Here is a 144,179-nt window from a genome sequence, read left to right on the forward strand (position 1 = left end):
AGAGCCATTTGAACCATTTTTTTTTCTCTAAAGGATCTATCAGTACTTTCGAGTACAATATTCCAAAGAAAGGGAAGGCTGCCAATCCCCTACAATTATCTGGGTCACTACGTGACCCTTTCTTACGCACCGGTATATTGTAACATGTTTGCCGGCTTAACTTCTGAGGTCATCAGTCCCCTAGAACGTAGAACTACTTAAACGTAACTAACCTAAGGACATCACGCACATCCATGCCCGAAGCAGGATTCGAACCTGCGACCGTAGCAGTTGCGCGGTTCCAGACTGAAGCGCCTAGAACCGCGAGACCACCGCGGACGGCGGAGAGAGAAGAGGGAGGAGATGTACTGAGAGAGGGGCACGGTGAAATGGACGGAAAGGGAAGAGGAGGAGATGATCAGAGATAGGGGAGAGGAGAAGATGGGCAGAGAAAGAAAGAAGAGGAGATGGACAGAGAAATGGGGTAGGAAGAGATAGACAGAGAGATGGGAGTAGGAGGATATGGACAGAGAGAGAGGAGAGGAGGAAATCTTCAGAAGAAAGATAAGATGAGGAGATGGACAGAGAGAGAGAGGAGAGGGGCAAAGAAAAGAAAGAGGAGTTGATAGTCGGTGTATGAAAAAGAAAATAGTTATTCGAACTTCTGTATGTGTGCTTCAGCTATTGTAAAGTTACTATTAAGTTGGGCGATAAAAATGATTTAAAAATTTATTATTATTGTAACTTTCCCGGTTCATCCTCTCTCTGCGCATCAATGTTTTTCTACAATCCTCCTCGATCAGCTAGTTTCAGCTTGCTGACCACACCACTCCTCAACCGACCGGTTCAAATAAGCTCCCCTGCTTGTGGAGATAAGGGTTTTTCTTTAAATAGGAACGAGGATATATGGTGACAAATTGTTTTGGTTTGTGTATTATGTACACATTTTTTTAAAAAAATATTTTTTCGTGGAATTTCATCCATAAACAACGTCTTTTACATTAATGTAGCACATACGACAGCATTTAGAAACGTCTTTGATTCATCAATCGAACAGTCTATGACCACACGTGTCCTGCTCCCATGGACCAATACATGCTGCATGGTAGGCGATATCCCAGGTAGTTATTTTGCGAGCTGAGCCAAATTTTTTCTCTGCAAACTTCACTTTTTCAGCAACATGAGTAGTAATGTCGAGCACTTCCTGTAGTCCTCAGGTACACCCTACGCATATCAGCCTTCTGGTGTATTCCTCCTTTTATACTGACTGGATTCAACTTGTAGCATGTTCATCTTCGTGACTGGACTTGGGATTCAAGATATACGTCGATGTGACTGGACTCGGGATCCAAGATATGGTCTTTTTATAAATGAGAACAATAATATATGGTAACAATTTATTTTGCTTATTAAATTTACGTACTATTTCGTCTAAACTAACTTACGCTAAGGACAACACACACACCCATGCCCGAGAGAGGACTGAAACCTCCGACGGAGGGAGCCTTACGGACCGTGACAAGGCGCTTTGGACCGCGCGACTACCCCGCTCGGCTTTTGCTTATTCAACAACATGTTTCCCATGAGAGTCTTAAATAACTACAATCTTTCAAACAAACAATACACCTGTTGCAGTTTTAGACTTTGCAGTTGTCATTTCTTTCTCTGATGGAGCTGTTGCAATAGAAGCTTAAGAGAATATGTGATGCTAAAAAATAATAATATGGCTTGGATGGTTGGCAGCAGGGAAAAATAAAAACTAGCGAATTGTAATGAATTGCAATAACTGCTCCTAATTCTCTAATAACGTTTCTAAATCCTGAAATGGTACCAAGCACGATATGAGTTAATTTCATCCAATACTTGGAAACCAAATTTGGTGAATACATCTAAACAAAAATGTTTACAGCCGACGGCGAACTTACGACCGACAAGGTGCTTTGCCTTGCCACGTTATTGTTTTTTGTCCATACAGTAACTTTCTCTCTCGAAGGTAATATAAACGAAATAACCTGCCACTGGTGCAGCTACAGACAGGGGAAGCCCAAATGCTATAGGTTTCCTGTTTAATCAACGAAATTACTGCCTCCATGCTAATCTGAAATTGAGTCATAATACTGTTGATATTCAAAGCAAGCTAATCTGGAATTGAGTCATAATACTGTTGATATTCAACGCAATTAGGATTTTATTGGATACTTGAATGGATCCTACCAACACTGAAGTTAAAGCAACACCCACGCTTGGTCAGGTATTGCCACCTGTAGCGCATTGGTGGATACCGGCACATCAGAATACCGTGTTGCTTTTCTGCACTAGCACACTACTCATAAGCGCCATGATTGAGAAGTGCGTGGCATCTATCAAAAAAGTGGACAGTTTGAGACTCGTGGGGCTTCCAACCGTCAATAGGGGCGAAAACAACTCTGAAATGGGGTGGTCTCTGTGATCTGCTGCAGATAGAGGAAGGGAATACGTCCATCTTTATGCCTCCTCCCAGGAAAAATGTGCAATGCATTGGGAGAACTTTTATTACTGTCTAAGGAATTTACGCTGTGGTATCCTGCCCACTCGTGTAGAAATAGGGTGCCGAGAATGCAGCTTTCTCGGATAGCTAAACAACAGTTCAAGCAAATCACATTATGGTTTTTATTACAATAAAGTAGATTGATAATACTTAACTTTGGGTCGCAAGCAATTGGCGACATGCAAGTAATCAATGCCTTTTGATATATACAATTTCCATGCAAGCTAATCATTCGTGTTCATCGGCCACTTGCTATCATTAATATCACTGCGGCTCTTCTAGTGCCGGTCTACTAGTCCGGTCGCGGCTAGGCGCCATGTCACTTTTATTCTCTTCGTGTAGATGCCGCTCCCGTCGTGGTGACGTCCTAGTCAGCGCGCTATTGGCTGGCGTCGTCTCACAGCCCTCTCTGCCGTATCTCTCTTGATCTTCGTGCCGGGGGTTGTCGTTACGCTGGAACAGTCATCCCCTCCCCCGCCTCCCAAAGCGACGGACCGTCGTCGTGTAGGCAGTGCGACAACGGCGGGGAAGGCAGGAGTCTGGGCGCAGTGCTGGACCGGAAGCTGTGGCTGGGGACGTCGTACCCCGCCATCCGGCCTTCACTCTGGTCTAAACGTCCCCCGGAAAAACGACCAGAAATGTACGCGACCACCTTCTGATGCCATGGGGGCGGCTCTAGCTCCATCGGTAGGACGAGAGGAGGCGGAGGCGGCGAAGGCTCCGTCTCCATGAGTCGTCCCGCGGTGTCGTGATGACACGCTCTGGCGGCTGCTCTGACCACACTGTCCTCGGGATCCCGGAATCTGTGGGAAGAGATACTGAAACATCATCGTGCCCATGACAGAGACGAAGTTGATTTTGATGTCGGCGCTGCAGGCCATCTGGACCTGAAATAAGATACATGCAAACGCAAGTCGGCGGACGATCTCGCCTCGCGTCCACCGTCTCCTGCAGCTAAAAACCCTATAAAATACAATATCGTGCGGCGCAAAGCGATACTTGCGGCCTTCCTTCGGAAGGAGGGTGGAGCAGGCGGAGCAGTGTCTGATGGCGGCGGCCGTGAAGCAATTCCGCAAGCGATGGTCCATCTCGTGGGTGCGAACGATAGGAGGCGAGAAACAGTTGCAGTGCTTGACCCCCAGCGTGTGCGGAGCGAAATTTGGCTATCTGCTGTTTGAAGGTTCTGACAAAACGTTCCACTTCGCCGTTTGACTGTGGATGGAACGGTACCCTAGTGAGATGCTGTATGCCATTGCGTTCACAAAATGTTTCAAATTCATTTGACGTGAACTGAGGGCCATTGTCTGACACTATGACTTCAGGTAAACCTTCGAGGCAAAAAATAGAGGACAACACCTGAATTATGCTACTTGACGTTGTCGAGCTCATTGGTACAGCAAAAGGAATCTTGCTGTATGACTCAACCACAATCAACGAGCGAGAGTTCCGAAAAGGTCCCGCAAAGTCTGTGTGCACACGTTGCCATGGCGACTGTGACTTAGGCCAAGCGGGGAATTTTTGTGGCGGAGCGGACTGATTTTATGCATATGCGTGATACTGTGACGTCATCTGTTCAATTTGTGTATCCATACCCTGCTAAGTAGAGAGTCGACGCGCTATCTGTTTCCTACGAAAAATCCCCAGTGTCCTTGGTGAAGTAACTGTAACACTTCTTTTTGCAAAGCATTAGGGATTAACATACGTGACTGTCCACTGTCATTTTGAAAAAGAAACACACCTTTTTGTACAGCGAAGCAATGCCGACGGACAAAGTATCGGCGCACTACAGAGTTTTTTATGCAGTTCAATGAGTGAGGCCAAGATGTGCAATGTATGTTACAAAATGTTCAAATTTGAATCAGCTCCCGTGGATGGTGCAATTCAGAATCCTGAGCGTCGATGTGACAACAAGTTCGAGCAGAAGCGACGAAGTCTGTGTCAGGGCCACTTAGAAGACGTGAAAGTGGGTCCGTATCACCATGTTGAGCCGTCGGACGATACACAATCCCGTACTGGTATTGAGACAACAACAAAGCCCATCTTCGCAATTTCTGGGCAGTTCGTACAGGAACCGGTTTCGTCGGATGAGACAAGAACTGCAAAGGCTTGCGATCCGTTACTAAAAAGAATTTTCTGCCATACAAATAATTTGGTGACACCATACACAATAGCCAAAGCCGCTTTCCCAATTTGTGAATAGTTACACTGAGCTTTGGACAACACTTTTGATGCGTAAGCAATAGGTCTGTCGTTATCACCAATTCTGTGCGAAAGCACTGCACTGATTCCGTAAGAGGAAGTGCCAACTTGCAATACGATTGGTTTGTCAGGATCAAAGTGAACTAAGCATCAGTCATTCAGCAATGCATCTTTAAGTTTTTAAAAAGCTACTTGGCACTCATCTGTCCCTAAAACTGACTGCAATTCTGTGACATTACGAGAAACTGGCAAATCGTGTATGGGTAACAAATGCGACTGAAGAGGATGTACATCTTGACTGTTTATGACATGACCAAGATACTGCAACTCAGATTTAAAACATCACACTTGCCCAGTCTACACTTTAGTCCTGCATTAGATAACACACGAAACAAAGCACGCAAATTTGCAAAATGATCTTCAGGTGTACGACCTGCTACGACAATATCATCCAAATAGTTTAAACAGTTTGGTACTTGAGCAGTCAACTGCTCCAAATATCGATCGAAAATGGCCGGTGCGGAAGCACTGTCAAAAGGCAAACGCAAACATTTAAACAAGCCAAAACGAGTATTCACTACACACACTTTTTGAGGTTCTTCATCGAGCGGTATTTGGAGATACGCGTCGCGCTAATCAATTTTTTAAAAGTAGCGTCCAGCGCCTAATTTGTCCATGCGATCCCCTGGACATGGCAATGGATAAATATCAATCACAGTTGGTGGGTTGACTGTGGACTTAAAATAACCAAAAGGCGAACGCGACCTGGATGTTTGGGGTGCGAACCAGTGGACTTGCCCGTTGACTAGCTGATGTGGGCACAATAATTCCGCTATCTTGCAATTCTTCAAGTTCGGCAGCGACTTTGATCCATAATGCAATGGGTACAGTTCTGGCCCAGCAAAATTTCGGCTGAGCACTTTTACAGTAATATGTGCAACAAAATTGTTATCCTTGCCTAAACCTTCAGAAAAGAGTTCCAGGAATTCTTTCTTACCACAATCTTAACTCTGAGCTTGTCGGGAGGGGCTATCTTGGCGTTTGTGTGGCGAATAACACCGAGGGCAAGACTTAATTCTGTTTACCTGTGTAGCCGCCTTTTTAGCGAACTGCTTACGTGGCGTGGAGCATAGTTTACTCGGCGTGAGAAGCGCAAACTGCCGCTGAATAGACCGATCGGAAACAAGGGACTCAACCAGACAAACAGTTGGCTGCTCAAATGTATGAGCAGACAAGTCACTGGAATCGTAAAAAAAAATGGTTCAAATGGCTCTGAGCACTACGGGACTTAACATCTGAGGTCATCAGTCCCCTAGAACTTAGAACTACTTAAACATAACTAACCTAAGGACATCACACACATCCATGCCCGAGGCAGGATTCGAACCTGCGACCGTAGCGGTCGCTCGGTTCCAGACTGTAGCGCCTAGAACCGCACGGCCACTCCGGCCGGCACTGGAATCGTACTGATCTAGTATTTGCACTACCTGCTGAAATGATCTATCGGACCGTTGCAAAACCTGTTCCCTGAGTTTGCCATCAGGTACACTGTTCACGATTGCATCACGCAACATAACATCCGAATATAAAGCACCACGAGCACACTTAAGCCGGCCAGTGTGGCCGAGCGGTTCTAGGCGCTACAGTCTGGAAACGTGCGACCGCTACGGTCGCAGGTTCGAATCCTGCCTTGGGCATGGATGTGTGTGACGTCCTTAGGTTAGTTAGGTTTAAGTAGTTCTAAGTTCTAGGGGACTGATAAGCTCAGAAGTTAAGTCCCACAGTGCTCAGAGCCATTTGAACCATTTTTGAGCACACTTGAATTTGCATTTCCTTGTCATACCCTGAAAATCCGTTACCCACTCGCGATAAGTTTTTTCCGACTGTTTTTTGCAGTTAAAGAATTGATACCTAGCTGCTACCACATTCATTTGTTGGTCGTAAAAGTTCGTTAGTAACTACCACCTGTTCATAAGCAAGTTCACTCGTTGTGGCGTTACGAAACAACTTCAGAGCTAATCAGAACCCTGCACATCTTACCGTGGATAACAGATACGGAAGTGTCACAGTACCTGGTACGTTGTGAGCAAGTGTGTGTGCTTCGAATTGTAGCAACCAATCGAGCCATTCCTCTTCTTGTTCGTGGAACTGTCTAAAAGGCGGTAAAGCAGCAAGTGTTGCTGTAAGTGGTGCTTGTTCCATCGGGCATGCAGCGCTGGCCAGTAGCTGCTGCACCGTCTTGAGCAACGTAGATATTTGCTGCGTCTGGAACTGAAACCTCTACATTAGCTGTGTTGTAACTAACGCTTGCGGCTGTGGCGCCTGAGCAGGGGGCGTGATGGGCGGTGTGGGCATGTTGGAAGAGACAAATGAGAGAAACAGACAAGGCAAGCAAGAAAAAGAAGTACAAAAGCAAAGAAAATTTCTGCAGTGCCCACCTAAAAACAGTGATTCGCAAAAGAGGCTGTTAGAGCAAGTACATGCCTCTCCAAAGAAAAGACGAGAGAGAATTAAGGTGCCAACAAAAAAGAAAAGTCCCGTAGCCGCCAGGCATTGGGTTCCACTGATAACTCGTCGCCATTTTGTTACTTTTTTGCTTTTCGAAGTAATGTTCGTGTAAGTAATGTTTGTGTAAATAATGTTTGTGTGTGAGATTCTGTCACATTCAAATTAATCATGCAATATTTTTTTTCACATTGCAGATTTGAAACGTTCTAAAAAGTTAATTAATTTTATACAGTTAGTTTTTGTAACTCTGAATTGTTGTAATGAGCATACAAATATTTTAAATCTCAATCAGCTATGTAAGGGTCCCCACGTCGAAGCACTCAGTTTGCGTCTGTAATTTTCTGTCTCTGTTTTTATTATTCCATCCTTCACAAGCGCGCACGTATTTTTACAACAGTCTATTTATTTTAAATTTTGCGTTTACATCTGATGTAAATTTGTTGGACGAGGAGTTATGGCTGGAAGAAATGTACTATATAAGTTAAAATTAATGTAGTGTTTCATGAGAAATTAAAATGTTGGATTCGTTCGTTTATTTCTTAAAATATCGAACCAATGAAAAGTATATGTAAGTCTCCACTGAACCCGAGAAAACTTGAGGAATCGGTTTCATAATAAGCTGCAATGAATCAACGTTTACTTCAAAACTGGCCACGTAAGTACAAAATTTATTTTCACTGCTTGTTCTCTGTATTTTTATGTGTAAAATATCCGTTATTGTGGGATATAATGGACTCAGCTGTTAGTTTTTCATAGTGAAGGAAGAACGCATATATTACAAGGCGCATGAGGTTTAAATTAAATAGCTCAGAAAGTGCGAACTGATATTTCTCCCGTACTCTAAGTCAGACAGTCGCCCCGCATATTTCCTTTTTCAAGCGAAAGTAGGTATGGACGTTTCATTGTGTCCGCAGAGTTATCACGATTATTATTGTGGAAAGAGACGCTACTTAATGTCACGTCCTTTGTAACCTCAGATCTACAGACGCGCCGTAATAGAATCACAGCGGAAAAGGGAATCCAGAAAAAATGGGAGGCGGCGGATATTGTGCAGAAACGAGCCACGAGCACAGATATGCGCGATATCGGGTAACGTGCAAAACCGCATCGTACCGTTTCAGCTGCAACACGACGCAAACAAATGTAAAATACTCCACGACAGCCGTAAAAGCTTTATCTGAAAATGGCACCACCCTGCGGCTATAAAAAAAGGCGGCAGCTAACGTTCCTAGGGAGTTCGTGGTAAACGTGCAACGTTTATAGAGTTTACGCGTTACTTTGAAAAGTGACAGTGTAAATGTTAGCTGTTTCGTTCACCTTTTCTTAAAATTGCTACAAAAATTTGGTCAGTTCTTAGTCATTAATTGGAAGACGTTCATAAAACAGGCGAAACGAATTACACAAATTTTAAATGGTTCTCGGGAAATCAATCAACATCTCGGCAGCTCCTGTCAGTAAACGTAAATTACATTTGGAAAGACAGTACAATGAAAAACAAAAAAACACACAAGAAACAGTAGATCTTTCCTTCATTGCAGACCTGTTTCTTATGCTTTAGCTGCATCAGTGCTAAAAATAGTCGACGATGCTAATAGGGCAAATAACATTATCTTATTTGTAACTATACGTTGTTATACGACAATGTTCTGTTTCATATGATTATTCGATTTCTATTATTAATTATTATAAATTAAGACGTACTAGTTCATTTCCTGCTCAGCGCTGCGTCTTCGTTTAACTCCTAACAATATGTATCAAATAACATGACCACATGCCCTCCTCTCTGTGTTACAACTAAAATAAGCACACCGTTATACACAAAATATTATTTCAATTAAATACAGCTAAATTAAGAAATAATAATCATAGAACATCTAAACATATGATGTGAGGTACTGGGATAATGTAAATAGTGAGAACAATTATCTTTGCCCAATAAATGTGTCACGAATATCTCGTTTCATTTACAGAGTTTGGCAACACTGTGAGAAATGCAGTTGCTGGCCAGCCTGCAAATTGCACTGTTGTATTTGGCCGCAAACGGCACCTGTGAAATGCCCTCAATACGTCACAAGTGTCAGCTGGGTCAGAACAGTGTTCTGTCTAGTTGCGAGTGCATTATGTGGGAGCTAATTGACTGCGAACTTGGGCAAATTGATGGCGCTCGTGTGGCGGGTACACTATGAGATCAAAAGTATCCGGAGACCTAGCTGAAAACGACTTGCAAGTTCGTGACGCCCTCCATCGATAATGCTGAAATTCAATAAGGTGTTAGCCCACCCTTAGCCTTGATGACAGCTTCCACTCTCGCAGGCATACGTTCAACTAGGTGCTGAAAAATTTCTTGTGGAATGACAGCCCATTCTTCACCGAGTGCTGCACCGAGAAGAGATATCGATGTCGGTCGGTGAAGCCCGGCACGAAGTCGGCGTTCCAAAACATGCCAAAGGTGTTCTATGGGATTCAGGTCAGGACTCTGTGCAGGACATTCCATTAAAAGTACGTTATTGTCGTGCAACCACTCCGCCACAGGCCGTGCATTATGAACAGGTGCTCGATCGTGTTGAAAGATGCAATCGTCATCTCTGCATTGCTCTTCAACAGTGGGAAGCAAGAAGGTGCTTAAAACATCAATGCAGGCCTGTGCTGTGATAGTGCCAAGCTAAACAACAAGGGGTGCAAGATCCCTCCATGTAAAACACGACCACACAATAACACCACTGCCTCCGAATTTTACTGTTGGCACTACACACGCTGGTAGATGACGTTCACCCAACGTTCACCATACCCACACCCGGCCGTCGTATCGCCACATTGTGTACCGTGATTCGTCACTCCACACAACGTTTTTCCGCAGTTCAATTGTCCAATGTTTACGCTCCTTGGACTAAGCGAGGCGTCGTTTTGCATTTACCGGCGTAACGTGCGGCTTATGAGCAGCCGCTCGACCATGAAATCCAAGTTTTCTTATCTCCTGCCTGTCATAGTACTTGCAGTGGATCCTGATGCAGTTTGGAATTCCTGTGCGATGGTCTAGATATAGTGCCTGCCTATCACACACTACGACGCTCTTCGACTGTCTTCTCTGTCAGTCAGCGGACGAGGCCGGCCTGTAGGCTTTTGTGCTGTACGTGACCCTTCAAGTTCCACTTCACTAACACATCGAAAAAAGTGGAAATCTCGCGTATGACACAAGTGACACCCAATCACCTGACCACGTTCGAAGTTCGTGCGTGCCGCACTCATGTCCGAAAGAAAAGAAACCATCTTCATATAGGTAAGGCTTACAAGCCAATGATCTTCAGCGCGGATGCACTCACATTGCCCGAAGTCTTAGGGGAATCGGTAGATTGACTGCCGCGAGTAATGAGTATAGTGGGTAGGGGCGCTACAAATGTGGTGTGTGGACAGCAAGTTGGAAATGTGGGTCTCACGGGGAGCGCGCCAGAGACAAGTCCCTGCAGTCGCAATATCCTCTGTGTCCTCGGTGGCTCAGTCGGATAGAGCGCCTGCCATGTAAGCAGGAGATGCCGGGTTCGAAATCCGGTAGGGGCACACATTTTCAACTGTCCCCGTAGATATTTATCAACGCCTGTATGCAGCTAAAGGTTTGGATTTCATCGTAATTTCATATGATTCAAGGTGGAGAGAACTTGGAAATTAGTTACATGAAAGAAGACAATCCTCCGAAGCACAAACAGTGTTGTCGCTGTTCTCTCGACAAGAAATTCTGGTGTAACATAAAAAACTGTAGACCAGGCAGCAGTACATGTCTTCAGTGCGTTGGTGTGACTACAGTATGCAGAGTGACACCACTCGAAAAGTTGGAATCCAGCTATAACTCGTAGAAGAAGTTAAACGGATGATGTACGAAGGATTTCATGTTATTTGACGCCACAATTTTGATAGTACCATGCAAGATTTACAATTGACTTCAGAATACCTGAAGATGAACTGAAGCTGGAAACCAACTGTCGATAAATAATTATTTAGCAGCGGCTCTTGGCTGTTAACATATGACTTTCTCAAATACTTACAAGCTGAGGCCCACCGATTCCATAAAATACACTCCTGGAAATTGAAATAAGAACACCGTGAATTCATTGTCCCAGGAAGGGGAAACTTTATTGACACATTCCTGGGGTCAGATACATCACATGATCACACTGACAGAACCACAGGCACATAGACACAGGCAACAGAGCATGCACAATGTCGGCACTAGTACAGTGTATATCCACCTTTCGCAGCAATGCAGGCCGCTATTCTCCCATGGAGACGATCGTAGAGATGCTGGATGTAGTCCTGTGGAACGGCTTGCCATGCCATTTCCACCTGGCGCCTCAGTTGGACCAGCGTTCGTGCTGGACGTGCAGACCGCGTGAGACGACGCTTCATCCAGTCCCAAACATGCTCAATGGGGGACAGATCCGGAGATCTTGCTGGCCAGGGTAATTGACTTACACCTTCTAGAGCACGTTGGGTGGCACGGGATACATGCGGACGTCCATTGTCCTGTTGGAACAGCAAGTTCCCTTGCCGGTCTAGGAATGGTAGAACGATGGGTTCGATGACGGTTTGGATGTACCGTGCACTATTCAGTGTCCCCTCGACGATCACCAGAGGTGTACGGCCAGTGTAGGAGATCGCTCCCCACACCATGATGCCGGGTGTTGGCCCTGTGTGCCTCGGTCGTATGCAGTCCTGATTGTGGCGCTCACCTGCACGGCGCCAAACACGCACACGACCATCATTGGCACCAAGGCAGAAGCGACTCTCATCGCTGAAGACGACACGTCTCCATTCGTCCCTCCATTCACGCCTGTGGCGACACCACTGGAGGCGGGCTGCACGATGTTGGGGCGTGAGCGGAAGACGGCCTAACGGTGTGCGGGACCGTAGCCCAGCTTCATGGAGACGGTTGCGAATGGTCCTCGCCGATACCCCAGGAGCAACAGTGTCCCTAATTTGCTGGGAAGTGGCGGTGCGGTCCCCTACGGCACTGCGTAGGATCCTACGGTCTTGGCGTGCATCCGTGCGTCGCTACGGTCCGGTCCCAGGTCGACGGGCACGTGCACCTTCCGCCGACCACTGGCGACAACATCGATGTACTGTGGAGACCTCACGCCCCACGTGTTGAGAAATTCTGCGGTACGTCCACCCGGCCTCCCGCATGCCCAATATACGCACTCGCTCAAAGTCCGTCAACTGTACATACAGTTCACGTCCACGCTGTCGCGGCATGCTACCAGTGTTAAAGACTGCGATGGAGCTCCGTATGCCACGGCAAACTGGCTGACACTCACGGCGGCGGTGCACAAATGCTGCGCAGCTAGCGCCATTCGACGGCCAACACCGCGGTTTCTGGTGTGTCCGCTGTGCCGTGCGTGTGATCATTGCTTGTACAGCCCTCTCGCAGTGTCCGGAGCAAGTATGGTGGGTCTGACACACCGGTGTCAATGTGTTCTTTTTTCCATTTCCAGGAGTGTATATTGAAGGTAAGAAGTGCGAAAAAGGTGGCCTTGTCCAGATAGTATGTTGTAATGGAGTACGTGAGATTGATACAAAGTCCACTACAGCTAGCGCTGTGACTTGGTAGATAAAAGCCTAAGACGGTACATATATCTGCGAGTGTACTTTCCGATATTCGCATTAATAGGCCAGTAAAATTAGATCCAAAGACGGGGTTACCTTCCAGAGATTAGTAGAATCCTGGAAACTGTTTCAAGCACTCAACTAAGCCTCAGACATGAATAACATGAGTTTGCTCCAATTTCAGAGTGGAGCATCAGCCGTGATCAAAAGAAAACCACCAAAATTTCGGACTTTCTCTTTTTTTTATCCTCCGAAATTAAGTGTCATACTATTTAATCTCACTTAAACTAACTTACGCTAAGGACGACGCGCACACCCATGTCCGCCCGCATCTCGTGGTCTTGCTGTAGCGTTCTCGCTTCCCGCGCCCAGGTTCCCGGATTCGATTCCCGGCGGGGTCAGAGATTTTCTCTGTCTCGTGATGGTTGGGTGTTGTGTGTTGTCCTTAGGTTAGTTAGGTTTAAGTAGTTCTAAGTTCTAGGGGACTGATGACCATAGATGTTAAGTCCCATAGTGCTCAGAGCCATTTGAACCATTTTTGAACACCCATGTCCGAGGGAGGACTCGAACCTCCTACGGGAGGAGCCGCGCGGACCGAGACAAGACTCTTTTCATCCTTAAAGCATGTACAGAAGTAACACCATAAAATTAAGAATAACAGTTTATAGAAAGCTAGACATTCACTCAGTACAAAAGTAGTACTATAAAAAAAGCACTTTATACAAAGTGCTTTTATTTACATTTATACATTTATACATTCACTCAGTACCCAGAAACAAAATTACAGCAAATGGGATGCTGCAACTGTTTTTCTGCTCTGCTTATTATTATTCCGATTTCTGCTTCCATGGATGTGTCACGAACACTTTTTTTACTTCTGATTTGCACAAAACAGCCCAGTATCCGCCATATTGATGAGATGCGAGAAGCCGACAAGCGACTGATTAATGGTGAGCCTCTAGGTGTTCAGCCGATTTCTTTCCATTTAGGTACAGTATGTCGGGCGTCGAAGTGTGGGACTACTTAAGCAGCAACTTTGTTGACAGTATGCCAACAATGATTCAAACATATTACATTGCACGGTTTGGATCAAACACCACGTTTTGATTTCACACTTCTGCATTTTCAAACAGACTACTTTTACTTTTGGTTATGGTTTCATTTTCACTTGACAGTCAAGTAATTTCTGCTACTAAATTCGTAAGGCTTACTGTTTTATTCCCTACTCCCCTTGCAAGGGGAAGTCCACTCATGTTCGCAGATACGCAGGTGACCAAAATTGTTTTGGGCATTTTAATAAAAAGATAAAAATAAGCGTGCAAATGGTTACGTAAGAGCGAGAACATTCTACACATATAACATGCCTTGATACAATACATCAGTAAGTCAGTAGGCCTACGTCTCTGTAAATAGCGTATTTTAAGTCTATCGATACAAGTGAATTGGAAGTATATGATTAAATACATGATTCGTAATTTATGCAACATTTTCTAGTGCACAAAAGTCTGACCATCGACATAAAAATTACGCTTTTAGATTGTGCACAATTCTGGCTCTAAATCCCCTTATTCAGGAACAATTTACAAACTACACTGCGTAAACTTATATTTATCAGTAGCTAAAAATAAATCTTAAGTATAGAAAAAAATCTAGCTATGAGCAAAATGCTTTCCTTGCCTGGATATTAGTAACTGAAGACAGCAGTAGCAGAACGTTGTAAATTCGGTCTGTCGCACACCTTTGGTCCCTGAAGCTTTCTTGGTGACAGTATCTACCGCGTACCTGTTGCGGCGGCATTCACTTGCCTCATTAATACAGATAAATAAGCGATATCGCCCAATAACGTGTGATTGCAGCTTTTATGACGCAGCATCAGTCAAATCGATGGAATTGAAAACGAAATGAAGTGGAATAACCGCATAAATCTATCCGCAAGAATGGCGCAGAACAGACTGAGACGTACAGGAGGGGTTTGCTGGAAAAATACAACTTGCTTGCAAAATCAACATTCAGCGCAGTAATTGCACAGGCTGTTCTTTAATCCGGTTAGGATACCCGTCATTTTAAATTCATTTAAAACGTCTTTATGGTATTAAGATTTTTTCTTGTCTATTGCTGCAAAGCAAATGCATCTGAAATCTGGCTGAGGTAATTACTTACCCGCCTGGGTATCCGAGCACGGTAACGCAACGCTTCCGGAATACAGGGTGGCGTGCCCTCCTCGTGTCGAATCCGCCTCGCGAATTATTAACGACGGAGTTGTTTCAATAAACTCTTCTCGGTTTACAAGGCGCGTCATTTCACACTCGAGCTTTCGACAGCTGCCTCCACCGTCGTCATCATGAGTTGAAAACACTGACTGCCGGGGCTAGCACAGTTATCTACTTATATAAGCTGCATGCCACAGCGAAAGCCTCCGAGGATACAACGACGGGGGCTGTTAGCCGGCCAGCCTGGATGCGGTTGTTTTATTGGTTTCCCAAATCCAACTAGGTAAATATTGGGCTGATACACGCGTCCCGCTTCAGTTAGGCGCTATGCAAACATTTCGATCACTCTTCACACTTGAACATGAGATTTGCTCCAGGTGAAAGCAGACCGGGGACACAGATTCCGTCCTGGGGGAAGTTGGAGACGTCAGGAAGAGCTTACAGCCAACAACGGTCACTAACGTCGCCAGGAGGAAGAGAAAGAAAGAAACTCACGTAACCGTTTGCCGATGAAATCCTCCACTGCAAGACTCTTTTAAAATTTTAATATCTTCGTGTCGAAATAATGTTTCCCAATCTTCACAAAGTAATTCCGAAAGTGGCCAGAAGCCTCTGTACGCAAACTGTCCAGAACGGCCCGTAATTTTACTTCGGCATCTGACGTGCTACTTCATCCCAAATATCTTTGAACCTCCCCTACGGCAATGTCAACATTTAATGAAAAATGCTTTCTTCATTCCTTTACTAGTGCTGGGAAGCGTCTAAAATACGAAATTTTCTCTGCGTGAAAACGTCGCTTTCTCTTGCCTGATGAACTTACAATGCTATTAGCAGTGCTGTTTTTCTGGGGGAACGCTGGGGGATGCGTACCCCTAAACGTTTTCATCGACAAAGTAATTTTTTTACGATGTTGAGAACTTGAAAGAGGGCCAAAGATTTATTTCACGGACGTAAATTTTTATTTCTTTTTTCGTGTTGGTAATTGCAATACGAACGATGTCAGTGCAGTTTTTGGTGGGAAAATCGATGTCATTTACTGCTTCAAGCAATTCGAAGTTACGTCAACCGTTCTCGACAACTGAATCGCTGGCAGCCAGTTCGACAAGCATGTAGTGCCTTCGCCCGCTAATAGTGGGCGATGACAGTGCTAAACGGATATGCGTACTCTCAAATCGTATGCTTCATTTGAGGTGATGTAAACTGAAGTGTTCGATACCACTTTCTCTTGTATGTTTGTGTTTCTCGGTATCAGCAGCTTCATTTGAGCTGTAAAGTCAACTGAAAAGTCCGATACCTTTTTTGTAGGTCGATGTGTTGATGACGTCATGGCTAAAAGCAGACGGGTGGTATCCTATGCTTCAGTTATAACTAATTTTCGCTGCATTATATCCCATGTCGGAGAACCCTGAAACTTTTTTTTAGAAAAAAAAGCACTTACTGTTACAAATACACATCACTTCAAACTGTTGACGAGAAGCTGTTTGAAACTATACTCACTTGAAAGTACTAGGTAAACTATCTACGTTTGCAATAGAACCACCGCGAATGATAATGTAGAACTGCTGGTTTAAGACACTGCGTGTCTCGTGAGACATGTTAAAATGGGTTCTCGCGGAACACCGATGTTCACAAAAACGAATGTCAGATTACAAGCCCAGTCATTAAGTTTCTTTGCATCGTATACTCACTTGCGGAGTGAATATTTCTACCAACAGTGCGGAATACTGTTCCTCAGATTGCATTATGTTTTCATAGTCATTAACGGCCAACATTTTGTGTTTTATGTACCATTGTTTTCAATATACGTCATTGTGTGAAGCAATAAAGGTTTTAGGCTTTGCGACACTATGATACACATTAAACTTGTGAAACTTACATCAACCTGTTTTTGTAATAAAGGGTACTTCCGCATTTATTGAGAACTCATGTTTCTTAAGCTGCAGCACTTTAGTACTTACTGCTGGATATTAAAATAGTTAAAACAATTTGTCAAACTGTCTCTTGGAACCGGCAGCAATGCTATCCCCGTCCTTGTCTCACCTACGCGAACCGCCATCATTCGTGGATCAGACTAAATCGGACTGCATATTAATAACAAATGTGTCCTCCTTTTACTTTAATGAGCTTCTGAACACGTTGTGGCATAGATTCGACCAGATTGCATATAATGTTTCGTGGTTCGTCGTCATGAAACCACACTTTTACCACATTTACCAACATGCATTCTTATGTTGAACAGTCAATTTTACCAAGACGTCTTTGCGCAATACCCCACAAAATCTCGATGGAATTTAAGTCAGGTGAATTACCAGCCCACTGAGAAACATTAATGTAATTTTCTCCATGAACGTCTTGACTTCTCTAGAAGTGTGGTAATGGGACAGATCATGCTGAAACGCTCCTCTACCATCTGCAAAGGACTGTAGGAATGGGACAATCCTGTGCCTAAGGATTTCCATGTATCTGGTTGAATTCATCATTCCATCAACTGGAAGTAAGGCCCCATAGCCAGTTATAGTGAAGAAACCGCAAAACAATTCATCAGCTTCAGGACTGTAGCCTACTGAAACCCAAGTTTATCGTTCAGCTATAAAGCTGCTCGAGTTGACTGAGATTCCACTAATGTCATGTGAATACGGAAACTCGACGTCATGCAGAACGTCAGCGGTCCCACGCTACTGTAAAGGATAGACACATTGTTCGCTCAATCGTGCAGGACCAGATAGCCCTGTCACGTACATAGTCCGTCCAATGAATTACGAGATTGATTTTACTTCTGGCCTACAACGACGTCAGTGCAGTTAACTCTGCTGGCAATTTGAATTAACATCTGTAAACAAGAGACGTGCATTCGACCAGTCAGTTATGCGCAAGCAGTGTTAAGTAGTGGACGTGCGACGGCAGTGTGTCAACGTTGTTGCGTCACAAATCGAAATGCAGCAACTTCTCTAAATCAAGTATTCAAGACACTCTCCAGAATTTTTTGAAGAAGAAAAAAGTGTGTGCGAAGTTTGACCCACACATCTTCACTATTGAACAAAAATGACCGTGCGTCAACGCCGGCAGTGACTTGGTTGAAATGCAACACGCGGACAGTTCTTTTCTGGGAAAAGATCATAACGCTTGACAAGCTTAGTGTGGTCAACATGAAACTAGCGCAAGAGGACACAGCGCATAAATTCACGTGAAGGATCAGTTCTTTGATGACGTAACCGACATTCAAGCCAATATGATGCACGTGTTGCACAACATTCCAAAAGAATTACGTTCCGACAGCTTCGCGTGGTTGTATGAACGTTCCGCGCGTTGTATTCAAGTGGGTGAGGGGGCGACTGTTTAAAAAGCCACCGCCTTAACTTTTCTCTCTTTTACGATCCCGTCTCGAGAGTTAGGGTAACCGCGTAATTTGTGTTAAGAAATAGGTTTGTTTGCTGCAAGACAAAACAATCAATTTTCCACGAGGACAGGGTGACGACGGGTGGAACACCTAGGGCCGGTTCGAGAATATTTTACCTCACAGGCTTCTTATCAGTTGGCGCCTTCGTATACTTTCAAGTGGTTCAAATGGCTCTGAGCACTATAGGACTCAACATCTGAGGTCATCAGTCCCCTAGAACTTAGAACTACTTAAACCTAACTAACCTAAGGACATCACACACATCCATGCCCGAGGCAGGATTCGAACCTGCGACCGTAGCGGTCGCGCGGTTCCAGACTGAAGAGCCTAGAACCGCTCGGCCACCACGGCAGGCTCGTACACTTTCACCCATGCCAATTTTCGCTACTAATTGTGATGCGCACTGCGTATATATCTTTGACTTGGGAGCTCCTAGCACCTCTCCCAACGGCGGCTTGTGTCGTTTGGCCTCAAACTGGCCCTGGCAAAACCGAGGACCGTCGCCACGGTCACAACTGCAGCTTCTATTGACGTCGTCGTAAAACAATGGTGCGCCCAACTGTAACAGTGGATACAGGAGCATCCACCGGTCTTTCCAGACGAGTCCAGGTTCTGCTTCCTGCAGTGGCAGTCAACCTGGTCCCTACCGCCCACCAATGGTGAGATGGGCAAAACAAAGAACTTTGAAGAATCAAGAGCTCTGTTCTCTAGCTAACCAAATCGAATCGAATACAAATCCGAGAAGCTAGAACTCCAACAAAACAAACAGCAACACACCTGCTTCCTTTCCCTTTTTTAAGATAAGTATTAGATGTTTAATCAATCGGCAAAACGGTGTTAAAACCATTGTTTATTTGTCACACATGGCGATTGTTTCCGATCAATGTAACCCTCATCCTACTCCCACCCTCATCAATAAGTGTGTATCTTTAAACTCATAATAATTTTCTCCACATAGTACGTATCGGTAATATGCGTAACAAATCAGGCGAAATTACAGCAGGGCTTCAAGAGAAACTCCGAAATAAACGCACATGCATTCGTTTAATCTTCTAGTAATTGCAATTCTCCGTACGAGTTATGCATTATTTCCGCCTCTGAACAACATACTTAATTGATATCTGACGTTGTCTGACACAATCATTCTGAACCAGACCGAGGTTGCACTTGGCAACAGCACATATTAAATCCACTTCCCGTAGACTTCGAACTGCAACCTCCGCTGTATGAGTAGCTGATGTTCCCAACACCTTTTACCCATATTTGCGGGGCACCCGTAGAGATTGTTGCCACTTCCCGTATCATTTAGTCTCTAATTAAGTTCATTATTTTCATCACAAGTTGTTTGCAAAATATTTTATCCATCTGCATTTTCACAATCATTTTTGAAAGTTAAAGGAACATTTTGTTCCGTAATTCTTTGTACGTTTTGTGGTAAATATATTGTATGTTTTAATACGTATTTCATTTCAGTGTTCTAATTCATTTAATAAACGAAGGAGTCAGTGATGTTGCCTTAATTCCTGTGATAAAAGGCGACAGCCACTAAATAGAAACAAATATAAATCTGAGGACCGAAAACTTTCGTCTCATTTCGGTCAACAGAAAAGAATAAATAATCGAGAACTGCGAAGTGAGAACGTAGAAACAAGAACGATGAAGTGAGAACTTGCAAACGAGAACTGAGAAGCGAGACCCGAATACCCAGAACTTAGAAGCCAGAACTGATAAGCGAGAACTACGAAATGAGAACGGAAAGCTGACAAATTGTAAGGTAATTGTCATACGAATATTTAAATATAAATTCTTGTCGCATTCGGGACAAAATAAGGCAAGTGAAGATTTAAACGAGGGAAAGAGTTGTGATCAGAAATTAAAAAGGTACATTTAAATCAATCAACTGAATAAAAATAACAATAAAAGCCATTTCGATAACTACTAAAAAATAAAAATTTTAATGCACTCAGTGCAATTCAAACCCATGACTGTCAACACGACATGAGTTCAATCTAATCCCCTACACTACGCTACAGTCTTTGGTTACTATATTAAATTTAGACTATAAACACAATGCATAGCTAAATGTCGCATTACCTGTGATTGCACCAGTGGTAGGAGTATAAACATTTGGGACAGCAATTTTCTGAGACTACACAGCGAGAACTGAAAACTGAAGTCAGATCTTTAGAACAATAAGAACTCTCTGAAATCGAGAACTTTGCTGTTCTCAGTTACCGCTTCACCACTCTTTACATTGGTGGGCGTTCCAACTTTCACGGTGGGCGGTAGGGATTTTGAAAACATTTTCATTGGATTTTCGTACCCACTGGTTGTGGACTGCCAACAGACTGACAAGCCAGCACCCGCCAACTACTGCCAGTGATAGGCATACTGTGGCACAGAGCTGAAGCGGTATGGTACGGCACACCTGTATGTGTCAACCACGATGACTGTGAGTCGATTCCCAGCTGACTCTTTAGGTCAGAGTCATTGGCACTGCCAGAGGTGGCAGCTCAAGGCAGTAAATTTCGTACCCCTTATATCAGCAAATCATTAAAATTAAATTACGTATTGTTCCTCTTATACTATATGAGCAAAACAAGTTAAATTTTGCTACTTGCCTCCTTCGTGGTTTACAATTTTAAATGCTAGCAGTATACTTGTGCTAAGCTCTACAATTTTCAGAACCCTTGCAGGATCACTTTGTTGTCCATCTCTCCGACTGTTAAAAGCGGTTTACCGGAGGAATGCATACACATATTAAATTGAAATTTAAGTCACGTACTCAGGTCTACAGTCCTTTGGCGGTGTACAAAGTTGAATCATCAAAGTCATTGCATTCAAATAATACGGTCATTTATGTCACATATTTTGATACCCGAAAACTTACTCATCAAAACCTATAGGATACTTACCCTTGATCTAGAATCGTCAAATTTGGCAGGAAGGAAGGTTTCACAGTACAACCAAAGAAAAACAAGTGAGAATTTTTTAAATTTATAATTGCAAATTTTTTTGTCATTTGTTATTTGACTGTCTGTCTGCCCGTCCGTCTGTTAAGCCCCCTTTTTCTTAGGAACGGGTAGATATATCGGATTGAAATTCATGTCACTTACCGAGGTCTATGGTCCTTTGGTTGTGTAAAAAAGTTAATCTTCTAAGTCAAGGCAATCGAAAGATACGGACATTGATATCGAAAAACTCAGTCATTAAGACCTCTAGGGTACTTCCCGTTGACGTAGAATGATGAAATTTGGGAAGAAGCAAGGTTTAAAAGCACAAGTAAAGGAAAAAAGTCAGAAAATTGTTAATTTAGAATTATATCACTCGACAAAAATATTTTTTGTCATTTGTTACACGTTGTCAAACTTGAAATCAAAACGCTCTCGAAAGTCTTGGAATCCCTGAGCCCGTATTTTGCCAGTACCAATGTCGATAACACGCAAAAATAGTCGAGTTTCTCGATTTCTGGAATGAATGAACTGTCTATATACACGATTAAATTTATACGGAAGCCTCAGTGCACCAGCGCCACTCGCATCTGGCCAATTTACTTGCTGTCGTCTCATCTTTGGTAGAAACACACTTTATATTGTGGACAACTACAGCTGAAAGAATGCATTTTTGTTAAACAAAACCACAACAGCTATTTAATAATCCTTTATTCTTGCGAAAACATCATGAAGATAAAATTACAGGGAATCGAGCCCACAACATGTACTTACCAGAAATCGTTCTTCCCACGAACCATACGCGACTGGAACAGGAAAAAGGGGAAGTGAAACTGGTACACAAAGTACCCTCCGCCACACACCATAAGATGGTTTGCGGAGTGTAGATGTAGTTGTAGACGTAGATTAGTACAACCAACTTCGCAAACCTAAATTTTCATCATCAGACACACCTAAACAAAAAAATGCAGAGCTGGAGGAAAAATTAAAATTTTTGACAAGAGGTCCATGACAATAATGTGTAACTTCAACGATGGTTAGATACTAAATATACGAAATAAATAATAACCCTCGAGAGAATCGGCTACGCAATAAACAGTATACTCCTATTCAAATTATTTACAGCGAAACGTAGAGATTATTGGACGCCGCCATCAAAAGCAGCCAGTTTGTATTTTAACGTTCTTAAAAGGAACGGAAGACAAAATGAAATGTGCAATGAAGGAGACGGACATCGTAATTGCCTCAACTTATAAAAAGAAACATGAAGGATAATAAATTAAAAGTATATCGAAAGGAGCAAGAAATGAATTAAACCCGCAAAAGCTTGTTTTGTATCATGCTCATCGAGGTAAAATAACCATATTATCATGTAGGGCTTGATTCCGCTGGGTGACCATGATACCTGTAGCCTATCAGTTTTATCCACCCTTGCTTCATTCGATATATATATATATATATATATATATATATATATATATATATATATATATATATATATATATATTCCTGGAAATGGTAAAAAGAACACATTGACACCGGTGTGTCAGACCCACCATACTTGCTCCGGACACTGCGAGGAGGCTGCACAAGCAATGATCACACACACGGCACAGCGGAGAGAGAGGTGGTCTGATGGGTATTTAACCCCTGTGCTCGAAGGACCGGATCTGTCTTGATCCCTGCCTTCTGTCTGATTATGTTGGCGGACACACCAGGAACCGCAGTGTTAGCCGTCGAATGGCGCTAGCTGCATTTGTGCACCGCCGCCGTCAGTGTCAGCCAGTTTGCCGTGGCATACGGAGCTCCATCGCAGTCTTTAACACTGGTAGCATGCCGCGACAGCGTGGACGTGAACCGTATGTGCAGTTGACGGACTTTGAGCGAGGGCGTATAGTGGGCATGCGGGAGGCCGGGTGGACGTACCGCAGAATTGCTCAACACGTGGGGCGTGAGGTCTCCACAGTACATCGATGTTGTCGCCAGTGGTCGGCGGAAGGTGCACGTGCCCCTCGACCTGGGACCGAACCGCAGCGATGCACGGATGCACGCCAAGACCGTAGGATCCTACACAGTGCCGTAGGGGACCGCACCGCCACTTCCCAGCAAATTAGGGACACTGTTGCTCCTGGGGTATCGGCGAGGACCATTCGCAACCGTCTCCATGAAGCTGGGCTACGGTCCCGCACACCGTTAGGCCGTCTTCCGCTCACGCCCCAACATCGTGCAGCCCGCCTCCAGTGATGTCGCGACAGGCGTGAATGGAGAGATGAATGGAGACGTGTCGTCTTCAGCGATGAGAGTCGCTTCTGCCTTGGTGCCAATGATGGTCGTATGCGTGTTTGGCGCCGTGCAGGTGAGCGCCACAATCAGGACTGCATACGACCGAGGCACACAGGGCCAACACCAGGCATCATGGTGTGGAGAGCGATCTCCTACACTGTTCGTACACCTCTGGTGATCGTCGAGGGGACACTGAATAGTGCACGGTACATCCAAACCGTCATCGAACCCATCGTTCTACCATTCCTAGACCGGCAAGGGAACTTGCTGTTCCAACAGGACAATGCACGTCCGTATGTATCCCATGCCACCCAACGTGCTCTAGAAGGTGTAAGTCAACTACCCTGGTCAGCAAGATCTCCGGATCTGTCCCCCATTGAGCATGTTTGGGACTGGATGAAGCGTCGCCTCACGCGGTCTGCACGTCCAGCACGAACGCTGGTCCAACTGAGGCGCCAGGTGGAAATGGCATCGCAAGCCGTTCCACAGGACTACATCCAGCATCTCTACGATCGTCTCCATGGGGGAATAGCAGCCTGCATTGCTGCGAAAGGTGGATATACACTGTACTAGTGCCGACATTGTGCATGCTCTGTTGCCTGTGTCTATGTGCCTGTGGTTCTGTCAGTGTGATCATGTGATGTATCTGACCCCAGGAATGTGTCAATAAAGTTTCCCCTTCCTGGGACAATGAATTCACGGTGTTCTTATTTCAATTTCCAGGAGTGTATATATATGCGAGGTTTCTACGGCTGCCGCCGCCTCTCGCATCCAAACCTCCATCGTTCACGGTCATTCCAGTCTCCTTCATTAAGACCTCTCGTCGCCGTTGCTTCGTTGATGTCGTCTTTTCAGCATCTCGCAGGTCTACCGCGCAATCTTCTTTGATGTGGAGTCCATTGCTAAACAGGCCTTGGCCATCTTGTGTCTGACATACGCTGTAAGTGACCATACCAGATTAGGCGCTTCCTTTCTATGCAGTCTAGGATTGTGCTTTCGACGTTCATAACCTCTCTGAACCTATCATATGATCAGTCCTGGAATATCCACAACTCTGTCTCTAGAAATCCATCTCGACAGCCAGCGTCTGAGTTATTTCCCACAATTCTGCACCATATGTTGTGATACTTTCAATAATTGTGTGGTAGATGGTATGTTTTGTTCTGCGCGTTATGTTTATATTCCAGAGAATACCATTTAGTAGTTTTATGGCTCGCTTGCCCTGGCCAATTTTATTGTTTATACCATCCGTACTGCTACCATTGGACGACAGTGTCACTCCCAGGTACCTAAGTATCAGCACTGAGTTGTTAAGTCTTAACAGTATTTTCTCCCACTTTCAGATATTCTGTTTTAGATACGTTTATGACAAGACCCAATTTTTCATATTTTTTTTAATTTGCGGAACATGTGATTTGCATCTTTCTCATGTCCAGCTACTAACACTTGGTCGTCAGTAAAAAATGAAGTGAAAAAGATCTCATCGTCTATGTGGATATCCATCCCTCCGCAGTTCCTTTACCAGGACTTTAGTGCCTCCTCTGGGTAGATCTTAAAGATTGTCGGGGCGAGTGTGCATCCCCGGCGTAGTCCCTTTGTCACCTCAAACTCTTGAGATAGTTGATTTCTCACTTTTACCATTGCTGTGCAACCTTGGCAGAGGAGTCTGACAGCTTTCACATAGCTCGGTGACACGCCCTTGTCAATTAGACTTGTCCATAGCTTGTTCTGTGGAACTGTGCCATAAGCTTTCTGGAGGTCTACAAGGACAAGGTGGGTCGTAAGGCCTCTTGCTGTCCTTTTCCCCACTAAGTTTTCGAGAGAAAATACTCCATCAGTACAGGAGCGACCAGAACTGATGAATCCATTTTGTTCTTCAGATTCAGTTATTTCTTCTTCTAACCTCTTTTTTAGGATACGGCTATAGACTCTCGCCATGGATGGCATCACGATAGTTTGCACGCTTTCTCCTGTTACCCTTCTTAAATATTGATGTAATTGTTGCCTTTTTCCGCTCCTTGGGGACTTCCTCACCTCTAAGGCATTTGTCAAAAATCACTGTCAATACCTCAAAGAGTTTTGACGGTGCTGCTTCAACCAGTTATATATAAATTAATCCTGGACCTGGCGACTTTCTCTTTTCATGACATTAATTGCATTTTGGACTTCCTTCGGAGTTGTCGGTGGTACATTATGATTCTGACTTCAATGTCTGGTGAGTTCTCAGTGAATGCCGCTCTGTTCTCAGTTAGTAGTCCTTGGTACTGTTGTACCCATTCGTGCATGTGAATGAGGTTTATATCTACTTTATCTTTATTCTACGTTCTCATTGTTTTTGATACCTTCCAGGCTTTATTTGCTCGTGTATTCCCCATGCTTTTTTTCTATCTCTTCACAGGTTTTCTGCCATGCTTGGTTTTTGCCTTAATGATTGTTTCCTGTGCATTTTTTTCCGCTCTCTATATTCCCGCCAATCATTGTCTGATCTTGAGTTCAACCATTTATTACAAGCTTTCTTCTTACTTTCTACCTTCTCTTGTACCGAGTGGTTCCACCACACATCACATATTCTATTGCTCCTTTGGTTTTTTTTTCAGTGCTTCATAAGCTGTGTTATGGATGACTTCTTTAACCATCTCATACATGTTATCTGCAGAGGTTCCTTTATTCTGATCTTCAAGAAATTTTGTATACTTTACCTTCAAAACAAGATTCAAGATAAGATTTTCTAATCTGACTTAAAGCATATACTGTATGTATGTATCTTATAAAGGGAGAAGGTTGTTAACAAATATCTCCAAAAGCACTTGGCCGATTTAATTCAGATTTCTACGCGATCGCCAAATGAGCGTTTGGACCGACATAGGTTACGTGTTTTGTTAATAGACACAATAAATAAATATATACATAAAATGTATGATGCAGAAACGTTGTTACCAAACTTTTCGAAAAATACTTGACCGTTTTATTTCAAAGTTCTTGGTCGATTCACTTCAAACTTCTACATTCGAATGAAACACTGATGGAAATTAATGAAAAATTAAATAACTAACAAATGAAGTATATCGTGGTAAACTGACTGTAATTCCTATCGCGGGAAATTACAACAGCAATACCCATCTTGGAGATAGTGCCATCAGATCTCACTAGATAGCGTGTCGAGCGAAAGCTCGAGAATCGACAGAAATATGATAGTAAATTCTTATTTATTGATTCTTTGCCATTGTTACATATGACATATCTCATAGATAATATTTTAATCTCTGTTTTATAGTTAACTTAATTATTAAAATCCACAGGGTCAATCACGTTATGTGGCAGATATTAAACATCCCAGGCAACGCCAGACACTGCAGCTTGCTTATCATGTTTTCCTCCGTGTTCCTTTCTAGAATTTGAGGCATGTAACATGTCCGTCTCCTTCATTCTGCATTTCGTATTTTTGCTACTGTACGTTTTAAGAACGTTTTAACAAGATGATTGAGAGTGATGGCGGTGTCCAACAATCTGTAAGTTCCTCTGTACAATGATTTGAATGTGGGTTAACTTTGTATTGTGTACCCGAGTTTCTTTAGTGTTATTGTTCATTTCGTATGTTCAGTATCTAAACGTCGATGAATTTGATATCACTGAACCTTTAGTCCAAATTTTTGATTTTTCCTCCAATCTCTGTTTCTTCTCCTCAGATGTTCCTAATTATGCAACTTTAGTTCGTGAACCCTGTTGTTCTAATAAAGAATTATTCAAGAGCTACTGCGGTTTTGCTTAACAAGAATTTTTTCTTTTGTCTGATGCTTTCTTACCTTCACCCCTTTTGGAATATTTGTACGAGTTTTCTTGTTTTTCACGACAACCAGTGTACTTTCCATATTACCGTCATGCGGGCACTGAAGTTTGACGGCACTGCTTGGTAATATGTGAATTCTGTCTGTGCATCTGTCAGGTCCTGACACGGTCGCCAAGCCGTAAAAGTGTGGAGGCGGTTTTTGTTTTCCAAGCGCACTCGTTCGATGAAGCCGGAGATCGGGACGTCGACGGGTCATGGGCCGGCGCCACAGAAGAGAGAAAAACAACTGTGGGGAAACGGACGCTGGCGGGTCGTGTGGAGGAGCTTTCAGGAATTTTAATTGAATTCCGCGTGTGGGCCAGCGAGGCACGAATACTCGGCACTCGCCACCCAGCAACCAGTGACAAGCGGTGGCACCACCTGTGGCTGACTCCACTCCTATCGGCCGAAACAATGGCTCTCCTACTTTGCTCGATGAATGTCTCTCGTTTTTCTCCTGTCAGTCTGTTCAGAAAGAAAGAGAACTGAGAGATAATAAATTTCACTGGCGGCTAAAGTGAAAAGTGAGTCCTTGTAATGAGTGCCGGTACGGGAATTCTGATCTGCAAAATAGTGTTTTATGAAACGAAAATTCTTGGCAAATTAAAATCTTTCTTTGCCAATAGCAACACCAAAGCAATGGCAAACTCGTGGTTTGCCGTAACCGGTATTTTAGTAGTGGGTCCCTGGCAAAGTACCCAGAACGCTGTGTTGGGAAAAGCAGGGGACTCCGTGAGACTTTTCCGACACAGCTGTAGTATTTCCGAATTTCTTTCCATGAATTTTTCATTTATAATATGAAGATTATACTTTGCCACTGAGTGACTGTCATTAGGATGAGTCATTTCATTTGTACCGTGGTAGTTAACAGTCTCGGCACCGCAGCCTGCCTTCAAACGACCATTCACAGCTCCTACATTAAACCAGTGGATGGGAGTTGGGCACCTTATAGGAGACATCTTATACGGTAGCATAAGCTAAGGGATGGGACGAAGATTTTTTTCTTTATAATACTTTAAGGTGTAGTCTACATACTAGGATAAATGGTTATCATAGATGTATATATAATGAAAAATGACGGTTTGTTTGGTACATTTGACAGTTTATTTAGAATGTTTACCACTATGAGCATCTTTGCATGTCTGAGCACTTAAGTGATACGTATTCTCTAGCTGCAAAAGATTGAAGCACAATTGAGTAGAGCTCGGGCGAGCGAGGGAAGCTGTTGTCGGCCAAAGAGAGAGACAATGTGTTGTGTCATAGCAGAGTAAGGACGTCTCGCACAGAGAATGGGATTTTATTGGAGATGCTCTATGATGTGTAATAGGGGATTAAGGGTATAGAATCGTTTTAAATGATTTTACTGCACTTTTGAAAAAAAGGTAGTTCACATTGAGTATATTTCGATGCAAGCTCTAGCTGAGTAATTACTACACTCTGCAAACAACCATGAAGTGCATGGCAGAGGGTACGTCCCATTGTACCAGTTAGTAGGGTTCCTTCCCGTTCCCTTCACGTGTGCAGTGAAGGAAGAATGTTTGAATGTCTCTATGCAGCTTCTTGAAACTTCCTTATAGATGTTCTCGGGATAACTTACGTCTATCTTCCAGATTCTGCCAGGTTAGTTCCTTCAGAATCTCTGGGACACTTCCCCCACGGATCAAACAACCTGCGACCATTCGCGCTGCCCCTCTCTGTATACGTTCCATACACCCTATTAGTTCTAATTGGCACTGATCCCATACACTTGAGCAATATTCTAGAACCGATCGCACGAGTGACTTATAAGCAATCTCCTCTGTAGGTTGACTGCACTTCCCCAGTATTCTACCAATAAACCGAAGTCTACCACCTGCTTTACCCACGACTGAGCCTATCTGCTCATTCAATATCATATCCCTACAAAATATTACTCCCGCGTATTTGTATGACTTAGCCAACTGTGCTTTATTGATATTATAGTCATAGGATAACACATTTTTTTCGTTTTGTGAAGCGCACAGTTTTACACTCCTGAACATTTAAAGCAAGTTGCCAATCTTTGCACCACTTTGAAATCTTATCCAGGTCTGACTGATTACTTATGCAACTTCTTTCAGACGGTACTTCATTACAGATAACAGCATGATCTGGAAAAAAGTATGAGGTTACTATTAATAGTGTCTGAAAGATCATTAACATACAATATGAGCAGCAATGACCCGAATACACTTCCCTGGGGCACTCCTGAAGCTACTTCTACATTTGACGATGACTCTCCATCCAAGATAACACGCTGCGTCCTCATTTCCAAAAAGTCCTTAATTTCACTGGACATCCCATATGATCGTACTTTAAACAATAAACGTAGATGTGGAATTGAGTCAAATGCCATTCGGAAATAAAGAAATACTGCATCCACCTGGCTGGATTGATCCGGAGCTTTCATTATGTCATGTGAGAAAACTGCGAGTTGGGTTTCATATATTCACATGACAGATGTTCTCGGAGTCCATGCTGCTGGCAGCATTCTATTCAAGACACCTATTATGTTTGAGCTCAGAATATGTTCTAAGATTCTACAACTTATCAATGTCAAGGATATTGGTCGGTAGTTTTGTGGATCACTTCTATTATCCTTCTTGCAGGCAGGTGTGATCCGTGCGTTTCCCCAAGAACTGGGCACGGTTTTGTGTTCGAGGGATCTCCGACAGACTATAGTTAGAGAAGGGGCTAACTCAGCCGCAAATTCAGTGTAGAATCTGAAGGGATTCCACCGGGACCTGGAGCTTTGTTCAGTTTTAACATTTCAGCTGTATCTCGACACCATTAAAACTAATACTTATGTTATTCATCTTTACTGTGGTACGAGGATTAAATTGGGGTGATTCTCCTGGGTTTTCCTTTGTAGTGGAACATTTGAAAATGGAGTTCAGCATTTCAGCTTTTGCTTTGCTATCCTGAACTTCAGATCCTGTCTCACTTGCTAGGGACTGGAGACTAACTTTGGTAGTATTAACAGCCTTTACATACGACCAGAATTTCTTTGGGTCTTGTGAAATATCGTTTGACAATATTCTGCTGTGGTAGTCATTGAAGGCATCACACATTGCTCTCCTATCAACCAAACGCGTTTCATTCAGCATCTCTCCATCTGCAGCCCTATGCTTTGTTTTAATCCTATTGTGCTGTAATCTCTGTTTCTTTAGAAGTATTTTTTACAGTGACTGGATACCACGAAGGTTTCCTCCCATTACTAAATGTTCTACTAGGTACATATCTATCCAGTGCATGGCCAACTATTCTCTAGAACATGAGCCACAGTACCTCTACATGCTCCTGCCCTGTGCTGAAAGTTTCAATTTCCTCGTTGAGATATGATACTACTGATTTCTTATCTAGTTTGCTGAACATGTATATCTTTCTCCTTGTTGTAGTTGCCTTCGTACTTTGGTAATTATTGCTGCAACAATCGCTTCATGGCCACTGATACGAGTTTCGACGTGAACGTCATCAAAGCGGACAAATCTATTTGTAGCCATCAGATCTATTACATTACCATCACGAATGGGGTCCCAGCTATATGTCCTAGGTGGTTTTGAGAGACGGCATTCAGTAAAGTTTCTCAGCATGTCTTACCACACCCACCACTAACAAAACTGGAAGTTTCCCAATTAATTGTAGGCTATTGAAAGTCTCCGTCGATGATTACAGTATGACTGGGGAACTTATACACAAGTGAACAGAGTTTTTCTCTAAGGTTTTCGGGTAAATCAGGAGATCAGTCTGGTGGGCAACAGAAGGATCCATTTAGCATTTCATGCCCACCCCTGATACTGAGTCTTGCCCAAACAGTTTCACATGCCGCTTCAACTTCTGTCTCGGTGGATTAAAGTTTCTTGTCTGTTGCGACAAATACACCACCTAAATTTTCTGTTTGCCTATCCTTTCGGTATACACAAAAATCTCGCTACTATCAATTTCAGGTTTCAATCAGTTTTCTGGACCTAGTATTATATGTACTTCACTGCTTTTCAGGAGCACTTCCAACTCTGACACTTTGTTGCGAATGCTTCAGAGTTTACCATTAGGATTTTAATACTCAAACCTGTGGGAGTCATTTCTTTCGATCTTACACCGAGGAAAGTCGCCTAATCTATATAAAAAAAAAACCTTGTGTGAACTCCATACACAGTAACCTTTCTGAGTAGCAGCCTCTGACGTGTAGTTCATACCTGACCCATTTAGGGGGATCCTACGGTTCTCAACCCTATGGCGCAAGTCCAGAAAGTCACAGCCTAGCTTGTCACAGAACCTTTGAAGTCTCAGGCTCTGTCATTCCACACGATCAACGCTTTTCAGAACCAAGGGACCACGATCAGTTCTTGGGCCACTGCTGCAAACTGTCAGCTTCGTTGAAACACCATGCACAAGGCTAGTTTTATCAACCTACTGTGCCAGTCGCTGGAATGACCCAAGTATGACGTTAGAGCATCATTTGTTCCAACGTGCACCACAATCTGCAGTTGGTTCCCTAAATGGCTGCTGGAATAGCCTCTTCAGCATGTTGAATGAGAACCACAGGCATACACACTGAGTGCACCTGGTGTTCTTTCCTGTTCCTTGCCGTCATTTCCCTAATGGGAACCACTATTTGTCAAATATTTGAACTGCGCCGGCCGGAGTGGCCGTGCGGTTCTAAGCGCTTCAGTTTGAAACCGCGTGACCGCTAAGGTCGCAGGTTCGAAACCTGGCTCGGGCATGGATGTGTGTGATGTCCTTAGGTTAGTTACATTTAAGTAGTTCTAAGTTCTAGGGAATACAAGTCGCTGAGGAATGAAATAAATAGGAAGTGAAGGGAAGCTAAGACGAAATGGCTGCAGGAAAAATGTGAAGACATCGCAAAAGATATGATTGTCGGAAGGACAGACTCAGCATACAGGAAAGTCAAAACAACCTTTGGTGACATTAAAAGCAACGGTGGTAACATTAAGAGTGCAACGGGAATTCCACTGTTAAATGCAGAGGAGAGAGCAGATAGGTGGAAAGAATACATTGAAAGCCTCTATGAGGGTGAAGATTTGTGATAGAAGAAGAAACAGGAGTCGATTTAGAGGAGATTGGGGATCCAGTATTAGAATCGGAATTTAAAAGAGCTTTGGAGGACTTACGGTCAAATAAGGCAGAAGGGATAGATAACATTCCATCAGAATTTCTAAAATCATTAGGGGAAGTGGCAACAAAACGACTATTCACGTTGGCGTGTAGAATATATGAGTCTGGCGACATACCATCTGGCTTTCGGAAAAGCATCATCCACACAATTCCGAAGACGGCAAGAGCTGACAACTGCGAGAATTATCGCACTATCAGCTTAACAGCTCATGCATCGAAGCTGCTTACAAGAATAATATGCAGAAGAATGGAAAAGAAAATTGATAATGCGCTAGGTTACGATCAGTTTGGCTTTAGGAAAAGTAAAGGCACGAGAGAGGCAATTCTGACGTTACGGCTAATAGTGGAAACAAGTCTAAAGAAAAATCAAGACACGTTCATAGGATTTGTCGACCTGGAAAAAGCGTTCGACAATGTAAAATGGTGCAAGCTGTTCGAGATTCTGAAAAAAGTAGAGGTAAGCTATAGGGAGAGACGGGTCATACACAATATGTACAACAACCAAGAGGGAATAATAAGAGTGGACGATCAAGAAGGAAGTGCTCGTATTAAGAAGGGTGTAAGACAAGGCTGTAGCCTTTCGCACCTACTCTTCAATCTGTAGATCGAGGAAGCAATGATGGAAATAAAAGAAAGGTTCAGGAGTGGAATTAACATACAAGGTGAAAGGATATCAATAATACGATTCACTGATGACATTGCTATCCTGAGTGAAAGTGAAGAAGAATTAAATGATCTGCTGAACGGAATGAACAGTCTAATGAATACACAGTATGGTTTGAGAGTAAATCGGAGAAAGACGAAGGTAATGAGAAGTAGTAGAAATGAGAACAGCGAGAAACTTAACATCAGGATTGATTATCACGAAGTCAATGAAGTTAAGGAATTCTGCTACCTAGGCAGTAAAATAACCAATGACGGACGGAGCAAGGAGGACATCATAAGCAGACTCGCTATGGCAAAAAAGGCATTTCTGGCCAAGAGAAGTCTACTAATATCAAATACCGCCCTTAATTTGAGGAAGAAATTTCTGAGGATGTACGTCTGGAGTATAGCATTGTATGGTAGTGAAACATGGACTGTGGGAAAACCGGAACAGAAGAGAATCGAAGCATTTGAGATGTGGTGCTATAGACGAATGTTGAAAATTAGGTGGACTGATAAGGTAAGGAATGAGGAGGTTCTACGCAGAATCGGAGAGGAAAGGAATATGTGGAAAACACTGATAAGGAGAAGGGACAGGATGATAGGACATCTGCTAAGACATGAGGGAATGACTTCCATGGTGCTAGAGGGAGCTGTAGAGGGCAAAAACTGTAGAGGAAGACAGAGATTGGAATACGTCAAGCAAATAATTGAGGACGTAGGTTGCAAGTGCTACTCTGAAATGAAGAGGTTAGCACAGGAAAGGAATTTGTGGCGGGCCGCATCAAACCAGTCATTAGACTGATGACCATAAAAAAAAGGGAACTGATGACCTCAGATGTTAAGTCCCATAGTGCTCAGAACCATTTGAACTGCTGATGATTAATTGAGCCCTACTCTTTTCTGTTTACCTTCTCTTGACACTAGACAGAACAGATTTCTCCAGAACAGGAGAAGTGCGTCTCACTGGCTCAATTTCAGTTTCAGTGAAAGAGAGCACTCTTAAAACTGGATAGTTAGAGGGATCGATACAACACCCAGAGACCTCCCTGTAGAGGCCTCCAGACATACCGCTGAGGCCCCGCTCACAGTCAAGTGGGCGAATAATGACAGGTCCTGTACTTTCTGTAGAGGAGACCATAGGGGAGCTTAGTACTTGACGTACCCCTGGTACCGGTATAACAGGTACACGACTTTCGGAACTACTCCATCACACCGATTTGCAGCAGCTACCAATCGTTTGACAGTAGACAGGGCACATTTACAACTGCTTACAAACGTCAACCAATTCATGCCGTATTTGAGAACAGCATCCATAGTGGAGCTACATTTTGGCTGGGTGCAATGTCCTACAGAGCAGTGAACAAATAACTTTAAATTAAACCCGCTTTTAATCTGTTGAACTAAAAACTTTTTAATTCCCAATAATTGAAGCGAATACACAAAACGAGATTTCTATTAAGACAACACAAAAACCTGTGGTAAAAATTTCTAATCTGCTAAAACGTTTTCAAGTTAATTATAGTTATCAGCAAACTAGAAACAAGAAAACACAGTCAATTTACGATAAATGTAGATAATGTATAGGGCTACTCCTCTTTAAGGGAAACCTAAATGTAACAAAATATGTTAGTTAGAATACCTGCCACAGCAACTAAATCACAAACGCCGATTTACTACAGTTTACTCGAATAGATTATGCAAAGGACAACGATAGCTTCTGAAAATTCTCAAAACGCAAGAACATTTGCGTTGATATACAATGACATTCAGGTGTGATGTGTTCTTTGGCAGTAACGAAAAACCACAAACGCTAAACTGCTACGAAATAAGTCACGTAGCTATCCAAAACACTCGTACCGGTCATCCACTTCAGGAGTTCTGGGAACCGGGGTGATGCAAAACTTTTTATGATGTGTGTGTATACTGAACACATGACTGATAATTCATCCTGGATTCTAACACGTCCTTCCACCATTGTTAATTACAAGTAATTGATTTAAAAAAGGTGAAGATAAATTTTACTTAATTTAAATATTCTGTGTAAAAGCAATTTTTATGATATATGACAATGCTGAGATAAAGTTATTATTCATGCTAGACTGAGTTTCTGTGTGTCTCATTAAAAGGTTTCAATATAATTGCAGAATACTTTCCTTGCCATTTATGAATATTTCGTGAAGGTTATCGTCACATATTAAGTGAAAGATAGAGTTTGCTTGGACAGTGAACCACGTTTTCGGAAAGAGCACAAAAGTTTAATTTGCTAATGCAGTCTGTCTTGGTGCGCTAATGTGACACTGTTCTAAGTACATACGTATTACAAAGGATAATACGTTTTACATAGGATGTTTTCCTTCATATGTATTACATAGGGACCGGCCCTGGTGGCCGAGCGGTTCTAGGCGCTACAGTCTGGAACCGCGCGACTGCTACGGTCGCAGGTTCGAATCCTGCCTCGGGCATGGATGTGTGTGATGTCCTTAGGTTAGTTAGGTTTAAGTAGTTCTAAGATCTAGGGGACTGATGACCTCAGACGTTAAGTCCCGTAGTGCTCAGAGCCATCTGAACCATATTCCATAGGATCTTTTCCTTCTTATGTAGTCTACCTGAAGAAGCTGTTTTAATGCAACAAAACTGGTTCTGACATTAAAAAAATCACCAGTTACAGCTGTCTTGGGGTTCATTGTACTTCCATTCATTACTAAATAAATTCGATAATGCAGTTTGCAGCGCAGTGACTTATTTCAGGTACTTGTAGTTCGGAATTTCACATTCTTGGTGTGTGCAGACAGAGTATAGCCGTGCCATCCGTTACAATGGTAAGAATCAGTTATAGGGCCTAAACGAATCTTTTCAGATGAAATTAGGAACTGTATTCATTAGGAAAATATCAAATAGCCTAATTTGAGAAGATGCGTTTTCCCAACAGGACATATTTTTAATATGTAATAGCCACTGTGTGCGATTGTTTGATGAGGAAGCCACTCTGCGTATTATTGGTAATTATTCTTGATATTTTACTCATTTACAGAGTTACATGCAGCTTTTTTTTATTAGTATCACCCACATCAAAAATAATTTGCACAAATACACCGACCGAAAAGAAATCGCAACACCAAGAACCAGTTGTGCAACATAAACTAAAGTAGACAGGCGTGATTCTAAAAAAAAAAAAAAAAAAAAAAAAAAAAGGTTCAAATGGCTCTGAGCACTATGGGATTTAACTTCTGAGGTCATCAGTCCCCTAGAACTTAGAACTACTTAAACCTAACTAACCTAAGGACATCACACACATCCATGCCCGAGGCAGGATTCGAACCTGCGACCGTAGCGGTCGCGCGGTTCCAGACTGTAGCGCCTAGAACCGCTCGGCCACGCCAGCCGGCGGCGTGATTCTACATCTGAAAGATTATGTCTGTTCAAATTTTTCGCCAGTGGCATAAGAGTGACGCTAGCAGCTCCATTACGAGGGTGCAAATCAGGTTTGCTTCAAATACACGTTGCAGTGTTCGTGAGCGTTAGCTACTTTCGAGATTGGACGTGGTGGGTTGATGTTAGTCAAGAATGCCCTGAAAGCGACATTATCAGCACCTCACTGAGTTTGAACGAAGTCGTGTAATACGACTACGAGAAGCTGGATATCCCTTGTGCGATATTGCAGGAAGGCTTGGCAGGAATGTAGCCACTGCAAATGATGGCTGGCAGCGGGGATCGGGAGAATGTACGGTCGCATGAAGACTGGGCTCCGGAGGGCCCCGTGCCACTACCAAGAGGGAAGACCGTCGTGTCCGGCATATGCCTCTGGCGCATCGTACGCATCTACAGCAGAAAGGTGTGCAGCAGTTAGCACTACAATGACCCAATGAACTGTTACAAGTCGGTTACTTTAATAGGAGCTCACAGCCACACGCTCTGTGGCGTGCATTCCACTGACGCCAAACCACGGCCATTTGCGACTTCACGACTTCAATGGTGTCAAGTGAGAGCTCACTCGAGGGAGAAGTGAAGGTCTGTTGTGTTTTGTGAGAAAGTCTGGTTCTATCTCGGTGCCAGTGATGGCCACATATCGTTTAGCAGGAAGCCAGTTGAGGGCCATCAAAGAATGTGTCTGAGTGCCAGACACACTGGATCTACACCTGAAGTTATGGTCTGGGATGCCATTTCATATGACCGCAGGAGCACTTTTGTGATTACCCCACGCACCCTGGCTGCAAAATTGTGTCAGTCTGGTGATTCGACCTGTTGTGCGTTGTTTCTACAATGATATTCTGACTTTTTTTATGTAACATGGGGCATCAGCTCCGTCTTTTGTTAATTTATTTGGTACAAATCTCTCAGCCTGTGGCGATAATATTTCTCTGGGTTCAAGCCACATCCAGTCTACACATACATTGTTAATATGGAAGGAGTGGAGATTGTCTCCCAGGAAGGCGTCAAGCGAATTTTTATCTGCTTTTTTAAATACATGTATTTTTCGTTTATTTTCTTCATCAAACCCCGAAGATCTTCCTGAACGCGGAGAGTCAGTAACGTGAAAACATCTTCTTAAACTGAGAAACCCAGTTTCTTGCCGTACTCTGCCCAATGGCATTATCCCCATACATAGCGCAAACGAGCTGTCACCGCTCCACTCAACTCAACAAGAACAATTTGTCGGGAATGTTCCGATTTATCCACTTGGTACTCCACATTCTAGTACCTGCAGCTCCACTCAATATCTCTAGACGACAAAATGACAATAAGTAAACTCAGGTATAAATCGTGATTCACAAATAAGAAGGACAATCTGTGAATAAACCCATAGGAACCTGAATACCAACATTCCAAGCAAAAACGCTACGATCTTATGTACCAACCTAATACAAATCGTATGATGTAACCTGTGATGTAATGAAACAGAAAGGGCTTTGCTTTCACGGTAAATATTGTTTTCTCTGTACTCTTGAGATGAGTGTTGGTATCGCTGAGGAGGTAGGAGGAGCTGTAAGAAGGGTGGTGATAAATTTTTAACTGCCACCTTGAAGAAATATAGTTCGGCAAATAATTCTTCCATTCGAAACTTCCTGGCACATTAAAACTGTGTGCCGGACCGACACTCGAACTCGCCACCTTTGCCTTTCACGGGCAAGTGCTCTACCACCTGAGCTACCCAAGCACGTCTCACGCCCCGTCCTCACAGCTTTACTTCTACCAGTACATCGTCTCCTACCTTCCAAACTTTACATAATCTCTCCTGCAAACCCTGCAGAACTAGCACTCCCGAAAGAAAGTATATTGCGGAGACATGGCTTAGCCACAGCCTGGGAGGTGTTTCCAGAATGATATTTTCACTCTGCAGCGGAGTGTGCGCTGATATGAAACTTCCTGGCAGATTAAAACTGTGTGCCGGACGGAGACTCGAACTCGGGACCTTCGCCTTTTGAGGGCAAGTGCTCTACCAACTGAGGTACTGGCAGAAGTAAAGCTGTGAGGACGGGTCGTGAGTCGTGCTTGGGTAGCTCAGTTGGTAGAGCACTTGCCCGCAAAAGGCAAAGGTCCGGAGTTCGAATCTCGGTGTGGCACAGAGTTTTAATCTGCCAGGAAGTTTCATATCAGCGCACACTCCGCTGCAGAGTGAAAATCTCATTCTGTAATTCTTCCATTCGCTTGCAGATTCTTGTCTCCAGTCCTCAGACACACTGAAATTGTCGTGCCACAGTACCACGGCAAACCTCTAGAACCAAACAAAATCTCGTAGCACACTGATAATGTGGAGTCTCGTACCTAATTAGTCTTCTGGATCTAAGTGGAGACAAAGCTGCAACGACCTATGCTAAGTTGGTGGAAGTGTACAGCAATAATAAACTATCATATGATCAATCGTTAAGTGGTGCAGACGCTTCTGGTGTGGCCAAACAAGTCTGAATGATGAAGAACGAAGTGGCAGACTACCTCTCTGTGAATAATCAGGAACCACAAGTAAATTGGAGGCCCCGCTGCTTGAAGACTGCACATTCAAGGCGACAGTGCAAACTGTGAAAACAAGCTGTGGATCACTTTTCAACATCTTGCACATTATGGACATGGCAAAGATCGCCGCCTGCAGAATGCTGCGACTGCTCACAATCCATTTTAAAAGCCCACTGAATTACAGCAGCACCGTAAATGTTACAGCTCTATCACGCCAGTGCAGATGACTTCTTTAGCTGACTTATCACCATGGACCAGTGTTGGCTGTGTCACTATGACTCCGAGATAAAGGAGTAAACCAAGCTGTAAGAAACATGTGACTCACCACCACTGAACTATATGGATATCCAACCATCACTGAGCAAAGTGAGTTCTAAGTGTTTTTGGAGCCTCCATAGTGTGATTTTAACAGATTGTGCAAGTAAGGGGCAAATTTTCACAGAAATATCTTACCAAACTGTTCTGACGAGGTGCTGATCAAGCTCTGAACATGGAGAGCAGTGGTCGCAAACTGCAGCCCACGGGCCGCTTGCGTCCTGAATCAAGTATTCGAACAGCCCGCAGTTCTCAGCCGTGTTTTATAATAGTAGGCATCTACCAACTATAAGTCGAGTCCAAAAGTCAACTAATGTTAAGAGGTTCACAAAAGAGTAGTTTGCCTGCTCAGTAAGAAACAAAAATACGTATAGATACAGTAATGTTTTAGGATGTGCTTAATTTTAATTGATACTGGTAAATTCGGCCATGAGCTAAGTAAAGCTGGCTGCTTCCCACAGGGATACAGGGGCAAGTAGTGTGACCATTGTGGGGATAGGGAACGTGACAGGAGGAATATGTTATTGTTTTGACTTGCACTGCTGACAGTTTATGGGCGTGTATGACTTGTGCTGATCACCTGTGACTCTAGTGGCTAGCATTGCTACCTCTGGATCGCAGGATCCCAGGTTCGATTCCTGGGCAGGTTGGGGATTTTCTCCGGCCAGGGAGGGGGTGTTGTTCTCATCATTTCATCTTCATCATCATCAAACGTGAAAGTGAGTAGACTGGACTGTGTAAAGATTGGGACTTTGTATGGACACTGATGACCACGCAGTTGAGTGCCCCACCAACCGAACATCATTATCAACATCATCATCACCACAACCTGTGACGGTATAAATTTAGACAAGGGATTTATGAATGCACATTAAGAGTCCTTCATCTTCAGATACAGTACTTATTTGTAGCAAGGAACATCTAATTACCTAGGGCTTTTGCAATATAATGCACTGAGTAGAATAAAACTGGCATTTAACAAATGCATTCCCACATTTATTGCATGAAGTCTATTAAACAAGAAATGGAACAGGTAAACTATGTGTTCACACATGATACTTCTAGCTTGAAGTCAATTGACCCAAGTGTTAGTTAATATGGCAATGTACGCAATATTGTGATATGCTGGCATCCCATCACCTTTTCCATTATTTATTAATTAAATATGCCCCATTACAGTGTAACATGTCATCTGGCTACCTTGGTTATGGGACAAGTTGTCTGCAGAATTCCTCTTGCATGAGGATAAAACACAATGACCCTTTGTTGCACCTGGGTTGAATAGTGAGCTTATGGTAGATTTGCTGACTGCACCTCTTGCTCACAGGGATACAATAACCATCATCTGGTGACTTAGACATTTATCTTTGTGGTGGCCTACGACCATCTGAAACTGAAGGTTAGCAGGTGCAGCTGTTCGGTGACTGCAGAATTAGTAGCTGATTTGCAAGACATCAGACTTCTGACATCTAATTTTCAGCACACACAAGCAGACAAACCAGACTGAAGGATATATCAGCTAAGACTTCATTCAGGCATCTGTAACATAAGTCCATCATCAACACATCATTTTTTTAAACCTTACATTCTGCATTGCCAAGGATTATTCTAAAATTATTGGGCCAATTTTGCTGGATTAATTGACCTATTGTATCTTTTATTCTGATACCTTCTTGTCTATTTCATGTTTCTTATATTCATCTTTCATTTATTGTTCTGCTGCCAACCTTTTCTGATACTAATTGTCTTAATTAATTAATTGTTCATTGGTCGCAGAGAGTGAACAGCAGTAGCTATTCTATTTAACTCTACTTAGAGGAAAGCTTCTCTTAATGTGTGCATGCCTCACAGAAGAACTCAGAGCTAAAGATATTCCACCAATGACATTCTATGTTTGCCTTGCAGAAGTGAACCATTCCCTTGTGAAATTCCCATTTGTTTCTGATAGCAGCGATTGTTGCTCAGTTTGAGTCACTTAACTCCTCTCTTTATTTCGATTTTAATGTAAGATGACACTGTCTATAGACCGAACAAAGTAGGTGGTGATGCTCACATGTTGAAGATGGCAGCGAATACATTAATTACAGTCTGTCTATGATCACTTCAAACCGAAACCAATCCATAAGACATAGAAAATGCATTAGACTATTTCATTGGCAAAATGCATTGTCCAATAATGTCTTAAACTCCTTATTATCATGGGTCCATGTTGTAATATACCATGGTCCTTTCTCTGCTTGCTCACTGGATTCTCCAGTTTCCCATCACCATTGTAGTCTCCATCACAGTGAGCACTCAGGGAAGCCATAGAATTATCTGGCCACGACACTCACAAATTCACATCCTGCACAAGAGCAGAGACAGTCATAAATATCCTGGCCCATACATACAGTGACTGCACTTAGCTCAGAGTGAGGTGTTCAGCTGTCTGACCTTGGTTCTTGTGCTGCCATTTGCTATCAGGCAACAAATTATACACTCAGAGACCTAATGTGCAGTATATCTCACCACACTAGTCTCTCAGAATACTGTCCATCATGTGGGGTGGATTCTAATCTGCTATGCTGATCTTCTAGAAAACAACTTTAGAATGGGATTCCAGTTTGGGCTATGTAACCCTATAATGAAGTTAAGCACTTTCGTTTGTAAGTATAACCCTCTTTTTGCAAGAACCAATATTCTGAAGGTAGTACACTGATATCTCTCTACAGTGAGGGAGTTTTGCTGCTGAGCACAGTAGGTGATATTACAAACCCTGAAAAAAAAGTGAAGCAACCAAGAGACATTGTCAGATGTCAATATAACTTTGTACGTGTACACATCATTGGTAGGTATGTATATTATTGGAACTGCAATTCTCTGTCACAGATAAATGGCCACCAGAGTGCATTAGTGTTCTTCATGCTGCTTGGGTATCTATGATAAACAAAAAGGAGGAAAGCCATCTGTGCACCTAGCATACCATAAGCCGGCTTCAAATCTGCACATGCCGCCTGAAAACAAATAGTGGGCTCCTTGTAACGTTCTGTGTCATCCCACACCACGGGACAATACAACAGCTTTATGACATCCTTCCCAACCAAATCAATGCATTCATACAGGCCAGATGGGGTCCAGCTTCATAGTAATAGGTGGGCTCATACTGCCAACTTCTTTGTAAATTTGACTCGAGTTTGTAATCACTGAAATAATGAAGCTTCATTTCTTTTCCACCTCCACTTCAGGGTGCTTCACTGTTTTTGTCAGAGTGTGTATTAACAAAACCAAACTCTTCAGTTGAAGATCTTTGTAATACTTAATTTACATTCCATTATGAAGGTATTTTTCACAGTTTTCTGAATAATTAGTCATGGTGTGTTACTTGAAACCAATTTTACTGTCACTGATTGCAATATAACATTCTGTTGTGATCTGAGAGTAGTATTAAAATAGTTCTTAAATTATGGTCATCACCCAGACACTTCTGCTTTCTCTGAATAAATGTACAATGTATTGTTCCACTAACTGGACAACAGCTTTGTTGAGTGTGCCAGTGGTCTTGTAATGCAGTGTATGTCATTTGAGGCAACTCAGTTTAATGTAGATTTTTTTTCTATTTGCAGCCATGATTTATTTCACTTTCTAATATGACTGCGATAACAGTTCCATGAAAAGCTATGTATTTTGGCAGCACAGTTGCTGACCTCAGTACAACGGTTCTTCCAGTGCTCTCTGAAAGCTGTGTTAACATATGCGTTGTCTAGGCCCCTGCGCATCTCTGTAAGTGTCGTTGATTCCCAAGGTCTTCCTCTGTCCATCACTTTGGTGATTATGTAGAGATTTATTGTGAGTTTTTCGACAATAAACATATACTATAAACAGAGTAAGTTCTGTGCAGGGAATGTTCTACAGAAACGTAGAGACATCATTCATTTATGAAGTACATGAATGCATTACTGAAGAACTTATTAGTTAACCAAAAGTGATGCAATACTTTGTAGCAGTTCAAAAGAACTGGAGGAATATTGAAAAATGATGGTACGATATGTATAATGAAACCTTGCTGACAAATTTTTCAACATGACACAGTAATCATTCATATTAGATACTTACACAAAAAATAAATAAGTAAAAGCTGAAAATTATGTTGACTGATGTGGAAACAAAATTCAGAAATAAGCAAGTTGTATTTCTGCATTTTCATGCCTGTTTTAACACCAGACGCACCACAGAGAAATGATATTGTTTGGTTTCCTCACAGCTTCCCTAATTTTCCCCCCGTCATTAGGCTCCTGAAGTTTTGAACAAAACACACATCTATCCTGTCGATGAACCAAATACTTTTAGAGACATTTCTTTCAATGAAATGGCTTAGTATTCCCAAAACTGACAGGGACCCCAACTCTGAGATTTTAATGTCAATTTGTGAAAGTAACCAAAAGAGAGGAAAAAAGCTCTGAATTTTACCCTGTGCGTAACTTGTTAGAAAGGCATCAGAACTCCAGTACAATCATTATGGTCTTTCATTTTCAGTTAACACACTAAAGCAAGAAAAGTCAAGGAACAGTGATGGTAGTATTGTGTACATGATGTATAAAAGGGCAATGCATTAGCAGAGCTGTCATTTGTTCTCAGGTGATTCATGTGAAAAGGTTTCCGATGTGATTATAGTTGCATGACAGGAATAAACAGATTGTGAATGCAGAATTGTAGCTGGAACTAGAGCTCTGGACATTCAGTTTCAGAAATCATTATGGAATTACATATTCTGAGATCCACAGTGTCAATTGTGTGCTGAGAATACCAGATTTCAGCCATTACCTCTCACAATGGACAACGCAGTGGCCGATGACATTCATTTAACGATGGAGAGCATCGGCATTTGCATATGTTGTCATTGCTAACAGACAAGCAATACTGCATGAAATAACCGAAGAAATGAATGAGGGATTTATGCTGAACATATCCATTAGAACAGTGCGGCAAAATTGGACTATGGCAACAGATGACATCACTTGCAGCACCTCTCCTGGGCTCCTTGGTTGGACCCTAGATGACTGAAAACACTGCCTGGTCAGATGCGTCCCGTTCGCAGTTGGTAAGAACTGATAGTAAGGTTCACATGTGTTGCAGACCCCCTGAGGCCGTGGAACTGAGTAGTCAACAAGGCACTGTGCTAGCTGGTGGTGGCCTCATAATGGTTTAGGCTGTGTTTACATAGAATGGGCTGGGTATTATGGTCCATCTGAACTTATTATTGACTGGAAAAGATTATGTTCGGATACTTGGAGACCATTTGCAGTCATTCATGGACTCCATGTTCCCCAACAATGATGGGATTTTTATAGATGGCAGTGTGCTATGTCAGTGAGCCACAACTGTTTGCAAATAGTTTGTTCAATATTCTGGACAATTCAGACGAATGATTTGGCCACCCAGATCGCCCAACATGAATCCCCTTGAACATTTATAGGACACTGTCGAGAGATCAGTTCATGACAAAATCCTGCACCGGCAGCACTTTCGCAATTATGGAAAGCTATAGAGGTGACATTGCTCTGTATTTATGCAGTGGACTTCGAGCAACATGCTGAGTTCATGCCACTTAGATATGTTACACTATGCCATGGAAAAAGAGGTCCAACACGATATTAGAAGGTATCTCATGACTTTTGTCATCTTTGTTTATGTTAGAGCCAAAAACTCAGCGAGCAGTAAATTATTTTAGGCTAGTCAAAAGCTCAAATTTATAAATAGCTGGAAGCAGTGATGTAGGACATACAACACATTTGCAAGTTATAAATATGGAATAATAACAGAAGCTGAAGGACATCATCAATTAGCACTAATGATGGTTCTGGAAGGGGAGCTAAGGCTATTGATCAGTGATCATCAAACGTTTTTGCTTAGGTCCTGATACTAACATTATGGGATGGCACATAGGTCTGCATATGTACTGATATTATTAATTGAATACCGGTACCTACATATACTGGTACGTTAAAAATCTCCAATAGGCTAGCTATAATAAGGGCGCAAGAAGTTCATCACCAGTCCAAGTACTGATCATTGAAATCACCACCATGCAGAACACCTCGTGTTGACTGCAGTCTGTTTCATATTGCTGCCAACCTCAGTGATCTAACAGTTACAACAGTATAACTGTGTGGTGTAGTGCTGTTGGTTTTACTGTGTGTGTGAACAACTTTGAGTAATAATAGAATTGTTACTTACACTTCAGTGCACAACAGAATAAGATACATCACCACAGAAGTTTCAGCTCTCTGACACTGCAGATGTGTGTGTAATTTGCACTTGCATCAGTGTGTGTGTGTGTGTGTGTGTGTGTGTGTGTGTGTGTGTGTGTGTGTGTGTGTACTGCTGACAAAGGCCTTACTGGCCTAAAGCTATGATTGTGTGAATCTTTTTATTGTGCCTATCACAGCTCAGCATATGGCGAGTAGTACTTTTCTTCTCTCATACTGTTACATTCCATCCTGGACTTTCCATTGTTTGATATTACACATTACAATCCTCTTCAACTGTCGGCGGTCAGCCTGTATGCTTTTGTGCTGTACATGACCCATCATGTTTCCACCTCACTATCACATCATAAACAGTGGATCTAGGTATGTTTAGGAGTGTGGAAATCTTGCATACAGACGTATGACACAAGTGACATCCAATCACCTGGCCACGTTCAAAGTCCGTGAGTTCCACAGAGCCCCCCTTTCTGCTCTCTCAAAATGTCTAGTGATTACTGAGGTCACTGATATACATTACCTAGCAGTAGGTGGGAGCACAATGCACCTAATATGAAAAGCATATGTTTTTGGGGGTGTCCGGATACTTTTGATCACATAGTGTACCTCAGTTATCTGACAGGGGAAAGGAGGCCTACAGTTTAACATGGAATCCAAACCACATGTCACTCCTGGTGACACTTCATGTCAGGCTGTGATTCAGTCCTGTGACCTCTCAGTTTCCAGCCTGTGCTTTACCATTAGATGACCAGGCCTATCACACTGGCTCTCTCTGTTCATCAGTACTGATTTTGAGCTGACATTACTTGCAGTCATAATATTCACTCTTTACCATATTTTTGGCAATTGAATAGGCACATTGTTCTTGGTATCCATGTGCTACATGGTTCATGGCAGATAGATGCCTTGTCTGTGTCAGGCAACGACATGAAAGTGGCGTCAAACAACTCAAACCCTTGCATATAATTAGTTTATTTATTTATTAGTGCATTGCAGATGCAAAGTTTATTGAAGTGTTGCAGCAACAGCAACAACAACAAATCCACATACAGTTCAAGATATTGCAGAAAAAGCAAGGTGACGTGTTGAATTGCAAAGAAGAGCAAGACATTGTTCGTTTAACAGCAGCAGCACCTCTGTTATCAGGGTTTGAGTATTTGATAGAAGTGCTATGTTTTACTAGGAATACTTTAATAACAACATTTATAATGTCCATGTGCAAATTTGAATGATTAGACAAACAAAAACTAGAACATCAAAGCCAATGAATAAAAATGAAATCACAAAATAGACATGAGTTAGCGATTACATTACAATGTGTTATGACATCGCATTTAGTGCTAATGGTACTTTCTACTGGGATGGACTAATGTTGTGCTGTGTATATGCTGTACAATATTATGAAAATTCCTATATAATGTAAGTGATGTAAAGTATGATAAACTAAACACTCTGCTATTCCTCATGTAGACTGATTAACCTCCTTCCACTGTCATTTACTATGCTTCCTCCAGAAATACAGTTCCTTCTTCAGGTGTTCCCACCCAGCTGTTTATGCTGTCGAAAACTGTCATTCTGTCTTACTCATTTAGTGCTTCTATCACATCCCCCATATTATTAAAAAAGGATTCCTTCACTTCATTAAGTGCATTTACATTTATTGCATAGTCTCCAATGATAGTCATCTTCTGATTATGTAAATTTAATTCCAGTTTCATTATCCTCTCACTTATTTGTCCTGTATTGATTATTCACCTCATCCATTTATTGTGTATTAGTATCAACACTTCTCTAGCACAGTGGGATTTTGTTACCTCATTCCACATATGATAACTCTCCAGAATCTCTTCTCCAGAGCCCTCTTCTTAGTTTTGGTTAGAATTATTACATCCAGCTCTAACTTACTTATTTCACGTAAGACTTCCATCTGCTTTTATCTCAAACTTTGAGTATTCCAAGTACCAATAAAAATTATCCTTCTGCAGAGCTGAAGTCATTGTCTTTTAATCCTACGTTTGGGAGTGAATACAAGCATGTGCCCCCCCCCCTCCTCCCTGCCCCCCCCCCCTCCACCAGAGAATGTGTGCATGTCAGTTGCTCCATCCCCCTTCCAGGAGGACCAGGTACTTTTTTCCAAGAGTATCTTCCCTTACGTTGACTGTCTTTCTAGACTTTTGAGTTCTACCTACCCCTATATTGCTAGTTTTGGACCACTCTGAGTATTTAACTTCCTTGCTAATACCCATATCCCAATACCCATATCCCAATACCCATATCCCAATACCCATATCCCAATATCCATGGGGCATTGCCCTACCTGCCACCTAAGGAGGTGTCTGAAGGAGGCAGCAACTCCACAATGGCCTTTTTCTTAACCTTTGTTGTAGAATGTGCCAAAACCACAAACTATGGAAAAATAATGCTCTATACAGTCATGTTTCACTCTAGTAATCAATAAGTACAATACTCCCAACATTTCTTACATCACTGAAGATCACTAATGATAGCTCACAGGTGTTGAAAATATTTTCGATAATTGTAGGAGACATGCTGTTCTTCTTAAATTCATAGGTGACCAATCTTCCTAAAATCTTATTAAAACATTCTCTTTGCTTTTAAGATTTAATCTCATGTCCTTCTTAGGGAAGCCGTATCATCTATGGAGTGTCTTCAGTTAAATATATGCAGTCCACCAATTCAATAAAATTACTTTCACCATTTTTTTCAGCTTCTGCAGTGAAAGTAACTGTGCAATCGTTCTCACACTTTGGCTCACATGGCCAGTAATAGTCTAGTGCACCTCTAGGAAAAGATACATAATTGAAAGATCAACATTCTGATTATATAGCAAATCATGTATTAACTTGTTTATTATGGTTGTACCATCTGGGAAAAATGAATCATTCATCTAGTGATTTATCAGCAATTCCTACAAATGGGACACATCTAAGAATACCCACAGTAAACTATCACACACTGTACAATTTAAGGTTTTTCTCGTTTTTCCGAATATTTGGCTCTCATGTTGTGAGAAGCACCTTAAATGAACAGCCAAGTGCCTTCTGGTTCTTTTTATTATTCTTTCTAAGAACTTGCTTGTCAATGTCGTATCAGAGTTGTAATATACTGGCTGTTTCAACGTCATGAATACGCTGTAGACCATCACCTGGAGTAACACAACAGCATATGATTCCTAACTTATTCAACTATCAATGTTCATTTTACAAAGGTAAGAGCAAAGGTTTCAACATCATGAATAAGCTGTAGACCATCACCTGTAGTAACACAACAGCATATGATTCATAACTTATTCAACTATAAATGTTCATTTTACAAAGGTAAGAGCAAATACCTCCTTGAACGTTTTAAAAAATTGTGCCCCAACTCTCATCGTAATCTGGTGTGGGTTGCAACACACTTTCTTAGAAGCTTACACTCAGATCAGAGGTGACGCTGTATTTGAGGCTGTCTGCTTCTATTAATAGAAAGAGGTTCGTGGTGGCAAAGATAGATAATAACAATATAGTTCATAATACTTGTACTCACAGAGAACGTATTACATGATTTGCACACAAAATAGGAAGTAGTAGTCGAAAATAGTCCACACCTCATAGACAGTGAGGACAAAGATGAAACAAGGAGCCAAATAATCAACATGACAACACTACCACTTAACCTGGTGACAATTTCAACTTATGGACAAGACACATGTGTTGCTCTCTAGTGAGTGGTTTAGTTAACACGTCAACAGGCATTTTCTTAACAACAATCTCACTTCTTTTTGCACATTGGCTAATAACATGTCCTTTAGCACAAACAAGGTTCTATCTAGACTGCAACATAGTATTTTGTGACAGTCTATCAGAACTCTGCTTATCATGGAAAATGATTACAGAGTTTTTATATTCATAATTTCATAATTCTCCTCTCATCCATATCAAATACATTGCCTCTTTGGCTGCAGAACTGAAGCTGCATGTTTAGCTTCAGTAGTTGAGATTGCAAGATACTTCAGTTTCTTGCTCTCCCAAGAAATTGTATTTGTCCTCAACAGGAAAGAACTTCCATATCATGACAACCCTGTAGCTAAATCATCTGCAAAATTTGAGTCATCAAAACCAATTACATGCAGATCTTTGAAATCTCATCTATGGAACATAATGCCAAAATTCATAGTATCCTTAAGATAATGAAGAACTCATTTTGCTGATTTCCAATGTACATTAGTAACTGTAAAATTATATTGGCTTAAAGGACTAGCTGCATAAGATATGTCAGGTCTCATATTAGTACTGATATACAGCAAACTTCCCACAAGTTTTTGATACGGCACTTGAACTTTATCACCCTGCACATTCCATAATTTTAATCCAGTTTCCACTGGTGATCCCACAGGAGTGCATCAAACATATCAAAGTGTTTTAGCGCATCTGCAACATAACTCTTCTGGTCAAGTTTTAAACTACCTTCCTCCCAGTTCCTAGTTGTACACGTGCCTAGACAGGACTTTGCTTCTCTTAGATCTTTAACTTCAAAACACTCAGATAATCCCCAACACAATTTGTCATTCATCATTGTCATAACAAGAGACATAAAAATCACCCACACTCACAGCAACAGTTTTGCGAGATTTTTACCTGACCTTTTAATGACACACAGTCTTCATCAGTATTTGCAACATAACATAGATCTAAGAGCACACCTTCTGCTTTTTCATTCCACTATCTAGTTGACTGATTTAAACCATAAATGACCCTACATAGTTTCACACTTTACCTTCAATCCCTTTTGGTACAAAATCATCTGGTTGTTTCATGAGAATACTTTTCTCCAAGTCCCCATACAGGAAAGCAGGCTTAGTATCAAAATGATAAATTTGATCTTAAGATTTACAGCTAAACTAATGAGAACTCTTAAGAGTACAATGTCTCACAATAGGTGAAACGGTTTCACAATAATCTATACCAAACTTTTGCGTATATCCCTTAGCAACATGTCTAGCACAGTAGAGTGCTGTGCCATCTGCATTCCTTTTCAGCTTAAATACTCACTTGTTATCTACAATTGTTTTACTCTTTGGTAAGTCCACAAGTTCCCAAACACTATTGTTTGGAAACCCTTTACTTCCTCTTTCATGACCTTTAACCAGTTTTCTCTGTCAATCCTCGACACAGCATCCTCCAAGCTTACATTGTCTTCTTCCAAACTGGAAAAATCACTTACCAAATAGGTGACATATTCTGTGTACTCCTTGGGCTTAGCTACACTGTCTGACCTTCTGCCTGTGTTGGTCCTTTTCTGTAGCATCAGTGTCTGTTGGCTGCATCTCAGTCCCTTTTATGTCTGCCACTGACTGAGCATCCAGGATGTAGTGTGGGTCTTGATTGGTGTCAGTTCTGTCACATCCAGCACCGTTTACTTGCACCAGTTCTTCTGGCCCTCCCTGTGCAGCATACTGGTTATTTGGCCAGAACATAAAGAAATCATAATTTACAGCTGGTGCATCGGTGTGTCAGTTGTGCACTCACTCTCCAGAAAAATAACACTCCTGTCTTTCAAAAACTTTCTTGAGGTTCTGTGGCTCAAGTAGTCTGCAACCTTTGGTCATTTCATTGTAACCAACAAAAACAAGTTCTTTAGCTTTGGCATCCCACTTTCTTCTATTTTGATCTGATATGTGGAGATGGGCTCAACAACCAAACACCTTTAAATGGTTCAAACAAGATACTTCTCTGTTCTGAAATCCTGTGGAATCTTCACCATTAAGTAGTCTGCGAGGAACATGGTTCTTTATGCAAACAGCTGTATTGCATGCATCTTCCCACTATTGCTTGGGGGAACCAGATTCAAATAACATGCACCATGCCATCTTACCTCACAAATTGATTTGTTCATCCTCTCCACTGCACCATTCTGTTCTGGACTATAGGGCACACTAAGCTCATGCTCTATTCCATTCCCTTTGAGAAATGAATTAAACTGAAGAGTTCACAAATTCACTACCATTGTCTGATCTAACTGCTTTGATCTTTGCACCAACTCTACTTTCTGCCCAAGTGTTAAACATATAAAAAAATTTAAATGTTTGATCTTTACTCTTGAGAAACTAACAGAATAGTCTTCTGGAACAATCATCCACAAGTATGTACAGAACATAGCCATAACATGTGACATTTGCTCCATGGGGCCACATAAATCTGTATACACAAGGTCAAGTAACTCAGTTGCACGTTGTCCAGCAGTCTTAGGAAATGGGAATTTTGACATCTTACCAAGTACAGCAGATTCACAACACTTCAACTTTATGCAACCACACTGTAAACATAACTTAATTCCAGTGTAAACTCTAATATGACCAAGTCTACAATACCATAAATCTTCCATATTACTAAATCTTTTAACAACAAGAGCATACTTATCTGACAACACAGGTTCAGCATTTTTTTAGTTTATATCTGACTGTAACCCAGAGCAATGTAGCTCATCACTTTTGAGTATTTTACATCCATATTTGTCAGAAACAAAATTTGTACCTTACTTAACCAAAGAACAGACTGACAACAAATTTGTGGCTAAGCCAGGGACAAGAACAAGATTCCTGATTGAACAAACATCTGGTGAACTGACATCATTTCCTTTCCCTTCACTTACTAATTCAACGTTATCAGTACACATCACAGTTTTTTGTTTGCAGTTTTGTGTACAAAATCCTGAAGCCGTTCCTTTCCTGAAGTCGCGTCCGATGATGCTCCTGAATAAATGATTCACTCATTCTGGTTTAAATCCGACATACCAAGTGCACAAAACGATGATTTGTCTGCCCCCTTAGAATTCTTGTTTGACAATTCTTGTTTCTGGGAACAGTTGGATTTTAAATTACCATATTTCCAACAATAGAAACACATTATTTTCTTCTTTTTGTGCTTGCCTTTGGAGGAAGCCTGTTGTGATTTCTTACATTGCTTTGTGACTAAGGCACTATCACTCCCATCTTTGTCCAGCTTGAGATAGTCTTACACAGTTCCATGAAGCAGCTTTGCTTTGATGTTTTTTGACTTGAAATTTTTGTCCATTGCACTGGACTCTATACCCATCCGGTAACGCAGACAAACTTTTGGTAAATTTCTAAGCATAATGAGTGCAATTAGCTCCTCATTAGCTGGTTTGTCCACACTCAGCAGTTTTTTGGCTACATCTGGAATAACTCTGAACATTTCTTTCAAATCTGGATAATGCAGCATCCAATAGGACATTACAGAGCTTCAACTACCTAGTTTTATTCTCACTGGCATGCAAGTTTTCCAGGGTATCCAAGCTTTCTTTGCCTTTGCTGTGTTCTCCACATGCACAGATTTATCCATGTGCAAAAGAATAAGGATCCAAGCATCTACATCTTTCTCTGCATTTGTAGCAGTATTTGCACCTACAGCACAATACCATAATTTTTTATGCATTAAATAAGTTTCATTCCAAACTTCCACATCTTGTAATCATCCTTGTTTCTCAGTTTGTCATAACTGGAGTAGTGGTTTTGCTCAAACTTACATTTGAAACTATTTTTGAAAACCTGAATTCACAGACGCTAAACCATGTAACTGATTTCTTTCAAAAACGAAGAGTTCAAATGCCGAAGACTTTGACGCAACACAAATTGAAACAAGTATCATTCACAAAGTGGTAACATAAGCTAAAATGTTTGTTCAGTTATTTATCTTCCTACATGCACAACATTCATAGTTCACCGCACAGATTTGCTGTTAGAGACCCAGATTCTGTTAGCAGAGTGAGGTTTGTGGTAGTTAAGATAAATAATGATTCCATTGTTCATAAAACTTGTATTGACAGAGCATGTACACTGAGGTGACAAATGGCAGTAGTATTGCGTACACAAGGTATAAAAGGACAGTGCATTGATGCAGCTGTCATTTGTACTCAGGAGAGCCATGCGAAAAGGTTTCCGATGCCATAATGACCACATGATGAGAATTAACAGACTCTGAATGCAGAATGGTAGTTGGACTAGATGCATGGAATATTCTATTTCGAAAATCGCAAGGGAATTCAATATCCCGAGATCCATAGTGTCTAAAGTGTGCTGTGAATACCAAATTTCTGGTGTTACCTCTCAATGTGGGCAAGGCAATGGCCGACAGCCTTCATTTAACGACCGAGAGCAGCAGCGTTTGTGGAGAGTTATCAGAGATAATATACAAGCAACATTGTGTGAAATATCCACAAAAATCAATGTGGGACATATGGTGAAATTTGTGTACAGTTGTCACAGATAATATACAAGCAACATTGTGTGAAATATCTGCCAAAATCAATGTGGGACATACGGCGAAATTTGGTATTAATCGGCTATGGCAGCAGATGATCTACACAAGCACTTTTGCTAACAGCACATCGCTTGTAGTGCCTCTCCTAAGCTCATGACCACATCATATGGATCCTAAATTACTGGAAAACCATGGCCAGGTTAGATGAATCCAAATTTCAGTTGGTAGGAGCTGATTGTAGAGTTTGAGTGTGGTGCAGACCCAACAAAGCGATGAACCTAGGTTATCAACAGTGCTCTGTGCAAGCTGGTGGTGACTCCATAATGGTGTGGGCTGCATATACATGGAATGGACTAGGCCTTCTAGTTCAACTGAATCAATCTGTTACTGGAAATGGTTGTGTTTGGCTAACTGGAGACCATTTTCAGTCATTCATGGACTCCAATTATGGATGACAATTCGCCATGTCGCAGGGTCACAATTGTTCGCAACTGGTTTGAAGAACTATTCTGGACAATATGAACGAATGGTCTGGTCGTCCAGATCACCCAATATTAATCACTGGCAGAGGTCAGTTCGTGTACAAAATATGACACCAGCAACAGTATCGAAATTATGGACAGCTAAGGAGCATGGCTTAACAATTCTGCGGGAGACTTCCAACAACTTGTTGAGTACACGCCACGTCAAGTTGCTGCACAATGCTTGGCAAAAGGGGATCCGACATGATAATAGCACACAAAACAGGACCTACTAGTCAAAGGTAGTCTACACCTCACAGACAGCGAGGACAAGAAGAGGAGCCAGACTACCAGTGTAACAGTTTATTGGTCCACGATACCTGCATACAGCAGTGAAAGGGCAATAAGCTCAAGCTGAGATGGTTCCAGTCTCTATGGCTCATATGTTAAGCTAAGGAGGCAACTAATGTGGTAATAGGAAAATGAGGCACTGGATGACTTACTGGTTTGATTTTTATTGTTTCTTTGTGTGTTAGCAATGAGCATGCAGACACTAGTTTATAACTTCAGTAAGTGTAAAACATAGAAGAGGCTCACTAGATTCTCCAATTAGTTACCTGAACAAATGAGCAATTGTTAAGATTCAGGTGTACACAGTTATGTATGGGTCTACAGACCATGAACCATGGAAGTGCCAGGTTCTATTGCTCTAATTGAATCCTTAAATTCAAGTGCTCATCACAATGAAAGTGACATACAGACATGTGCACATGTAGACAAATGGTAACCACTAACTCTAGTCCAGAGGTAAATATAATCAACCTTTCCAAGTCTTTCTTAGTGCACAACTTAATTGAATATATTGCTCACTCGCATAATATCTGCTCCGGGCTTGTTTACCCGAGGCTGGTGGGAATTCTGCTCACTGGAACTCTTATGCTCACTGGAACTCTGCCTTAATTGACACCTGAGGGCCTCTGTGTACAGCATTTGGGGCCGTTTGCTACAGATGGTACCTGACTCTGATGCTTTTCATCTCCAATTCATGGTCAATGAGCATAAAATCAATGGTTTCCCAACATGCATGACCTCTTGATGGACTGATGAAAGCAGCTTGCACTGTACGTCTCTACCTAAGTTACAAGACTCACTGCTAATTTTCATACTTAGATGATTTTTCTTTTTTTCTCGCAAACCTTCATGGTTTGGTCATTACACTCCACCCATGTTTGTTACCTCTTTTAAGAAACCCAGAGTACACTCAAGTTGTTTCAATCTCATTTGGGGCATTGAATGGCAGGACAAAGAATACTTCCATCTCATCAGACAATTATATTTTTTGTTAAAGAGCTCTTAATGTGAGTATCTTTGCAGAAAAGATCGAAACTGTGAACCAAAATACTCTTTCCTGTCAGTTATGCATGAAACGAGAAGCAAATTTAATTACTAAATCATGTTTTAACAATGTCAAAGACAGAAGTAAAGAGAGCTCGCTTCTAAATGTTGACTTTAACAGTTCAACAACTCCTATTGAAGATGTGGTGCACAGGACTTTGACTTACCATCAGGTGTGAGAGCACTGACAATTCACTGAGAGGTCAAAGAGGTCAAACAGAAAATTGTTAGCCTACTACAAATGAAACTGTGCAGCATGGCTGGATTGCAGTGATTTCTAAAGGAGGTCTTGTATCTCCATCACCTGAATGGCTGTCTAAATTTGAGGTGTCCAAGCATATTTTTACAACTTTCCACAGAGAAAGGATTTTAAAGTTCAATAAGGTGATGGAAATAGATACATCCATGATATATCCTACATGCAGCAAGTAAAGACCAGCTCTCTACTGAATCTTTTTTAGGGTCTGCAAGTTAAACATCCAGCATTAATATCATTTAAGACAATGCAAACATTACTTATTAAGCTTATGCAATAAACCTGATGGGAAACTTTTCTGTGCTGAAGTTTGTACTCACCTCAATTTGATAATTATTTTAAGAAGTAAACATATGCAACTGCAAGGGACTTGAATCTGTTTGCACAATGTTTTACTAACTTGAGCAGCCTCATTCTATTTTTCTCCCTGTAACTATATACTTCAGCTTGACTGATTAGAATAGCAGTTGTTTCAAAATGTACCAGATTTAAAAAGTGTAACTGTTTATTATCAGTATGAGGAATATACCTTGTAACAACATACAGGTCACTGATTACCATAACAGAAAATTTAAGTTCGCAGCCCTGCTGTCTCTGTCCCACAATGCTGACCAACCACGGTGTATAAGCTGTTTAACTGGCACTCGTCAACTATTAAATTTCTAACTATTTTGGTCTGAACCACTGTCATTGTTTCCTGAAGGAAATTATGAGATAAAATCCAGGGTGGTGGGAGGGACATTGAGACTTCCAGTTATTTTCAGGAAAGTATTACAATATCCATGTGAAAAAATTCATCTCTTTCTCATATATCGTGACCGAAGAAATTAATAAGTAATGGTCCTCACCTATAAGCGGATAGAATTTTATAGCATAAAAAAAGTTTAAAATGTTGTGTGTAGCTACAGTTTAGCATAAAACAGACTACTAGAGGATGTTTATAATAAAATGGTTAAAAATAGCTGATAAGAGGCAATTTAAAATGAAAATTATTAAATTGACAGAAGTTCTGCTGTCATTACATCAACTTTTAACACAACTTCTTCAAGTCTCCATGGACGAATTGCTGTTGAAGGTAATAAAGGTACTTTCAATTCTGTAAAAGATAATAATGAAGTGTGTGGCTAAGAAGTAATAGGTGACAGGGTAGCAGATGGCTTTTACGGCTGAAAAAACACATGAAGTTACAATGATGATCTCTCACTTAAAGCACATTATGTATGCTTTTATCCCTTCATATGGCCAGAAAGTACATGATGTCCTACATTACTTAATGATATTTGGCTACAGCAGTCACTGCAATAAGCTAAAGTACAAACACTAGACACAGGCTCAATCCAGTCCTTTCATTTGGGTGACTCTTTCTAAATATCTTGATAAAAGACTCAAAATTAGACATTGTAGTGCTACTATTCTGTAAATGAAGAACAAAATACTTACACTACTTTGACACACACACACACACACACACACACACACACACACACACACACACACACACACACACACAGGAAACATTTTTACAATGGAAACACGTTTCCTGTGGTATTTGTAACATGTTTCCAACTTTTTTTCTGTTCTCTGTTTCTGTCTATCTAAACCTCCACCCACAAATGCCATAAAGCCCCAATGGTACCGACCAACTGCCATATCATCCTCAGCACACAGGTGTCACTGAATGTGGATGTGGATGGGCATTTGGTCAGCACACCATTCTACTGGCCATATGTCAGTTTACGAGGCCGGAGCCGCTACTTTCCAATCAAGTAGCTCCTCAGTTTGCCTCACAAGTGTTGAGTGTACCCCACTTGCCAACAGCTCTCAGCAGACCTAATGGTCACGCATCCAAGTACTAGCCCAGCCCGACAGCACTTAACTTTGGTGATCTGATGGGAACTGGTGTTATCATGGCAGCAAAGCCATTGGACTCTGTCTCTGTCCATACTGGTGACAAGCATTTCTTTCAGTGTATTCGGATCATCTGTAACACTATTTGCCATATAGTTTTCATATCGTCTGCTATGTCATGTCTAGTGACATGGAAACTGTAATGATATGACATGATGCATTATTAATACTTGAAGGAAGTTCACACAACAAAATGGAAGGCCTCATTTGTGTCTGTGGATGAAAACATGCTACAGAAGCATTGGCAGTAAAAATTTACTATAGGTGCTGAATATGGAAGATGGCTCTGGTTTTGCTAACTTCACTCACATGTCATCCACTGATTTTTAATTTCTAGCAAATGTGGTAGTACTATTTGTTAAAAATAAAAACCAAAAACTCAAATTTCAAGAAAGCAATTGTGGTCAACCAAAGACCTGCTGTTACTCTTTGGGAGATTTATTTCAGAACCATGCATACTTATTTCACATTTTGAAGCAAGTTATATCTCAAATAGTACCTGAAGTTTGTAGGGCACTTGTGGAAGTCCTGAAGGTAATTGCATGAAAAACATTGTTAAATATGCATATGATCAAGTTTTTATTCAGTTGGTATGATCCCACATAAATCATCAAAAATTACTTCCTTAAGAGGGACAACAGTTTTCGGGTTGCCTATGAATGTGACAGCAGAACAAACACTACTTCTTGTACTTCTTTGTCCACAGGATCTAGTTTCCTTTGGCTTGCAAACATCATCACAAAATTGTGGAAGCAGATAGTTGAACCATGTTAGGCTGTACAACAGGATCCACATCACTGTCCAATGTTTTGCTGTTTACCACCTTCCTCTTTTCCCATTGATACTGAATGACATGCAACCTTTCTTTTCAACAGAGTCATTGCTAGTATCAAATGTAGCAGCAGTTCTCTGCACAGCATCATTTTTTTCTTTTCTTTTTTTTTGTACTATTTTTGTACTGCTTGCTTCACAAATTCCACAAGCAGTCCTCAGCCTGATTCAGGGATAAAACTCAGCAGCCTGCTGCCTTGTCTCCTACATTTTTTTCAGAAAAACTCAATACAAGAAGCAAAAATACAACACAAAACAACTCTGTAGTACACCAGATACTATGTGGCACAAAAACATGCACTAATGCCATGCAGTGGTGCAATACAATAGCTGATGTGAAACATTGTTTCCTTTGATCTGTACCAAAATTGCTAGGGATAGTTGTTTCCATGTTTCAAAACATGTGTCCAAACAGTGTCCACAAGTACCAAACAGAAACATGTATTGAAACCACGTTTGAAGCTCAGTTTGTATGCAGTTTTACGACCATCACGACCTAGAGCTCTATTTACATTGTTGGTGCTAACATGTGCATCTGGCCTTACATCTCAATAATTTATTTGGAATAATATTCATGTAAGTAGCACACTATGATACATTAAGTATTTTGTAACTTGGGATTTATAAAGCTCAATAAAATTAAATTACAATGCTACGTTAAAAACACAGAATTCCATGAGTTTTATGAAATTCACTCCATTACGTTGCTCAACCTGCCAGTTTACCATTTGTTTCATGGTGGTTTAACAGCACTAAACAGTACAAATCTCAATGAATATGCACGAGAAATTTAATGTTAGGTCTATTGCTAGGATATTAAAACTTTCTGAAAAACATTAATGACTATTCTTGAACTGAAATATTTCAAACTCTAATCTACTTTTTTAAAATTGTGTTGAAAAAAGTAAAAAAGAGTATTTTTCAATTTACTTTTTCTAATTTTTATTTAATCATATGGCTAGGGCACCCCCGTCGGGCAGACCATTCGCCGGGTGCCAGTCTTTCAATGTGACACCACTTCGGCGATCTGCAGCTGATGAGGATGATAGGATAATGATGATGACAGCACAACACAAGTCCCTGGGCAGAGAAAATTCACCGACCCAGCTGGGAATCGAACCCGGGCCCAGAGGATTGACAATGTCACATTTACCATTCAGCTACTGGGGGCAGACACTTTTTCTAATTATCTATAATATATTGAGAACATACTGAACTAGGCCTCTCAATAATATTCAGGAGTGGATTAGAAAACTCTGTTAATATCTGCTTCATTAAAACATAATACTCTTCCACACTCATGAGAATATTTGCTAATTAAGCTGTATTCTGACATATTTGCTTTCTAAGTTCAGGTTTGTCACAGCAGTCATGAAACATATAATTTATGGTTCCTGATTCAGCCGCTGTTTGTAAATCTTGTTTCTTCCCCATTATGCCTTATACTGAAAATCTCTCAAGGGCTTCTGTTTGAAATAATGTCTGTTATCTTTGCAAGTTGTGATTAACTTTTGTCATTTGGCTTCATTTGAAGAAACTTATTTAAATTGAACCACAAAAAGATAAGAACAGAAATCAAATGTACCTTTTAATCAAATTGACAAAAAATTGAAATCAAAACATATCTCTTGAATTACTGCTCCTTCTTTAGTGCAACATGGGACACTTGTGGAAGATAATGATAGAACATATGTAATATGCTGTAGCTTATGCAATACTATAAACAAATACAACTGTGAATGTTAATCTTCATTACACAGTACAAGTCCCAGTTGTCTATGTATCTTAAATATACTCAAGGAGAGAGGCAGGTCTTGGTAATTGGTATCAGTTACTTAATGACATAAACAAGGCTGTTGTCTTTTTTGTATTGATGGCAATATTTACAACATTCTCTGAAAACATCATAATTCATTTCCTTCATCATGCAATATTATCATATATCCTAACAACATCTGGATGCTGTTCTAGCTTCAGATAAACAGAAGACAGTTCATCCAAAATATCATCACTCAGTGTCACTTGGCTCTTTGGAATGTATTCTTGTTCTGCATATCTAATATCATACAGTCTTGTCTGCAGACCCTTTTTGACAGAATAGAACTGTTCAGCTGCACATATAAACTGAAACAAAAGAAGAGAATAGATAGGATTTCAGTCTTTGAGACAAAGTCACAAAACAAATACACAAGCAGACTTAGGGTAAATAAAAATTACAAATAAAATTTACGGAGCCAAGTTCATTATAGAATAAAATTTAGCTGTGCAAAATCTGAGCCCAAGACACAAAAAAATTCAAAGTTTTAGGAGCACTTCAGTGGATAACTGCAAAATATCGAACAAGTTCGAAGACAATTTTAGCCAAATTTAAGATTACTTAAAATTGAAGCTGGTAGTAATCCAAAGGAACTATTTGGATCATGTGAACAACATTTTGTGTTCTACACATTACAAAAATTTCAAGGCTGTGCTATTTTCACGATACAGGATGTCAAAATTACCTGCTTCTACGATGAAATCATGCTTCTCACTCAGTTTGAGTTCCCTAAAAAGCACTGCTGCAATCCTTTGCAAAAACATATCATGTCATTAAAAGAGCTAAAGTGGTCTATATAAAACAAGAGCAGGTGCATTAAATATCTTCAACAATGTGAATGTTTATCGGGTGGCCAAGAAACTTTCTGCTCTTCCATTCTCCTCAACGGCTTCACATGCTGATGGTGATAAGGAATGGGAACTGCAGAAAGAGTCAACTGAAGTTTACCAAATCTTGGATACACCCGCCTCAAATATCAAAGTCTAGAAATTAGGTTCACAGCACTACATAAAGCTCAGAACTGCCATGCACAAAGTGAAATTTTGTATGCAAAGCACAATTTCTGATGAGTGTAAGCCACCACATATATTTGTACAGCAAAATTCTAGTGATCAGCATATACTGCGTCAATTATGATTGATGACCTACCAAATGCTATGAAGCAAAAAATGCAAGTTTCTGCAAATCTTTAAACCTGCAAATTTTTTACTATAGGTTGGATAAGGAGTGCACATGCTGTAGATGGATGCTCACTGCAGTTCATGAAACACTAAAGACGCTGTTAGCCATAGTCAGCTGTCTGCTGTCTCAAGGTGTGGTGCTGGTAGAGAAACAGGTACGTCGTATGATATGCCTCAGGGTCACTTGTTTTCCCCTCATGGACTGCTGTGAAGCACCTTCCAGTGTACCCAATGCAGGACAATTATGCTCACCAGAAGAGTGACTGGCAGTTTGTAACACATTCATGTCGCTCGACGTGGAGGGTCAATGTAAGGGCTGGCCGCCTGGTCTCACCCATTCGCCCTGTATGTGGACAAGTGGCTGCTCCTTCAGCAGGGGCTGAGCAGGAGTGAAGTGGAGGGGGGGAGGGGAGGAGGAGATTTGGCAGGTTTGCTAGTTATCAAGAGCTCCAATGAGATGTGCTAGGGAGCCTCTTAGGCAAATAGTGTCCAAGGCTGGAAAGAAGATGTCTGCCAAGACACCTCATCCAAGTTGTGGAGGAGATCCAAGCCTGCAGCCATTAAAGACGCAAAATGTGGTAATCTGTAAGTTGTGGCTCATTTCGGCATCAGTAACATCCGTTGCTTGACTTCTGAGGCCATCACCAGTTCAAAAGGTAGCTGATGGAAGTGATGAAGACTACTAGCCTTGCTCAAGGAGTGCAAACAGAGTTAACAATTTGTAGTATGGTATCCAGAACTCACTGGGATCCTTCGGTTTGGACACAAGTAGCAACCCTCAACCAGAGGCTCCATTGATTCTATGACAGTCTTGGCTACAGATTGCTAGTCCTGCAATGTAGAACTTCCCTTGATAGGTAGGGGTGCACTACACAGAAGAAGCTGTTATTCAGGTAACAAAGTAATTGTGAAGTGTGTATGACCATTTTTTCAGCTAGATAATAACTTCAGGTCCTCTGATAAATGCACCCAGTTGAATGCAGAGTGTGATTCAGACTCCCTTCAAAGTAAAGACACTGTGAATGCAAAATTTTAGCACTAACTGCCAAACCATTTGTGATAAAAAGTTCCTGAATTTACTGCCCCTGAGGAAAGCTGCCGCACTCAAATTATACTTGGAACCAAAAGCTGGATGAAACCTGAAGTAGATGATCCAAAATATTTCACCAAAGTATGTAACATACACCAAAAAGACAATTTAAATGCTATAGAGAGGCAGTGTTCATTGCAATCAACAAAAATATTATATCTATTGAGACTTAACCTGAATCTGACAGAGATGTTATCTGAACATGAGTAACCAGCCTAAGTGAACTCAAGCTAATCATTGGACATTTACACCGGCCACCTGATTCCACCATAACAGTTGCAAAATCATTCAAAGAAAGTCTATACTCAGTGGCATGGACATACCCTGTTCAAGCAATAGTAGTTTAAGGTGATTTTAATCTGGTGAGTAGTCTGGGACATCTAAAGATTCATTGCAGTTGGTATGGACAGGCAGTCTTGTCAAGTACTTTTGAACAGGTTTTCCAGAAACTGTCTTGAGCAACTATTTCAACAACCAATGGGCAATGGAAACATTTTAGACCTTGTAGCTAGCTACAAACAGGCTTGGCCTTATCGACAACAGAGCTAGCACAGAGACAGGGTTAGTGATCATGATGTCACCATAATGATGATTAATAAAGCCATCAAGTGAGCTAAGAGAGTTTTTATTCTGGAAAGAGCAGATAAGCAATTGGTAGCATCTCACTTGGAAAATGAACAAACATCAATTACACTCAGGAGACGAAAGTTGTAGGATACCTCCTAATATTTTGTCAGGCCTCCTTTTGCCCAGTGTAGTGTAGCAGCTCAATGTGGCATAGACTCAACAAGTTGTTGGAAGTCCACTGCAGAAATATTGGGCCTTGATGCCTCTACAGCTGTCCATAATTGCGAAAGTGTGCTGGTGGAGAATTTTGTGCACAAACTGACATCTCGATGGTCCCATAAATTTTCAATGGGATTCTTGTCAGATGATCCGGGTGGCAAAATCAATTAAATTGTCCAGAATGTTCTTCAAACAAATTGCAAACAATTGTGGTCCAGAGACACGGCACATACAAATTCTATTGTTTGTGAACACCATGTCCAGGAATGGCTGCAAATGGTTTTGAAGTAGCTGAACATAACCACTTCCAGTTAATAACATGTTCAGTTAGACCAGAGGACTCAGTCCAGGCCATTCCCACACCATTATGGAGTCGCCACAACTTGGCACAGTGCATTGTTGACAACTTGTGTCCATGGCTTCACAGGGTCTGCACCACACTCGAACCCTATTGTCAGCTCTTATCAACTGAAATCGGTACTCATCTGACCAGGCCATGTTTATCCAGTCATCTGGGGTACAACCGATAAAGTCACAAACCCAGGAGATGTGCTGTAGGTGATATGGTGCTATTTGCAAAGGCACTCGCATAGGTTGTCTGCTGCGATAAGCCGATAATGCCAAATTTCACTGCATTGTCTTAACAGATATGTTCATTGTATGTCTCACATTGATTTCTGTGGTTACTTCACACAATGTTGTTTGTCACTTATCGCTAACAGCTCTACATAAACAAATTGCTGCCGGTTGTTAAGTGAAGGCCGTCAGCCAATGTGTTGTCCGTGGTGAGAGGTAATGGCTGAAATTTGGTATTCTCACCATGCTTTTGACACTGTGGATCTTGGAACATTGAATTCCCAAACTATGTCTGAAATGGAGCACCTCATGCATCTACCTCCAACTACCATCCTGCATTCAAAATCTGTTAATTCCTGTCGTGCGGCCATAATCACGTCTGAAACCTTTTCACATGAATCATCTGAGTACAAATGACATCTCCGGCAATGCACTATTCTTTTATACCTTGGGTACACAACACTACCACCATCTGTATATGTGCATATCACTATTCTCTGAATTTCGTCACCTCAGTGTGGTTCAAATATGATGGATGCAGTGCATCTAAGGAAAGAGGGAAAAGTATGTACTAAGTAAGTGTATTAAGGATGGAAAAGACACACAATGGTTTAGCAACAGAATACAGAAAACGATAAGAAAGCACAGATAGTTGCATCTTGGTTCAAAAAAGGATGCGAAAATTTCAACAGGCAGAAGTTAGTAGAAATTTGGACATCAATAAAATGACCAATGTGAAGATATCTGAAAAATTTGCATTTTGCAAAAAATGCATAGATTTAACCAAATTCTGCCACAAAGGACAAAAACCATAATTATCTAAAAAATGCTACTTAACTGTGAAATATATCCAGAGGACCTATTTTATCAGAGGTATCTATTTTGTTCTCTACACTTAAATACTGAAAATGTACTCAGTTTTAGGTTACTGGTACTGCAAATCAGCTACTGAAGCACAATTTCTAAAGGTAATGAGCAAAAGAACATGTACACAAAATAAAAAATGCATGACAGCAGCAATTTACCAGTGCGCTTGATGCTCTAGTGCCATAGTGGAACCTAGCTTCTTAGAACAAAGAAACGCACACATTTGCCTGCTAGCAAGTTCAAAAGTTCATGTAATGTGGAAACTTTATAACATGGCAATAGAAGGTGGCAGCTGTTTTGAACTGTGGTTGCATCAAATCACAGTAGAGGTCAGACCTGGACTATCTCATTAATGGTAATACCAACCTCAGCAATTAATTGTGCAGTAGTCCTTATTAAATGCTTTATGTGGCATGTGTATCGACTCTGCTCCATTGCCCAATTAGTAGAGAGTGTGCTGTGCTGAATGGGAAACAGAGGGAGTGTGCACCGTGTGAGGAAAAAAAAATTTAGGCAGTGCAAGTCAGCAGGCAGTAGGAGGGAGGACATGGACAAGAGAGGTGGATCTCATAGACAGTCAGAATCACATGCTATGTACACATCTATCCAGAGCTATTTTTCCAGGAAGTGTTTGTGCTTCATCCTGTTTGTGCTGTGCCAGTACTGAAAATAGTTTGAAGTTGGGTGTTTGGGCACAAGTAGCCAGAGCCAGCTGTGGGTAATGACCATGAGGAGAGCTGCTTGGTAACTGTTTCATGCTTTAAGTTGAGTAAGACCATTTCATCTCTTTGTGCCCGAACTTGTGTTTACAGGTTGATTTGGTTATCTGTCAATTAGCTCATTCAGAGCATGCTTTCTGAACACAGAGACGTTGTTCTACTCCTGTGAACTAAGGAACTTGCTTTATACGGTTATAGAAACTTACAGGTCAAGGTGCTGTGTAAGATCAGTTTCGGACACGAGTCTGGTGGTATACAAGCCGGTGAATCATATTCTTGTTGAATACTTGCTCACACCTATGATTGCTCTGCTGATGGCAGAATGTTTATCTAACACCCACTCATTATTTACACTGCATGGCATGGCTGATGATGCAGTAAACTGTGAGTTCTGTGTAATTGTTGTAATAAGGTGATGCATCCTGTCTAAGAATTCTTGGCATGTAAAGAAAATGTTCACTGCAATGTTTATTTGCTAGAAACTATTGGTTCAGCACAAAGTTTGTCATTATTTCTGGTTAAGTTATCTGTAGACATGATTGTCTGACCACTTGTTCACTACTAAGTCCATCACTAACTAATTCATTACTGCTGTTTAAAATGGAAAAAAAATAATTTCAATTTTTCTGTGCAACTGTTTAAAATTTTTTCTATCATAAAAAGGGTCAGAGTTACCCATCAGATTGCTCTAAGTAGTGGTTATGGTCTATGTGCTCTATATCTTGGTTAGATGTTACTCTTTAAAAATTGCCTTTCGAGTTGGTTAATTTACTTGAGTTAGTGCTCCTCCTATGGACTTAAGTTAACTGTTTCTTTTAAAAGGAGTTATTTTCAGTTGTTAATCTAAGTGGGCTATCATCCTTAGCTTGAGCAGCTATTTAAATATTTTTCTACTAAAGGCTAGTGTTATCTGCCCGAGTGCAATAATTAGCTGCCAAGGACTTTGTCTGCTATTCTACAGATCTGAACGTACTGGGATTTAAATTGTCATTTTCTTATTTGGCAATTTTAGCAAGCTAGGGCCATTAGCCTGAGTGCTTTAATAGCATCAGATCTGGCTGCTGTTTCCTTTTAAACATCCCTAATTAATTGCAGCAGACTAGGTTGATGATTTTATTGATTAAGGGTTACTGCTTTAATAACTTGGATGCTTTGTTGTGCTATCTGTCAGACAGGGGGAAGCAAATTATCATTTGTGGGGATTTCAATGTTGATTCCCTGAAAGAGTGTAATAGGAAGAATGACCTTTTAGTATTACTCAGTTCTTTCAATTTGAGCTCCGTCATTGATTTTCCTACTCGGATAACAAAGAACAGCAGTACATTGATAGATAACTTTTTTATAGACCAAGATAAGTTTAAGGACATAAATGCTTATCCTGTTGAGAATGGTCTTTCAGATCATAGTGCACAGCTTGTTACAGTACATGACATAGCTCCATGCAGTATAATAAATCAGACTTTCAAAGCAGTGCGTTCAATTAACAATATAAATATTGCAAACTTTAGGGAAAGCCTACAGCAGCTAGACTGGGATGAAGTGTATAAGGAACCCGATGCAAACTTGAAATATAACTTATTTCACAATACATTTTTAAGGGTATTTGAAAATTGTTTTCCCAAGAAAATAGTTAAACATAATTCCAAGAAAACATATAAAAAAACCTTGGCTAACTAAAGGAATAAGAATATCTTGCAACCGCAAAAGAGAACTGTATCTAACAGCAAGAGGGAGTACTGACCCCGAAATTGTTCAATATTATAAAAACTATTGTGCGGTACTAAGAAAAGTTATTAAAAAGTCCAGAAGCATGTGTATCATGTCTGAGATCAGTAACTCTGATAATAAAATTAAAGCAATTTGGAATATTATTGAAAGGGAAACAGGGCAACCAAGAGCACAGGAAGACTTTAGTGCAATAAAACTGAATGACAAGTGCACTAACAAACAATCAGAAATTGAAAATATTTTGAATAATCATTTTTTAAATGTTGTGGAGAAAATAAGATCTAGATCTTCACTAGAAGAGGCAAGGTTATTAATAGAAGAGGCCATACCTGCGCAGTTTGAACCAACTGTAATTCCACCAACCTCTCCCTCTGAAATCAGTAAAATAATAAACTCACTGAAAAGTAAAAGCTCTTACGGAATTGATGGCATTTCCAGCAGAGTACTTAAAGCTTGTTCCCCACAGATAAGTAGGATTCTCAGCCACGTATGTAATAGCTCTTTGGAGCAGGGTGTTTTCCCTGATAGACTGAAATATGCCATTGTAAAACCATTGCATAAAAAGGGGGATACGTCGGATGTCAACAACTACCGCCCAATCTCTCTTCTGACAGCTCTATCAAAAATTTTTGAGAAAGTAATGTATTCAAGAGTAGCCTCCCACATTTGTAAAAATAAAGTACTAACAAAATGTCAGTTTGGTTTTCAAAAAGGCTTTTCAACAGAAAATGCTTTCACTGATCAAATATTAAATGCTCTGAATAACCGGACATCACCCATTGGTATTTTTTGTGATCTCTCAAAGGCCTTTGATTGTGTAAATCATGGAATTCTTTTAGATAAGCTAAATCATTATGGTTTGAGTGGGGCAGTGCACAAATGGTTTAATTCATACTTAACTGGAAGAATGCAGAAAGTTGAAATAAGTGGTTCGTGTAATGTTAAAACAACAGCTGATTCCTCAAACTGGGGTGCTATCAAGCACGGGGTCCCACAGGGTTCGGTCTTAGGTCCTTTACTGTTCTTGATATACATTAATGACTTACCATTCCACATTGATGAAGATGCAAAGTTAGTTCTTTTTGCTGATGATACAAGTATAGTAATAACATCCAAAAACCAAGAACTAAGTGATGTAATTGTAAATGATGTTTTTCACAAAATTATTAAGTGGTTCTCAGCAAACGGACTCTCTTTAAATTTTGATAAAACACAGTATATACAGTTCCGTACAGTAAATGGCACAACTCCAGTAATAAATATAGAATTTGGACAGAAGTCTGTAGCTAAGGTAGAATTTTCAAAATTTTTAGGTGTGTCCATTGATGAGAGGTTAAACTGGAAGCAACACATTGATGGTCTGCTGAAACGTCTGAGTTCAGCTACGTATGCTATTAGGGTTATTGCAAATTTTGGTGATAAGAATCTCAGTAAATTAGCTTACTATGCCTACTTTCATTCACTGCTTTCGTATGGCATCATATTCTGGGGTAATTCATCGTTGAGTAGAAAAGTATTCATTGCACAAAAACGTGTAATCAGAATAATTGCTGGAGCCCACCCACGGTCGTCCTGCAGACATCTATTTAAGGATCTAGGGATCCTCACAGTAACCTCACAGTATATATATTCCCTTATGAAATTTGTTGATAATAATCCAACCCAATTCAAAAGTAATAGCAGTGTGCATAGCTATAACACCAGGAGAAAGGATGATCTTCACTATGCAGGGTTAAATCTGACTTTGGCACAGAAAGGGGTAAATTATGCTGCCACAAAAGTCTTTGGGCACCTACCAAACAGCATCAAAAGCCTGACAGATAGCCAACTAACATTTAAAAATAAATTAAAAGAATTTCTAGATGACAACTCCTTCTACTCATTGGCTGAATTTTTACATATTAAAAAAAAAAGAAAAAAAAACCTTAATCATTAGTGTCATGCAATATTTTGTGTAATGTAATTTCTTGTACAGACATCTTTTATTAACCTGACACGTTCCACATCATTACGAAGTGTCGTATTCATGATCTATGGAACAAGTATTAATCTAATCTAATCTACTGCCTTTCAAATTTGCTAATTCATGTGAGCAAGTAGTCTTAACTGACTTTTACTTGTTAACTTAAGTGGCCTAGTGCTCCTAGCTCAAGTGTCCATTTGTGTTTTCCTGCAACACACTGTTTGTATTTACTGACTATTTGACCTGAATACTTTCAGCAAACTATGTCCACTATTTCTTTGATTAATAGTTGATGTTTAAAAACTGTCTACTGGTTGCTAAATTATGTGGGTTGGTACTGTTAGCTTGCCAGTCTGAGGTAGTGCTCAATGTTATGTACAAGTGTCCAACTGCTTGTTGCTTCATTTAATTTTGTTGAGCTCAGTATTCCAACACAGTGTTAATGGTGATCCTGGGGGCTATTTAAAACTCGCTGACCTAAGAAGTATACTGCCTACTTTAAGTCATATACCTAGTTCTTGAGTATATTATTGTTATTTAAAAGGGCTGTTTCCTGGGCTTAAACTGTTCATGCGTACTACCACTGCACGTGTTATAAGAATTTTTAGTTTTTTGGTAAAAATAAGTATTATATCAAATTGCTCAGGATACCAAAGTATGCATTCCTATGTCTTTTTTTGGGTTGTCATAATAAAGTTTTGGAAATCTAATAGTTCCGCACTTTTCGCTTACAGATCCTTGTATCCAACCAAACCCGCTCAAAAGATAGATGTAGTCTAATCCTGTCTCACTACCCTTTCACTTTGCATTATGCATTGCTCATTGTTTTCCTTTTTATTTCGAAATGAGTGAAGAAACTAATTCTACTTCCTCACAGAGTTTGATTATGACCATCAAAACACCAGACGTCATCAGTGGTTCCTATGAGCATGAGTTAAGCTCTGCTTTCACAGAAAGACAGAACATAGATGTAGCCTGACTGCCCTGCAAGGTGGTGGCAGAACTTGCTTACCCCACATCATTCCTCTTCCCTCTAACAGTCATAATTGTAGTTTGTTTACATTCATGGCTCACTGCCAGTTTACAGTGTCCACACTCTACACTATAGTGCAATAGAAAAGAAGGGAAAAAAATTCTGTTAACGTATTTCAGTCACACCGTAAATCTTCTCCTGATGTGCAAATAGAGTTATTTTAGTATCTACTTCTAGCTATGTACCATGTCAGTTCTATCTGTAGCGTTGTCAAGTTGGGATTATGCACATGCGAATTGCCCGCGAAAGTTAAAAATCAATACTCTGTAGCTTTTGTAATTATCAACTTGAGTGGTAAAAGTAAAATAAAATCAAGAAACAACTTAAATCAGAGGAATGAAACAGTTCCTGGTTCTCAACAGAAACAATCATTTGTTGAAAGCTTAAACACAGCCATAAGAAGAAAACACACAAAGACCATTTAGGAAAAACACTGATGAAGCTTCTGCAAATGCCAACATTCAGGTCCAAAGGCTCCCACATTATCACTTTTTCTTCCTTCTAGTCAGTTTCAGAGCATTAAGGCTTTATGTTCCGGCATGTAGGGCTACAATGTTTTAAATCTGTATCCCTATTCATTTGTAAACAGAAATGTACTCCCTCAGACTAGTTACTGTATGGGTAGGGTCCAGTACATATGTCTGCACGTTGCTAGGCACTCTGTTTTAGGTCCATGAGACATCAGGTGCTCCATCCATGGTCTGCGCTATGTCAGGCTCTCCATCCGTGGCCTGCACCTGCCAGAGGTGGCTCTAGTTGTCCTCTCTTGCTGCTGGTGCTCTGACCGCCATCCATACCCGGCTTGACCGTCCTCTGATGTCACGCCTATTGTCTAATGCTCTGTTTCACATCTGCATTATGCTGAGTGCAGAAAGGGCAACTAGAGCTGCTACCGGTGGGTGTGGACCATGGATGGAGCACCTGACACAGCACAGACTGAAAAGGGCACACCTAGCACCATCCAAGTACAAATACTGGACCCTATCAACTCAAGGAGCAGAGAATGACTCAAATAACCAGCAGGAAACCTGATTTTTCAACAAGTCAACATACTGCTGGGAAAGCCTGAAGAATTCCTCAAAAAAAGTAGATAAAATTTTGAAAAAAATATGACAGGCATTCAATAATTAATGCAGAAAAAAATTTTTTGGTCAATTTTGCATTTTAAAAAAATGCTAAATTTGCTGTAGGATATCATGGAATATTCCCACTTCAGCCCCTCTAGCTTTATGAAGTTCCAGTATGTTGTAGCACTATCCATAGCCTTCAAAATTGTATCTTTAACGGAGGTGTGTTCCAACCAGAGAGCTATCATTGAATTTCTTCTGGCGGAAAACCAGAGCATCGCAGATATTCACAGGCTCTTGCAGAATGCCCATGGTGACCTGGCAGTGAACAAAAATATGGTGAGTCGTTGGGCAAGGCATCTGTCTTCATCGCAACAAGATTCCGCAAACCTGTCCGAATTGCATTCTGTCCAGCCACACACAGCTCTGACTCCTGCAATATTGGAACATGCAGATAGATACTCTCATTCGAGGTGATCAGTGGTTCACAATCTAACAACTCAGCGTGCAACTGGATAACTCTGTTAGTTGTACCGACACATTCGTCCATCATTTAGGGTACTCAAAGGTGTGTGGCCACCGGGTTTTTCAACTCCTGACAGACGATCATAAAAAGTAATGGAGGACTATCTGTGTAGAATTGCTTGTATGTTACAAGGCTGACTGTGACAACTGTTTGTTGAACTTCATCACAGGTGATGAAACATGGGATCATCACTTCAAACCAGGCAATCCATGCAGTGGTGCCACACCGCCTCTCTGAAAAAAAGAAGTTCAAAGCTGCACCCTCATACAGTAAAGTCATGGCAATGGTCTTCTGGGACTCTGAAGGAGTTGTCCTGTTTGATGTCCTCCGTCGTTACTTAAGGAAAAGGATTCTATCCATCATTCACTTGTTGACCAGTCTGGTGGGGCAACAGAAGACAGCAAAAGGAAAGCTGAAATTCTCAATTTCACATTTTAAAAATCGTTCATGGAGGAGGATCATACTGACATCCCATTGTTTGACCCTCACACAGACTCCCATATGGAGGACATAGTAATAGACATCCCTGGTGTACGAAATCAGTGGAAAGAGTTCGAAACATATAAGGTGCCAGGTCCAGATGGAACCCCCATTCAGTTTTGCAGAGAGTACTCTTAGGCATTGACCCCTTACTTAGTTTGCATTTATTGTGGATCTCTCGCCCAGCATGAAGCCCCAAGTAAAAAGAAGAAGCACAGGTGATCACAATATTCAAGAAGGGAAGAACGGCCAACAACATTGCAGATAAATATTCGCAGCACTGGTTTGTAGCATAATTCTTAAGGATATTCTAAGTTCGAAAATAATAAATCTTCTTTATCCTAAAAACCATGCACGAAGGGCAATAGGCAGCTTCCATATTCCTGGATTTCTGGTCAAGTGTATGATACAGTGCCCACTGCAGACTGTTAATGTAGATCGGAGCATAAGGAACACTTTTCCCAATATGTGAATGGCTCAAAGATTTCTTAAGTAATAGAAACCAGTACACTGGCCTCGAAGACAAGCGTTCATCAGAGATGAGGGTATTGTCTGGAGTGTCCCAATGAAGTGTAACAGGACCGCTCTTGTTCTCTATATACGTAAATGATATGACTAAGAACTGGAAAATGTAGCACCTATTTTTGGAAAAATTTGAATTTTTTTAAACTGATTAGGCACACAAATTTATAAGGTTATCATGCTACATAAGTGAAGGCAAACAAAGCTTTAGTTGTTTGAAACTGACAGTTAAAAAAAGTGCTAATTGTGAACGTTTTGACTGGAATGCCTGCTTTTGCAAAAACTTAACATCTTTTTCTTCCAAAATGGCCTTTGGTTTCTTCATTTGGTTGTATTTACACTTCCAAAAAGGATTTTTCTGTTGAAAAGCAGCAGCATTTCCCCCCGAGTGAACTGAATAAGTCTCTGGTTTAAGGTGTTTCTGGGCATTATTTGCCTTTTCCTGCCCATTTTGGTTATTACAAATTCTGCAGGCTATTAATTTTGACATTTTGTGGGCACGTATAGCCATGCAACCTATGCTTGACAACACTATAGGTAGAACTGACATGGCACTTAGCGTAGAAGTAGAACAGAATGTGTGGTAACTCTATTTTAATGTTACAGGAAGAATTTTGGCGCAGTCAAAGAACATTACTTATTTTGCTTTCCAGTCGCTATAGTGCAGAGTGCAGGCACTATAGGCTATGGTGGCAGATGGTCAGAAGCTAAACACAATAGAATTTTGACCACCAGAGGGGACAGGAGAGGGGCAATGAAACACGCCTGGCTCCCTCTCTCGGGGCACCCACCTAGAGCAGAAATGACACACTGTCAGACGCACAGAGACTACCCATCTGTTCTGGTGTTGCAGGGTTGTAATCAAAATCTGAGATGGACCAGAATTAGTCACTGCACTTATTTCAAAATAAGAAAAGGAAACAATCAGCAACACACAGGCACGTCTAATGCACAACTGCTTGTTGAGCTTAGTAGAGTATTGTCAATGATGTAGTTCAGGCCCGGCCTCTAGTGGTATCTGATCAACCATGGTTCAAAACGTCCACCATTTAATTTGCCATGCTAAGAGTGTCCACATTGTTTCAGCTAAGAAACATACATGTTTCTTCACTGTAATATGTTAGGCCCCATGGCTGAGTACTATGTTGCATAACACTACATGTTTCTTTGCTGTAATATGTTAGGTCCCATGGCTGAGTACTATGTTGCATAACATGTCATGTATCTTAACTAAACCATTCAACAGCCCACAATTGGCATGGCACCAGATCACTGAGCACATAGACACATCATCGTATATGTACACTTTTTATTTTGCAAACATAGTTTTACGCACATTATAGTTCCAAACTGGGCTTCACCAGATTTTGTACAACACCAGTAACTGAAAATTGGTTACATTTTCAATATTAATATGCAGAAAATAAAGCTATTTCAAACCATCTCTGATAAAATAGTTCACCTGGATATAATCTGCTATCAAATTTCGACTATTTAGTAATTTTGCATTTTAGCACTTTGGGGCAGAATTCACACCTATTTCGCATTTATCACAAAATGCGAATTTTTCCAAACCCTAGATATGACGGACAGGGTGAGCAGTAAACTGCAACTATTTGTTGATGATGTTGTAGTGTACAGAGAAGTGATGACGTTGTGTGACTGTATGGGAACACAGGCTGACTTATGCGAGATTTATATTAGGTGAGATGAATAACACCAGGTTCTAAATTGGAAAAAAAATTGATGTAAATTAAAACAGATGATAAGCAAAAAATCTTTCTAATGTTCAAACACAGTATTGGTGATGCGCTATTTGACACACTCATGACAATTCAATATCTAGGCGTAACAATGAAAAAGCAAAATTAAGTGGAACAATCACATTAAGGTCAGTAAGACAAATGGAAGACTATGGTTTATTGGGAAAATATTAGGAAGTGTAGCTCAGCTATAGAGGTGATTGTATATAAAACACTACAACAACCTGTTCTTGAGTACTGTTCTAGTGTGTAAGGTCCCCACCAGGTTTGATTAAAAGACAGTGAAGCAATTCAGATAGTTGCTACTCACCATATAGTGGAGAGTCTGACTCACAGATAAGCACAACAAAAAGACTGTCACAAAATAAGCCTTCGGCCAACACTGCCTTTGTGAACCACAGTGCTCAGAGCCATTTTTGAACACACACACACACACACACACACACACACACACGTGACACTCACAAACATGACTGCAGTCTCTGGCAGCTGAAGCTAATCTATCTGGCTTCAAATGCCAGTTTATTTTATGACAGTCTTTTTGTTGTGCCTGCAACTCAGTATCTCCACTATATGATGAGTAGCAACTATACTGTTCATAGTACTGTTACATTCCATCCTGGATTTTCCATTGTTTGAAGGATTTCAGAAGTGTTCTGCTAGATTTTTAGTGGCAAGTTCAATCACTGTGTGATTATTACAGAGTATGCTTTTCACAAAACACTACTGAAAAATTTAGAGCACAGGCATTTGCAGCTGACTGCAGAACAACTCTACTGCCAATAACATAAATTTTTTGTAAGGACTGCAAAGACAAGATAAGAGAAATTAGGACTCGTACAGAGGAGCACAGACAGTCATTTTTCCTTTGCTCCATTTGCGAGTGGAACATGAAAGGGAATGACTAGTAGTGCAATGCACCAATGCTCCTTGTGGAGTATGTATGTAGATGTAGGGGTACATGTAAACAAGACTGGTCAATACCACAAGTGGCTTCATAATTTACAGTTGCACACAGAATGTTAAAAAAAAAACTAGAAAGCTTCCACAGTAGATGGTTATATATATATATATATATATATATATATATGTCTGGCAAAAAGGAAGTAAAAATGCTTTCTACTGAGACACAAGCAAGTTATTAGCTTACCTCAAGGCTGGCAAATTTAGCCTAGAATTAAAATGCATTCAATGGACTGTTATGTTTAAAAACATGAAAACATTTAGTAAAAGTTGTACTTCATGTTCAGGTCTCTTATACAAAATACGTTACAATGATAGTCTGCACATGCTTCACAGTCGTATTTCCAAGATGTTTTTTTAAACTCATCCAGAGGAACTCCAAGACAAACATAACCTTTTGTGGCATAGAAACATCTGCTGTTTATAATTAACTAAAAAATTAAGAAAATATGTGGTGATAATTTACATATGTGTAATATACATCAAAGTATGCACAAATTTGATAAAAAAAATTTGATGCCATGTTTATGTTCCATTTAACTTTTAGAATACTTACAAATAACTGTTCCAATCTGGCAATCTGAGAGCTAGTAACTTCTCTGTAGAACTACTAAAGGGCACTCAACAGATTCTGATAGTTAAAAAGTTGTTGTAAACATAAAATGACTGGAAACCTGTTATGCCCAATTTATCCCAAGCTTGTGTAGCACAAGAATGGTGATGCCATAGGCTTGAGATTCTGAAGTGTGTTGAGCATAAAACTTTGTGCATCTGATCCCAATATTTACTTTTGATTAGTACTAACATCTATTTTAAGTTGTCTTAGGCCAAAACTGTTGTATAGCTCACATGACATTTAGCATTCTCCTGCTGAAATCCTTCCAAAAACCATGAGCTGTTATTATTGTGAGATTAAATTTTGTGCAGCTTAGTTTTGTTTTATAAGAAACACCACTGCAAAACTACATTCAAACTGAACATGGTTGGGTGAGGACCACTGATCCACTTAATGTCATGTCCTGGGAGTCATGAGCTTAAACCCAAACATTGAAAAGAAAATGAAAGAAACTGATAAATGTATTTTTAGTTGTACATTACAAAGAAGCAAAAAAGTGGAAACATCAGAATATTTTCATAATGTTAGTAATTTCAATTTCTTGACTTCTAGAAGCAACTGTTTTCACTGTTCCCTTAGATCTTAACAGTACAACTTTTCATTTAACAAAACTTAGTTAAAACTATTGTAATCACTGAAAACAAATATCAAGTCAGTAAATGGAACCCAACTATGCTCGAAACAGAAAATAAAATTACTTAAAAATAAATGCACTTCACTTACCAAATAATTTAAAAAAAAAAGTTTGGCACATAGGTACAATAGGGCAACAAAATAAAGTGAGTCGAGGCAAAGTCGCAAATTGTGTAGGCCTTGGCATTTCACAAAAGAGAGAGAGACAGAGAGAGAGAGAGAGAGAGAGAGAGAGAGAGAGAGAGAACTTCAGACAAAGGTAATATGAGATGAATATGTGGTGCAGAAAATTATTTGTAGAAAGTGAGAAAGTCAGGATTCCTGACGATGCTCACATCTGACTTTGACAACTTGTACAGTTTTCTATATCATTGTAGATACACATATTTTATGGGAAAATAAGTGTCGAAGACACTTAGCATAAATGGTTAAACAAGCATGTAGAGAAAATACTAGAAAACACATTCCAACTTCTTAAGCTTCCACAAATAAAGTTACACCACTTGTTCCCAGAATTAACATTTTCCATTATTTACAACACTTTTTATTGATCTCCTTAAATGTCCTATGTTCACAATGCTAATTTATATCTCCTTTTGCATTAATATATCTATAATTTTTGCTCTGGTTTTCACTTAATGAAATGGTGTTCATGGAGAAAAAATAAGTAGCCTTTCACATAAAATGATTTGGCTTTCAAGTAATGGTAACAAACATTATACCCTGAGCTCTTTACTCTCTAGATCTTAATTGGTATTAGTTATTGTAAGTCAGAACAATTTGTGGAATTAGTAGTCACTGCCAACCTAGCAATATCTATTAATTGTTCACACCAAGAAAATTCTTCGTGTGGTGGCTGACATGAATAACTGTTTCAAAAGAGATCAGGAGATATTATATGAGTTCAAGACTGACATTCACTTGTTTACAATCACTACCAACATTAGCTATAATACTGTGAGCTAGTACGCTAACATTATTAGAGGCATATGATTTCCATGTTAACTTTTGTGATTATGATCATATACAGGCAACAATTACTACACAGTGTTTGAAGCTAATAATATATTTTCATTAGTAGCTTGCAGACACTGAGTTAGTTTCGTATCATGTGGATCACCTGCATGATAAATCATAATTATGTGGAACATCAAAAATTAATTTGTAAGAAAGGCTACATGCTGACCATTTACAAGACCATTTTTCCCTAGATGACAGTTAATAACTTCTACCCACTGCCTTTTACACATTACTACAAAAATAGAAATTCTTCTGGGGAATAGGGGGAGTTAAATAAAAAAGATTTTTTAGTTTATTTTCAAATTTTAATTTGCTTTCTGTCACACATTTTACATAATTGGGTATGTGAACAAAAACTTTGGTGCAAAATTGTGCACCCCTTTTTGTGCTAAAGACAACCTCAATGTGGGGTAATAAATAATATTGTAATAATGTACATCACTGTTCCTTTTCAGCTGCATTGGATTATTTACATCAACCTACATGAGGGAGGAAATATACTGTGAAGCAGGAGTCAAAATGCCTAGCTCCTTAAACAAGATGGTTATGGTGAGCACAACATATTATTCTTGTAGCACATTTTTGAGCAATGAGTATTTTCTCTCTTAAAGATAAGTTACCCTAGAACATTATTGAATGAAAATATACTGATCTGCCTCTCCCCGAGATTTGCAATGATTCTAAGAGCAAATGTGGCTGAACAAAGTTGTTTTCGAGGTTTCAAAATGTGTTTTTTCCAATTTAAATTCTCATCTATATGGGTACTATTTTTTTTTTAAGTTTCCACCCTATTTGTTATTGTTGTCTTCTACTTAAGGTTAAGCTGGTTGGTTGCAATGAGAAAGCTTTTGATATCTATCAGCACCATTTGATTTCAACTGATACAGCTACTCTTATAATCCACCATGCAAACTCTTAATTATGTGTTTTGTTGCTCATAACTATCATGTTTGTGAATAGACAATTGTGTTGTTAGATTTTCTTTTAAGTAGAATTACAGTGTTTTTCTGGTACAGTTTTAAGATGGAGAATATTACAAAGAGAGACAATAAGATTTTTTTCAGTGGAAGAGAAAGTAAAAGTTCTCGATAAAGTTGAGGTGCATCATGGAATGTGTGTTACAAGTTTAAGTATTCCTGTGTCCACACATTAAATAATACCATCATGAAAAGCAAGGATTTGATTTTGGAAAGTTCAAACAACAGTGAACGAAATGCAAAAAAGGAAAAACAATATGCCAGTACTCAAAAATGCAGAACTGGAAAGAATTACAGGGAATTGGTTTCAGACAACACATGCATCCAACAACCTGGTGAATGGTGTGATGTTACAGTAAAAAGCACTGATGGTGCATCTGTAGGTTGGACTAATTGATCAATAAGAGCTATAATGTGATCTACAAAGCTGTATGTGGGGAAGAAAAATTGCATAAACGTAAAAACTGTTAGTGAATGGCTGACTGGTAAGTTGAAAGAACTTACACAGCACTATGAACCAAAGGACATCTTAAACACCCATAAAGCAGGACTCTTCTAAACAGTACTTCCAAATCAAGCATTTCCCTTCAAAAGTGAAAATTGCAATGGTGGGAAACATAGCAGAGTCCATCTTACAGTAATGGTAGGTACCAAGGCTGATGGTTTTGAAAAACTGAAATCCTTTGTGATAGGAAAATCAAGCTATCACAATGTTTTAAAAATGTGATACCTCTGCCCACAAACTACAGTGCCAATCACAAAGCAATGACATCAGAACTTTTTGAAGAAAGTTGTATAGCCTGGACACAAAATTGGCAGTGCACAACAGAAAAATTCCCCTATTTTGTGACTGCTGCCCTGCACACCAGATAAATGTAAATTTGATAAACATGCTACCAAATTACAGAACATGTTGCAGCCCTTGAATTTGGGTATTATCCATGCTTTTAAACCACACTGTAAAAGATACGAAAATCCATGGTGATAAGGCATTAACTTTGACGAAAGCTCGAAAGAATCTTAGCTGCTTTATAGTCTTGAGTTTGCAAGCACTGCATTACATAACAAAGGTGTGGATGGAGGTAACAGTGTCCATCTCAAACTCGTGTAAAGCTAGGATTTTTTTTTTAACAAATGAAAGATATAAATCTGATCTACCATATGAGGATGATTGTGAAAGTCTTATTGCTTCATCATGGGAAAAGCTACAATTAGATCATCCAGTGCAAGACATCTTCCATGTTGATGAAAGGTTGTGACTGTTGATAGTGGGTCAGTTCTCATATACAAGAAAAAGGTGACAGCATAGGATGTAAAAGTAATAGGACGAAAGTGGGGCGCCTTGTAGTACAGACGTAAACGCAATAGTGAAGATGACAAACAAATATATTTCTGCTGCAGTAGTGGACAGCAAAGCTTTCCACTTTATTTATGATATCAAAACACATACAGAAAAAAATTCACCATAAAAAGTTAAAACAGACTACAAATCTGGATTTTATGTTCAAAAAATGTATGTTTTTGTGGAAAGTAACTACAAATGTGTTCATATGCCAGATTTTTGTAAGATTACTGGTTCCCAATTAAAGGTCAGTACAATGAAAAAAGTGATTTATTTATGTTTAATCAAGTATATGCTTAAAAAGTAATTTCCCACCTTCTACATTTTCCCCCATTTTACACTTTTTTTTTAAGCCCCTTGAAAAGTGTAAAAGAGGTGTTTCACTTCAGATAACAATCCACCAGCAAAGGTTAAAAAAATGTGTATAAGCATCTCAATATTTACCAAGTAAATCTTGGTCTGTACTCTTGACTTAAAAAGAGAGGTGTTAATCTTCGCTATATCTATAAAAAAATTTTCACAATACACAGATGAAAAGGTGAATCAGATAATACCCTACGTAAACAATCTGCAAGAGTTGAGACAATGTTGCTAATAATTATCTGAGGCCTGCTCTACAACACCAATTTCTTAGTTCCCAAGGAAAGTGAATTGCACAGTTATTGTATACTGAGTTTAAGATAGTAAAAAAAAAGAGCAGTTTTCATGTGCATTATACCTTTTCAACCATCTTAAATTAAAATCTATACTTTAATTCATTCATACACTTCAAACATTGAGTTTACTGATCAGAAATCCTTCTGTGCTACTACATACAAGGTCATCAATTTAACAAGTCAATGTGTAATAATTTACCTGCAAGACATCCCCATCTAACTGATGCACCTCTTCAGCTCCCACCTCAATTGCATGTTCCTCAGCAACATCAAAGCCAACTCCTGCTGGTGTTGTTACTTCAAACACTCCCTTGTGTTCAAACATTCGACCACCACCATCACTCACAGTAGCTCTGAAAATTTCTTGTTGGTTAATATATTATAGACCTGCAACTACAGTTGCTCTAAACTACTAATAAAAGTTCAAATATTAATGTCAACTGATAAAGTTCTCTTGAACTTCCAGGCATGTCAAGTGGTTCAAAACCCATGAGTTTTCAGCCAACTGCTCCGCAGCCACTGTGAAGTACTTTACTACTTTTTAACTATATGACATACACAGAAATTCAAGACAATTTTATCAGTAAATGTCCTGGTGAAATCTAGCATTCACACCTAAATATTAGCAAATAAAATATTACCACATTTTCTGGTTGTTGTTTTGTCATTTACATAAGGGATGACTGCAAATAACAACTTCATCACAAGACCACCATTAAATATTTAGCACTGTGGAAATGCAGTCTTAACATATACATAAAATTAATCAAAAACTCATTTTTAATCAAATATGATACAGCCATGCTACTTTGTAACATTTAAGCACAGTACTTGTTATGTTTGAACTGAAAACAGTTGTTCTATACCCATAACAAATATCATGACAAAGATGAAAAGTAATCTTCAGACTTGATGCAGTAGCGACGCTGCCGCACGCTAATTCAAGCTCGCTGGTGTGTGTGTGTGTGTGTGTGTGTGTGTGTGTGTGTGTGTGTGTGTGCTGTACACGTGTGTCAGTGCAGTGTTATGCGGTCGTAATTACTGTAAACAACGTTTGTGTAGTTCTGCGCCCAGCTTCTAGAGGCGCTGTGTTTTCTAACTTTTACATGCGTTCTGTTTATTATTATTATTCCTTGTTTTTTGAGTTAGTAGTTCCGTGCCTCCTGGCTTGTGTGGACGAGTACTGTTTTCTCTCCTAACTACGGAAGTTTTCCAAAGATTAAGTATCCTTCTGTAGAGGCCGGAAGAAAATTTTGTAACTCCCATTGGCCCATGCATGCCGGGCGTCATCAGATACGTGCTCGCAATAAAGTTATTGTTGCTCAACTGAAGGTCTTCATTCTTCTGAATCACGTTAAGCAAAGGTCGGACAGCCACCAGTTTAGCTGAACCCGACAATATTTCACAAGAACATGCTCCTAATAAGACATTTCCTTCATGTTGGGAAGGAACAGGCTTCTTCAATCTGTCTTTACTAGGAGTTGGGCATATTGTGATAAAACTCAAAACTGCATGAAGAAATTAAAAATCTACCACAAAGTCCAACATTTTATTGGTCTAGAATTAAGAACTCTCAGTGGCATTATAAGCAAAAAAAGAAGACTGTAGCCCAACATTTTGTTATTAGGGGTCAATACAAATCACACAAAATTAATGATCAAGCTGAAGAATTAAACCAGATGCCAACAAAAATAAAAATTAGGTAATATTTGTTTTGAGATTTTGTACATCAACATTTACTTGTATAAAACTCACAAATGTTTAAATTGCATTGAATCTGGACAGTATATCTGAAGTACCATTAATGATTTCAGACAATGAGATAGGTCTGGCTACTTCTATACCTGCACTTTGTTACAAAAAGATTTGCTAAACAGACAATAATATGGGCCTCAGAAACAAGACTCCTCCTACAGCTTTTTACTTAGGGCAAATAAATTGCAGAATTCCAGGATGTACAGACAGAGTAGCCAAGTTGAAAGAGGGATTAAAAAAGATAAAATGGATGTAGTACAATTATCATCAGAACTGCAGTGAAAAAATGAAGGCCAAATATAATTCAAATCTGGATATGTGTTTTATTACAGAGAAGGTTACACAAAACAAAGGAATTGATATGTAGGCATTATTGTAAGAAGTGAATTAAAAACAATAGTATAGATCCCTATGGAATATTGAAGAGAATAGCAAGACCTTTTTGAAAAATAAACAAAAGATATTCCACAGAAATCATACAGCTCTATGCAGCAATATGCTGACATTATATTATAACGTAGAAGACTTCTAGGCTGAGCTTCAGAAGTTCATAAGTGACAGGAAATACATGACAAAATGGTGATCAGGGATTGAAGGTGAAAGTTGGACAAATACTAAAGTTTATGTCTACAGTGTAGAATATTGAATATAATGCTAGAAATGATAAGTCATTAGGTTAGTACAATTTTCTGAGGACAAAATATCTGCCCTTAATACATTTCTCTAGAAAACAATAAACAAAAAATGAACCTCAAATATGGGGCTAAGACGTACAAGATGTGACAATCCTTAATATGTCAAAATTGCAAGTGATCACAGGCTCTTCAAATGAAGAGTAAAAACCTGATGCAACATTGAAAAGAAATGGACTCATCAGACAGGAAGTCGAAAACATAGCATTTGATTATTTAAGAATCATTAATTAAGCCATGTTAAATTAAGCAACAAATTCAGTATCTTAAAAATTAAAGTTATAACATTATAGATAAATGGGCAATAGTTTACATTTCATTAAATTGTTTGTAAATTCACAGAGCCCACGAAAATGATTTCTGCAATGTGGAAAGAAGTCAAAGGTGTACATATTGTTTGATAAAGGAACTTATACAAACAGCTAAATAAGTCACAGGCACAATGAAAGCAAAATCAAATCAAATGGAACAACATGACAGACATTAAAGAGAAGGAAATGGTTATAGGTACAAAACAGAATAATCAGATTAATGTTTTCAAGACATGTGAGGGGAGAGAATGAAAATTTGATACACTAAAAAACTACAAAACATAGAAGTATAAAGAAGACAAATCAGAAACTTATACTTTATTACATTTCAAAAGATAATATGGCAAGAAGAAAATTATACAGTCTTTCCCTAATCTTTTAAAATGCTTGTATAGCTCAGGTAATGAGTCAGAAACATAGAGATGTAGTAGAGAGATTATGATGAAGTAATAAAAATGATTACAGCTGAAGGAACAAGTATACAAAAGGAAATTACAAAGTGACTGGAATAATGCCGTAATTATTCTCCTACACAAGAAAGAGGACATGACATGAAAGAACTATAGTGACATCTAGTGACATCAATGACGACATCGAACAAACATTAGATTTTAACTGTTTCCTGTTAAATAGAGACCACAGTCCTGCATATTTTAGAAATGGCACCATTTTCTTCTACCTGATCTGCCATTCTCAAGTGACAGCTGTAAAAACAAAGTAATTAAAGACCAGTTAAATGTTAGCTAAGCTGTCTAAGAACCAAAGTGTTAACAATGTAGGTACACACACCTTACATAATATTTTATGCTACTGTTTGTTTTAAAGAAGGTTTTTAAATATTGCTGTATATTTTTTTTTAGTAACAAATCATCTGAATTTGACACTGATAGTTGTTAGCACCATATTACCGTAGTGAGATAAAATGTCATCAACAACATGCAAAATCATGCCGCAAACAAGAATACATTATACAAAAGATTGTATTAGCACATGCCATTAGTGCTACTTCTCACAGAATGTATGTGTTATAACAAATAAAGATAATATTTCGTCCTCCCTCACAGATACAACAATACCTTTGCCCATAGGTATGGGCGCCCTTGCAACATGTGTTCCCTAATCCCTATTATCACATAGATCAGTTTTTCTGTCCACTAGGAACAGATAGTAAGTCCACACACTCCTATGAAGCATTGCTTTGTACAAGTAAAAGTTCCAAAGATGCCATATTCAGCTGTACTGGTTGCAAAGCACTTTGTGCCTCAATTGTTGTCTCCTTTAATCATCGCTGCGGTGTCCGCGTTGAAGTGGCAAGTTCTTTGCAAGGTACTTCTCGCTTCAACAGCGCCTGTTAACCCATTGCCTTGCCGTAACTGTTTAGGAATTCCAATTCTAATTAATTAATACATTTCTTATGGTATGCATTAGCAGTAATGTTGGCATAATAGTTTTAAAAGAAAATTTAGAGTGAACCTTAAACACACACACACACCTTGCGCGCAAGCTAGGAAAGAGCTGGCAGTCAAATTAGCACAATGTTGGGAGGCAGGTGTGTGTGTGTGTGGGGGGGGGGGGGGGGGGGGGGGGGGGGGGGGGCACGCACGCATGTTTCTTGTACAACTTGAGAAAGGAATTCCATTCTGAAAGCTACCAAAGTAAAACTCTGTACCTTATTTGTGTCGTGTGTGTCTGTTGACGACACAGCTTTTCTGCCTTTAGATGTTTCTTTAAAGTACAGATAAAATAGTGAAAACTCTAGGCCATTCTAATTCTGCCATTTGGGCATCCATGATTTGAGCCTTTCAAAATTGTTGGAGTTAGTGGGAACAGAATCTTGTTTCCAGAGTAGTGGTAAGCTATGCTAATCTCTACACTGTAGGGATGAGCTCATGCGGCGTCTGAAATTGAAAATAAAAATTGCTCTACTGAGGAAATCAGGCATAATGTACAATCGTACACAAGTTGTGAATCATAACATCTGCTTTTAAATTACTGTCTACATAAATGACTCATTTCTCATTCTCATTTTGCTAACAGTTTAAAACTGAAGAATTCATTTTGAGGAAAAATTATAAATCAGCAGATTTACTTACAAAAAAGTCACTTGTACACGAGTTCAATTCTTCTTTCGTGGGACAAGCACAAGAATTTCTCTATTATGCTGTCAAAAACTGGGTATTGCTCCTCAGAGTGATAAGAGATTGTTGATTCTTTTCAGAGCTGAGAAAGACTGTTCCACTGTTGATGTAGTACACGAAATTGTCTACATCTACATCTACATCTACATCTACATCCATACTCCGCAAGCCACCTGACGGTGTGTGGCGGAGGGTACCCTGAGTACCTCTATCGGTTCTCCCTTCTATTCCAGTCTCGTATTGTACGTGGAAAGAAGTATTGTCGGTATGCTTCTGTGTGGGCTCTAATCTCTCTGATTTTATCCTCATGGTCTCTTCGCGAGATATACGTAGGAGGGAGCAATATACTGCTTGACTCTTCGGTGAAGGTATGTTCTCGAAACTTTAACAAAAGCCCGTACCGAGCTACTGAGCGTCTCTCCTGCACAGTCTTCCACTGGAGTTTATCTATCATCTCCGTAACGCTTTCGCAATTACTAAATGATCCTGTAACGAAGCGCGCTGCTCTCCGTTGGATCTTCTCTATCTCTTCTATCAAACCCTACCTGGTGCGGATCCCACACTGCTGAGCAGTATTCAAGCATTGGGCGAACAAGCGTACTGTAACCTACTTCCTTTGTTGTCGGATTGCATTTCCTTAAGATTCTTCCAATGAATCTCAGTCTGGCATCTGCTTTACCGACGATCAACTTTATATGATCATTCCATTTTAAATCACTCCTAATGAGTACTCCCAGATAATTTATGGAATTAACTACTTCCAGTTGCTGACCTGCTATTTTGTAGCTAAATGATAAGGGACCTATCTTTCTATGTATTCGCATCACATTACACTTGTCTACATTGAGATTCAATTGCCATTCCGTGCACCATGCGTCAATTCGCTGCAGATCCTCCTGCATTTCAGTACAATTTTCCATTGTTGCAACCTCTCGATACACCACAGCATCATCTGCAAAAAGCCTCAGTGAACTTCCGATGTCATCCACCAGGTCATTTATGTATATTGTGAATAGCAACAGTCCTATGACACTCCCCTGCGGCACACCTGAAATCACTCTTACTTTGGAAGACTTCTCTCCATTGAGAATGACATGCTGCGTTCTGTTATCTAGGAACTCCTCAATCCAATCATACAATTGATCTGATAGTCCGTATGCTCTTACTTTGTTCATTAAACGACTGTGGGGAACTGTGTCAAACGCCTTGCGGAAGTCAAGAAACACGGCATCTACCTGTGAACCCGTGTCTAAGGCCCTCTGAGTCTCGTGGACGAATAGCGAGAGCTGGGTTTCACACGACCGTCTTTTTCGAAACCCATGCTGATTCCTACAGAGTAGATTTCTAGTCTCCAGAAAAGACATTATACTCGAACATAATACGTGTTCCAAAATTCTACAACTGATCGACGTTAGAGATATAGGTCTATAGTTCTGCACATCTGTTTGACGTCCCTTCTTGAAAACGGGGATGACCTGTGCCCTTTTCCAATCCTTTGGAACGCTTCGCTCTTCTAGAGACCTACGGTACACCGCTGCAAGAAGGGGGGCAAGTTCCTTCGCGTACTCTGTGTAAAATCGAACTGGTATTCCATCAGGACCAGCGGCCTTTCCTCTTTTGAGCGATTTTAATTGTTTCTCTATCCCTCTGTCGTCTATTTCGATATCTACCATTTTGTCAACTGTGCGACAATCTAGAGAAGGAAGTACAGTGCAGTCTTCCTCTGTGAAACAGCTTTGGAAGAAGACATTTAGTAATTCGGCCTTTAGTCTGTCATCCTCTGTTTCAGTACCATTTTGGTCACAGAGTGTCTGGACATTTTGTTTTGATCCACCTACCGCTTTGACATAGGACCAAAATTTCTTAGGATTTTCTGCCAAGTCAGTACATAGAACTTTACTTTCGAATTCATTGAAAGCCTCTCGCATAGCCCTCCTCACACTGCATTTCGCTTCGCGTAATTTTTGTTTGTCTGCAAGGCTTTGGCTATGTTTATGTTTGCTGTGAAGTTCCCTTTGCTTCCGCAGCAGTTTTCTAACTCGGTTGTTGTACCACGGTGGCTCTTTCCCATCTCTTACGATCCTGCTTGGCACATACTCATCTAACGCATATTGTACCATGGTTTTGAACTTTGTCCACTGATCCTCAACACTGTCTGTACTTGAGACAAAACTTTTGTGTTGAGCCACCAAGTACTCTGAAATCTGCTTTTTGTCACTTTTGCTAAACAGAAAAATCTTCCTACCTTTTTTAATATTTCTATTTACGGCTGAAATCATCGATGCAGTAACCGCTTTATGATCGCTGATTCCCTGTTCTGCATTAACTGATTCAAATAGTTCGGGTCTGTTTGTCACCAGAAGGTCTAATATGTTATCGCCACGAGTCGGTTTTCTGTTTAACTGCTCAAGGTAGTTTTCAGATAAAGCACTTAAAAATATTTCACTAGATTCTTTGTCCCTGCCACCCGTTATGAACGTCTGAGTCTCCCAGTCTATATCCGGCAAATTAAAATCTCCACCCAGAACTGTAACATGGTGGGGAAATCTACTCGAAATATTTTACAAATTATTCTTCAGGTGCTGAGCCACAACAGCTGCTGAGCCCGGGGGCCTATAGAGACATCCAATTACCATGTCTGAGCCTGCTTTAACCGTGACCTTCACCCAAATCATTTCACAATTCGAATCTCCGTCAATTTCCTTCGATACTATTGCACTTCTTATCGCTATAAACACGCCTCCCCCTTCACTGTCCAGCCTATCTCTGCGGTATACATTCCAATCCGAGTTTATCATTTCATTACTGTTTACGTCTGGTTTCAGCCAACTTTCTGTTCCTAGTACTATATGGGCGTTGTGACCGTTTATTAATGAGAGCAGTTCTGGGACCTTTCTATAGACGCTCCTGCAGTTTACTATAAGCACATTAATATTGTTATTCCTTGTTGCATTTTGCCTACTGCCTTGCCGCGTCTCAGGAGGCGTCTTGTCGGGCCTAGGGAGGGAATTCTCTAACCTAAAAAAAAAACCCATGTGCACTCCACACGTACTCCGCTACCCTCGTAGCCGCTTCCGGCGTGTAGTGCACGCCTGACCTATTCAGGGGGACCCTACATTTCTCCACCCGATAGCGGAGGTCGAGAAATTTGCACCCCAGCTCTCCGCAGAATCGTCTGAGCCTCTGGTTTAAGCCTTCCACTCGGCTCCAAACCAGAGGACCGCGATCGGTTCTGGGAAGGATACTACAAATAGTTAGCTCTGATTCCACCCCGCGAGCGAGGCTTTCCGCCTTCACCAACTCCGCCAGCCGCCTGTACGAACTGAGGATGACCTCTGAACCCAGACGGCAGGAGTCATTGGTGCCGACATGAGCAACAATTTGCAGTCGGGTGCACCCAGTGCTGTCTATCGCCGCCGGTAGGGCCTCCTCCACATCTCGGATGAGACCCCCCGGCAAGCAGACAGAGTGAACACTGGCCTTCTTCCCCGACCTTTCCGCTATTTCCCTAAGGGGCTCCATCACCCGCCTAACGTTGGAGCTCCCAATAACTAATAAACCCCTCCCCACATGTGCCTGCTCGGACCTTGCTGAAGGAGCAGCCACATGTCCACTCACAGGCAGAGCGGGCGATGCCACACGGCCAGCCTCCACATTGACCCTCCGCCTTGTGCGCCGCGAACGCCGCTGAACCCGCCACTCCCCTTGGGGAGAGGGTGGCCCAACCGCGCCCGGGTACCAGCGAAGATGTCTCGACAGCAGGGACAGTGGGTGAAGCATGTAACACCTGGGGTGTACCTTGCAACGCACCAGACTCCCCACTGCCGCTACACTCCGAGGCAGCAGCCTGAAGACGGCTGACCGCGGCCATCAACACGCTCAGCTGTTCGCGAAGAGTGGCCAGCTCCTCCTGCGTCCGTACACAATATCAAATTCGAAAATTTACACAGTTCACTGAACCCTGAGATCAGCCCATGCTCATTCATTAATGAAACTACCTGGTATACATTCTTTGAAGAGAATTCAGGTGAACTGTTTAGTAGAATTAGTTCATTTTTCAAAGCAACATAATCTAAGAGCAGTCCATAAATTGATGACAATTTATGTAAAAGATGGTCAGGAAATTTTAGTTTGTAATTTTCATAGTTCTGAGAGTAATGCAGGTGAAAAAATTCCAGCTTATCAAAAGAAGAGAACTTTGTTTTATCTCACACATAACGTAATTTACTATTTCAAAATACAGTTGACGATAAACGTCAATTTCTGTTTCATCTATGTTTAGAATGTGTATCACATTTTTGAGCCACAGAGAACATCCAAAAACTTTCGAAAGTGCGTTCCGTGTCAAATTGCAGCTGTTCTGAAACCTCCTTAATCTTCTTGTTGCAATAAATGACATCATAGTTTTTCATTTTCAGTATGTTATACAAGACATCTCTGCAACTGAACAACTTAGAAAAAATTTTGAATAAGAAAAGTGACAGAGTTGTTAGAAAAGCTAATGAAACCTCGAGAATTCACCATTGTTGTCTCAATTATCACTATTGTCCAGAACACTGCCACAGTTTTTCACTGTGTTGACTAATGTGGATGAGAACTTCTACCTAGTTGAGGCAGATGATGGCAACTTCCTATGAACAAATTCCTGTAACTTGTAATTTGTGTAGGAAGATTTGGAAAAAAATGAAGAAAGATTGCTCAGAGTTTGAAAAATATTTGACACTCCTTTAGAGATGCTTTGTTCCAAAACCAAATTTAATACTTGGGCATAGCACTGACTATAGAGAGTCTTGGGATACTGTGACAAACCATACTCTGTTGGCCATTAATATGACCACTCATTACTGATGCTCCTGTCATACGTCTGGCCAACCAACTTCTTCGCAATGGAAAATTCTTAAACTATGCGCTCAACGTGAGCAAACAAACCATTAGCAGTTCTGTCTACACTGATGTCAGCAAAACCAATGGATCTTCCTCTCACATCACCTTCATGAGTGTAGCGCAGAACTGTGGACAGTTGCAATTTACACCATATGTCTGAAGTTTCATCAAGCATAGTGGCTAAAAAGTCTGCTGTTTCTATTTCCTGTTTCAGTGATCCCTTGACTATCTCAGAAATAGCTTTAATAATGTCATTTTGTATACTTGCAGACGTTCCTCAAAATACTGTATAAGTACTCAAGTGCACTTCTAGCAAGGGGTCATAGTTTTTCAAAACATTCAGTAATTCCAGGTAATTTCCTTCACTGGCAGAAGCATTTGACTCATTATGCACTCAAAATGGGAGCTCTTGTTTAGCTAAATAAGACATTGTATGGATGAGTCTCTTCAAAATTTACCTGTTCCTTTTAACTTGTTCATTTTGCTGGCTAATATTACTTCAGTGCTGCTTGTTTACTAAGATGTCAAAACTACCCTGCCCAAATATTTTTAACTGCAATGACTGAAAATAATTTTGTGATTCTGAATGTATTTGTTGGCTGAGCAACAGGAGATTTAAATCTGAAAAGTCGTGATCATTCCACACTGGTTTTTCTCAGGAAGACGGCAAACACAGCTAACAGAAAAGTTTATTTGAATCGGGACAGCCTGTCACAAACAGTCAACACATTCATACTGTGAAACAGAAAAATGTATGGTGTAGTGTTCTTTTTTGCTCTTATGGTCTGAAACTAAGTTAGGTAATGGTGGCTTCCGCTTACCTTTTTTAACTACTTCCAGTTTCTCTTGAAGTGTTCTTGTGGAAAACGGTTTTTCAAGCAGGTGTTTCAAAGCTGTATTTACTTCTGTTGTCATTTTGAAATGGAATAAAAGCACTAAGAACTATTTTAGTTTTTGAAATAAAATACTTCACTAAATTTTAGATTATTACAGACATTTGCAGTAAAAAAGAAAGACCACAAACACCTCTGGGAATGTGTCTAGATAATGCCAATGCCGAGGTGTGGACTGTGAAAGTGTCCTTGCCAGATGAAGCAAACAGTGTGGTCCCTTCACAGCACATATTCAGTGACATCAAGTTGTATCCTCTCCTGAAAACTGCATGCATGCACACCTTTCTATCTTTCCCTTCCTGCTCACATTTTCTCAACAATGTGTGTGGCCTTACCACAGAATGCTTCCCCCGCGAAAGGCTCAGCTTTCCTGCTGGCTGGCAACATTTCCCCTGTTCCTGGCGTTTCCTCTGTTCCCTTTTAAACCCCAGTCTGTTCACAAGAGCACAGCCATCCCTCAGCATGCAGAATGCCACAGGTCGCAATTAGTCATTCTCATGTCCAGCAAAAGAGCAGAATTTAGTGCTGTTCTCTGCCTATCCACTAACTATATTCTAAAGATTTCAAAATAGAAGTACTGTATTCATTAAATGGACTAATTTTTGCAGGGCATGCAGTGCACATCTAGCACACATTGAATACACACACCTTTAATTACCTCATGCTCTTTAATCAAAGAAGTACGACTGTGAGGGCACCTATATTTCTTAGCCCCAGCGAAACATTTTCTTTGATATATGTTCGAATTGATAGCTACAATACCTACTGCTGTAATAGCGATAATAATATGTCTTAAATACGTTTTCATATGGAACATGACTGCATCTAATGTACTCACAGTGCACACACCATGAAGATTTTAGAACAGACAAAAATCAACAAGCCATGCATTTGCATGTACTTGCGCACAGGTTTTACCACTTATTACAGACTCTTTCATGTGGCACTCCTAAACACCAAGTTGTGCATGGAAATCAATGTGCTCCTACATTTCTTCCCATGTACTTAAGCACCACAGTTTCATTCGCATTCACACACACACACACAGACCTGCCACATTCAGTCTCACTGTTACAGCTCTTACAGTACTGCTTGCCTCAAGTGCAGGTAACCTACAAAACTGAATGGCAGGAAACAGTACAGCAAGTTTGAAAGTAGGCTGAAAATCAATTACAAGAATATAAAAATAATAGTGATGAACACAGTGAGAAGAAAGTAGTCCAAGTAAATAATGAAGTCTTAAACCAGTTTGCAAGTTTTTCTATGACGGTAGATGAAGACAATGGCTGGATGGACAGTAAAAGAAACAAACAGAAGAGTAAAAGTGATCTGGAACACTTTTTGCAGACTAAACAGTGTCTCCAAAACAAGGTTTCCAATTTTCCTGAAAAAAGAAACCTACAGTCAGTTTGTTGTTAATAATCCAACCCAGTTCAAAAGTAACAGCAGTGTGCATAGCTATAACACCAGGAGATAGGATGATCTTCACTATGCAGGGATAAATCTGACTTTGGCACAGAAAGGGGTAAATTATGCTACCACAAAAGTCTTTAGTCACCTACCAAACAGCATCAAAAGCCTGAAAGATAGCCAACTAACATTTAAAAATAAATTAAAAGAATTTCAGATGACAACTCCTTCTACTCATTGGCTGAATTTTTAGACATAAATTAAGGGGAAAAAAACAACTTAAACATTAGTGTCATGTAATATTTTGTGTAATGTAATATCTTGTACAGACATCTTTTATTAACCTGACACGTTCCACATCATTACGAAGTGTCGTATTCATGATCTATGGAACAAGTATTAATCTAATCTAATCTAATCTAATCTAATCATTGCCAATTTTGACTTGTGGAAGTGAGACAAGGACTTTTAATGTGAAAACTAGCCACAAACTGAAGATTGCTCAGCAAGCAACAGATATATGTATCTTGAGAATTACTGGGAGAGGCAGGAAAAGAAACAAATAGATCAGCGAATACACTAGAGAGGACAATGTACGTATGGCCACAATGGTGTGCAGGACATGTAGTCAGTAACACAGAAAAAAGATGGGCCAAGGACACTCTCTACTGGATTCCAAGAGAGAAGCAAAGATTGAGATGATACCCTAATCGAAGATGGGTAGATACAATCAGGGAACATGTACGAGCAACATGGGTACATGTATATGAAGACTTAGTAATGGAAAAGGCTAAAGGACATCTTTTTCCAATAATGAATGTCAAATGGTTCAGGATGGTGAAGATAACTGTAAGTTTGAAGATGGAGAATATTTACCAAAAATGTATACTTATGTACGTTTATTCTGATGAAGAGTATTAACACTAATAATGCCAATCACACTTGAGCTGTTACATACTATTTTTTACTTTAAGCAATATCTGAGAATAATGGAGCATCTACTTACCATTCACTGAAATGCAGACTAAAACAAGACTAATAGTTATGTCAATTACCGTACTAGCTATATTTCTCCCCTGCAGCAGTTTTAAGGTAGCCAATAAAAGGGAGAATAATAATGTATAAAAACTTGAAAGAAGAAAACTCCATTCCACATCCTTCATTTAGAAGTGACACAAGCAAAGCAAACATATAATAGCTCTCTTCCTGTACTAAGCATCTCGTACACAGTCTGGAGTGACCTTTTTTACCTTCAGTTTCTATATATTTTATCATTTATTTGTAATACCTATTTCCTCCTTTCTCTTCTCGTATAATGATCAGTACCGTCATCATAGCAATTCTGTGCATTGTCGTACAATGATGGTACACCTGTCATTGTGCTCTAGGTGCCACTAGCGACTTTTCTGTACCTTGATGCTTTCTGTAATAGTTCTAAAGCCACACCAATAGATGGCACTAGTTGTAAGTTTGTGAAATTGAGGCATTAATTTGAGCTTACATGAATTCAGTCTGTGTTTTGTAAGCTCAGTGAGTGCCACATGCCTAACCTCCACGAAACAGAAGCAGCGAGTATTTGGCATTGTTTGGAAGAAAGTGACTTTAGTGATTTGAGTAATAGTGCAGACTATGACATTCTGGGCAATATATCAAGTTATGAAAACAATAGCATTTTGAATGACAAGGAAACAGGAAGTACACAACAAAGCATGGTGATGCAAGGAACATGTGCCAAGGTGACAACTAAGTGTGCTGCGGACTATTCATAGGCAACTCACTGGGACTGGGGCAGTGTAGCTAATCGTCCTAAAACTAGTATCTACACTGTGACATATGAAACAGAGTCAACAGTTCTACAGGGTCTGGGACAATATACTACAGAAAGTCAGGTCATAAATGAATTTCTAACAAAACAGTTTTTTTAGTCCACTGCAAGAAATGCAAATCATTATGCACAAAAACACTGGCTATTAATTCAAGCAGTAACAACATAGGCTGGTTTCTCCTAACAGTTGATGAAATGAAGTTGTACTTTGTTCTCTGCATCCACATGTCACAGATATGAAAACCTTCTATAAGCGACAAATGGCCAAAAAGAAAAATAACTGATAATCCTGTTCATATGCAGGTCCACAGCCTACAAAAAATTCATAAAAAGAAAGATTTCCCATTGTAGGCTGTACCTTTATATCATTCATTTGTTATGCGACTGGCCAATTTCAACAACAATGTTATCATCAAGCACCTATAAAAGAACATATTAATATAAAAAGAGTAATGCAGTACTTTTATACAGTCTGGAGAAGCCACAAACATAATAATAACCAAGCCTTAAAATTCAGCATAACTTATCTTCCTTACGTATACATTAACAGTATGCATTACATTGCATGCAATGTGGCACACAAATTAAATTACAAATTGACATGTGAAGCCACACATGAAACACTCCTTATGCAGTATAACTTAAGGATGAAAATACCATCCTTTCACTACAAGACCTCATATAATGTGGGAACCACAAATACTCAAAATGCAAGCTGAGGTTGTAATCAGCTGTTGTAATTTGGAACATTCAAAGAAAATTTAGCAGTATATTGATAAAGTATGCCCATGCATATTATATAGTCTGCAGGAGTGCCAATTAGTGATAGTTAAATCTTACATTATATGTAATATCTCTTCTGATGCCAAAATGGTACACATCCCATTATACCATATGGACAGTATTCATATGCAGTGAAAAAAAAAATGTTATATATGTACATTTCTGTTAAGCAACCTAAATTCTGAACTGTTCCAAGCATGACACACCACATCATATTAGTCTAGGTAAGGTTGAGATAGAAAAATACATGAAGAGCAGAAAGTTACACTTATAAAAGTTGATGATATCACCATTGGCAAAAAACACCTACCATATTACATAACTGATTACTTTACAAATGCTTGACAAACATTTAGCTCAAAATTCAACACACCAAGATAAACCCAGGTTTAGATAACAGCATACAGAACGATGTTTGTTCCAACTAGTGAGAATGAAGTAGTAAAGGTGATTAAAAGCCTCAAAGACCAAATGTCAGCTAGTGTAGATGATGTATCAATGTCACTTATAATCAATACTGTTCACAAACCACTAAGCTCTTGACTCACAGTGTTAATTTATCATTCACAGAGGGGGTGTTCCCACAGAGATCAAAACTACTGAAAGTGATACCTTCATTCAACGGTGGGAATAAGTGCAAAGTTTAAAAACACTGATCCATTTCACTCCTCTCAACATTCTCTACAGTAACTGACATATTAATAAAACAACGAATTGCCATGTACTTAGACAATCACAGCCTACTGAATGATAACCAGCATGGCTTTCAAACAGATAGCAGTACAGAAACAGTGATAAATGATTAAACTGATGAAATTGTTAGTATTGGATAACAACAATAAAGTTGTAGAACAGCTGCCAGAGACTGCAGTCATGTGTGTATAAGTTGTATTTGCGTGAGTGTGTGTGTTTATGTATGTCATCTATTTCTGACAAAGGCCTTGTTGGCCTACAGATTATTTTGTGTTAACTTTTTTGTTGTGCATATCTGTGACTTATCTCCGCTATATGGTCAGTAGCAACAATCCTTTTCATAATACTGTTGTAGAACTCAATATAGATCTTTCTAAAGCATTTGATGTGGTTAGTCTGAAATTCTTTTAAATAAGTTGGAAGCAATGGGGATAACAGGAACAGAAAACAAGTGGTTTCAATCACATCTGCAAAATAGAGCACAAGTTTTGGAGCTCACATCAGCTCATGCTAGTCATAAAATTAGATTAGCATCTGATGGCAGGAAAGTCGAAGTAGGTGTAACCCCAGGGTAGTGTGTTAGGCCCCCTTCTTTTCCTCATTAATGCAAATGACATAAACACCAAAGAATATGCAACCAAGACCATTATGTTTGCAGATGACACTAGTGTAACATTAAGTGATGATAAGTCCTTGCATTCATGGTTCAAAGCCTATAGACTGACACTTAATGTGAAGAAAACAAACTATTTATAATTTGGAATGATGAAACAAAAGCAGGATCTCCATCTGGTACTGGGAAGAGATGTGTTAGGAAGGGTACACTGCACAAAACTTTTAGGAATGTATGTTGACCAAGACTAACTGGAAAGACCATGTAACTAAACTCTCCCGGATATTCAGTTCTGCATGTTTCGCTCTGAGAATTATTTCTGTTTTTGTTGCCCAAATGGCACTAGAATGGTTTATTTTGGTTACATCCAGTCCTTTGTGGCTTATGGGATAGTTTTCTGGGGTAAAATTAATAATCGATTAAGTGAAATTTTTGCATTACAGAAGGTGGCCATTACCTTGTACACATACAAATGTGTTAATAATAAGAGCTGGACTTGGTGAACTGCAAACCAACTCCAATTACCACAGATATAATACTTGCAATTGTGAGTCCCTCCATGTAGAAAAAGTTAGAACACCCCATACTCAAATACATGTGATCTTGGTGCAACCGGTTCGCTGTATTATACAAATAACATGTGAGCCACCTTTGTATCATTCTTTATAATGCACTGCCAACATACATAATGAGGCTGGAGACGGAAATTGCTTTTAGAGCAGAATTAAAATTATTTCTTGTTGTGAAGTTCTCTACAATGTAAATGAATATGTTATCTTATGGAATTACTAGGCCTCAATTGTAGTTAATTCTTTTGATTCTGTTAACTGATGTACCACCTATGCTGTGTTTGTCTTTGCAAACCATGTTTCTGCTGTGGGTACTTTGTTCTCCGTGTTTCATATGCAGTATAATACTTCAGATGCAGTGCAACACACCTCCTCTGAGAACGGATCTTTTGTGATAGATACAATGTCGACAGGTTTTATGTGTTCATGCATCATACTTTTCAACAGTGCTATATAATGTGTTGATTTGTTTTTACTTTTACTAAGGTGTTTTACATCAGTTTCATGGTTTACCTACAGTCCTGATTTACTTATTGTGCATGTTTTACTTTTCAGCCGTGTTATGAAATGTGTTCTCACTTTTTCAGTAGTGTTTCCATTTTCAGAATTTCTTGTTCACTGATTTACTTCTTGTGCATGTTGCATCACAATTTAGATTATGTATTTGCGATTCCCCTTCCAATCATGTATGGAGCGAGGTGGCTACACCAGTCTTAATGTACTGGACTTGCATTCAGGAGGACTGCCGTTTATTCCACATATGGCCATCCTGTCTTGGGTTTTCCTACCCTACTATGTTGATGATTTATATGTATTTATACACTATTTCTGTAACATAGCTGACACATCCAATACAATTGTGCTAAATGGTCTATAGCTGAATAAGTAAATAAAATAAATAATAAAAAATAAAAGAATCAGGTGGGATTAGACATTATCAAATTGCTTGCTCCAATTACAATATGTATATCACTGGCAAAGGGAGATATCAGCATAGTCATAAAAATCTGAATGTCAGTTGCATCTCTTGCAAATGCTTTCATATCTATGAAGTACAGTTATGAAAGTAGCCTATAACTGAAAGTATAATAACGTGCATCCCAAATGTTGCAAGGAGTGTCCTACATACATATGGAAGAGAATTTCAGGTACAGTCACCAATAATATTATCATAAAAATACTTTCCAAGTATAACACATGCAATGTAAATATTAATACTTTTGGATTAAAGGAAACCACTCACAGAAAAGCAAAAGCACCCCCCCCCCCCCACACACACACACACACGTGCACATATGCCCTTCCATGGTACCAGCTGGACTAACAGTGCCAACATTGTAATTTGGCAGGTTCACTGTTTGTGGTGGGGGTAGTTTTTGGTGGGGTGGGTAGAGGTAGATGGAGGTGGGAGGCAGGAAGAGTGACTGGGGTTAGGTGGCTAGCAGCTCAGAGAGGCAGATGGTTTGGCAGCTAGGAATGTGAGAGTGAGCAGTGTCAGGTATATAGGTCAGATACGGAATGCACAATTGTAGGGGCCAGTGGGGAGCAGCACATGCTGAAATCAATGTAGGGACATGAGTTGAGAGGGTGTAACATGAGGAAGAGGAAACTGCTGGGTGAAGGATGAAGGAACAGTGCATTACCTTATGCTGCAGCTGTGTCAATTACAGGAACAGAGAATGTGTCGTAAGGATAACTTCCATCTGTGTAGTTCAGAGAAGCTGGTAGTGGAGGGAAGGACCCATATGGCCCAGGTCATGAAGCAGCCATTGAAATGTGGAAGTTTTTTCAGCTGGATATTGTGGTCAACTTTGTTCTTGGCAACAGTTTAAAAGTGGTCATCTATGTGGTAGTCATACTGACATAAAAATCCGTGCGGGGTTTGCTGCAGAATTAGTATATGTCATGGCTGCTTTCTCAGGTGACCCTGCATCTTATGAGGTAGGATAAGCCTGCAACAGGACAGGAGTAGGAGAGTCTAATTTGGGCAGACTGGGCAGGTCTTTCACCTTGGTCTGACATATGGATATTGTCTTTGTGTCATGGGGTTGAGTGTAAGAGTGGCATAAGAACGGACTAGGATGTTGTGTAGGATGGAACACAACTTTAGGCAGGGTGCGAAGGATCTTGGGTAGGATGTCTCTCATTTTAGGGCAGGATGAGAAATAAAGCCTTGGCGAAGAATATGGTTCAGTTGTTCTAGTCCAGAGTAATACTAGGTGATGAGGGGGAATTCCTTTGTAACTGGTTCTTATATGTAGCAGAACAATTTTAAAAAAAAATTGTCTTCTGGAGGGTGGAGTGGGGTGTGTGTGTGTGTGGGGGGGGGGGGGGGGAGGGTTATGGTGTGGAAAATCTTTGTGGATTAGGTTTTGGGGGTATTGGCTGTCTGTGAAGGCTTTCATGAGGCCTTGGGCATATTGGGCAAGGGAGTTCTCACGACTGCAAATGTGTGCTCCGTGAGTTGCTAGGTTGTGTAGGAGGGATTTTTTGTTGTGACAGCCTTGCCACTTGTGTTTGACTCATATGCAGTGACAGGAACTCCCTTGCTCAGTATACTGAAGGCCTCAAGAAGGCCTTCACAGACAGGCAATACCCCACAAAGCTAGTCCACAAACTGATTTCCCATGCCACATCCTCACACACCTCCAATCCTCTCATCGCACCCAAGAATTAGCTACAATGGAGTGTCCCCCTCGTCACCTAATATCACTTTTGAGTTGAACAACTGAACCATATTCTTTGCCAGAGCTTTGATTATCTCTCATCCTGCCCTGAAATGAGAGACAGCCTGCCCAGAATCCTTCCCAATCCTCCTAAATTGCTTTTCCATCATCCAGCCAACCTACACATCATCCGAGTCCATCTCTATGTCACTCTCACTCCCAACCCCTTGCCACAGGGATAATATCCCTACGTCACGCCAAGTGCAAGAACTTCCCAATCCATCCACCCAGAACCTCCTACTCCTGTCCTGTGGCAGTGTTATTCTGGGCCATCATAGGCCAGGCCACCTGAGAAAGAAGCCATCAAATACCAGGTCTGCTGTAAACACTACACAGCTTTTAATGTCAGTACGATTACCATTAGCTGTCCATCAGGATGGAAAATCACTGAAAAACTGTTGCCAAGAACAAATCTGAAATCCCCTCACCCCCTCCCAATTCACGTCGCCATGTCACCTTCAGCTTGCGCCACTACCCTCTGCCCCCAGCAATCATACACTACATACTAGCCCACATACCTCCCACCACTTGCACCAGAATTCCTAGCCAGTAAACTGGCTGCCTCCCTCAAAGCTGTTACCCACCCATGCCCAGCCATCTCCCTCTGCCAATGCCACCTGACAACCAGCCCACCTGCTAAAATACAGCATCGGCATTGTAGTCCAGCTGGCACCAAAGCACAGCTTTTGTGTGTGCGTGCGTGTGTGTGTGTCTAAAATCTCAAGTAGTGCCTACTTCTACAAATAGCATTACAAACACACTGGCAATCCAAGACATGTTAGGGCATCAGGTGACTGAAGAATATTTATTGAACAGAAATGAACTGTCATTATAATATGATGATGACCTTATAGTGAATGGATAGTGTTTCCATCCTTGAGTTCTATTGTATATAGACTATTTCATGTGTGGCATCACATGTCGACTGATAATTTAATTTGTATGCCACAGTGCCTGCAACGTAGTCTACAGTGTTAAGTATATGTAAGTATAGAAGATAACTTATGTCTAATTTAAGTCTTTGTTATTATTATGCTTGTGAGCTCTATCAGCAATATATAAGCAATGTAGTACTCTTCTATTTTGGTGTGTTCTTTTATAGGAGCTTAATAATGACCTGATCATCGAAAGTGGTCAATCGTGTGCTACACAAATGACATCAAGATGCCTACAATGGAGAAGATTTTCTTTTAGAATAAAAACTAACTGAGACCTCAATATTTGCTGAAACAATGCCACTCATATGATTCAAGGCTATCTCCACATATTTACGCTTTGCTACTAATTCACTAAAAACACAACATTATACCGAGCGAGGTGGCGCAGTGGTTAGCACACTGGTTCAGTTGTTCTAGTCCAGAGTAATACTAGGTGATGAGGGGGAATTCCTTTGTAGCTGGTTCTTATATGTAGCAGAACAATTTTAAAAAAAAAATTGTTTTCTGGAGTGTGGAGTGGGGTGTGTGTGTGTGGGGGGGGGGGGGGGGGGGGGAGGGTTATGGTGTGGGAAATCTTTGTGGATTAGGTTTTGGGGGTATTGGCTGTCTGTGAAGGCTTTCATGAGGCCTTGGGCATATTGGGCAAGGGAGTTCTCACGACTGCAAATGTGTACTCCGTGAGTTGCTAGGTTGTGTAGGAGGGATTTTTTGTTGTGACAGCCTAGCCACTTGTGTTTGACTTATATGCAGTGACAGGAACTCCCTTGCTCAGTATACTGAAGGCCTCAAGAAGGCCTTCACAGACAGGCAATACCCCACAAAGCTAGTCCACAAACTGATTTCCCATGCCACATCCTCACACACCTCCAATCCTCTCATCACACCCAAGATACATCAAGATACAGCCTACAATGGAGAAGATTTTCTTTTAGAATAAAAACTAACTGAGACCTCAATATTTGCTGAAACAATGACACTCATAAGATTCAAGGCTATCTCCACATATTTACGCTTTGCTACTAATTCACTAAAAACACAACATTATACCGAGCGAGGTGGCGCAGTGGTTAGCACACTGGACTTGCATTCGGGAGGACGATGGTTCAATCCCGTCTCCGGCCATCCTGATTTCGGTTTTCTGTGATTTCCCTAAATCGTTTCAGGCAAATGCCGGGATGGTTCCTTTGTAAGGGCACGGCCAATTTCCTTCCCAATCTTTCCCTACCTCGAGCTTGCGCTCCGTCTCTAATGACCTCGTTGTCGACGGGACGTTAAACACTAACCACCACCACCACACAACATTATAAACTGAGAAAGGTAAGACCAGTCATTTCACAACAGCTCGATATATTTCGAAGAGTATATGTTCCAGGCAACAACACTAACAATGGCGATGGCCCGTAGAAGTTTAGTGGTACACTTTCCTATCTTCAATACAATCAACCAAAGAGAGCCGGATTTGGCATAAAGACATATAAAGTCTGCTTTTCAGAGAATGGGAAAGCTATAATCCGAAGAATCTATATTCAAAAAGAGAAGGAAAGTGTTGCTGTATCTGTCAAATTTCCACCAAGTGGAAAGCCTGGGCTCTAATTGTGAGAGACACTGTTTGCAAAGTGGAAAACTATTTTCATGGACAACTGGTACAGCTCTCTGAACTTGTTCAAAAAGTAGCTCAACAGCAGCACTCGGGCCAGCTGGACTGCAAGACCAACAAAGAAACATATGTCAACTGTCTTTGGTGGAGACAGGGAGACCTAACATTCGTATTGTAAAACAATATTGTTACAGTGAAATGGGCTGATAGGTAAAATATTCCCCTCTTGTTGATGCTTCATGGCAGACCGAAGTATGTGTAGGTGCATAAACATGAAGAAATGAAGCTGAGACCTATTGTTTTATTGATTACAACAAAGGAATGAATGGAGTTGATACACACAAATAGTGTCTGTTCTCATATCCACTTATGAGGATATATGCCAAGGGGTACAGGAAGATACACAGTATTTCTATCTCCTGGATATACTGATGCAAAATGCAGGTGTAACATATCATGTACTGAACCCAGCACCTATGTCATCAACAATGTTCTGGATCAATGTGGCAGAGCAGCTCTTGAAGAGAGTTACTTTCGCTGTATACACCTTTAAGGGACAACCAAGGAAAGCAGAATATACACAGAACACTGGTCCCCCTAGAAGATTATGATATCTGTTTTGAATATAACATGTGTAAAGTTACCTGTGGACAAACATATCAAGATATACCATACACAACTAAACAGTCTGTGAGTATTAATGACAAATTAAAAACGATTCATGGTGTACCATAAACCCTGGGACTATGCCTGTATGATGATAATTTTATATTTTTCTTAACAAGTACAATTTCTTCATATTTCATACATAATCATGTATACTTTGAAGAACAAAAACATACAGTAAAAACATTTGTATCCCTATGACAAACGTATTCTAAAAAAAATAAAAACTATGGAAATTGGTTAAAACTTACGAAACCCAGAAGCTGTAACATCTGAACATCATTATTCCCCCACGAAACAGGGTTAGGACTATGTATCCTATCTTTCCGACACTAAGAAATTTAACTGTTCTTCAAACTTCCTAGCTTTAAACTCCCTTAAAAAATTTAAAAAAATAAAAATCGTCACAAGCCTTCCCCCCCCCCCCCCCTCTCTCTCTCTCTCTCTCTCTCTCTCTCTCTCTCTCTCTCTCTCTCTCTTTGTGTGTGTGCGTGTGGGGAGGGGGGGGGGGGGGAAAGGTAAGGGGGAGGGCGGAGGGGAGGCAGTGGAGACTGGAGGATGCGTATGCATGTTCACAAGCACTTCTCATCGCACGAACTTTCCATTTTCTATTTTTTAAAGGAACACACCACAATTTGAATGTTTTATTGTTTCTTTAAGTACAACCTGGGTTTCAGCCTTTTAGGCTATTTTCAAATATTTGCTAAAAACAAAAACTGCATGCAGTAAGACCACACAAAATTTCTAAAGATGTAAAACACCTTAAACAATGAATGTAAATTGGTGTATAATTATGAAATATGTACTTACATTTATGTCTTTAACATATATTGCAGGAAACATAACATGTTGCCAGGCTCAAAGTTGGCTACAAATTAAGAAAAATATTGGTTCCCCATGAAATGCCAGATGTAAAATCACCACCTAGTAACAAGTACGTAACCATGGAAGCACGTGATATTTAGTAAAAACCGGCTTACATTGGTAAGTAAAAGGTTAGCACAGGTCCTGAAAACATAATGATAGTGAAATCAAAGAATATGAGCAATAGAGCAATTAAATACTAAAATGGCACAGCATCATAGATATATGACTATTAATGTTAAATATCTTCAGACTATACATAACTATCTAACTGTCCATGATGGCCAACTTTGAGCTTGATAAGATGTTAAGTGTCCTGCAATATATGTTAAAGGCACAAAATGTAAGTACATATTTGGTAATTACTCCAATTTTCATTCATTGTTTAAGACATTTTACATCTTTTGACATTTTAAATGTTCTTACTGTACACAATTTTTGCTTTTAGTAAATATTTGAAAATAAAATAAAAGGCCTAAATCTGGGTTGTACTTAAACAAACAATAAAACATTCAAATGGTGGTGTGTTCCTTTAAAAAAATATTGTATGACTGTTGCTCAAAACATCAAAAACTGCTTACTTTCCATTTTCTCTTGTCATCTACCTGTAATTACCTCTGCACTTGACAAATTTATAATATCTCTGCTGCTTTCCCACTGGTTCCCTCACTATAAGATTTACCAATACAACAAGGTCTTTCACAATTCTAAAGTTATTCCTGTATAGAGCCCAAGTACCCAAATGGAATTTCATAATTACACATCCAGTTTGATATACTGTTACACAGCTACAATATTTAACAGATCACTGCTTAATATACAATGAAGTGCTAAAGAAACTGGTATAGGCAAGCATATTCAAATACAGAGATGTATAAACAGGCAGAGTACAGGGCTGTGGTCGACAATGCTCATACGAGACAACAAGTCTGGCACAGTTGTTACAGCACTTGCTGCTGCTACAATGGCAGTTAATCAAGACTTAAGTGAGTTTGAACATGGTGTTATAGTCAGGGCACATGAGACTGGACACAGCATCTCCGAGATAGCGATGAAGTGGCAATTTTCCCATGCGACCATTTCACGAGTGTACCATGAATATCTGGAATCTGGTAAAACATCAAACCTCCAACATCGCTGCAGCCGGAAAAGATCCTGCAAGAATGGGACCAATGACAACTGAAGAGAATCATTCAACATTGCAGAAGTGCAACCCTTCCACAAATTTCTGCAGATTTCAATGCTGGGCCATCAACAATTGTCAGTATGTGAACCATTCAATGAAACATCATTGATATGGGCTTTCAGAGCTGAAGAGCCACTCTTTTACCCTTGATGACTGTATGACACAAAGCTTTATTCCTCACCTGGGCTCGTCAACATCAACATTGGACTGTTGATGAATGGGAAAGTGTTGCCTCCTTGAATGAGTCTCGTTTCAAATTGTATCGAGCGCATGGATGTTTATGGGTTTGGCGACAACCTCATGAATCTATGAACACTGCATGTCAGCAGGGGACTGTTCAAGCTGCTGGAGACTCTGTAATGGGGTGGGACGTGTGCAGTTGGAGTGATATGAGGCCTCTGATCGAGTCTAGATACGATTATTGTCAGGTGACAGATAAACATCTGGTCTGATCGCCTGCATCCATTCATGTCCATTGTGCATTCTGACGGACTTGGGCAATTCCAATGGGACACTGTGACACCCCATTTGTCAGAATTGCTACAGAGTGGCTCCAGGAACACTCCTCTGAGTTTAAACACTGTCTTTGGCCAAAAAAACTCCACAGACATGAACAGCATTGAGCATGTCTGGGATGCCTTTCAACGTTCTGTTCAGAAGAGATTTCCACGCCCTCGTACTCTTATGGATTTATGGACAGTCCTGCAGGATTCATGGTATCATTTCCCTCCAGCACTACTTCAGACATTAATTGAGTCCATGCCACATCATGTTGCGGCACTTTTGTGTGCTCGCACAGGCCCCTACACAGTATTAGGCAGGTGTACCAGTTTCTTTGACTCTTCAGTGTATAAGAATCACATTTCTAAGTGCTTATTTTTTTCGTTGCAAGTAGCAATGTCTGCATGTTTACCAGTAAACTACAAATGAATTTAATATTCATTAGTCTTTGCATGTACCTCACAGACTATATACAAAACGCAGAAACCTTAGCCTCAATACGTCTCCCAAAATTACAATAAAATACGAGTAATCAAGTGAGAGTAAGAAATCTCATATTTATGAGTGTATAATGCAATTAATGAATTCATACTTTCCAACAATAAAAGTGTAACTCACAAGTCACATACCAGTTTCCCAATGAGTGACTCTTCAACAAGAAGAATTCTGGCTGCCAAACAGTACAGCGAGGGGGTGCAAGCCGCCAAAGTGGCATCAAATCAAAACACTTGCACCAGACTGGCATTCACACGACATTTAGCTGATGTATTTAGACCACAGAGCAGCAAGTGTACCACCAACTGAGGAGGGAGACAGATGTGTAAAGCACAACAAAACATTCACACATATATATATTACAGAGAAAAACATATTAGCAGCTTTGAAACTGGGGAGCAGGAGGAAATGAGTGCGGTAAACTAAGCCTTCAAATGTGAAAAGAAAAACAATAAATAAGTATGAGAACTGAGAGTTTTAAAATTGAAGAAAATACAGAAGAATGTAGACCATTAAAATATGATACTGGGAAATGTTTGGTCAGGTACATGTTCTTTAAAACTATATCCTCGTCAACAACTAGCTACAGAAGAATCAAGAATTATCTTTTCCTACTTCCATTTATTTCAGACACATATATAATAACATATTTTATACCATCAGTTTAAATAGCAACTGATCTCCTACTAACTACAGCTAAAATAGGCCAAGTTGTCATTATCTTGAAGGCTGATTAGAACAGTGCCTTAATAGGCAAGGTCCTATTAGAGATAGTGTCCACTCCTGGTAGCTGAATGGTTAGAGTGACGGAATGTCATACCTAACGGCACAGGTTTGATTCCCGGCTGGGTCAGAGATTTTCTCCACTCAGGAACTGGGTTTGTGTTGTCCCTATCATCAACATTTCATCTCCATTTTGACATGCAAGTCACTGAAGTGGCGTCAGCTCGAAAGACTTGCACCAGGCGAATGGTCTACCCACTGTGACGCCCTAGCCATATGGCATTTCCATTAGAGATGGTATGCTGTTGTCTTCTTCCAACCTTTGACCTGACTTACCCAGGCAGTTATAGGGAATCTACGTTTTAATCAGTATTCCAAACCAGGTTGCAACTCAGCATTTTTCATATTAACAAACTTTGCAACAGATGAAAGCATTGGCAAGTGTCAGGCAAAAGTTCTAAGACCGAATGATACTTTCTCAAAACTTATGATTTACGAAAAGCGATAAATTTGAGATACACAGAAAACTTCCCTTGAAGTAACCTGATATCTAGGACTTATCCAACACAAATTAAACCCCCTGACAATGACCAAAATGCTAAAAAAGTTTGTTTACCACCTAATGTACTATGGTGCAACACACTGACAATCCAACAGCATACGAAAAACTGAAAAAGTAATAATTCAAAAATATTTCTAGTGGTTTGATGTTTCTTCCAGATATCTACAGAAAGATGTGGAACTTTTTTCTTTATATAGTAACGGAAAGCTATGTTATCATGGAAGTTACATTTTATAAACAGGTGGTATTGTGTTGCTCCTGGAGATACTATCTGCCGCAATTTAAAAATTCCTGGTGTTGTTTTGCACTCTGTGTCATGTCTCACATTGAGAACATAAAATTATGCTGTAGAGAGTACATAAGTTAAACTGTCGGCCAAAATGAGGCACCTATTACAAAAAAAAAATTAAAAAAATAATCCAGACACACAGCTGTTATCAACACTTTTTAGATTATTGATTTTCCCTACTTACCTTTATCACACATCACATTAAAACACAGGAAAAGACAACAAGTGCTGGAATGAAAGTACATCAAGATTTAATAACTAACCTTGTCTTCTTTATGATTGTCAGTAATTCTGTTCTTGTTTTTGCCAAGTTATCAGTTAACACTGAGACAAGCATCAGTGAGCCTGCAGGACCCTTCAACTCTATGAGACCAGGTTTGCTAGCCACTTTTGAATTCTGCAAACACAGAGGGGAATTACACATATACATTTACCAACTTGAAATACAAATTCTGCAAATTAATCAAACAGTTGTGTTTGGCAGCTTTTGCAATAAAACAACGCATAAAGTCTATACTGAGTTTCAGTGAAAAAAGGGTTTATTTTGCATAATCAGGCCATGTGAATGGAAGCATCCGATTCCATCCATCTGCTTTGACCCATGACTTGGATGTGCTGTGTTACATGACATCACTGTGGCATGGTGTTTTTGAGTCAGGACGTGTTTGTAGATGTGTTGTAGTGTTTGGTAGGTGCTCTTGTGAAGTTGGTTGTGTTACAAGTGGTAGTTGATCATTTGACTTTGCATAACAATTCTGTGAATTAGTTGTTGGAAGGATTTGCTGTCTAGCCAGTGAGTTATTCCAATTTATTGTTTTACAGTTTACACATTCTTGTTTGCTTTAGGTACGATAAATGTCATGTTTTTGCTATGGACCGAAATTTAATACAGTTCTTCTTCTTCTTTTTTTTCTTTCTTTAGGTGATGGATATGATGGGAAAGTTTAACAGTTATTTGCTCCAGAAAGTGCTGGGCAATGATATGATGATGACTATAAGATTGTTGCAGGGGTTTGGCTTGACTTCTGACTACTTGACATGTAATGCGTGTAATGAGATCAAAAAGCTGACTAGCATTCCAGCTCGGACCAGGAACCTGTTATGTGGTGGTTTCACCTTTGGCAGTCTAACTGATGAGGGATCTATGTCTACATCTATACTCTGCAAACAATTGTGAGGTGCTTAGAAGAGGGAACATCCCACTGTACCAGTTATTAGGGTTTCTTCCTGTTCCTTTCATACAGGTTGTTTCAAAAATGACCAGTATATTTAAAACGGCAATACAAACTAAACGAGCTGCGACAGAAATACACCGTTTGTTGCAATATGCTTAGGACAACAGTACATTTTCAGGCAGACAAACTTTCGAAATTACAGAAGTTACAATTGTCAACAACAGATGGCGCTGCGGTCTGGGAAATCTATAGTACGATATTTTCCACATATCCACCATGTGTAGCAATAATATGGCGTAGTCTCTGAATGAAATTACCCGAAATCTTTGACAACGTGTCTGGCGGAATGGTTTCACATGCAGATGAGATGTACTGCTTCAGCTGTTCAATTGTTTCTGGATTCTGGCGGTACACCTGGTCTTTCAAGTGTCCCCACAGAAAGAAGTCACAGGGGTTCATGTCTGGCGAATAGGAAGGCCAATCCACGCCGCCTCCTGTATGTTTTGGATAGCCCAAAGCAATCACACGATCATCGAAATATTAATTCAGGAAATTAAAGACGTCGGCCATGCAATGTGGCCGGGCACCATCTTGCATAAACCACAAGGTGTTCGCAGTGTCGTCTAAGGCAGTTTGTACCGCCACAAATTCACGAAGAATGTCCAGATAGCGTGATGCAGTAATCATTTCGAATCTGAAAAATGGGCCAATGATTCCTTTGGAGGAAATGGCGGCCCAGACCAGTACTTTTTGAGGATGCAGGGACGATGGGACTGCAACATGGGGCTTTTCGGTTCCCCATATGCGCCAGTTCTGTTTATTGACGAAGCCGTCCAGGTAAAAATAAGCTTCGTCAGTAAACCAAATGCTGCCCACATGCATATCACCGTCATCAATCCTGTGCACTATATCGTTAGCGAATGTCTCTCGTGCAACAATGGTAGCGACGCTGAGGGGTTGCCGCATTTGAATTTTGTATGGATAGAGGTGTAAACTCTGGCGCATGAGACGATACGTAGACGTTGGCGTCATTTGGACCGCAGCTGCAACACGGCGAACGGAAACCCGAGGCCGCTGTTGGATCACCTGCTGCACTAGCTGCGCGTTGCCCTCTGTGGTTGCCGTACGCGGTCGCCCTACCTTTCCAGCACGTTCATCCGTCACATTCCCAGTCCGTTGAAATTTTTCAAACAGATCCTTTATTGTATCGCTTTTCGGTCCTTTGCCACATTAAACCTCCGTTGCAAACTTCGTCTTGTTGCAACAACACTGTGTTCTAGGCAGTGGAATTCCAACACCAGAAAAATCCTCTGTTCTAAGGAATAAACCATGTTGTCCACAGCACACTTGCATGTTGTGAACAGCACACGCTTACAGCAGAAAGACGACGTACATAATGGCGCACCCACAGACTGCGTTGTCTTCTATATCTTTCACATCACTTGCAGCGCCATCTGTTGTTGAAAATTGTAACCACTGTAATTTCGAAAGTTTGTCCGCCTGAAAATGTACTGTTGTCCCAAGCATATTGCAACAAACAGTGTATTTCTATCACTGCTAGTTTAGTTTTTATTGCCGTTTCAAATATACCGGTCATTTTTGAAACACCCTGCATATGGAGTGCAGGAAGAATGAATGATTGAATATCTCTGTGTGTGCAGTAATTGTTCTAATCTTATCCACACAACCCCTGTGTGGGAGAGTCATAGGGGATTGTAGCATATTCCTAGAGTTACCATTTAAAGCCGTTCTTGATTCTTTGTTAATAGACTTTCTCGGGATAGTTTATCTTCAAGAGTCTTCCAGTTTAGTTCCTTCAGTATCTCTGTAACACTCTCACAAGGATCAAAGCAACCTGTGACCAATCATGCTGGCCTTCTCTGTACACGTTCAATACCCCTGTTAGTCCCATTTGTTATGGTCCCACACACTTGCAGCAATATTCTAGGGCAGGTCGCATGACTGATTTGTAAGCAATCTCCTTTTTAGACTGAGTGCAATTCCCCAGTATTCTACCAATAAACCAAAGTCTGCCACCTGCTTTAATCGCAATTGAGCCTATGTGATTATTCCACTTCATATTCCTACAAAGTGTTACACCCAGGTATTTGAATGAGTTTCAGTTCCAACAGTGACTCATTGATGTTACAGTCATAGACTACTATGTCTTTTCTTGTTTTGTTTTGCAAAGCACACAGTTTCTGAACATTTAGAGCAAGTTATCAATCTTTGCACCACCTTGAAATCTTATCAAAATATGACTGCATATCTATGCTGATTCTTTCAGATACTACTTCATTATAGATAACTGCATCATCTGCACAAAAAAAACCCTGATGTTACTATTAATACTGTCTGCGAAGTCAATAATATACAACATGAACAGCAACATTCATAACACACTTCCCTGGGGCACACCTGAATTTATTTCTACACCTGAAAAGGATTCTCTATCCAAGATAACATGCTGCATCCACCTTATCAAAAAGTCTTCAACTCAGTCACAAATTTCACTTGATATTCTATATGATCAAATTTATTGACAATAAGGGTAGATAGGGCAATGAGTCAAATGCTTTTCGGAAATCAAGAAATACTGCATCTACCTAACTGCCCTGATCCAAAGCCTTCAGTATGTCACGTGAGAAAAGTGCAAGTTGGGTTTCACATGATCTATGTTTTCGGAATCCATCCTGGATGGCAATGAGGAGATCATTCTGCTCAAGATACCTCATTGTGTTTGAGCTCAGAATATAATCCAAGATTCTATAATAAATCATCATCAATGAGGACAGTAGTTTTGTGGATCACTTCTACTGTCCTGGTTTGAGCTATTTACGTTGGCCATCAGCAAGATTGCTGTACTTACATATTATTTCTGTTATCATTCATCTTTACATTTTTGTGGGCACGAGACAGGAGTGACTGTGTAAAGCATTTTGGATTGGGTTTCTTTTTGTAGAAAAGTGTGCACTGACTATGGGTTGGGTGGGGTTGGGGGAGAAGACCAGACAGTGAGGTCATAGGTCTCATCGGCTTAGGGAAGGACAGGGAAGGAAGTTGGACGTGCCCTTTCAAAGGAACCACCCCAGCATTTGCCTGGAGCGATTTAGTGAAATCACAGAAAACCTAAATCAGGATGGCCGGATGCGGGATTGAACCGTCGTCCTCCCAAATGCAAGTCCAGTGTGCTAGCGACTACGCCACCTCGCTCGGTCACTAAGTATGTGAAGTACAGGAGGAAGTTGGGAGGGCTGGGCTGCTTTAGAGGAGGGGCAACCACGGCGACATAGTGCTATTTGTCAATGACATTTTGAGTTTTGGTATCATTGGTTTCATTTTCTAGGTATTGATGGTTTTGTTTAAGCTACATAGGTCAAGTGAAATCTATGGTACCACATTTTGGAGTTGTGTCTGGTATCAAGGGGCAACATCTGAACTAAATAGGTATGTAAAATGTAAGAATCCTGTGTTGTTTGTGGTGTTATGCCATATGTTGAGAATTTTTTTATTTTATTTTGAGGATAATATTTTTTTGCAATGGTGCTATTTTGCATATCGCATATTTAGCTTGTGCCCACCCTAAACCCCCAGCTTCCTGTGGTTTTCCTATTAGTTCCAGTATTCTCATGTTGTTTTGAGTTTTGTTCACATATGTATGTATTGACATTATGGTCGCCACGTGTATATGCTGGAAATACAGGTGTCCACCATCTTGATGACATCATGTGGGGTGGAATCAGAAGGGTGGAACCTGACATTTTTGTAATACCATATTGTGAAAAGTAAATAAGCAAACAATTGCCGAAGAGGTCTTGAATTCTTACATTAATTTCCCAACATGTTTACACATTTTTAGTATTTAAAGTCAATAATAAGGTAAATTTTGGGTTAACAGTTATTTACACAACCAAGAGACGAAAGCAATTTTTATGTTGGTATTGCCTTTTTGTCTAATGTTCACAGTGGGGCTGTTCTTTGTGTTACAAAGATTTTCAACAGACTGCTGGCAGGTATAATGTAAGGAATTAGGACTCTTCACAATTAAAAAAAAAAAAAAAAAAAAAAAAAAAAAAAAAAAAAAATTATGACTTACCCAAAAGCCAACAAACTCTTGACAAAATAATGTCATGTAACAATATTGGCTGCAAAAGAGGAGTAACATCATTACAGCATACGGAAAATCATTATAGTCTGACAATTGTGACTTCATATTAAGCAAGCATCCGTAAATCAACAAAAGCTTTTTGGAATAAATCAGGAAGCAGTTACAGGTTTGTTTCCTCCTCTTAAGTAGCAGCTTCCCAGCTTGTTTCACTTAGAGCCTCTGTGAGTAAAAAACCCAGCAAGGGCATACAATGAGTCAGACAACTGAAATATTAAGAGGTGGGGTTCCAATTCCCATCCAGTCATTTAGCTTTAGATTTTGCATTATAGGGAAAAACTCATATCAATCCTTTGAAAAGAGGCTGGCCTACTTTATTCCCAATCTTTGTCACACCTCAGCTTGTAACTCATCTCTAATGTCTTCACCATTCACATGGAATTAGATCCTAAACTACCTTTCCTCTAAGTATAATAATACAAAGTAATTAATTGTTACTACTGATTAAAGAATGAGTTGTCACCAGCTGCTTCTCTCTACTGATGTACCCGTTTACTCACTACACATCTTTAAAGATTTTCCTTCAATATACAATGGAAAAAAATGATCAATCAAGTAATGATCTAAAAATACTGTATACAATACACTGACAAAAAAGTGAGCAATAAACAAATTGTTGAACTGCAAGGAAAATGAAAGTGCGGTTTCATATTTACTACAGCTTATGGACTGTTAACCTTAAGTTATCAGCACTCTGTATTCAATGATTGTATTTTTTTTATAAATATGGAAGAATAGTTAGGGCTAAAACACAGCCCCACCACAAGACTCATTTTGTTCTGCATACGCCAAGGATTTTATAATTAATCCAACAAAAGAAGCAATGGTACTAAGCCACACGACGAAAATATATTTAAAAAAGAAACTAAAGCAAAAATTATCTTTAAATATACTAATCTAGTTAAGAAGGCATCTAAAAAATATGCTGTCCTTAACTTACCACAAAGGATGCATTGCATTTGTTGGCCTCTTTTAGACACTGTACTACGGCCTGAAGAGAATGTACACAGATGAATTCGGTTACAGTGACTCAAAATGCAGTGCCCGCTACTTGCACAACACAGTTGTACAGTGTCAGGAAATACATGTACCATCTTATTGTTAAAATCTGGTATTTCTTGTGGAACAAGTAAATACATACAGTAAATGTTTTTTTAACAATCACAGCACAAGTGCTATTATAATGCTGAATGGACAGGTAATCCCATTGACGAATTATATTCTGAATGAAATATTTGAGTCTTGGGTGAGTATTTCTGAACTGGCACTCTTTAGGAAAACTGTAAACCAGAACTAGATCTGAATATCGGCATGTGCCGTAAGTGTACAGTTTTTATCCATCTCCATCATTCATTTCATTAAATGTCTGCTATTAATCACTGTTACTACAAACCTAAAGTGTCAGTCCCCTACATCATGTCCTCGAGCATTGTAGTAATGACTCCAAGGAATGAAGAACTAATGGAGATATGAAGAGACAGATTAAAGTTCTGTGTTGGTTCATGAAACCCATTTCAGTTGTCAATTATGTCCTGCTTGTGGATGGTTGAGCTCAATGTGTAAACCCCAATACATACATCTCTCTTTGACAAAACAAAAGTATCAATGAGCCCCAAAAATACAGGGTATGAGAGATGGTCCGAGGGCGAGTGAAAGAAAGAGGGAACTATAGGCAGTAAAAGAAAGAGGGGATTAGAGGATTGATAGGGAGGAGGGAACTGGTTTAAGTGTACATGATGAATGATAAACAAGGATACATAATTAACAATATAACAATGTATGCAATACCCTAAATACAGATGAGTACAGCAACACACACTAAACAACTAATAGTTTAACTGGTTTCATAAACAAATGGAGGAATTAAATTGTGTAACCAAGATGATATATTACCTGTGCTGCTTTTATGGCATTTTCAATAGATGCTACAGGCATGTTGTTCTTTCGAGCTCTTTCAACTACTTGCGCCAACTGGACGTTGTGTTCTGGATCTGCACTTTTCCCCTCTGTAAACACAAACAATAATTATTAGTGAAATATTTGTCAATAATATTAAAATGTCAAAATTAATGTATGTAAATAAATATTAGACCAGAAGGTAAGATAAATTATTTGGAATGGATTATCTATATGTTAGTAATATCAATTTTCAACTTATGTTTTACAGTCATGAATATTATATGTAAAATTATTTTAATTTATTCACTGAAACACCAACTTTGTATTCAATATTCAGTAACTATATTAACATGCACACTAAATGCTAGTTTTTCACAAATAATTATGTTTAATTGGAACAAACTAGACACACATTCAAAACATGGTTTCTATTTTAGAGACATATTTCAGCACAAAATATTATCACGCCATTTTTCAGCCTCATTACTAACTCCTAAATCTATTCCATATAGGGCATTTGTATTTTACAGACACACTTTCCACACACAGCAATTAGTACACTTTTACAGTCTCTGTTGCCTGTCAGTTGCAAGATGGTAGGAGAGTGGACTTCATCAATGAGCTGCTTCACCATATAAGAGAATGAGTATTGGTGACTTGTTTTAGTCCTCGCTGGTAACATTTTCAAAAACTTCTGGCGTGCTGGAAAAACTTAAAGAATTTGCTGGCTGTCAAATTTCTTCCTTGGTTTATGACAGGACAGAGTGTGAACAGATGATTGTTTTTACTGCTTTAGTGGAGATGCTCTAAATGAAATAAAATATGTACTTTATACATACAGCACTGGCAGTTCAGATTACCAGAGCGTAAGTTGTTCTGATAGGTAGTAGCCTCTGTCCACTCCACTATTCTCTCTCCACAACACTTATAGGTGAAATAAGTTTACAACTACTACAAACTCCAAATTCGGACAGAAGAGTGGTTTCTAAGTTGATTTTTCACCAAAATCGTAGCCTAAGCCATTAATGAAATCTCTCTCTGACAGCATCTCTCCCAAACACATAAGCCCACCAAATTCGTAGCCTTTGCCATTAATGAAATCTCTCTCTGATAGCATATCTTCCAAGCATGTAAGCCCCAAGTGTGTGGACAAAATTAAATTCTGTGAGGTATGTTCATGTACAAAAGGCAACATGACAAAGTCATATCACAATAATCATATTTTTCTGTTTCTGATACTGCATGTCCCCATGACACAGTTTAATCACCACAATCACATTTTTCTGGTTTTGATTTTTCTTTATTGAATCACAAATACATTAAAAAGTACTCATAACAGAAATGTCAGCTCTCTGGTAGGCAGTGGGACCTCCTCACGCTATGATTTTTCATACACAAATTTCTTCCAGTTTCTGTCAAACAGCTAATCTCTCTCTCTCATTTACGTCTCCATCTACCATCCAGAATGTTGAAACATTTGTCCAAATCTGTTGAGATGATTGTAATGAAATTGGATACTGAATGGCAAAGACATCGTCTTCTACCAACTTCTGTTCATTCACAGTATGATCTTCATCCACACGTTTCTGTGGCACGAAATCACTGTAATTACAGGAGCATTCAATTTCCAATCTATCATGTGAATTCTCTAAAACATACTGCGTACCTCTATCTATGGTCACATTTCCCATGGTGCCTTGAACATCGTTTTCATACAAATAAATTCACCAAAAAACTAAACATAAATTATCAACAACTTAAATATCCACTCCAGCATCAAGAGATACCAATGCATGTTTTAAGTCTGCGTAGCTTACTAATAATTCTATACTGATGCACCTGGAGCAGAAGTTACAGTGAAATATTTGGTTTCACCCTGTTTCAATGTGTTTATTGCACAAAATTTTCATGCTGACACTAAACTCATAAAATAATGGAAATATCTGTACATCACTGAAACAATGACAAATTATAATTCACTTTTAAATAGTTAAAAATATTTCCTGCAGTGGTACTCAAAATGATGTCAAGGCTTCCATTGTTACGAGTCTTAAGTAAAATGAGCAACCACAAGCTTCCCCAAGTGGAATTGGCTGATATTTCTCTGATTTCCAGACCAGTTGACAATCTGTCTTTGCAGCTATCGTACAAGAAACAATAGTGCAAACAAGGAAATAAAAAAAAAAAAAAAAAAAAAAAAACAGGCTTGCATGCAGATGGTGTTTCCTGATGTGGGCAAAACTATTAAGTAGTAACACAAAATCTTTTCTAGATTCGTAGGTGGAGAAAGCAAGCCAAATGGTATGAGTGTTTCATTAAGACCACCGACATTATTTTAGTTCAATAAAATGAAACACATTCACGACAAAAATATGCAATTCCTTGGAGTCGTAAGACAGATTTAGAATACCTTCGCTGATTTCATAAATAATCACAGGAAAAAGGTAGGCCTCTTGAAGGAAGTGTCTAACGCAAGGAAGAATTGTATAAACCAACGCTGTAGGTGACCGCCAATAAAATGTTGGTTCTATTACGTTCATTATTGTCGGATATTACTCACTGCGTTATATCTATTATTTTACAGGCAATGCGTAATTTTTCTTTCAAGAAATATATGAGTACATAGCATTCAACTGCCAGTGACTGACACAATTTTCTTCTTCTTACTGTCCATACTTTCTGACATGTAAACTACTTTTGAAGTGTCAAAATGCACTAGAACAAATAAAAAGACGCCACACTGCACAACGCACTTGTGGTGAGACATTGCAATTCCTGGAATCAATTGTCCATGGCCCCTGGCCTGCTGAGAAGCACCACAGTCCTAGATCCAAGGATAAACCACAAAAATCCACAGCATTGCGCCATACACAAACAGATCTGTCGTGTGGGCAGATTGGTGTGATGGGCAAGGCCTGCACATTAGTAGGAAGTGAAAGGGTTCAGATCGGCAGGCCCAATCCAGGTACCAGTAGAAACGGCTTGTGGTTTTTGCCTGTCAAAGAAATTGAATCATATGGCCAGCTATTACCAAGCCAGAGGCAGCATGTTGATAAAACGAGACTATAGTGATCAATCCATGCAACAGATATGTTGTTCAAATACTCTGAGAGTCACTAATGATGAGGATACATACCAACTCACCATAATGATGATTGCTGAGCTGCAGAGAGCCACATGGAAAAGATAAATACATTTTCAGCCATAGCTTTTGTCAGAAAACAAGAGCACACACACATTCTCACACTCACTCAGGCACAACTCATGCACACATGACCCCTGTCTCTGGCCACTGTGCCGACAGTCTCTGAAAATCAGAATCAAACAAACCACCCCTAATACCTCCCTGCGTCACATAGGCAGCTAGTAGGCTTGCAGCAAGAAGTGATGGCAGCACTGACTGAAAGCTGAGGGCAGTAGTACGAAGGGGAGAAACAGTAGTAATGAGGGGAGTGGGGAAGCGGTGAACCTAGTCAGCTACACCCAGCAAGAGACGATGCGTGACACCTCAGTAAACAAACCATTTCATCTACTGAGACAAAAACAAGATTTTCCAGTGGTTTTCTATCCAAATTTCCCTAATGTGTTTGAAATTTCCTAATTTCCAGAACCTGTTGCAGCCCTGTCTTCTCAGCAAATTGCAAGAAAGTGGAGTTATGAGTGAAAACAGTTCAATTGCTGTCTTCAAAGAATACGGAATTATAACAATGAAATTGTTGGTGACTTAACTACAAATAAAAGCTAAAATACATACTTTTTCAATATTTGAAAATCGATACATAATATGACACAACCAACTTCGATTACTACAAACACGGGTGAACTAACATGTTCAGTTCTCCTCACAACACATATTTTTTCAATATCTGACAATACGGTACACAATATGACACAACCAACTTCGATTACCATTTACACAGAAGGGCAGCAATGTAAATTCGAACAAACTTTGTATTCAGTATCTCAGTAACGTATTAACCAACACTAAACAAAAACTGTGTCTATACGGCCCATCTTGTGTCTATACATACTACTTGTGGAAGACCTTAGATCAAGTTAAAACAAGCAACCTCACTTTCCTTGTACGGCCACGCGTATTAAACGTGACATTTTCGTGAAGACAGCGGATTTCTGTGAATCTTTCAAAGCCTTTATGTGCTTAATGTTTTGCCATTTGCTATGGCCAGCATTTCGCCGCCAGTTGTCCCAAATCGCTTTTTTTGTATTAGCATTAAACACTACACACCTACAAATACTGTACATTTTGTTTGTAAACAACTACATTACAGGTCAAAGATCTTAACATGTCTGTTACAGATGTCAACATTAATATATGCACAAGCAGTAGAATCGTCCATCAAAAGAACCTACACTGCAAACACCATCACTGGCTCACTGTCGTGCCAGCTGGTATAATAGACGAAAAAATTGGAAGTCGTATAACTTAAAGAAGACCGTCTAGTAGTGACACTGAGAGGCTGTGCAATAATATTGAGAACATAAAAACTTTATAAATATAATTAATTAGTTACGTATTCCGTTGATCAATCTCACGGTAACCGTTATGATGTGGAACGTACGAAGGGCATAATAAATGCTCACAAGAATGAAGGGTTTTTTTTAAGCTTAAAAGTTGTATTACCTACCCCATTATAAGAAATGGCACAAAATGTGTATATTATACGTGTAGATTTACAAATTCCTATTCAAGACTTCATCTATGGCATAGAAGGAGTTGTCAAGGAGATATCATTTCAATTTATTTTTGATACTATTACCGCCGTCTGTCAAACATTTTATTTCATCTGGTAATTTACTGAAAAGTTTTACAGCAGCTTATTTGACGCATTTCGGTGCCAAAGATAGATTATGTAGAGGATAGTAAAAGTTTTTCTTTCTTCTGGTATTATAATCAAAAATGTCACTGGTTTTTTTTAACTGCTCCATGTTGTTGAGAACTAATGTAATTTCCGAGTAAATATACTGTAACCTCTAAAAACAGATGCCTGCGAGATGTGGAGCTATGGGTCCCATACATCATTCTAACTACTTTCTTGTGAGCAGTGAATTCTCTTGCCTAAGTGTTGAGTTACCCAAAAATATTATTCTGTATGTCATCAGAGAATGAAATTATGCAACGTATGTTACCTTACTAATTTCTATATCCTCAGAATGGCAGTTATTCTGATTGCAAAAGCTGCTGAACCTAGTTGTTTTGGTAGATCCAAAATATGAAATTTCCAATGAAGATTCAAATCGATACATACATCCAAAAACTTATTATGCTCTACCCTGGCTACTGACCTCTGTTGATGTGTTATATTTATTGAAAGGACTGAACCCCCTGCATCAGAAAATTGGATGTACCAGTACTGTGTTTTTTCAACATTCAGAGTGAGCCAATTCGCAGAAAACCAATTAATAACTTTTCCAAAGACATTATTTGTATCATTTTCTATTGGAGTTTCTTTATCTGGATTAATAATGATGCTCCTATCATCAGAAAACAGTGTCAGTTTAGTTTCTTGTTTCAGATAAAAAGGGAGATCATTCTCATACATCAAGAACTGTGGACCACCTAATGTAATTTCATCCCAGTTAGATGAAGTGGCAAACTTCCTTAAATCACTTAAACCACATAAAGAAACTTTTTACTTCATGTTCTGTAGATATGACTTAAACCACTCACATGCTGTTCCATTTATACCATAGAATTTTAAGTTCTGTAACGTAACGGCATGGTTCGCAACATTAAGTGCTTTGGATAAGTCACAGGAAATTCCTATTGGTGACATTTTACCAATTAAAGAGTCTATTATGTAGGCAGTGAAACTGTACATTGCTGTTTCAGTAGAACAGCATTTTTGAAATCCAAACTGTGATTTACTAAGTATCACATTACTGTCGAGATGGCTAACCGGTCTTGCATACATTACTTTCTCAACGATTTGTGAAAATGATGTAAGCAAGATACTGACTGGTTATTATTGACATCTGTGATGTCCCCTTTTTTGTAGAGAGGCTTGATAATGGAATATTTAACCTGTTTGGGAAAATATCTTGAGTTAGTGATGCATTACATACGTGACACACAACATCAGCTGTAACTGCTCTACATTGTTTTAATATCTTCTTAGAAATGTCAACTGCTCCAACAGAATATTCATTTTTCAAATGTTTAATGATTTTCCTTTTCAACTAGAGGTTGTCAGGTTGAAATTAATCTGCTAAGGTTTCTCCAAACTGACTCTTCCATGTATTGCTTAGCTTTTTATTTTAAACTATTCTCACCAATTTTTTCGCCAATGGTCTTTAAATATATCAGCTACGTAACTGTTGGTTAAGATAGTCTGTTTCTCTTTAATAGTAATACTACCTACCTAAGTGGTTACTTTTTCTGTCTCCCTTCTAGCAAAAGTCCATAGTCGTTTGATTTTCTGACAAACTTTCTCAATTCATTACAATAATTTTTATGGTGTAAAATTATTAATTCTTTCTGTCTCATGCAGTTTTCTTTTTCTTTTTGAAGACACTTTATTACCCATAGTAATCCAAGATTTCTTTGAAAACTGTTCGTTGTTACATTTAGTAATTTTTGGGTCAATAGTGTTCAAAAAGGAACATAAATTCATCAAGAAATATGTTGCATTTATCATTAGCATTTCGCTCATTATATACACCTACGCAATTAACATTTCTTAAACTTTCTTTGAAGTGTTTAATAGATACTCAGTTGAGCAACCTTACACTTTTACTATATGGTACTGAACTGAACACTCTTCCTGGTTTTGTAAGTGAATCAATTGTGCATCATGGTCCATTTATCAGAGGGAAAGCATGTCTTAATTCTACATCCTCTTTCTACACAAATACTTTGTCTATTAGAGTGCTACCGTCTTGAGCTATACATGAAGGGAAATTGATCACTGATATAACCAATTATTTTTATTATACACACACACACACACACACACACACACACACATATATATATATATATATATATATATATATATATATATATATATATATATATATATACAATTGGCTAGAAAGTTTGCACTGAAATCATAACAGATTAATAACTTCTTCTTTTTGTCTGACAGACTGCATAATAGGGAGTCAAACTAAATTATGAATGGCTCCCAATCTCCTAATGGAAACATGTACACTGTCGCTAATATCAACACTACATTATCTAGCTGTAGTTCACATGCACAAACTCAAAGTGCTGTTCAACACAAAATTTGCTTACTTCTACAGTTATGTATTGATATCTTGTTTTGAATAAATGGCAACTCCTCCATTACCCATGCTAGATCTCCAAGTCCAATGTGCTAAATTACATCTATTTATACAGACACTTTCCATCCCCACAGCTACAGGCATACAATAATTTGTATTCTCATTCATTTGTAATCTCATTCATATTTATGAGATTATCTAAACACACTAACAGCTCATCTACATTGTTTTTTATTCCCCTGATACTTTATTGCTATCCTAGGAAATACTGTGCCATTTGTGTGCCAATTGAAGATATCCAAAAAGGCGGCCTCGCAAGTGACTACATGCTTATCGTGTGCTTGCCAAAGTATACTTGAGAGTGTGTAGGATAAATTTACACAGGCATCAGGGCTCTACAATCAGCTTGATGCTTGATTTAATTTTGGTAATGCATGCTTGTGCAAGCGTTCAAGTGTGTGTATGCTTGAGCATGAGTACCAAGAATAGGGAGGCCTGCACAAGCATTTGGAAGTGATATGATTCGTTTAGTTTTTGTTTGCTGATGTCAAATTAATTATGTACATTGAAGTGTAAATCATGTCAAAGAATATATCATTAAACGGAGGAAAACAGAAGAAAAATCAACAGTACTGTGTGATAAGGCCAATTCACGCTGTCCATCACATTGCGTCATGTCCCATCCTATCCGTTCAAAATATTCTGCAACATATTTCAAGTGGCGGCATCTACACTGGCTACTGTTACGTCACATCACATCACAGCACTGTCAAAGTTTCTCTGGAGGAAAGTTTTGATGACTCATGTCATCTGTCTCTTGCTGATCACATGACCCACAAATCATTTCCTCCTAATACATGTCCATGTGCAAAACTTCAGACACTGCAAGTTGTTTTTTTAATATGTATTTGTGGCAGGCCTATTTATTGCTCAGCATTTCTCCAAATTGTGTATGAAAAAGTTTTATAAGCATCAACAGTCGATATGTTTGTGGTTCCGCTAGGTAACCCCTGTACACTCATAAAGCACTTGAACCGCTAAAAACCAAATATAATATGTAAAGAAAACACATTAAACATAGTGCTGGTATGTATAAAAATGAACTTTATAAGTGTAGTAGATGGCAAGTAATTTGGTACACTCATGCCATACAGTTCAGACTGCTGTCTCATTGCTTCAATTAATCTTTCATCATTTATCACAAATTATAATTTTTAAAAAAGAAATAATTAACATAAAAGTTTGTAACAAATAATCAACAACAGACAACTGATTTCAACCAAGAAAACCTAGACAAAACGAAATATGCAGATCTGCACATGGCTGTGTATTGAGTGGAAATGAGCTTCAGAGTTAAGTGATCAACAACTAACGCTAGATGTCAGCTGTCGAAAATTTCTTCCTGAGATGCCTGGATGCACCTGTGGTGTGATGTAATGGAACAGTACATGATGGCCAGCGTTGATGCCACTATTTGAAACGGATTTCAGGATGTTCTGATGTGATGTTACATGACTGACAGTGTGAACTGGCATGAGCCAGTACATTGTCGTCTGATCTCGACCTTTTTCTGTAAACAAACTGTTGCTTGTACAAGCATGCTTAAACCATGTGTAGATGCAAGGAATTTGTGCACGCTTGCTCACACTTAAATGTGCAAGTGTGCTTGTCAAGCATACAATTTCAATTGTGGCTGCATGCACAGACCATGGAGATTAGGCTAGATTTGTTGTTGTTTAGAGAATGAGTTCAAAACAGGACGAAAGAGCATTATTATTAGAGTGCACCGAAATGTATAAATGTTGGTTGGCTTTGTGGCACATTAGGGCACATGAGTACAAAACCAGAAGTTTTAAGAACGATTTGTTGTTCCAAAGATACAGAGAACAGCCATGAAGGAAGAACCTCTTAAAAAACTTAATTAAGGCAGAATTACAGATAAAAGTATATACAAGTTGGATCATCCAAAACTTACACTGCGAATATTGTGGAAATGAAAAGTGCTATTGATGTACAGATTTCACAGAATGAATTGGTAGTCAGGGGCTCATACTGTTAGACAGTCAACAGACTGTAACAGTGACCCCTGGTAATGACACCAAAAATGTGTATATTTTTTGCAAATATACACATTTTTCGACAGAAAAATACCTATTGACTTTTTGTATCATCAGTCTTCTGACGAGTTTGATGCAACCCAACAGGAATTTCTTTCCTATGCCAACCTCTTCTTCTCAGAGTAGTGTTTGCAACCTATGTCCTCAATTACCTGCCAGATGTATTCCAATCTCTGTTTTTCTCTACAGCTTTGCCCTCTGCAGCTGCCTCTAGTACCACGGAAGTCAGTCCCTGCAGTCTTAACAGATGTCCTATCATCCTGTCTTTTCTCCCTGTCAGTGTTTTACACATATTTCTTTCCTCTCTGATTCTGCACAGAACCTTCTCATTCCTTACCTTATCAGTCCACATAATTTTAAACATTCGTCTGTAGCACCACATTTCAAATACCTGGATTGTCTTGTGTTCCAGTTTTCTACACAATGCTGTGTTTCACTACCACACATAGCTGTGCTGCAAACGTATGTTCTCAGAAATTTCTTCCTCAAGTTAATGCCTATGTTTGATATTAGTAGACTTCTATTGCCCAGTAATACCCTTTTTGCCAGTGTTAGTCTGCTTTTGATGTCCTCCTTGTTCTGTCCATCTTTGGTTACTTTGCTGTCTAGGTAGCAGAATTCCTTTATTTCATCTACCTTTATGACCATCAATCCTGATGTTAAGTTTCTCGCTGTTCTCATTTCTGCTACTTCTCATTACTTTTGTTTATTCAATTTACTCTCAATCCATATTCAATACTCATTAGACTGTTCTTTCCATTCAGCATATCATGTAAATCCTCTTCACTTTCACTCAGGACAGCAATGGCATTAGCAAATGGTGTCACTAACACCCTTTCACCTTGAATTTTAATTCCACTCCTGAACCTTTTTTTATTTCCATCATTGTTTCTTCAATGTACAGATTGAAAAGTAGAGGCAAACGACTGCATCCATGTCTTATACTTTTTTTAATCTGAGCACTTCGATCTTGGTCATCCACTCTTATTATTCCCTCTTGGCTGTTGTAAATATTGTATATTACCCGTATCTCACTATAGTTTACCAATATTTTTCACAGAATTTCGAACATCTTGTACCACTTTACGCAGTCGAACACTTTTTCTGGGTCGACAAATTAAATGAACGCGTCTTGATTTTTCTTTAGCATTGTTTCCATTATCAACTGCAACGTGAGAATTGCTTCTTTGGTATCTTTACCTTTTCTAAAACTAAACTAGTCGTAATTTAGCACATCGTCTATTTTCTTTCCCATTGTTCTGTATGCTACTCTTCTCAGACACTTGAATGCATGAGCTGTTAAGCTGAGTGTGCGATAATTCTCCCACTTTTCAGCTCTTGCAGTCTTCGGAATTGTGTGGAAGGTATTTTTCTGAAAGTCAGATGGTATATCGCCAGACCCATACAGTCTACACACCAATGTGAATACTTGTTTTGTTGGCACTTCCCATAATGATTTTAGAAATTCTGATGTAATGTTATCGGTCCTTACTGCCTCATTTGGTCTTAAGTCTTCCAAAGCTCACTGAATTTCTGATTCTGATACTGGAACCCCTATCTCTTCTAAATTGACTCCTGCTTCTTTTATCACATCACACAAATCTTCCCCCTCATACAGACCTTCAATGTACTTTTTCTGTCTATCCGCTCTGTCCTCTACTTAACAATGGAATTCCGGCTGCACTTTTAATGTTACCGCCCTCGCTTCCAAGATGGTGTAAAATGAATGTGCGCAATGGAAAATAATAAACGCTAAAATGAAGATTTGCCCTGTCTGACTACCCCCAGAAGCAGATCTTGGGATCTCTTAGTGGACTTTAACATATAAATTACCACCTAAACGTAAATGAATGATAAGGCAACTAAGACTACTAAATTATAAACATTGTTCGTACTTATATATTTATTGTAGATTTTAAAAAAAACTTTTGTATGGGGCAGTTTACATTTCCTAAGTAAAATTACTCTGGCCCTTATTATGACTGCACGTTCTAATATCAATAACATGAAATGACTGACGTCATCTACGTACCAAACACTAGAAGACGCTTCTTTCAAAGATGATCTACAGTGGTGTGGAACCTCAGTGGAAATACACCAACGTGATCACAGCTGTGTAGCTTTTACTGTCCTAGGCCGAAGCAATTTGCGATATCACCGTATGTACTCTGTCTGGTGCGTCGGCGTGCTGGTTCTACTACACGTCTGCTTCGATGGAAGAACTCCAGCCAAAAAATTAAAACTCCTTTATACACTAGGACGGCAGAAGGCGGTTCTCTGACTAATATACACTAATACTATTTTCTCCTCTCTGTGTTCTACAGACAAGAAACGCGAACTCCCAGCCACAAAGATGGAGTTCGCAAAACGCTTCAATGTAAGTATAGGCAGAAGGAGAGCCCTCAATTACTGAACGCTGCGTACTAAAGGACGACTTCGAACCAGAATAGTATAGATTTGCAACAGTACAGTACCTAACTGTTCTAACTATAAACTCTCCTGAGAGCAAAGACAGTAAGTCCGTCTGTACCAACAAAAGCTGATATTGTGCGACCGTCACACACGGGTGCTCACAACGGAAGACCTCATCTCTCCACTGCTGTCTTCCCAGCAAGGCTCCAGACCATCGTCATTCCGAAAACGAATCATATTCATGAAACCACGGAATATTCTCCTTCTCTGCAGATTATTCCAAACGCCGACCAATCATATTTTAGTCTGTTATCGTCCAGCGCGGAAAGTTTGCGAGGAAAAGCCTATACTCGTACAATGGCACGCTTGTGAGTAAAAATCCTTGGAAATAGCACAGCCTCCATGGTTTCTGAGGCGCCGCTTCTTTGTTCCTCTCACCAGCGTCCACGATTTCCGTAGTTTCCGAAGTATAATCATTTAGGTTCTGTTACAACACCGGCCGGTCGCGACTCCATTGTGCTCCAGCACTTAGATGTTACGACGTCCATCTCCTACTTCCTGTGTTTAACCAGAACCAACACACCTGTGTGGGCCTTCCACCCAGTGCTTGAGTTCTGTGTGCTGTTTCATTTCCACTGTCATTCCAACCACATCGCGGGAAGATAGGGCATTTGACATACCTCCACTAAGCTAAGTTACCTGACTGCCAATTCTTCCTACCAACTGGCGCCAAGTTTCAAAAAAGAAAGGACACTTGTACTAACCTCAGTCGACTCCTCCACCCAAGGATTCGTTGTAAAAAAACTACTTTTATTTATTACTTAACCAATTTCAAGCAAGTGTGTTCGCCATTGCGTCTGGACTCCAACTGGCTTAGTTCAGATGGCCACCAGCAGAGGGCGCTCTCAGGTCGTCAGGTGATGACGCAAGTACCGTTACGCAAGATGGCGCCACCCAGTGTGTCCACCAAGAGAACCAGAGACCAACTGGCTTCGTTCATACCGTCGCCACCAGAAGGCGCTACCATAATGTTGGGTCATGACGCAAGTGCTGTTATTCAACATGGCTGCATACAGTTTCTTCACCATGTGCTCTAGGACACACAACCACTGCACGGTCCCATTACGTAACCCCAGATGGTCTGTTCTATCTCTCTTGTGTCTGCGGCCCGGGAGCACATGACAGCTGACGTCACAACCTCTAGCCTACATGTTCATATCCGCACAACAGATAGTCTTCTGGAAATATTCTAACTCATCTAATGTATCAATTAAGTAAGTACTAAATTCCAATCCAATTTTAATTATATTCCGTAAATGAATGTACTATTTCCATGTTCAGTTATCAAATGAGAATTCTCACATTTTCCCAAAAGGAGCACAATGCTCATTCATTCATCACTTAGCACCCCCCCCCCCCCATCCCCCTCCCCTAGAATGCTGGACTTCTATTGGCTACTGCATTAGTCATGTGATTCTATGTCATAGAGCCCCAGATGGTAATCTGTAGGGGGAAAATGGAGCGAAAATGACTCATGTTGTGATGGGCTGCTGGGGAGAGTAAGGAAGCAGTGCACCCTGTTTATTATTGAAGATTTTATTTATCACACTTATGCAAAAGACATGCTGTGGCCCATCTCACACAGTCCACAGACCTGTAAAATACTTCTAAATCATGCACACCAGACACTCAAACAACTTCTAATTTTCCTAAATAATTTCATTACACACTTGCAGTCTCCTCCTAACTAATGCAGCACAGGGATGTGTAGACACACTCAGTACTCGTAAACCGTCCAAATAAACGCATAGCACAGCCTACAGGCCCACTCCCACAATAAGAGAAATTCCTATGGCAAACCTATGTTCACCTAGACACGACCAGCCAGGGACGTGCGCGCTGTCACAGTCACGAGCCACCACCGAACATAGGCGAAAGTTCCAGAATGAGATTTTCACTCTGCAGCGAAGTATGTGCTGACACGAAACTTTCTAGCAGATTAAAACTGTATGCTGGACCGAGACTCGAACTCGTGTCCCGAGTCGAGTCTCTGTCCAGCACACAGTTTTAATCTCCAAGGTGAAAGTTACCCAGTGCGGCTGGTCCCAGCGGAGGTTCGAATCGACCGTCGGTCATGGGTGTGGGTGTTTGTCCTTAGGATAATTTAGGTTAAGTAGTGTGTAAGCTTAGGGACTGATGACCTTAGCAGTTAAGTCGCATAAGATTTCACACACATTTGAACATTTTATTGAAAGTTGCCTGCCCATATTTTTGTGTACACAGTCACGCTTATACTGACGCCACCGAATTCCAAGATACGTTCATAGGAAACACTTCTGAGCAGCAGATTACTTTACCGCCGATGACAGAATAGCAAGAGCGCATTGCTCCTAGAGCGACATGAGGCGCCAGTTTAATCATACTTAATTACCCAGAGTGGCTCTCGCCTGGCCGCGAAACGTCTGCATGGCGCGTCGCCATCTAAAACATACTCAATGTTATTCTTACGTCACATGGTCTTGTAAAAAAAAATGCCCTCTCAAGACTTGTACATTGTCCCAGAAATACACTACTGGCCATTAAAATTGCTACACCAAGAAGAACTGCAGATGATAAACGGGTATTCATTGGAGAACTATATTACACTAGAACTGACATGAGATTACATTTTCACGCTGTTTGGGTGCATAGAGCCTGAGAAATCAGTACTCAGAATAACCGCGTCTGGCCATAATAACGGCCTTGATACTCCTGGGCATTGAGTCAAACAGAGCTTGGATGGGGTGTAGAGGTACAGCTGCTCATGCAGCTTCAACACGATACCAAAGTTCATCAAGAGTAGTGACTGGCGTATTGTGACGAGCCAGTTGCTCGGCCACCATTGGCCAGACGTTTTCAATTGGTGAGAGATCTGGAGAACGTGCTGGCCAGGTCAGCAGTCCAACATTTTCTGTATACAGAAAGGCCCGTACAGAACCTGCAACATGCGGTAGTACATTATCCTGCTGAAATGTAGGGTTTTGCAGGGATCGAATGAAGGGTAGAGGCACGGGTCGTAACACATCTGAAATGTAATGGCCACTGTTCAAAGTGCCGTCAATGCGAGCAAGAGGTGACCGAGACGTGTAACCAATGGCACCACATACCATCACACCAAGTGATACACCAGTATGGCGATGATGAATACACACTTCCAATGTGCGTTCACCGTGATGTCGCCAAACACGGATGCGACCATCATGATGCTGTAAATAGAATCTGGATTCATCCGAAAAAATGAAGTTTTGCCATTCGTGCACCCAGGTTTGTCGTTGAGTACACCATCGCAGGCACTCCTGACTGTGATGCAGCATCAAGTGTAACCGTAGCCATGGTCTCCTAGCTGATAGTCGATGCCACTGCAAACGTCGTAGAACTGTTCGTGCAGTTGCCTTGCAAACGTACCCATCTGTTAAATCAGGGATCGAGATGTGGCTGCACGATCCGTTACAGCCCTGCAGATAAGATGCCTGTTATCTCGACTGCTAGTGATACGAGGCCATTACGATCCAGCACGGCAATCCGTATTACCCTCCTGAACCCATTGATTCCATATAAACCGCAATCGCCATAGGCTACATTCCGACCTTTAGCATAGTCGGAAACATGATGGTACGCATTTCTCCTCCTTACATGAGGCATCACAACAACGTTTCACCAGGCAACGCCGGTCAACTCTTACTGCACGTTTTTGTACCCAGAAAACTTTAGCTTGGCTTGATGAATTACCCCAAAAAATAATCCCAAATGACATTATAGAATGAAAGTAAGCATAGTATGCCAGCTTTTTCATTTTTATATCCCCTATGTCTGACAAAATTCGCATTGCAAATAGAGATTTGTTAAGACGCTTCAGCACTTCTGTTGCGTGCTCCTCCCAGTTGAATTTATTATCTAGCTGTAACCCCAAGAATTTAACACTGTCCACTTCTTCTATCTTCTTGTCATCGTATGTTAGACATATACTTGTGGGACACCCCTTACAAGTTCTGAACTGCGTGTAGTGTGTTCTTGCAAAGTCTAGTGACAAGGAATTGGTTAGGAACCAGTGATTCATGTCCACAAATATTTTATTAGCTGATCTTTCTAAGACTACACTTGATTTTCTATTTATTGCAATGTTTGTATCATCGGCAAACAAAACGAACTTGGCATCTGGTAATGTTACTGATGAAAGGTCATTGATAAACACAAGAAAAAGTAAGGGCCCCAAAATGGAACCTTGTGGGACCCCACTTATAATTAGTTCCCAGTTGGATGATGCCTGATAGCTTGATACATGTCTCTTTCCTAATAACACCCTTTGTTTCCTGTCAGAGATATAAGATTTGAACCATTTTGGAGCATTTCCTGTTACACCATAATATTCTAATATACTTAAAAGGATATTGTGATTTATTCAGTCAAATGCTTTTGACAGATAACCAAATATACCAGTTGCCTGCAATTTTTTGTCTAATGAATTAATCACATTTTCACTGTAAGTGTAGATGGCCTTCTCAATATCAGAACTTTTTAGAAATCTAAACTGTGACTTTGACAGTATATTATTTGAGATAAGATGATTATAAAGCCGACTGTACATTACTTTTTCTAAAATTTTTGAGAATGCTGGCAACAGTGAAATTGGATGGAAATTTGATGATATTTCTTTATCTCCCTTCTTAAACAGTGACTTAACTTCAGCATATTTCAACCACTCAGGAAATATTCCACTGATAAACGACTGGTTACACAAATAGCTTAATATGTTACTTAGCTCAGAATCACATTCAGAAACGAGATGGTACACATTTCTCTTCCTTACACGAGGCATCGCAACATCGTTTCAACAGGCAACGCCGGTCAACTGCTGTTTGTGTATGAGAAATCAGTTGGAAACTTTCCTCATGTCAGCACATTGTGGGTGTCGCCACCGGCGCCAACCTTGTGTGAATGCTCTCAAAAGTTAATCATTTGCATATCACCGCATCTTCTTCCTGTCAGTTAAATTTCGCGTCTGTAGCACGTCATCTTCGTGGTGTAGCAATTTTAATGGCCAGTAGTGTATGATATTGAAATTGGGCCAACTTGCTATAACATGATTGACCAGTGTTGAAGTTATTGTAAAATTCTTTGCTCTGTGAAATGTGATGTTTATTATTAGAGTATATCGATGATGTCTTTTCCATGCCATCCATGCACTGGTTACCAAATAGTGACTGACAGATATCACTTGTTTGAGTTGGGGGAACAAGTTTTTGTGGATGGGCAGCAACTTGTGGGGGGTTGCCAGCAATGAAACAATGATCGCGTACATGAGTGCAATATGAGGAATCAGTCGAAAGGGAACGCTGAGTCGTCAGCTATTCCGTCAGTGTGAGAGACGAGTCTAAATATATAGCTCGTGAATCAACTTGGGACGGTAGTTTGGTGACCTACGCCAGCGCCATAAAACTGTTACAATTTGCTTATGTTGTAACCGTCTTTTATTTAAAATCATCCAGTGGTACGCTATCCAGTGTAAGAATATGATTTACACCATGCAAGGTCTAGTTTTCTACGAGAGGCCGTGGATCAGAACGTTTTAATGTCAGTTTAGAATCTGGCCCAGGTCTCGAAGCCGTGGCAGAAAAAAGAAAATGTTTGGCATTGTACAAAGGCGTGTTAGAAAAAAGCGTTAGAAGCAAATAAACAGGACTAGAGGGAGCATCTCATACTATCATTCGCCTAGCGTATAGGTGATCAAACTTTAAAGTGGCGTCTGCGGTGCCTGTATAACTAATAGGTGGCAGAAGCAGTAGCAATTTGAGGTGATGGACTTGGTAAACGGTTAGGAATGCATGGATGTCTGCATGCTGCGGTATTCTGGGGGAGCATTGAGAAATCTCTTTCTCCACACTGGAGCGCCACCGCAGCTTTGGGTAGTTGTGCCAGCATTGGTGTCTAGGTGACTTATATGGGATGAAGTTAGTGGAGGTTCTATAGTTCGTAATTTTGCTCTGTTTGGGGGGTAGAGAATAAGGATGATAGCATGTTGGGCTGATTGATTTGAATGGATGCTGATCTGTACTACTTGTATGTAGTTTGACGATGAAGGACATTCCTTGCATTTCCGTCGAATGGACAAAACACGATCCTGTTGCTTTAACTCAGGTCGTTCTGTTTGTACAGGGGTTGCAGAAGGTGCTGGGTATGGTTTTCTCGTCGGCCGTTGTGGCAGAGCGGTTCTAGGCGCTTCAGTCTGGAACCGCGCGACCGCTACAGTCGCAAGTTCGAATTCTGCCTCGGGCATGGATGTGTGTGATCTCCTTAGGTTAGTTACGTTTAATTAGTTTTAAGTTCTAGGGGACTGATGACCTCAGATGTGAAATCCCATAGAGCTCAGAGCCTTTTGAACCATTATGGTTTTCTCCAACTTCTGCTCAGTTCTGAATTACAATGTAATGATCACATGTGTAAACCTGTAGAAATGGGATCAGGTGAAAGTTTCATAGAGGCTGGCTAAAACCAGGTTGGAATTTTACTGTAGCTGCTAGGTTCGAGGAAGGAGTCTCGTTTCGAGATATGGGAGTGTGAGAAAATACTTGAGGGTGTGATTAGATGCAGGTGTGTGCTTGAATAGAGTGACCTGAGTGTAGGAATCATGTTGGCTCTCTGGAACGAGTGGAATGGTTGTTATTATCGTAAACAGGTGTCTAGGTGAACATGGGAATGGATGTTACGATCGTAAACAGGTGTCTAGGTGAACATGGGTTTTCGATAGGAATTTCTCTTGTGTCAAGTATGAAAAGGGATGTAGCCACCTCATACTTGCCGGACCCGAGCGGGATCCTGTGCATGGTTTGACAGCTGACGGCCACGCCCCCTCATTGGGGTTGTCTGTACGCTCTACTGGACAGGGGTTGGCGGATGGTGCTTGTGCTCGTTGATTGGATTATTTTGGGAGTGGGCCTGTCGGATGTGCTATGTGTTATTTGGACAGTTTACGAGTACTGAGCGTGTCTACACATCCCTGTTCTGCATTAGTTAGGAGGAGTCTGCAAGTGTGTAACGAAATTATTTGGGAAAGTAGAAGTTGTTTGCGTGTCTGGACGGCGTTATTTAGAAGTAGTTTACAGGTCTGTGGACTGTGTGAGATGGGCCAAAGGGTGACTTTTGCATAAGTGTGATAAATAAAATGTTCAAAAATAGATAGAGTTCACTGCTTCCTTACTCTCCCCAGCAGCCCACCACAGCTGGAGACATTTTCCTCCTACAGGTCACCATCTGGCACTCTATGATGTAGAATCACGTGACTAATTCAGTAGCCAATAAAAGCGCAGTATTTTAGAGGTAGAGGGGGGGAGTGCTACGTGATGAAAAAATGAACATTGCATTCCTACTGGGAAAATGTGAAAATTCTCATTTGATAACTGAGTACATTCATTTATTGAATATAATTAAAACTGGATTGGAATTAAGTACTTAGTTAATTCATATGTTAGATGCATGATGTGGGTGTCACATGTGTTCAGTTACATTCGTTAGGGTACTTGCAGAAGACTATCTGTGGTGCGGATATGAAGGTGCAGGGTGGAAGTCGTGACAGCAGCAGTTGTGGGCTTGTGGGCTGCAGATGCAAGAGAGATAGAACAGACGATCTGGGATTACATAATGGGACTGTGCAGTGGTTGTGTGTCCTAGACCACACAGTGAAGAAACTGTATGCAGCCATCTTGAATAATAGTACTTCCGTCATGACCCGATGTCACAGTAGTGCCCTCTGTTGGCGAAGATATGAACGAAGCCAGTTGGGCTCTTGGTGGACACACTGGGTGGCACCGTCTTGGATAACGGTACTTGCGTCATCACCTGACGATCTGAGAGCGCCTCCTGCTGGTGGCGATCTGAGCTAAGCCAGTTGGAGTCTAGACCCACTGGCGAACACACCTGCTTAAAATTGATTAAATAATAAAGAAAAGTACTTTTTTACAACGAATCCTTAGGTGGAGCAGTCTTTCACCCCAGCAGCGAAACCCCAAGTGACCAATGTGCCCACCAGAATTGAAACTTGCCACCAGTTGGTAGGACGAATTGGCGGTCGGGTGACTTAAGTTAGTGGAGGTGGGCCAAGTGTCCTATCTTCAATAGATTTTCTTTGCTTAGTAGAGATAAGCGTGGTGTAGTGCATTATACTGTTGGAATTTGAACTGTGCGCCATTTTTCTGGAGGAGAGGGGGGCTTGGCTCTTTCCCGCCAAAATTCAAACTATCTGCCAAAATCCGCCATCTTGAATGACGACACAGCCCCCACCTTGATTGACGTCAGCGCCGGCATCTTGAATAACGGTACTTTGGGGCCGTACCACTGTGTTTCAATACTCTTCCTAACTGTCATAGTACTTGCAGTGGATCCTAATGCCGCTTGGAATTCCTGTGAGATGGTCGGGATTGATGCTGCCTATTACACACAATGACCATCTTCAACTGTCGGCGTTCTCTGTCAGTCAATGGACGAGGTCGGCTATATTCTTTTGTGTTGGAAGTGCCCCTTCAAATTTCCACTTCAGTTGGTGTTCATTTTGAACACAACCTGCGTGGTCATTTGTCTCGTTACTGGTCAGAATCTACATAACTAGTGTAAGCACTTGTGTTGTTCTTTCTGTGTGTGCTACCACATTTGTTGTACAAGTGTTTGAGTGGGAACTTTTAAAAATACGGTATGTCGCAAACGTCTCGCACTGAAATCCCACAACAAACACCACTGACATTATAATTTACCCTATTTTTAGTTTGTTAATGACAATAGATATTGTTCTATTAGAAAATGTGTGAGAGATGCATCACACCAGTCTCAAGACTGAAGGCCACAACAACAACAACAATAACAGGAAATGTGTAGTTGTTTGCACAAAATATACGCTTTATAATTATTATTACATTCTGTTATTACATTCTGTTGATTGGCTAACAATACGAGTCCTTGACTACTAATCCATTCTGCAAAAACTGCAAGTAGATAGCACTTAAGTTAATGTTTGCAAAGTAACTCAAGAAAAATTTTGTGAACGAAAAATGTTGAGCATTATTTTTGTCACCAGGGAGGTCAATATAAGATTCAGTGCAAAAGAGACTGTTTGAATTGTGAAAAAAAGGTCTCAGAACTAAAAATTAAACTGGCTATTAATTGTGATAATGTTAAGCTTTTTGACAGTGGTACATCAAAAGATATGACTCTACACAAGGAATGGATTCCATCCTTTAAACTATTAAGGAAGTTCGAAGTTCCTGTCCAACTATTTGCAGGTGTCACCCACTGCTGGGCTAGAATCACTTCTGTTTTGACAGTGTGAAGACTGAGATACTGTGTGGCATCGTTAGAGGCAATAAAAAAGTGTTCAAGATTATTTCATTTATTACTCAAAATACAAGTGATTGCCATGTCTTGTACAAAAGCTGGTGGTTACATAATCTGGAGAGAAATCTACTGATTCCAACGATGGACTCAAGTGTGCCAATGACGCTGCATCAGGTCAGAGGAGAAAATCGATGACACCTTGGTGGGGCAGCTTTCCATCTGTTGGCGAGGAAGGCACAACCTGTCGGTAGCCCTGTTTGGAGACAGCAGTCACCGTTCGGGAATTACTCAATCCCTCCCAGTTCACTGCCCACATTCTCCCATCTGGTGGACTGTGATGTTAGATGCCGTGATGCTATGCTGAATGCTGAATCTGGTCCACAGTAAGGTAGGCATCACTGTCACGCAGGGCTGGAGTTTTAAGAAGCTTCTACCATATACTGGAGCCATCTTGGTAGGCCTCTGGACTACTCATCAGTGCTGGCTGCTGTGCTAACTTCAGTACACTATGCTGGAATTCATTATCCATGGTTAATGATGGCTGATCATCTCGTAAAACAGCAAGTGTAAGAACAATGCCAGAACAATCTCACATACAAGAAATTACCATACTATAACCAGAGAAATGAATACGAATGACATGAGTGCCATTGATCAACTGATTGAGTGCCCTAGGCTAGTGAGACTGGAAATTTTACGTCGTCCAGGAGAGGCTGCTCTATAGTGGCATTCACAATAATCAAATCGGTTCTGCTGTTCTCAAGTTGTCAGTGGTCTTCATTTCCACTACATTTACTCACTGAACTTGTTACAATTTATTGCTTAGTCAAACTGCTGCTGAGTGATGTTCCATCCCACCTAATGTCTCTTACCTTAAGAAAGGCAGTTCGGTCTGAACTCTTCTAATGATGTTTTGCTGAGCTATCTTCCAGTCTCGCTCAAGAGTCTCAAGATTGTTGTCTTTCTGAGCGAGTAAATGCTCTATAGTTAACGTTTATTCAAATCGAGCTAGGGTATATATTAACATAAAGTTTCCAATTGCAAGTTTAAATTCCTGTTACCACTGTTTCACAATCCCTCCATATCTGGTCAAATGTCATATTATCGGTAAGTGATACAAGTGCAAAGTAGTGAAGTGTTGCTTCTGTCAGAACGAAGATAACAGAGAAATGCTACAATAATCAGACATTTACCGAGATCAAAAAATGAAAATTAAAACGAAGTAAATTATCAGCAAATGGAACTAAGTTTGTTGCAGCTGGAATAAAGTTTCACCTTTCTGCTGCGATTACAAATATCCCAGTAAGTACTGGAACTTGACCAATGTTGTATTGGCCAGAGAAACTTTTAGGGTGCTACCCATTCAACCTTTCTAAATAATTCTTTAGATCCCACTTTAATAAAGACAGCAGATGAATTAGTCATTGCAGGAAAAGGACAGCATGTGTAGCAATATCAAGAGAATTGTAAACAAAACATCATTACAACCATACCAACCACTAATATTATGGTGATACTAGCGTTTGTTTGTGCAGCCTACATCTGACTCAGAAAGAGAAAAAATTGTGCAAAGAGAACAGCCATCCATGAAATTCCTTTGGAATGGATTTCTACTAGTAAGGAAGAGATTTTAGAGCAAAATGAAGAAGAAAGATAGATAAGTAGTGTTGAGCAAGGATAAGATTTTCTTTGTGCTTAAAGGAACAAAAGGTTCCAAGTATATTTAAATATGTAGGATAGCTAACCAACCAGATGTAAAGGACGAATTTTATCAAACCGGAGGGAAATTTTAAGTGACAAATTAATTTGGATATAGGAGAGAAAAATTTTCTGATTTCGATCACCCAGCATTACGCAATAATGCAGAAGTATCAGCAGTGACCACTTGAGAAGCATAAATATTTTAGAGCATTTGTTGTTGTTGTTGTTGTGGTCTTCAGTCCTGAGACTGGTTTGATGCAGCTCTCCATGCTACACTACCCTGTGCAAGCTTCTTCATCTCCCAGTACCTACTGCAACTGTAGAAACAAGAAAGAAGAATACTTATTAGTTTTCACTATTGGTACAGCTTGTTGTATCCCTGTTTGAAATCCTTTCTCTGCTTTGGCAGGTAACAAATTCTTTAAATGTCAGATTTCATTTCTTCCCTTCCAGATATGGAACGTAATTTTTACCGACCACTTGTGGTTTGTGAGAAGTATGTCTGGCTGCAGTGAGAACAATATTCTGTTTTCCAACGGTTCGATCTGATTCACTTCTGCATCACATACATGCAAGAACATTACACTCACTTAATTTATTTTAAAACCTTCAACATTGTCTAGAAGAAAGGAATGACCATGAATCCCCTCCTTCGTCAGGACAGAAGCATATCTCACAGAAAACTGCTACAACAAACTAAAAAAATATTGACATCTTGGATATTTGGGAATCCAGCCGGATGTTCGCGTCGTTCTCGCACGATATTTCAACAGCGTGCCTCGCTGTCTTCTTCAGGTGCTACCTGAGACTGGTCCTTGGGTCGATCGAGTCCAGTATTTATGCCTGGGAGGAGCTGGGCGTTCCCTAATCGGTCCGCGCCGAGTCGTGTGTTCCATCTGTGATCCGCGCCCGCCAGACTCGGCTTCAACGGACCCCTCTAGTCGCGGATGTTCCGACTGCCGTCGGCGCCGGTTTTGGCCGTCCTCAACGGTTGTGGTTGTCATTCGAGGTGTGTCAGACCCGATATGAGATGTTAGGTACTCTATCTCATGACTGTTACTACGGTTTCCACTTCTGTTGCGTGCTGGGCGCTCCCTAATCGGTCCGCACCGCGTCGTGTGTTCCATCTGAGTTCCGCGCCCGCCAGACGCGGCTACATTGTCCCTCTCTGGTGGCCGGTGTTCCCTCCGCCGTCCGCGCCCGGCCTGGCCGTCTTCTGAAGTCGAGTTCATGACCTGGGGTGTGTCAGATCTGGTCTCTAATGTCCAACACCTTGTCTCACGGCTGTTCCCTCGGTCTCCACTTATATTTCTTGCTGAATCCTGGAGTGTCCTGCGTTGAGCTTTTACAAGCTCAAGCGCTGGATTCCAGGCAGTGCTGATTTGGTATCCCGAGTCACGGTTGATTAGATTGTCTGTGACCTTAATCTCAATTGCTTCTTTAATGACACTGTCCCAATATCTTGAGGTCTGTGTCACAATCTTGGTGTCATTGTAATCCATTGAATGACCAAGTTCCAGACAGTGCTCTGCTATGGCTGATTTAGTTGCCTGCCTGAGTCTGGTATGTCTCTGGTGTTCTTTACACCTGATGTCCACAGTTCTGGTGGTCTGGCCAATGTATGACATCCCACACTGGCATGGTATGTTGTAAATACCTGGCTTGCGTAGCCTCAGGTCATCTTTTACAGTCCCCAGCCTAGCCCCAATTTTTGTGGGTGGGCAAAATATGCTCCTGATGTCATATTTCTGGAGAATCCTGCTGATCTTGGTAGAGATAGGTCCGGCTTATGGCAAGTATGCCATCTTCTTTGCCTCTTCTGGTTCTTCTGCTGGATCCTTTGGCCGGTTGGCAGGTTGAAGTGCCTTCTGGATATCTCTAGAGGAGTACCCATTCCTGCTGAACACTGATTGTAAGTGTTCTATTTCTGTGGCCAGACTATCAGGATCTGACAGAGTTTGTGCTCTGTGGACCAGTGTTTTGAGCACTCCATTCTTCTGTGCCGGATGGTGGCAACTGCTGGCTTGAAGGTATAAGTCAGTGTGCGTAGGTTTGCGGTACACACTGTGTCCAAATGTGCCATCTCCCTTTCTCTTCACCAGAACATCCAAGAATGGAAGTATTCCATCCTTCTCCATTCCCATTGTGAACTTAATGTTCGGATGGCAAGAGTTCAGATGTAGCAGGGACTCATCTAACTTCCTTTTACCATGGGGCCAGATGACAAAGGTATCATCCACATACCTAAAAAATATTGTTGATGTAAGTAGGCTCTGTGCTACTCTCGTTGTGTATGGTAATTTCTTTTTCTGTGGCAACAGTGCAAGTATTTGTAGTAAGGCATCAACTGCACCCTTAAAAGCTTTACTCGACTGACACGCACAACTGATGTTTGCATTGCTAACTGCAACTTGACATTGACTGGTGAAGTCAGCTCCATTTCATGATACAATTCTTTAAACTTCATCAAGAATTTCTTGGTTTCACCTGTTAGGATATACAAGTTTGCTATTAGAACATCTTGTCCTGCTCATTACTGAGTTTTTTAACTCACACCATGCCCAATTCGCCCTTGACTCTTCAGTGCCTCGTATTTGCGTATTACAATTGTTTCCAAACTTCTTTTAACGTGTTTGCAAATTGCTTCACATATTCACTCTGTGTCCCTATCTTTGGTTGCACTAAATCAAAAAGGCATGCTATCTTTCGCCCGTTAACAACTTTACACTGTGAAAGACTGCCCCTCTGTGCATTTTTGAGTTGAACACAGTTACAACATAGCCTAAATAGACATCTCAGTCTAAATGTTGCCTATTCATTGTAGTCATCTAACATCTTTGCTATAATATGATGGGACTCATTTTGTATGACTGTAGGTTGTGGATGGAATAGACTGGTATGCAATTTATTTACTTTCAATAGACGTCACAGCTGTCCTATATATCAGACATGAAATTAGTTCCTGCTCTGTGACTATAGTTTCTGGTACAACAAACATAATTAACCATTTGTTTGGCATGCCCTGAGCTATAGTGCTCACATTTTGATCTGGTGTTGCAATCATTACAAGGTATATTGAAAAATGGTCGATCATAATCAGTTCGTACATATTACCAGCTAAACTTCTATTTGACGCTCCCAGGATGCTGTTTCCTATCATTCATAAAGGTTTTTGTGATCCTTAATCTGCCACGTTGTATCTTATGGTGATTCAAATCTGTTTGTTGAACACATGGAATGCAGTTTTTTGCATGTTGCTCCACATCATCACACAGTGTTCTCCACCATAATATTTCTGTGACCCGTCTGTCAGTAGCTCCCCTCCCTCTGTGTCCTGATAGTATATGGTCATGTGCTTCTGGTAATACTTCAGTTAGTAATATTGCAGAAATGACGATGTGTGTACCACATTTAGTTGACTCATACAGCACACTTTCTTGCATAAGAAACTGTGGTCGTTTGCTACACATTTGGCGTTATGTATCCACTGTTTGTATCGTTTTCAAATTTACTAGGTTAAATCCCAATACTTGTAACACTGCAATTTTCGTAATGTGTGTATCTGCATTTGTCTAGTTGACACCATGCTTATGAACTCTTTCGCATTGAAACTCACTCAATTTCAGTGCCCATCTTATTAATCGATTTGAAGGGTCTTTTAATCCTAAGGACACATGACCATAACTATTTCAAATTTTCAGCTATTTAGGTAGCAACAGTAACAGTAAATGCCACATTCAAACATAACATCTCCATTTCTGTGGCAATATAAGTGCACTCAGTTTTATTCTGCTAGTGAGACACATAAGCCGCTGGATGTTCTTGTTTGTCTACAGTTTCGCCTAAACTGATACTAACAGCTGTACTGCTTGCATCACATAATAACATAAATTCTTTAGTAGAATCAATAGAAATTAAGACAGGATCTCAAGTCAGTATCTCTTTCAAATTTTGACTCTGTTTGACTCACTGACGTCCACTGAAACATAACTCTATTTTCAATAATTTAGCCAGTGGTTGTACAATTTCTGCAAGCCCCTGAGGACTCTTTGGTAACAATTTGCCAATTCAAGAAATAATTGTATTTGCTCAACTGTTTATGGAACTGAAAAAACCAAGTACAGCAGAAGTGTGCTGAGGATTCGTCCTTACTTCACCTTCTTTAATAATATGGCCCAAGTAAATAAATCATAATAGGGCAAAATGACATTAGTCCGTGCTCAAAGTGAGATGAGTTGTTTTCAATTAATCATGTACTTTACTCAGCCACTCTGCATGCTCATCTTGATCTTTCGAAGAAACGATGATATCATCCAAAAAGAACCATGCATTTTCTTGATTTTATCTTTCAAAGGTCTACAACTAATAAGCACTGAAACGTTAGAGGTGCATTTTTGCCCCAAAACGCATTAGGCGATACTGCTAGTGACTGGACGATGGAAAAGCTTTTCTTGACTTATTTTCTAGACATACTTTAATGTGGTGATATACACTCGTTAAATCTACTATAGAGAAGAATTCACACTCCCACAGGTTGTCCAAAGTTTCAATTATATTTGGAATGTTATATACACTGATTACTGTACGTTTGTTTAAAAACCTTTAATCACAAGAGAATCTATATTTTCTTTATTTTCTTGTTCTGTCACGCCATTTTAGGCATTCCCGGCATCTCTCCTTCATCGACACAGCGACCCCATGGAATTCCCAGCCACATGGATGGACCATGTGCTGGGGCTACCCTTCATGTTCAGCTAACGTTCGGCACCAAGTGATCGCTGCCAGACCGCAACCCGCCAAGGAGCCCCCGGGGGGCCATGCCAACTCCGAACTTAGAATATAACAACTCGTCCATTACCTCATACACATCCAATTATTAACATTCTGGCTTGTCAGAATGTACAGAAGCAGCACCCTTCAGTTCCCACAAGGTCATATAAAACAAATTTCAAAGAACAGAATTAAATGATTAAACGTGTAGCCCATAGTGTTTACGAAATCTATGTAATGGTGTGGGAGCAGCATGAATTTCGAAATAACTTAAACTAACAAAATTGTGAATGAAACAGCATATTAATTAAATGCCTGCATTTCAGTTATGCATAATCAATTTTTTTTGCCTGTTGGGAGGCCAACGAATTTAAATCACGTTTTATCTGTTGTATGTGTTTTTTAAATTCATTTTCACTGGTAATGCTGAACTCTATTTTATCTTTAATTTTGCCCACTTCTTTCTCCCCCTCACCTACACAATTGGCGATTTCATGAATTGTTAAATTTATATCGCTTTTATGAGCATCTATCTCTTTTTTACAGTCGCTTACCTTGCCTCCAACTTAGAATATTTCCAGGGCGCCACAACTCGCCCATTACCTCACAGTGTACCTTGTGACACAGAAACAATTGCAGTTTTTCAACCCATCGAAAACGAATCCTCACTGATTTCAGCTATTTGATGCCAAAGGTCGAACTTATCAGGATGCCTAACCAGAAATTTTAATGTGAGTACTGCATAAAATCCTTACCCCGTAGTTGGAAACATTCCTCCTGAAATCATAGATGTCTACCCCAAACCTGAGCTGTGTTTTCCCCACTGAACCTGTTGTGTTATCACCTGCTACACTCAACCTGTATCTCAACACTTTCAATCTCCTCTTGGCCCCAAGATCCCACGGTATCTACTAAAAACTTATATATCCTTTTATTTAACCAAGCTAACAAGCAACCAGTTTCACAGTACTCAATTTTTGGGAATGGT

At 40.2% G+C, this 144,179-nt stretch overlaps 1 protein-coding gene across 1 annotated transcript; it reads right to left on the reverse strand.

Moving 5' to 3' along the window:
- Positions 1-60,490: 60,490 nt before the first annotated feature.
- On the reverse strand, positions 60,491-119,909 carry LOC126334592 (translational activator of cytochrome c oxidase 1-like). Its single transcript, XM_049996985.1, has 5 exons — positions 119,669-119,909; positions 115,584-115,696; positions 108,614-108,747; positions 81,437-81,590; positions 60,491-61,037 (listed from the first exon to the last, which is right to left on the reverse strand). The coding sequence occupies exons 1-5, from the start codon at positions 119,850-119,852 to the stop codon at positions 60,837-60,839; spliced, it is 786 nt and encodes a 261-aa protein (XP_049852942.1). The 5' UTR covers positions 119,853-119,909; the 3' UTR covers positions 60,491-60,836.
- Positions 119,910-144,179: the final 24,270 nt, after the last annotated feature.

Source organism: Schistocerca gregaria, chromosome 2 (genome assembly GCF_023897955.1).
Source record: "Schistocerca gregaria isolate iqSchGreg1 chromosome 2, iqSchGreg1.2, whole genome shotgun sequence".
Lineage (NCBI taxonomy): Eukaryota > Metazoa > Arthropoda > Insecta > Orthoptera > Acrididae > Schistocerca > Schistocerca gregaria.

Excerpts from the sequence above, each read along its gene's own strand:
- LOC126334592 (XM_049996985.1), bottom strand. The coding sequence starts at position 119,852 with ATGTACAGTATTTGTAGGTGTGTAGTGTTTAATGCTAATACAAAAAAA. Across the intron at positions 108,748-115,583 it reads ATGCCATAAAAGCAGCACAG|AATTCAAAAGTGGCTAGCAA; the intron begins GTAATATATCAT and ends CTGTGTTTGCAG. Across the intron at positions 61,038-81,436 it reads TAGATGGGGATGTCTTGCAG|TTTATATGTGCAGCTGAACA; the intron begins GTAAATTATTAC and ends CTTTTGTTTCAG.